The sequence below is a fragment of the Hemicordylus capensis genome, chromosome 5 (genome assembly GCF_027244095.1).
Source record: "Hemicordylus capensis ecotype Gifberg chromosome 5, rHemCap1.1.pri, whole genome shotgun sequence".
Taxonomy (NCBI): domain Eukaryota; kingdom Metazoa; phylum Chordata; class Lepidosauria; order Squamata; family Cordylidae; genus Hemicordylus; species Hemicordylus capensis.
Window position 1 is genome coordinate 118,349,849 of NC_069661.1, and position 144,179 is coordinate 118,494,027.

Here is a 144,179-nt window from a genome sequence, read left to right on the forward strand (position 1 = left end):
AAGGGAACATTTTATCACATGTGCTGGTCTTGTGAAAAGGTGGTATGTTTGGGGGTGGGGGTGGGAATTGGAGAAATAAGAACTATAAAGAGACAAAATGTGGAGTGTTCCCCCGAAATTAGGGTTATTACATACATTTGTAGGAAATAATGCCCAGTTAAAAAATAAGGAACTTTTTACTTTTTTTAATCTTGGCAGTGAAAACAATAATTCTTCAACAATGGAAATTTCTGGATCAATTAACAATTATGCAGTGGTATAATAAGGTGTGGTCAATTGTGCTCTTAGAAAAGATCACTGATTAGATTAAGACAGGCTGTGAGAATAGAATCACAGTTCTGCCATATTTGGGCAGATTTGTTACATTAACAGTACTAGATCTGATTCTGGATTTTCTTGTGATATATAGAAAATGATTGTTAAATGTACTGTGTTGTTCTGTGAATACCACAAATTTTAAAAAAAACCTTATTGGAAAATCCAGGTCACAGTCAGACATCACATTGGCATTTGATTTTTGCCACTCACCAAAATATGCAACACTATGCAGTTTAACAGTCTCTGTGATAGGACCAAGTATTCTGCAGCAATTGCTATTCAGTGCATAACCTATGACTATTCCTTTCACTTCTGCAGTCTAATTTTCTTCTTAGTTCTTTAGGAATATGTGCATATACTTTGCATCCAAATACTCTAATATGCTTTAAGTTAGGTTTTGCCCCATTCCTCAGTTCAAAGGGTGTTACTTCTTTAGTTTTAGTTGTAAGTCTATTCTGCAAATAAGTTGCGGTCATTACAGCTTCTCCCCAGTATTTGTTTTCCAGACTTGAGTCAAGAAGCATACTTCTAGACATTTCAATCAAAGTTCTGTTCTTTCTCTCTGCTACTCAATTTGCTCTGGAATATAAGGTATTGTTCTCTCATGAGCAATATTAAGTATTGCTCAGTATCCTTCTCAGGATATTCCTCACCATTATCAGTGCACAAAGTCTTAGGTTTGCTTTCAAACTTGTTGCTTACTCTAGCCACATATTCTTTAAGTTCTGGCAACATCCAATTTTTCTCTTTGAGCACGTATGTGTAAGTACAGCAAGAAAAATCATCTATGCAAGTCAGGAAATAGATATTCTTTCCTGGTGTCTTTACTGGAAAGGGCCCACAAATATCACTGTGAATCAAACCCAAAACCTCACTGGATTGCCTTTCTGAGGTTGATGAAAACATGCCCCTTATTGCTTTTGCTTTAACACATTCAGTGCATTTGGCTTCAGATTTGCATGGTTTAACTTGTAGGTTTGTTGCCAATTGTTCTTTTACTAATTTTGAAATGCATTCCTTGCTTGGATTCCCATATTGGCAATGCCATAAACCCATGCAATCTTTGGGTGCTCACTCACTTACTCATTTACAACATTAGCTTGCTCTCTTTTGCAATCTATTTCATACTTTTGATCATCTTTCATCATTCCTTTCATCAGATATTTTCCTCCTCTGAAAATAAAGCAATAGTCCCTTCCGAAAAGAACTCTACATCCATGCCTTGTAGCTCTTTTTACACTCATTAAACTGTTTTGAAAACTTGGAACATAGTATACCCCTGAAATACACACTTCATTCACTCTATTTGCACCAAGATTACACTTCAGATAAACTGTCCCTTTTCCTTCTGCAAAAATGTGCTGCCCATTAGCAAGGTATATAGGACTTTTATGTTCCATGCTTATTTCAAAGAAATCTTGCAAACTATTGAATAAATGTGAAGTAGCTCCACTATCAAATATATATTTTGTTTCTAGTTTGATTTGCATTAACCCTGCAGATGATTTCTTTTGCAGTGTACAATTTTTCATCATTCTCTGCATTATTTTCATTGCTTTCATTTTTGCATAGGCAAGTTTGTTTGTTAGTAAGTCAATTTTTCTGGAATTTGGTCTTATTCCATTTTCTCTGTTTAGAATAATTCCCTTGCTTTTTATTAGGACATGCATTCCTTAAATGCAAGACGCTTCTACATATAAAACATTTCCTACCGTCAGCAACTTTGTAGGCTTTATTTTAATCAATTCCCCGCTTTCTATTTGCCTTTTCAGATTAAATTCTTGCAAACATTCCTGCACAAAAGTCAAAGTCACATTTCTTAAATTTTCAGGAATGTACCCCCTGTTGGGGTAAGAGCTTTACCATCACTAGCAGCATTGAGAAGAGCTCTGAAGTCACCCTGGGCTTGTTCACATGACCGTCAACAAGATAGGGGAAGTACCCAGCCTGGGTAGGAGAGCCGGGCGTGCTCCTGATTTTCAGTTGTGTGCTTGCAAACATTAAGGTTGGAGGTGGGGAGAATGATTATGTGTGAGGCAGCAGCTGGGTAGGACAAGAACACACTACACAGCTTTCCTCCCCAGCATTTTACCAAGTTAGGAGAAAAAGCCACCCTACCCAGTGGCTGCCTCATATGCATTTATTCTCCTTGCTTCCTGCCTTAATGTTTGCAAGCACCCAACTAGGAATGGGCATAAACTGAGGTTCATGCACTGGTTCGGCATGAAGTCCAAACCAGTTCGGTGCTGCGGGGAGGGACAGAGCCAGCGGGATCTTTAAGAAGAAGGAGGGTAGCTCCTTACCTGCTCTCCACTGCCACATGCAGCTTCATGCTGTGGTGGCAATTGTCCCAAGTAACTGTAGGAGAAGAATAGCAGTTCAACTCCCATTGGCAGAGCAAAGCCAGTTTGAGGAGAATTCAGCCAAACAAGAAGTCTGGAGACAGTTCTTTGAGTCTGAAGAACAAGGATTTATTTCAAAGTTACAAAATGATAGGGAAGCTGAGCTTAAGGCTGAAAGGGGAGAGAGACCAAAACAAACAGCCATTGCTGGAGATCAAAATGGAGACTAAAATGGGAAGAACAAAGATGGGAGGAGTCCAGCACTTTTATCCATGACCCTAAAACCCTGCAGTGATCACTATGAGACATTGCAGCTGAAAGCTGATGCTGCCAGGGTCCTAGCTCCAACAGAACCCCATGTGGTGTCAGCACGCACATGATGCCTATGCATAAATGGACACCATTTGTGTGCTCAGCATGGTGTTTCATGCTGGCGCCACATGGGGGTATTGGGGACAAGCACCACTGCATCAGAAAGCTGCATGAGGCGATGGAGAGCAGGTAAGGGCCTGCTCTTCTTTTTCGTAAAGATCCCACTCCCCCTCCCCTCTCCATGCCAGACCAGTGCACAAACATCCCTACACCCAACTGAAAACCGAAGTGCACCTGATTCTTCTCCCCAGGCTGGGGCACTTCTCCTACTCTGCCAGTGGTTGTATGAACATGCCTACTTTTTAAATCAAAACTTCAGCTCGCTGTATGTTGATTCTGCTGCTACTTTCAATGATTTTAAACTGTTTCCCTGGTTTTGTTTACACCGAGGTTTTTATTGTTTTCATTGTTGTGTAAAATTTATTTATTATTTTATTGCCATGAGGTGCATGTTTTTGGTGGTATACAAACTTGCCTAACAAATAATGCTCCACCAACGCTCTACCCTTGCCTTGACTTTTAATGTTCTCAGGAAGAAGTGTAAGGCTTACTAAATGATGGATTACTCTTCTTGCAAGCAAGAGTGTAAAAAATGAGGTGACTCATACCTTCCAGTTCTATCCCCTAAGCCAGTGCTTCCCCAGCATCTGATAGCTAAAACATACTTATTTTGGATTTAAATAGTGAAGGTACTCTTCACTCTTACATTCCACTCCTTTTACTTTTCCAATGCGTTAGGGTAAGGATTACCTGGTCTCAGAGTCACTGAGCTGGTTTGGCTGCCTCACTGGAACAAGGTGAGCCCAGAGCAGCGACGTGTGCAGAGATTCAATGGAAGCCCTCTGCGAGGGAGAGTCATCCTGCTGCATCTCAGTGCCAGGTTGGATTGGCTCATTCAATCACTCCCAGTGGAAAGACACTGCAAAACCGCTCATGCCTAGAGGAGGAGGATTGGAAGGAGGAACACCCCAAGCACTGAACAAAGAGGAGACCTCAAAAGGTACAAAGGAGTCCATTTATTAGGACCCAACACATTTCAAGTGAGGAGAGTTCTTCTGGGACAACTGAAGCAGTTTCTTCAGAGTGATTGCTTAAACCATTTCATACACTATCTGAGCAGACCAGGCATTCAGTTCAATAAAGAATTTGGTTCCTGTTCAGGTCTTCTCTTTCACAGATTTTCAAACATGTAGGGGACAATCCTTCTGTACGTGAGACTGAGGAATTCATGTAGAAGGACCCTCACAGAGCTCAAGAGGACCCAGTTCCTCCCCATCTTGGTGTGCACAGAAACACACAGAAGCAGCTCATTACTATAGGCAGTAGAAGGCCTGTGCATGCCATTCATATCCCAATCCAATCCTCCTCTCTGTTCTCCCTCAAGAACCAGGTTTCAAGTAACTTGGGGTATGTAGAGAGGGAGGGCTGGGTGAGGATATGAGAGGCATGCAGAGACTTCCTATTGTGTGTAATGTCTTGTTGTGTTGTTTCTGCACGCATGTCAAGGTGAGGAGAGGGAAGGAGCAGGGCCATGAGGATCTTTCTGCCCCTTCACTCAAGGAGAAATGGTGCCTTTACTTTAAAAAAATAAAAGAGTAGATGACTGAGTAGTATCTTTTGAATTACCTGCAGCTAGAACCAGAGCAACATTTATTCAGAATTCTTTTCTGTAGCTATAATAGGCTTGTTCTCACAGATAGGAAGAGGAAAATATCATTAAACCAGAAAACAGCCACAAGATAGTAGGCTAATAAGATAGGAAGAAGGTCCAGCCAGGGTTGCAGAGTTGTGCGTGCTCCCGATCGGTGGCCGTGTGCATGCAAAGATCAAGGTAGGAGGAGAGAGTGATCATGTGGGAGCTTTCACTGATGTTGTAACAGGCCCCTGCATAAAGAGCTTTGCTAAAAGTTCAAACCAAGGCCATGTTGTTTGTTTGTTACATTTATAGCATGCTCTTCCTGAAAGGCTCAGAGCAGCTTATAGCATTCTTTAGAAATAATAATTCTAACCCAAAAGGGCTCACAAACTTTATTTAAAAATCAAACAAAAGGGGCGGGAAATTGTCAGAGGGGAGATATCAGATGACAGTCAGTTTTCCTCACTGCTTGCCTCACCCTATGCTGCAGCCTGATGACAATCGCAGTAAAGGTAAAGTGTGCTGTCGAGTCACTGTCAACTCCTGGCAACCACAGAGCCCTGTGGTTGTCTTTGGTAGAATACAGGAGGGGTTTACCATTGCCTCCTCCAGCGCAGTATGAGATGATGACTTTCAGCATCTTCCTATATCACTGCTGCCCAATATAGGTACCAGTGGGGATTCGAACCGGCAACCTCTGGCTTGCTAATCAAGTCATTTCCCCGCTGCGCCATTAGATGGCTTACAATGGCTGTCGAGGACCACTGTTTATGTTCCCACCATATTACACAGAAATGTGCAGTCAACTGAAGAGACCATTCATTCACCTTATCTAGCAGGAGCAACAAGCTCTTTGCACATGCCCACTGCACACTCATTCAATAAAGTTCCCCCACCGCAAAACACACAGACACAAACACCCCACATTAAGGGTATCTGAGGCAAACAACTGGCCCATACGGAAGGCATCCCACAAATAAGATGTGCCTTTTTGCAGCACTTGCAGAAAGCACCATTTTAAAGAACAATTTGTAAGAACCAGTGCCTCACTGTGGAGGCTGCATACACTGCAAGGACCACATGTACAGCCCTCACATGGAGGCAGCAGGTCTCGCAGATGTCACTTCCATATGAACTGTGCCTAGCGACAAGCCCAGCAGAAGATGTTGAAGATACAGTGGAGCACAGGACAATTCTAACTGTTTTGAAAAGCTGGTTATGTGGCTCTCGAGTCTGGGGTGCAGGTTGCTTTGGAAAGCTGGATGAATGAGACAACTTTAGGGCCGGGGCGGAGCCACCATTGAGCAGACGGGTTCAAAGAACCTGGGCCGCTGCCCCTCAGGGGCCACGCCTAGCACCCCAGACGTGCCCCCCATGTCTGACGCCAGGCTAAACACTCCCTGCATCTGACGTCAGATGCAGGGAGTGGGGCTTGGGGGCCAGTGAAGCAGCAGAACCCGGGCTGCCACTCACCTCCTTCTGCCCTAGTTTAGGGCTATTCAAACATCCTGTTGTACAGATGCCTGTATGTGCATACACATTTTCATGTGAATGACTGTACATGAGTTGTTGGATTACTATACATGAGTTGTTAGCATGTCCCCTGCTAACATGGCAAAGAGGCACCTTTTAACGCGGTGATTCTCTTTATTTAGCAGGGGGAGAGTAACTGGCCCTATTCACCGCCAGCACAGTACCTCCAGTGACTGTTGCTGGTGTCTATCTGATGTTTCTTTTTAGATTGTGAGCCCTTTGGGGACAGGGATCCATCTTATCTTATTTAATTATTGTTTCTCTGTGTAAACCGCCCTGAGCCATTTTTGGAAGGGCAGTATAGAAATCGAATTAATAAACAACAACAACCCTAGCCCTTTTCTCATGCAATTTCCCCATGTCTTTACTGAACATGAGGAGTGTGAGACTACCCGCCCCACTCCCCACCATCCCAGCATTGACATCAGTGTCATCATGGCTTCAGCTTTAATGAGAAAGCAGCACTATCTATGAATTCTATGGAAGCAGAAGCCCTGATAAGTCCAGATTCCTGCTTGTATGGCATACACATGTAGGATCCCTTTCTCATGAGAGATCCCTTTCTCAGGAGAGGAGAGCTGGTCTTGTGGTAGCAAGCATGACTTGTCCCCATAGCTAAGCAGGGTCTGCCCTGGTTGCAGATGAATGGGAGACTTGATGTATGAGCACTGCAAGATATTCCCCTCAGGTGATGAAGCCGCTCTGGGAAGAGCAGAAGGTTTCAAGTTCCCTCTCTGGCTTCTCCAAGATAGGGCTGAGATAGATTCCTGCCTGCAACCTTGGAGAAACCGCTGCCTGTTCCTATGAAAACTGACTGTTCATCCTCACGTGTAGTGAGGATAACCAGCAGGGGTGAGGCCAAAAGGCATGGTCCCACTCCCACCACATTCAGTAAGCACATGCGGGGTGGGTTATGTGAGAAGGGCTCATATTTATACTGTAGACAGTTTGCATGTACTATAATGTATAAATAAGACTTTATTTTGTGATGCTTATAGCAATTAAGAAAATGTGATTAGGCCAGTTGATTGTCAGCTCCAGCTCTTTTGAGGGCTTTCCTATGTGCTTTCTCTAGCTAATTATATGTTCCGGGCCCACACAGAAATCAGGCAATTCTAATTAATGCATGCAAAAGAACATGTCCTGTTACAGACCTTTGGGTTACAAAGGTTACTTGCATAATCTCTGAATACAGAGCACAGCATGAGGTTGTGCAAGGTATGATTGGCTGCTTGCAAAACTAGCAAGGGGTGAGATTTCATTGACCTAGGAGCTACAGCAGATTGCATGGACCCAGCTTTCTATAATAAGGACCTCAGTGGCAGGAATCCAAGGCAGGGCAAAGGCCAGGGCAAGAAGGCTCAGCAAGAAGAGGAGTACAAAACAAGGAAAGACATTAAGCAGCTGCAACACCACCACCACAATTGCTTCACCAGAACTAAAGGTAAAGGTAAAGTGTGACATTGTGACTCCTGGTGACCACAGAGCCCTGTGGTTGTCTTTGGTACATCCTTGTAAATTCAGCGCATGTTTATGATCCACTTGAGTGGGACTGTGATTTAATTTTCTTGAGTTTTTAATAATCTCAAGAGTTGTGCTAGTGTAATAAATAAACCAAGAATATGAGTAACTGCGTTAGTTCAATGGGAATCCAAAACAACCTGTTGCCCTCCAGTAAGGGCACAACCCTTTCTAAAATTGTTTGTAAATGTGATATGTATTGACTCTGCTTTAGTTATCTAAAATTAAAGGTAATTTCATTATTTGCAATGACTTATGGCTGATGGCAATAAACCTGAACTGAACATATGCTTAACAACATCTGATACTATACATACTGGACATTTTATTCATCTCCGATAAATTGAGAGCCATTTTTGGCCCAAAGTATATTGTGAGTCCATTTGTTGTTTGTTAAACACAAGTTGGTAATTAGATCTTCTAAATTTTTAATACATTTCTACTACATTTCAGACCTCTAGAAATATAGCTGCAGATTCCCAGGAATGATTCGTTTGTTCATAATAGCTGAAAAATGTGTCATTGTAAATGTGGAGAACTGAAGAGGGTTTGTCAGGTCTCCTAAAACTTAGAACATGAAATTCAAAGAACGGATCTTGGAAACTAAGGAGTAGGGCCCAACAGGTGAATCAGCACAAGCTGTGCCTGTCTGGGAAGGAAAGGTCAGGCAGGTCAAGGAAATAACCTGGTTGTGCCTGTTGCCTTAGGGTCTCTTAGGGAGACTGATTTATTGTGGGGGGCGGGAAGCAATGATAAGCACCTTCAAGCCACAGTGAACATAGCCAATGTCTTTGATTCTGTCCCGTCACCCTGAAAAGAATGCTCAGTTTCTGAAACTTCAGGTCAGACCCTGGGACCTGACAAACCTTCTACTAAAAAGTGTGGCAGTCTCATTTGCTGGTAGGGATGTGCACAAAACTGAAAAAGCCAGTTCTATTCCTTTCTGTGTACACTCAAATTGCACCCGGTTCAAGTTTGGACGAAGCCAGTATGAAAGGCTCGGAGGCCTACTGGTAAAGGGAAATTGGGTGGGTGGCCAGCTGGCGGGGGTGGCTCCCGCCATCACTGCTGGCCTCCCTGTGTGTATCCCAGGCTGGTTCAGGCCTCTGAACAGGCATGAAGGTCACTAAAACGGCCTCCAGGCATGCACAGAGGCCATTTTAGTGACCTCCGTGCCTGCGCAGAGGCCGGAACTGGGCCAGAACCAGCCCGGGCCTTGAAGGGGGATGCTGGCAGGGTGGGGAGGAGCCACTGCCATAGTCGGTGGCAGCACTTCTAAGGTACCTTTTTACTCCCCCTCCCGCCTGCTCTACTTTTACAGAAGTCCCCACCCACCCAATCCTTTAATGGCAAAGGGGAATCTGAGCCAGCTCATTTCAAACTGGGCCCACTTTGGTCCAAACCCAGTCCAAGTGGGCCCACTTTGGCTCGAGCTAAGCCCTTTGAGCCAAAGTGGCTCGAACATGAGCCTGGCTCGATTTGAGCCAGCTCGCACACTCCTAATTGCCGGCTCAGTTTACACACCATGCTTCTTCACTCAGTTGGGGAGCATTGCTGTAAAGTGAGAATTCACCCATATCGGCTGTTTTTATATGGCTTTTGTTTGCACTGCATAGAATACGTTTGTGGTTTTTTAAGCTTAGTTTGGACATCACCTTAGAGATGTCAATAAACAGAGAGTTTAAAAAGCTATAAAATAATAAACTAATTATCCTACTATTAATTATAGGGTGTTTGGGGTTTTTTTTTAAAGAGAATTGGATACACATTTTAGGGCTTTGTCTTTTCACTCACCACATCTTCCACGTGTTTGCTCTGAGCATGGGAGCTTTTGTGGCTCTGACCCCACCCCACCCCCATCTGCAGCCCTCCCATCAAAGGAAAGCTGCAGACATTGGTGCAGGGGGAGACCCCCATGCACCTAACAACTAACACAATGTGCAGTGCTACGGACATGTAATGCTGTGCCCCAGGACTGCTGTGGAGACAGAAGACAGCCCCCATGCGATTTAGAATGGGCAGTTGCATTCCCAACAACATCAGGGCTGCCTTCTGACACCAGAGCAGGCCCGTCGTGCAGCATCATGTCTCCATGACACTGCACATTTTGTTCCAAACTTCGTAGAGCTTATATTAGCAATTTGAATATTGTGTAAATTATAAAAGTATTATTTTAAATGTTAAGCTGGTCTAAGGACCGTAATAGACTGGATTTGCTCATTAATGTACACCTTTAATACATATTTTTTCCCATTAAAATTGATGTTAATCATGCATTAAGACATGGGTTCTCAAAGTGGGGGTGGGGCTCCCCAGAGGGTCCTAAGCAAATGAAAAGTGGGTTAGGAATCACAAAGGAGCTGTTGGGAGGGCAGGGGATCTTACCCGACCTTTCCAGGGCATGGAGACAGACAGGGACGGCAGGAGGCAGACAGAGACAGAAGCCAACTGCCACTTGGCTCCTCTGCTGCTCACCAAGCCAAGGGCAGGCACAACAGTGGCACTTCTTTGGCTGTATGGCCAGAGGAAAGTTCCCTCTCAGGAGACTCTCACTAGCGGTCATCTAGCAAGCGGGCAAAGAAGTGCCCGTGCTGTGCCTGCCCTTGGCTTTGGGAGCAGCGGACGATCCAGATGGTTTCCAGTTCCTGTCTGCCTCCCTGTGCCTTGGGGAAGTCAGAGCACAGCTCTTCGCGTTACACTCCTGACAAGGTCTCTTCCTGAACTGTAGGTAAGCCGAGTACAAAGAATTAAGTGCAAAAGCTATTAAAATGCTGACCCCCTTTGATTGATCCCTGCACCTGATGAAAAAAGGAGGCAATAGTCAGCAATCCCAGCCAAAATGGGCCACACGTATCATGACCAAAATCAGGGAGTAAAAGCAATAAAAATAATTAAATTGAAAACCAGACTAGTTAAAGATCAAACATTAAATCAGCCACTACACTCCAGAGCACTTGGCTGGAGCTGCTGCATCGTTGCGATCTTGCCCCACCTCCCCTCCTGCGGGTGTGAATCACATTTCAGTCACACTTCCAGCAGTCCCAGCTATAAAGAGCAAATTCCACATAACCTGGAACCTGAAATCAGGTTGGTGGTCTCAAACATAAAGCCCAGGTTTGAAAAGGAAGTAGGAGCAAGCAAGCTCGTCCTCATTTAAAAGGAACTGTCACCCCGCCGGACTATTTATACACAGCACGCAGGTGGGGGGAGCATGGCAGCGGCGGTGGCGGTAAATGCATCCTTCCCCGTCCTTAAAGCGAGGGTTCCGGAACTGTTTGGCATTCTAAGAATAGAACACGGAACAGGTTCATGGACATCCCTAATTAAAACCTGCACTCATTCATGATTCTTTGTAACTATTCAAAATGCAGGTGTTTTACAGTTGAACCAGGCCATGGGGTAGAGGACTCACATCCATTTGCAAGCAGGGGAGAACTACAAGAGTGGTGGCCTGGCTGGATATGAAAAGCACTGGGCTCTGAAGTGGAGCACATACCGCATGCTCCAACACCCTAAAAAGAGAGCTATGTATGTTCTGGTGCTGCTGAGGGCCAAGCTAGACCTAGCAGGGCAGCCACTGTAGCTTATTCATGAGCTGTTTCAGAAACAGCTTGTCTTGGGCTGTAGACAGTACCCCTCTATGTGATTTGGAATTGCAGGCTTGCAACTTCCATCTTGGCTACTTGAGCTCACGGAATCGTGAAGTCTGCACATGCCCATATTTGGCAAACTATGCAGTTTGGTCATTTGGCACAAGCAAACATGGGGCAGCACTGCCCAAGGTCAGGTTAGCAAGTGGTACTGGGAGACCCCCCCTGATCTCTCTTTTGCAAAAAAGGAGGAAGCTAGCAAGCAGACTCGGGTCAAAGAGACCTATGCAAAATAGCTAACTAGCTTCGCTAATTGCTTTCGCAACTACTCAGATATGTATGGCACACCCCAGCCTCCTATCACTGTGTTGAATAACTGGCTCGGACCCAAAGGCAGGATCACTAACATAAAAAGAAACCAGGGGTGGAGCCACCATTGAGCAAACGGGTTCAAAGAACCCAGGCCGCTGGCCCTCGGGGACTGTGCCTCACGCCCCAGACACGCCCCCCATGTCTGATGTCAGATGCGGGGGCATGGTTTAGCTCCCACGCTTGAAGTCAGACATAGGGGGCAAGGCTAACCACTCCCTGCATCTGATGTCAGATGCTGAGGCAGGGGGCGGAGCTAGGGTGCAGTGGCAGTGGGCCACTGCTGGCCTTCCTCTGCACCTGAAAGAAACCTCTCTCTCTCAGGAAGAGATACCCTGGTCTCCGATAAGGCTTTTGAGTTCACCTATACAGTACCATATATACACCTCTTCACCAGCCATTCCAGCTTTTATTTATTTATTTTATTATTTATTTATTCATCACATGTATATACCGCCCAAACTTTCATCTCTGGGCGGTTAACATAAAACAATTAAAACACACATTAAAAGTTAAAAGAATTCAACAATTTAAAATCAATCACAAAATTAAAACCAACAAATTTTAAAAGGCTGAGAAAGCTTGGTTAAAAAGATGGGTTTTTAGATGTTTTTTAAAAATTGCCAGAGATGGGGAGGATCGTATCTTAGTGGGGATTGCATTCCACAATCCTTAAAGAACCCTCTTGATTGGTTCATGTAAACCACCACTCCCTTTCTCAGCTTTGAGCTTGGGCAAGTGTTCATCACTATTACATTCAGCTTCATGTTCGGTGGGGTGGGGGGGGGAGAGGAATGCTTGCTATGGCACCTGCTGTAATCAAGTATGGACAGACTGGGCACCCTGAAAATGTGCACTAGGTTGTGCTTGGGCAGGATTATATCCATGGGGTTCAGAAAGAGGTGCTATCTTGAGCAAAGACCAAGACAGTCTGCATGTCAATCAATAATAAAAACGAAGAGGAGCAGATATGCATAGAATTTTAGAAGGAAGAAGAAAAGAAAACAAACCCTGATTAGAGATGTGCACAAACTGAGTTTCAGGCACTGGTTTGGCGCTGAATCAGGTCAGATGAGGAGGTCTGAACCAGTTCGGTGCAGCAGGGAGGGGAGCAGCAAGTGGGATCTTGTAAACATGAACTTCTTTGTTACACGCTAGTTTCAGCCCCTGCAGTCAGGGTGCTTGACTTATGCATTGCCTCAGGATATGTTTCTGAGTACAAAAACCCCCTGGCCTATCCACTTGGCCTCGGGATCAGAATTGGGACAGGAATTGGAATCAGACTCCACCTGGATTTTTGCCCTGCTGCTTCTCAAAGGTTCAAGTTGTAGCACTTTGCTCCTCACCCTTTCTTCTTCCTGCTTTTCTGCTGCCTTCCTACCTGTGAACCCCAACCTGCAAGTGTAACCAACACACCGACAGATTGGGAATGGTAATACTAACTGCCTATCTCTTTACATCTCCTTGCTCCCTTCTCTCTCCTCTTTAAGCCTACATCTTGGTCCTTTTCCCAGTAAAGCCTTAAACTGATTTAATTGACAATTTGGACCTTAAGCTAAAAACGCCTCTATGTGAGACTCTAGTTATTAGTATTAATTAATGTTTTATTGCCTCCTCATCGTCCTTTTATTGCCTCCTCATGCGTCCTTTCCGCCCAAAGCGCCAGTTCGGGCAGAGTCTTTGTTCAGAGAGGAGCACTGCTTGCGCGCTCCTCACTCCCTCTTCAATTCAGGACTTTCTTCGCCCAGCTGACATGGGCCGGTGTAAGGTGGTATCGGAAGTTGGGAGGGAGGGTGGGAGTTTGGCAGCAGCGGCGGGGGCAGCATTTTTTCTTTTAGGCTTTAACGGCCTCCACGCGGCCCCCGGTGTCTGGTCCCTGTCTCCCCGGTGCGGTCTCCTTCGTTCCTGTGGCAATTATCCTCGCCGCCTGTTATCCGGCTTGGCGGCGGCCACTTCTGTTCTTTCTCCGGCCGGGTGAAGCCACCAAGATGGCTGCCTGGTGGCTGTGTCCGTTTTGTCGCGGCCGAACTGGGCATGCGCTCTGCGCATGCCCAGAACAGGCCAGGGAGGCACGGACACACGCCTGGTGTCCGTTCACGGATGGACACCAAGCGTTTTATTAGAGAGGATAAATAGTGGGGCAGGTGGGGGGGCAAACTACTTGTCTGAGGGGGCATTTGCCCACTCTTGCCCCCCAATGGAGCCACCCTTCTAGTGTGCTTCAACACAGTGTAGGAATTCCTGGTATAAGACAAGATGGACTGAATAAAATGCAAATTAAACTATTTCCAAACTTCTTTACTGAATGCTGAAGACTTTTAATGTAACTAAATGCCTTGTCCCTGCTCATTTCTTAGGAAATAATAGGGTTGGTGTATTTCCACTTAACTCTATCCATCTTGATTCATTTTAAATAAGAACAGAACAGCCTGAACTCTTGCAGTTATCCACCATGACCCACAAGATCTCTTTCTGAGTGTCCCAGTGCCAATTTATATCTCATCAGAGTACATGTGAAGTTAAGATGTTTTTGCTCTAATGTGCATCACTTTACACTGCTTACATCAAACCTGATTGGCCATTTTGTTGCTCATTCACCCATCTGTCCAACATCTTCTGCAGTGAATGTTGATGCAAAGCACTAATACAGCCTTTCTGAAATCTCCTTGTCCCCCTGTAACACTCCCTTTTTGTTCAACAGTCTAGCCACGTCCCTGGCTGTTTTCCTGCTAGAGATTGTTTTTATGGCTTTGTTGGTCTTAATCTTTTTAGCAATCTTTTTTTGTTTGCCTTGTCATCAGTGTACATTTAGTCTTGCCAGAAAGTATGCTTCTTTTTGTCTTCCTGATTTGGGCAAGGCTTCCACATTTTAAAGGAAGTCCACTTGCCTTAGCTAAGCAGGGTCTGCCCTGGTTGCATATGAAAGGGAGACTAGAAGTGTGAGTACTATAAGGTATTCCCCTCAGGGGATGGAGCCGCTCTGGTTAGAGCAGAAGGTTTCAAGTTCCCTCCCTGGCAGCATTTCCAAGATAGGGCTGAGAGAGTCTTGGAGAAGCCACTGCCAGTCTGTGAAGACAATACTGAGTGAGATAGACCAATGGTCTGACTTAGTATATGGCAGCTTCCTATGTTCCTATATGTTCCTAACAAGCACAGATCTTGCTCAAATAAGAGAACAAGAAGGAGCATGAGGTGGAGCAGAAGAAAGCAGAAATAAGTGGAGGTTTTGCCATGAGGAACGTACTGGCGGAGCAAAGGGTAAACAATAAATAAATTAAGTTACACAAGAGCCCAAGAGTGAAGTGATTTAACAATAAAAAGTGCTAAGCCAGATCTTCTGAGAAAACAGAAGCCAATTAAGACAAATCTAACAAAAGAAAAAAACAAGGGCAAAACACAATACAGAAAAAAATGTTCAAAAAGGTTATGGGTAGAGGAGAGAGAGTAAACCAGTGTAGTAAAAGGAGGGGGCAAGGATGCATGTGAGTGATATGTACAATCTGGAAATGGCAGGTTGTGTTTTTTTCAGCAGCTTGAATAAAAGAAAAATGAGAGAAGAACCAAAGTGGATTCTAAGGTTTCATACATGAAGAATATAATCATTAAAGACAACAGGAGAAAAGGAAAGAGAGATATAAATCCAGAAAGACCAACAACTGATGATAAGACAGCCAATCAGAAAGAGCAACACAATATTAGAAAAGGAGTACAAAGCTAGATCAGGAAAAGAAAAATGGAGCTTTGTCAGCATAAACCTTATAATGAGTGTTAAAAAAATGAACAATAGGGTGAAGAGGTAAAGAGAGGAGGGTGACAGACTTATTTGAAACCTCTCTCTTTATATATATCTATATCTATATATCTATCAGAGGTGAGCCAAGGTACAAAGAAACACGAAACAAAAGCTTGGGGGAGGTGACGGCAGGGTGATGGACTATTTTACTTTGTGGGGTCGCAAAGAAACTAAACTGTATAGAGTTGTGGGAGAGGAAGGATTGATAAGCGGTAGCTAGATGAAGACTGGCCAACAGGTGAACATGTACACAGATTCAGCGTTTGGAAAAGGAAAATGCCAATAAAGGTGACAGAGAGAACCAAGACAATAGCAGGAATGAAAAGCACTGTAAAATCCTCCTGCTCTGCTCCCTCAATCTGGAAGAGCTGGGGCATGCAAGTTAATAAATTTCTTATGCTCCTTCTCATCTTCTTGGATACTCTACGCAAAGTGATAATAATAGCATGGTTGAGGCAGTGGGTCCCTTGCTGATCTATGGGCCCTGGTGAATGCCCAGCCCCATCACCCTTTGGAGTTGGCCCTGTTCTTATAACATTACACTCTTCTGGAAGGAATGCTATGAAACTTCACAGGAAGACCTCCCCTTTGTTCAAACCTGGCATCCCGCACCCCTGACTGCTCATAGTCCTAGCAGCTGTTGTGTACATCCTTCTTGTCTAGAAAAAATGATGGTATCAATCCAAAAAGTGCATTTCCCCTGCTCTTGGGTGAAACCAATTTTTAATTGGCTGCCTGATAAACAGATGGCTTAGAAAGTTGACAGACTTGCTGATGAGGTTGGTTCCCTTCTTCCTTCTTCTGACTCTCAACATGGTATGACAAATGAATTTCAGATGTAGTTACGCACACTACTTACACTGGCGTCACTATTTTAATCATTTAAAAACATCTGCTTATTCCTTCCTGGCGAACTAATGTTTTCCTACAAAGATAATTTGTGAAAGGTCTGAAATTTTAGGAAGTCCTGGCTTCTTGTGACAGAGCATTCTAGAGCGGAAGCTGCCTCTTGTTTCCTCATTGTTCTTTCTGGTCAGACAGCCAGAAAACCTGGCCAGCTGTATAAACAGGAAGTGAGTTAAACCAGACCTTGAAAATGAAAGTACTGCTGAGGAAATAGGGTTGCCTAGGTCTCTGCGTTTGACCTAAAGTCTCTGCATTTTAGCCTCTTTCTCAGAATCTCCAGGAGCAGGATTTAGGTTACTGGGCAAGCTGCTAGAAGGAAGGAGGCAAGCTCTTATTCACAGGATTCATCTCCAGTCTTTGTAAGCAGAGGAGCACTTAGGTAATTTTGGAGACTGGTCCTAAAGGCCTTTGGAGCCACCCCATTCCCCTGCAAGTTAAGCATCCCGCTCCTACATACACACACATCATGACGCACTCAGTATTTTTAACATGTGGATTCTTGAGGGCACAAACAGCAACTGAACTCATAAGACTGTAAGAATATAAAACAGGTATATTTATGCAAATATGCATTAGCAGAAACATGTCAACACGCAAATTAACATATTCCCATCCTAAATATTTCTTTTCCCCACTCTGTCTCATAGAGGTCATGTGTGGCCGCCTGGCACAGCTCACAATCACTTTCGGCTGCCTGGCACAACATGGGCCACAACATGGAGACCACACCACCTGGGACAGACTAAAGAGGATTGGGCGTGGGGGGGGGCTCCAGGGGTGTGAGGCATGGAACTTCCACCCAGAGGTCCAGGGGTAAGAGCACCACTGTATGTAAGGGGTGCAAATCCCACCCCCAAAATGTTGTAGCCTTGCCTCATAAGAAAGGTGCTCTAGGGGCCCCTGATCATCTTGGTTGCCCTCTTCTGCACCTTTTCCAGTTCTACATTGTTCTTCTTAAGGTATGGTGACCAGAACTGCACACAGTACTCCACATGTGGCTGCACAGTGCACATAGATTTGTATAAACTCTGCTAACTAAGCAAAGAGGCATCTTTCAAAGTGGTGATTCTCTTTATATTTAGCAGAGGGAGAGCAACTGGCCCTATCGAACCCCAGTACAGCATCTCTCCAGTGGCTGTTGCTGGTATCTGCCTTATGTTTCTTTTTAGATTGTGAGCCCTTAGGGGACAGAGGACCATGCTCTTGACGTATTATTTATTTTTCTATGTTTGAGAACTTTGGTTGACAAGCGGTATATATTGTAGTAGAAGAAGGGCATTATAATATTAGCAGTCATGTAAACATTTAGCTCTCAAGGTATAGGAACCAGTAGTACCATTTATAGAGGGTGAGGAGCATGTGATTATTTCTCTAGAAATATGTGTTATCTCTGGTTAATTTGAAGCCTGAAAAGTAAGCTAACCACAACAAATGCTTTTGTAGCAAATAACAGCTTCAGCGAAGGGGGGTGATGTCTAGCAAGAAAAATGGTGCAAGGTAAAAGAGTTAACCTCCCCATGTGATGCAGTCTAGATCTAGATTGGGACCCCATATCTGCTTTTTGTTAAAAAGAGATATTGTCAGACGTAAGCATACCTCTTAATCACATATTTAGCATAATATGTAGTTTGGCCATAAGGTAGTAGTTTGGCATGATAGAAATTTGTAAAATTATGCATGATGTGGTGAAACTGGATAGATTTTTTTCTCAATTTCTCATACTAAAAGAACGCAAGTTATCAAATTAATTTGATTGGCAGTATATTAAAAAAACAAAAGAAAGTACTTAATGCAATGCATAATTTACTTATACAATTCACTTTTATATAGCTTTAAAACTGAATTGAGGAGGGGGTGCCTTAGAAACAGCAGTGCAAAGTGAGTGAGAAGGGAATGTGTGTGTTAATAAATGCCAAGAGAAAAAGATGGAGAGCCTGATCAGGTGGAGAGAGAGAAAGAGAAGGTGGAGAGAGAGAAAGAGAACACTGAGCTAAAGATGCATCAAAACAGCAGTGTGATCCCTCAGAGCTAAAGAAAATGTACAAGATGACTTCAGAGTGATCTGAGTTCTGCATGCCTGTTTCTCAGTAAATATCTAGGGATGGTATTTTCACCTCCAGTAATTTAGAAGAAAAGTACAGCCCGAGCTGCATGAGGAAAACCCATTGTGTTCACTGAGACCGATTTCAAGCTAGGAATACATAAGATCAGCCAAAGTTGTGGAAATTTGATGAAGAGAAATTTAGGAGAACAGAAATTCAGAACCAACAAAAGGAAGTACTTTTTCACACAGAGCACAATTAATCTATGGAATTCTCTGCCACAGAATGTGGTGATGGCCACTAGCTTGGATGGCTTTAAATGGGGCATAGACAAATTTATGGAGGACAGGTCTATCAATGGCTCTTAGTCTGGTGGAAATAGGCCACTTCTAGCTTCAGAGGCATCTCTAAATAACAGCTGAAGGGAAGAAACAGTAGGAGAGAGGAAGCCGTATAGCTATAATTGAGTGGATGGGTTCAAAGAACCTGGGCCCCCCAGCTCCATCCTTCCCTATTTTCTTAATTATTTCCCTCACTCCAAAGGACCACCAGGGAGAGGAACGAACACGGCCCCCTCTCCCCTAGCTACACCCCTGGACAGAGGGCATGTCCTCACCTCTTTCCTGTGGTCTTCTCATAGGCATCTGGTGGGCCACTGTGTGAATCAGGATGCTGGACTAGATAGGCCTTGGGTCTGATCTGGCAGGGCTGTTATGTAAGAGTAGGGAGGGCTTGTTTATTTTTGTACTGGATGAGGTAAATTAATTCAGAAAAGTTAGAAAAATCTGAAATGAAAATCCATTTAAATGTCAGAAGCTAGAAGACAGAAAAATGCCAATAGACCTAATAGTGCTAATAAACAAAAGTATCTTTTGGATTCTGTTCTGCTCTGCAGAGATGATGAAAGAGCCAAGAAAGAAAAAGGTGGAGAGCAGATTAGAGTGTACAGGACTAGAGGAAAAAGAAAGAAGCCCCCACCCCCATCCTCTTTCCAAAATGCTTTATTTTGTTTCTATTATCTCTTTCTTTTTACCCTTGCTAGACATCTAGGTGTATAAAGAGGTTTGCATGCAAGCACTCTGAAATACAGATGCTGACGGGGAATCAACAAATATCTAGGATTCTGGGGCCTCCTTTTTAGGATATGCACAGTCCGATCCTATGTAGGTCTACTCAGAAAAAAGTCCCACTGTGATCAATGGAGCTTACTGCCGGTAAGTGTCCATAAGATTGCAGCCAGAATTACTGACAATCGACAGGCAAGGGGATTTAACCACATTTCTGAATTCTGTCCTGTGAAAGCTTGCTGATGCTGGCCAACAAACTCCCTCTTGAAATTGTGTGCATGATGCATATTATGCATTCGTTATGCATATTATGCATTTAGTTGGGAGTAAAGAACCAATGAGTTCCACACATAGGATATTTTACTCTCAAGTAAGTATGCATAGTTGGATGGTTGCAACCTCAAAATGCACCCCGTTCTGCACCTGTATGTTTGTTTTGCTACTATGTGAAACCTAAAAATGCAAAAAGGGGGAAAGAGGAAGAAAAAAATAGATTGAGACTCAAAGGCACTCTTACCCCTGGACTTCTGGGCCGAAGTCCAGGGCCTCCACAGGCCCTGCCCCAAATCCTCTTTAGTCTGTCCCACATAGTATGGTCACCAAGCCGAGCATGATGATGCTTAATTTGCAGGGGAGTGGGGACCTCCAAAGACCTTTAGGTCCAGGCTTCAAAGTTACCTGTTGAGGGTAATTGGTGGGCAATACTATGAGAAACATGTCAACCTGTAGCTTTTTTATTTATGGAAAGTTGCTACGATCCTCACAATCCCAATCTTCATCACCAAGTGGAAAGAATAAAACAAGCTTACTGATTATCTTGACTAGCACATTGGTACACTGATCCTCCTGTGTATAAGCCCCACCCTTTTTAAAGTCTTTATAAAACAGTTTATAATAGAAAAATTAAAACTTGAATCTTTATCAATTTAAAATGTAACCTTCTCTTACCAAGCTTGGTAAGGCCATAGAGTGAGTCACGTCTTTTAAATATACTCCCAAAGGCTTTCAGCTGTTCCTTATAAATCAAATGATTACCACTGCTCAAAAGGTGAGGGGTTTTGTGTTTTTTTAAAAGGGACCATATTATAACAGGGGGAAAGCCTGTAAAAGTACAAAAGCGTGGACTACAGCATAAGAAACAAATATATATCTACAAAATTACAATATTGACAACAATACACATGCTAAAAACAAAATTTTAAAAGGATCAAATACTATAAAAGAAACTACCCACCACCACCACATATACAGTACACATCAACGGAATTAACAGCCATGTTACCAATTTATTAACCGAACTGAAATGGTGCCAGAAAAGGCTGGGTTTGGCCCTTGCCGCGATTGCTTTTCTTCCTAGCGTCGCTGAAAGCTTTTGGGTTGGGTTTGGAAGAAGAGGGTGGAGCGGGCCGCAAAACGAAAGAGGAGCAGGTCACTATGGGCTATGGCAATGCCTCTCCTGCCTCTGGCAAGATGGCTACTAGGACGGCTCGTAGGTCCCGCGCAGTGGAAAGGTGGGCCCGGCTGGTGCGTTCTTTGTCGCGCGGAGATGACGCAGATCGGGGGAGCGGCGGGTTTCCTCAGCAGCAGCAGCAGCAGCAGGAGCGCGGAGCGGAGTTTCTGGCGGTCGCTCGCGTGAAGATGGCGGGCGTCTCCGATGCCACCGTCCCGGGAAACGGGGATGGCGGGCGACGGGGCGCCCCGGAACATTCGCTGCTCCAGCCGGAGGGGGGGCAGCGGCGGAGCAGCTTCACGGGCGGCGAGTGCCGGGCCCCTCAGCCGTCGCCGTCGCGTTCGCCGCCTTCCGCCTCGAGCCCACCTTCGCCCAACCCCGGGCAGCACCAGCAGCACCACCATCACCATCACAGGACCGAGACTCTGGGCTTCTACGAGAGCGACCGCCACCGGCAGCAGAAGCGCAGCGGGCCCTCAGGTGAGGAAGGGAGGAAGGGAGGGGACGAATTCCCGTGGTGGGCTCAGACCAGGGCTTGAATGGTTCCTCGGGGGGCTCAGCAATTCGCTCCCCGCAGCATCTGTGGCCGGAGCCAGAGACCCGACCCTGCGAAGGTAAGACTAGCCGAAAGTGCCTGTGAGCATGTATAGTGTGTATTTCTTTCAAGTTAGTAGGCTGAGATGCCCTGAGCGCATGCAGAATGCATTTCCCTCGACCCCCAACGAGACAGTATCCCCTTTCTTCTTCCGTGTCGGCGTGGAGGAGGAGAAATCTGGTGTTCCCTAGAAAAAGCAGGAACCATTGGGGCTCAGACCTGCTTGGAAAGGTCTCTGATCATGAAGTCCCAGATGTGTAGGGACAAACCTTTGGCACTGTTGACGGAAATCTGCACCTGCTTCTTGTTTAAGTTGCGGTGGTGTCTTTTTTTCTCCTCCTCCTCTCTAGGAATCAAGGGGTAGGTAGGAGGAATTTTGGTGGTAGAGGACATGGTATCTATCTGACTTCCGTAAGCTTCAGGGCCGGGTAAGAAGTAGTTTGTGAAGTGAGTGAGAAGGGAGCTAAAACAGAGTGTTGTGATCTCACTTCCTCAAGTTGCTGCTTTTTGAAAGATGATGACTTCAGGAAGGCATATGAGTAGTGATGGAGGGATTATCTGTTCTCTCTATGAGTGTGTATTTTGAACCAAGGACCATTCCCTTTACATTAATGGGATCTGGCAGTCCTAGATATTTGGGACAGTATGAATCTTCTGACTGAAATCAAGTACTCTGAGGGTTTCTCTTCCTCTCAAGACAGCAGAGAGGCCTTAACTTGCCAGCTGCTCTCTGATTGGCTGTCTTGTATTTGGCTTTTCCAAGTTGGCTTTTAGATTTGGGTGCTGTCAGAAGTTGTGAACTGTTGAGTTTAGCAAGTGTCTGTGTTGATACCTGTGTGCCACTTGATAACCCCTCTTGTTAGTCTCTGTGTGCAGCAGCTCTGATGCATAAAGTTAGCCTCTGAAGTTTGCTTTTAGGCATGTCAGCAAAGGCTGTCAGTTATTTTGGGGAATCTAATTTTAGGCTCCCAGGTTTGAAAAATTAGCTCAGAGACTCTACAGCTGTTCAAAATGCATGTTGCTGTATCGGAATGTTGTTGCTGATATACTGGTACATGTGTAGAACATGCATGAGTAAACGTGGAAAATTACTATTTGTTCCTCCCAAGCCATACTTTATGAATAGTAGATCTAATAACGACTAAATATATAATTAGCATTGAATTTGACAGCAAAGCTGGTGTGTACAGACCCTTGCATATAGGATGAAGTGTGGCCTTCTATGTACATCTGCGTGTGCAGTTTTAAAAATGAGATTTCTCATGTCTCATTCAATTTTATTAAGTGTAATATTTGCTCCTAGAGTACATCTTAGTAGTTATTGGATCTCCTGCTATTCTCTATCCTGGATTCAGGAGACATGACTTTTAAACCACTTAGGCTTTTAAAGTCTCTAATTCAGATTTACATTAGGGTCAGTTGTCAAGAAAAGGAGCTCAAGAAGTCTTTGTGCTGCCTGCATATAGATAGATTTTAGTATCAGCAAGCTGTAATGGCGATTATGTTGATAGTCAGAGGAAAGCTTTAAACATTTAACAAAATAACTTGGAATAAAATGCACTAAAAGTATTGCTCAGATGGAGTCAGAGACATCGTTCTATCACCCCTTTTTGTGTTAACTATTTCAAGAAGCACTGGGAAGTCTTGACATCTATTATGTGAAAAAACAGTGTTTCAAAATTGCTGCCAGACACCTAGTTTACAGAAATGTGCAGTTGAACTCCTAGTATATATCTGGCATACTTTGCAAGATGAGAGCAAACAGTTGGATGCTTGAGTAGATAAAAATGTTTGTGCTAATTTATTGTGCATTATCTTGTACCCTTTTATGTTTCAAATAACAGCATTTATGTGCTTATTGCAATATCCTAGAAAATGATTTTGGAAGATGAATGGTTAGTGGAATCTAATTATCTGCCACATAGCTCACACAAGTCCATATTGGAATTAGAACCTATTAGAGTATGCATAACTGTTTGTTCAAAGCTGCAGTTCTTTGGAAAGTTGCCAGGGGCTGTGTTATGCACAAATTCTACTGAATTCTGGACTGTTGTGTTATGTCACAAGATCCACAGTATCTCCATATGTGCTTTTCTATATGGATGAAGTGGAATTGCCCCTTTCTCCAGAGTGCAAGTCTACTTGTCCTCCAGTGTACCAGAGGAAAAAGTGTGGTGGCAGGGGTTGGGGGGCAGGCACAGAAGGGGCAAAGTGCATTTCTGGGCGAGTGATGTCTCTCCCGCATATTTTTGAAATTGAAATAATAGTATATTTCACATAAACACTCTCATCCTGAACTTGTTTTCAGTGAAAGAAATCCTGTTGAGTTCATAAATGGGTGTGGGGTGGGGAGTTGCTTGTTTGCAGGGGTGCTTTCCCTCCATACTCCTATCTGAAGCTGCTGCTGTTACCCTGTGTTCTTTGTGGGGTGGGGGCACTGCTGCCATCTTTTGGGTAAGGGAAGGTTGTTGGGGCATGTATTCAGTTTCCCCTAATTTCAGGAGAGGAGAAGACTCTTGATGGCCATGGGTGTGTGGGTACTTGTATACCGATCTCTTCTTTTGTAGGAACTTCAAGGAGAGGGGTGGAGAATGTGCAGGTGTCCTCCTATGAAGCAAGAGGGATCCCCTCCATTGCTTATGCATGCAAGGTTTTTTGTCCTATGTGAGGTGAAGGAATGGAACTGGGATTGCTGTTAGACATTTGCTTAAGGATTGCTTAAGGATTTCTGAGGTGGGACAACCATAAGGGTTCAGTGAAGGTGAGTGTTTAACAGCTGGCTGTTGGGTATGTGTTGTTTATGCAGTGTTGTGTGCTAAAAGTCCAACACCATAGTTCCTACTCGTTTACACTTAGTATTCTGAACATGGCAGGAGGGTGATGTGGCCACATGCCATGTATCTTGAGACATGTGAATTGCCTCTGTGGCTTATAATTTTCTGGAGGTGTTCTGTGATTCAGGTTTAGCCAGAACTCTGCCATCCATCGTGGGTGTAGGAGCAAAGGGAGAGGGGTGAGCAGCCATTTTGAATTCAGTGGAAAGGGAGGGAACTTGGAACCTCAGATGCTCTTCCCAGAGTGGCCCTATCCCCTAAGGGGAGTATCTTACTGTGCTCACATGTAGTCTCCCATTCAAATGCAAGCTGGGCAGACTCTGCTTAGCAAAGGGGACAATTCATGATTGCTACCACAAGACCAGCTCTTTTTCACAGGTGCAGTGTTCTACTGTCAGGGGTGGGACTGTCCCCTCAGCAAGCACAGATTTCTAACTAATTTTTGTTCTTTTCACCATGCCCGCCTTGTTTCCCCCTTTGCACTCATAGTGTTCAGCTGGTACGTTCAATCAGCAAAACAGTGGTGCTATGCCATGCCATTGTAAATTCCCTACACTGGTGTACCTTTGGCCTTTGTCAGTGCAAGGGAACATAGGAGCAATCATATCCTTGCCCAGTAGGCATAAGTAGAGATGTGGTGTTTTTTGTTTTTTTAATAAAGCAGAATTTTTAGGCAATTTGAACTGTATGCCATACTAGTATTTTTTAGCCCGTTACAATAACGGGCGCTAGCGTTCCCCCCCCCCAGCTGCCCGATTCCTCTTCTCCGCCCTCCCCCATGATTAAGGGCCAAATCGGCCCATGCAAGTGCCCCCGCGGCCGCCGCCCGCCCAGCCTCCCAACTGCCGAGTCCTCCTCAGCCCCGGCCCACGTCATTCGGGCGATTAAAGTCCATATTTTGTGCAGAAGAGAGGAGCTCGCAAGCAGAGCTCCTCTCTCTGCAAAGCCTCTTCCCGAACTGGCGCTTTGGGCGCAAAGGACGCCTATTGTGTTCTTTGCGTCCATAGCGCCAGATCGGGCAGAGCCTTTGCACAGAGAGGAGCTCTGTTTGCGAGCTCCTCTCTCCCTTTCAAAATATGGACTTTCATCGCCCGACTAAAGCAGGCCTAAAAGGGTAAGGAGGACTCGGGCAGCTGGGAGGGCGGTCGGTCGGTCGGTCGGCGGCAGCCGCGACAGTAATTTTTTTGATACGATCGGGACAACGATTGGGGCAAAATGGCCAACCGTGGGGCCGGGAGAGGAGGACTCGGGCAGCTGGGAGGGCGGGCAGCGGTAGCGGCCGCGGCGGGAATCGTTAAGGGCAATTTGATCATGTTGGCCAACATGGCCGTCCGTGCCTGGGCGGCCGTATCTTTTTCTTCGGTTCTGGGCATGTGCTCACACGGGCAGCACGGGATCACACTCTACCTCTTTATTATAGAGGATTTTCTTATTGTATCTACATTTTACTGCTTTAAGAATATAAAATGCATCACATATAATTTAGAACAAATAAGTGTACCTGACATCAATATACAAACAGTACAGTTTTAACTTCCTTACTTTTATTCAGACAGTTAAAAGGTGGGATACAGATATAATACTTCTTAAAAATACATGGTTTTAGCAGAGTAGACCAAACATCTCTTTTGTATTTGTACCACTTGGTAAAGATACAAAAATCATTGTGCTATTCTGCAAGTGGGTGGCTTTTCTTCCTGACTAGGACCGGGGAGACCCAAGTTCAGATCCCCATTCAGCCATGGAACTAGCTGGGTGACTCTGGGCCAGTCACTTCTCTCTCAGCCTAACCTACTTCACAGGGATGTTGTGAAAGAGAAACTCAAGTATGTAGTACACTGCTCTGGGCTCCTTGGAGGAAGAGCGGGATATAAATGTAAAAATAATAATAATAATAATTATTATTATTATTTGAGACATTAATGTTTGAGTATTTTCGTTTAACACTTTTAAGCTGGTAATTCAGTATACTTTAAAGAAACATCAGTAGGTGCTTTAGATTTTGGCAAAACTGACACAGTTATAATATCCTTGTTGTCGGTATATGAATTATGTAGAATGCTTCATTACTATTTATTGTTTTCATTACTGCTACTGGTTTGCAGCTGTGGAGTGCAATATATATATTGGATGGTCCAGAAGTTTGGAAATAATGCATGCTTTTTGTGTTGAGGATATCTTATGTTACACTGTAACAAACATGGATTTGTCACTATGTGCATACTCAGCAGGAACCTGCAGCCTATTTTGAATCTCTGAGTGTACCTATGGCAACATCACACGATACATGGCAAGTATGGCTACCACAGGCTGCCGGTTTCTGGTGAGTGCGCAATTCTAGCATAAGCCACAGATTCTGGTCCCAGCGTGTCGTGTGTAATATGTGAAGCGGGTGTATGATGCTCTTCAGTGATAGAATTGTAATACTGAGCTCTGGTCTGAGCTAACTATTTTATTAGAAAGTATGTTCCCCAGACTATGGGAGACACCTGTATTGGGCAGCAGCGATATAGGAAGATGCTGAAAGACATCATCTCATACTGCGTGGGAGGAGGCAATGGCAAACCCCTCTTGTATTTTACCAAAGAAAAACCGCAGGGCTTTGTGGTCGTCAGGAGTTGACACCAACTCGATGGCACCCTTTACCTTTAGTCAACTGAGTGTGTGTGGTATGTGCGCTCATTTATTTAAGTCTTATAACACAATATCAGTGTTCCCTGTAACAGGGATTCCCAGATGATGCTGATTACAATTCCCAGAATCCCAAACTGCAATGGCTTTTGCTTGGGGATTATGGGAGGTGTAGTCAAAAACATCTGGGAATCCTTGTTAGAGGCACAAGATCCATGTGTTTTCCCAACAAGAAGTAAAGACTGTAATATGACCCCAAGAAAAATGAGTTTTGTACTTTCAGGAAAGCCAGTGAATAATTTAAAGTGAAATTATGGGTTTTATTTTTGGAAAAAGCTAACTTAAGGCATTAATACATTTTAAATGATTATGTTTTAGCCACATAAGCAATAGAGCCAAAGACTACAATTTTTAGGAGCTTTCCAATAAATGCCTATAAACATGGATGTAAAAATCCCAGACACCCGTTTTCCTGGGAGCCTAAAAAGATGATACTGGCAACTAAAAGTACACATGGAATAAAATCAACTATCTCTATCACAGCTGCTGCTGTTCCTGTCACTTTGGGAGGCAGCCTTAGGAAAAGAGAGAATTCACGTCATCAGAAGACCACAAGTGTTGAAGCAACCACTGTGTTTGAGATAGAAGTAGTGGAAGGAAATAGGATGGCATTCTCCCCAACCCTAGCAGGAAAGAACAGTGGTAGCTGCAGTTCAAACAGTTTTCCTGCGTTTCAGGAAAGTTAACAGACAATATGGTGGTTTTGAACAAACCCAATATGGTTAGGAACATAAGAACAGCCCTGCTGGATCAGCAGGTCCATCCATCAGGCCAAGGTCCATCTAGTCCAGCATCTTGTTTCACACATTGGTCCACCAGATGCCTCTGGTAATTCCATAGGCAAGAAATGGAGGCATGTCCTTTCTCTGCTGTTGCTCTCCTGCAACTGGTATTCATAGGTAGCCTGACTCTGAGCTGGGTGGTAGTCTGTACCCATCAAGACTAATAGCCTGTGTTTTGGTTGTTTTGAGCAAACTCCTTTCTGCTATGTCACCAAGGTTGGCAGAGTTCTAAGAGACTAGATAGGTACATGCCATTTAGTAACCTAAAAGCAACAGCACAAATATATCTTCCACTTTTTTCTGTGGTTATGTGTACACTGTCTCCTGGCCTTTTTCTTTCTTGAAACCTGGGAAAGGCAAGTATCTGCGGTGCTGATAGTACTGCACAGTGGTGCTCCATTTGTCACTCACTGCCACAAATGGCTCACCTTCCTTTAATTTAAAAAACAACAACCCTCTATCCTGCCTCTCTACAAGCTGAAAGTGACTAATACATACAATTAAAAATCCCAACAAAATTATGACGGTTGTTACAGTTAAAGAAAATGCAGTGGATTAATATTAATGTTAATGAATTAAGTCTGCATAAATGTGTATATGAAGAGAAATCTGAAGTATTATCTGTTTCTAGATTATGCACATGTCACAGTAGGTGTAAGTTCAGAAAGGGCATTCCTTCTGTGTGTGAGGAAGGAGGAGGAATGCCTTTGAAGAAGGCATCTGTTACCCATGGACTGAGAAGTAGCAATTGATGTACTATAAAGGTAAAGGTGTCGACTCCTGGTGACCACAGAGCCATGTGGTTTTCTTTGGTAGAATACAGGAGGGGTTTACCATTGGTACCAGGTTTTTAAAAATCTGAGGCAGCTTCTTAATTTTTTTTAAAAAATTAGATTTTTATTCATTTTAACAATAATAACATTAACATTCACAACAAATAAACAAATATGGACTTCCCGCTCACACCTCCTCGTGAATAATCAACTATAGAATTAACCCTTGCTATAAAAGGCAGCTTCTTAATTGATTAAAAATCTGTGATCCGTCTAATTGGCTAAACATTGCAGTTGCATTATTAATAAAGGTTACAGAATAGTAATCAGCAAAACAATGACATATATGTTTTATAAATATATTTTTAAAGTGGTAAGCTTTAAAACTACCCCTCAGTTGAGAAATACTTCTTTAAATAGATTAGCATTGCACAGCTTCTTAAATGACAACAGCCTTACATGACAGCTTGTTCCTAAACGCTCAGGGCCACTCCTGAGGGAGATTCCTCTCTGTTGATGTCTTACCTTCCTGTAATGATGTTACTTGAGCAGGGCCTTAATCTTGATACATGGTGCTTCATATAGACTAGAAAGGCTTTGCTTAAGATCTGCAGGTTCCAGATCATGCAGGATTTTAAAAAGTTAAATCATTGGTAGCTGGAAACTAGCTGGCAACCAGGGCAACTGCTGCAAAACTGGCTCAATTGGTGCATGCTTCTCCCTTTATTTGAGGTAAGCTGCAGTGTTCTTAGCCAGCTAGAGCTTCCAAGGATAGCCCTGCATGGAGTACATTACAGTGACTTATTTCAGAGGTTACAAAAGTGTGTATAATAGTGACCAAATCATTAAATTCCAATAGAGGTTGCAGCCCATGTATCAGGTATAATTAACAGAAGTTTGCTTCTGGCTACAGCACAGCAGCCACTTGATTTTCAAGTCACATTCCCATATAATATAGGGCAGTCTACCTGTTGTTTGACCACATTTGAATACTGTCAGATGTTTCCATGAAGTCAAACATTTCCTTGTGCAAATGACAATGACCTTTTCATTGCACTGCCTCTGTGTAGTTTGTCAGTAAAATCTGCAATTTATACACATGTGAACATATTTGCTACTGTTTGTATTTTGCTGAGTCCAAAAAGTAAATTATAGAAAGGATCCTCAAGGTTAGTTACTTGTAGACTCTGAACATGAAATTAGATGATCTCTTATTTTAAAGTTGGTAGCTTCAGTCACTGCAATATTGAAGCAAAGATGGTGGGGCATATTTTACAGCTGCTATTTTAGTCTGTCTGAAATGGTGCATGTGAATGCCTGGCTTATACCTTGCTAATGATTTCTCAATTTAACATTTAAGGCCTTTTTTGGATTGAAGCTTAGTACAGGTCTTTTATATCTATGGGGGGGGGAAATCTCTGATCAAAGTGTTATTTTAGTACAGTAGCAATCTTATTTGCCAGGTAGGTAGTAGGTCTCTGTTCCCTGACTATGATTCTTGGTCACTGCAACAGAAATTAAGCTAAGTAACAGATAGTTTGGAATAGATTGAGCCAACAGCTGTCTGTCTGCTGTTTTAGTAGTAAAGGCTATCAAGACAGATTTTGCTTTCTTTCTGGATAAGCTGAAGAGTGACTAATTAGATTTGAACCTGACAACTTGAAAGCTTATCTCTGCCCCCACACCCACACCCCCAAGAGGTTAAAGTATAAGTGCAATTACTAGATGATGCCTTTTGCCCATTGTGGCTGTGAATGATGGGAATTGTAGTCTGACAGTATCTGGGGACCAGAGTTTGAGAACACCTGGCGTATGGTTTAAATAAACACAAAAAGGTGTATACTAGTGCAGCTTTCTTCTCCCACCCCCCTATATTCTCTCTCTTTTACTGATTTGGAAAGGAAGTGATCAAGGTTTAGATTAGAAGATGGTCTGTTCCGAGCTCAGAATGGAATGCAAATGCCCGGATCATTCCGTTGGAGCAATCAGTTGAGCTGGTTGTTCTGATGGAATGGCTCCGTTCCAAATCTGAATGTTCTGAGCGCCATTATGGACTCCAAAATGCTACTTTTCTGGCCTCTGATCATGTGCAGCAGCCATTTGCGTGTTGTTGTTGAATATTTCAAGTGTTCTCAGCCTGGAACAAGCCTGGTTCATGGTTGGAACGTTCTGACCGTGAACTGTTCTGCACATCCCTAGAAGATGGTACAACCGAAGAAAGGAAACCTATGCAAATTTTAAAATGGTGAACCTCTCTTGGAAGCTAGCATAAACATTGTTTGCCAACTTCTTGCCAATACTTTAGGTGCGAGTAATGACAGATGGAAATCCAAATCAGTGGCAGCAGATTATTTATTTAGAGCACTTCTATGCCACCAAAATTTGTGTCTTGGGGTGGTTTACACAATTTAAAATAGGCAGTGGAGGTAAGCTTAGGAGTAAAGAAACCAGTGACGCTGAGAAAAACAGAGGCAGGGTCAGTCCGGAGCAGGCATCCAGTAGTTGAAGGAAATCTGCAGGCACAGCCAGTATTTTTTCCTCAAGAGGCATGTACAGGCAATTGATAGAAAGTGGAAGAAACAGAGCAAGGAGTAGTGGGGTGGGAAGACTGTACACAGTTTATACAATAAGGTAACAGGGTCAAGGCCAGGTAACCTGCTGACAGGATACAGAGGACTGTAAGTTGCTCTGAAAGTTATATTTGGCAGGGAACAGTTGCCTGCTTTGGAGGTGGAGCCATGTAAAGTGGCAGGCCTGCTGTATTGGAGTAATCATAGTAGCTTGTCAAAGGCAAAGTCCCTAGTGAAGCCTCAGTATCTCTAAGATGTGTTGAGAGCTGGTGTGTGGAATTGCAGCATGAGTCCTCCTTGAGAAATGGCATGCTTATTTCAGATTTGCAAAGCCTCATGTGAAGCTCAAGTGTAGGAATATGTTCTGAAATGGAAACATCTCTATATATACTGTAATTATCTAAGGCGTACCCGTGGCTAATCCTGTGTGTGGCAGCTCTCACAAGAGTTTGCAAGCAGAAGCACTGTGGTGACTGGGAAGTGGGGATTCCATATGCAGATAGAGAGGAGGAACCTGTGGCACCATGGTGATTGGGCAGTAGGGATTCCATATGCAGATAGGGAGGAGGAGCCTATGATGGTTAAGGACAGTTGGAATGCAACTGTTACTGGTCGGAAGATGTTCTTGATTGTAGAAGAGAGAAATGTATATCTGTCTGTCTGTTTATCTAATAGAATAGTGGGCAGAGGTCTGCAAAGAGAGGGGTCGTGAGGGAGGAAAGATCCCCTTCAGGAAAAGGAGGCTGCCGTTGTGTGAATTAGTTGAGGAAACAAGATGAACAAGAACTGTTAACTCAGGAAGGGAGTGGGGGGGAGGAAAGAAAGACAGAGGGGAAGAGCGAGTGGAGGAAAGAGAAAAAAAGAAGGGAGGGGAAGAGAGACAGAAGGAAGGGCAAGGGACCGGCCCGGGTCTGTCAGCAGCCTGATGGGAATGAGCTGCCATGGCGGTAGTGGCAGCAAGGAAGGGCCCAGTCAACCACTGCTGCTGCTGTACCTATGGGGAGAAGCAGGAGTGGGGCTCAGGTGGGGAGGTCTCTGGGGATAGGGGGCTGTAGCTTGGCCAATAGGTGCCAACAACGCTGCAGCCACAACCAAGAGGGGCGAGAGGGATGGAATAAAGGGATGGAGGAGTAACCAAGAGGGGTGAGGGGAATGGAAGCAACCGGATGCAGGAGGAGGAGCAGGAGTGCAGCTCAGGTGAGGGCGCTGTGGCAGGAGTGAGGGGAGCATTCAAGTACTAGCACGCAGATACTCTGCTCAGGCTAAGTTAGTAGGAAATATTTCTTCCCACAACAATCTGGTTAAGACATAATATTAAACCATAGTTTAGCACAACCTGAATAAGAACATATTCCCCCCTCTCCTTCACTTTTGCATGTAAGAGGAAGAAAATTAAAGCTTCTCCTTTCAACTGAAGAACAAATTGCAGTTCCCCTGTGTACAAATTCAGGAAACTGAGGATTTTCTTAACTAACTGTAGTTAGAACAAGCCTCCAGGGTACTCCAGTGCGGCTCAGGTGAGGGGGGCTGTTGCAGGAAGTGAGGGGAGCAATCAAGTACTAGCTCTGCTCTGCATGGGTTAAGCTATGTTATTACTAAAGAATTCCTTCTCAATTTTGGGGTGTGGGTGTGTATGTGACATTATTTGGGGGGTGATACTCTAGAATAAAAAATTCCAAGGAGAGCTGCAATTTCTTTTGTGTACCTGTTTTGGTACAGTGAATCTGTACTTTCTTATTATACTGTATACCCATTACTCATGGGGCACTCTAAGTTATATCATTTTAGTTTTGGACATTTAAGGCTCAGTACAATTGCCAGTTGTGGAGTTAATGCCACCTAGAACAAACTTAAGTACTGAGACTTCTCAAATTGGCTGTGTTATCATGACTCTGGCTTCTTCATCTGCAGACAGAGGCTATATTGGCATAAATCTTGGGCCATGTTGGTGGTATGACAACAAATATCAAATTATGAAGATGGGCATTATTAGGCTGGTGTACGTGCAATAGACTTTTAAGAGGCTCATTTAAGCCTGCAGTGCAGATGGGTATTCCATTGAATACAGAGTCCCTCAGGCACTGTAAGAAATGGTAAGAAGTAAGCACTGGGGCCAGCCCTACCATGAAGCAGGCTGCTTTGGTTCAGCACAGCATCCCACTTGGCACCCCCTCTCCGCATCTGAATGGCTGCAGAGGAAGCAAGATGAAATTATTTTCCTTTTCACTTCACAATAGAAAAGGAAAGAAAAAGGAGAGTTGTAGAAAGAAGGAAGGAATTATGGGTGTGGTCTTAACAAAAATGAGGGGAAGGTAAAGGAGGTATGCACTTCAAGCAGTAAAATTTCATGTGCCAACACTGAGTAGCATGCTTTGTGAAGGCCTGGTATCAATTTATTACAATTTATTACAATTTCTTAAGATCATAGCAGTATTTTGTGAGCTCTGAAGCCCAAATGTTTTTGGACAGGACGACAATTCCCAGGCGCCATTGTGCCATGGCGCCTGGAAATTAAGTGTGATGCCTGAGCCAGGCAATGGACTGATGCAACTAGAGGAGGAGTAAGGAAGCAAGGTGTGATGGGTTGCTCCCTCCTTCTCCTGGTTGCATTGGTCCATCACCTACTTGAGCCAGATGGGCACAACCAGAAGGAAGAAGAAGCAACCTGCCCCTGTCATGAGATGCAAGTTTTTGGTGGTATGTAAATATGACAAATAAACAAACCCTACATCCCTGGTAGTGGATCCAGCCATTGTGCAACAACAGCCAAAAATGCTGCAGTACCAAATTGCCCTTCCTTCCTGGAGTATTTGTGCTACTCAAGGAGTATTGGGGGTTGTGGGAGCTACAGAAGGATCTTTTCACTGACTCTCAAGATAGAACACCTGGGAAGCTATTCTAAGGTCCTTGGAGGAAAGGCAGGATACAATTGTGAGACAAATGTGTCGAATGTATATGTATTTGCCCTACCTTGCCATAATTAACTAACAATAATTAGAGTGCCACTTTAGCTGAAGTGAATGCAACCAGTTTGCATTCCAAGGTGAATGCCAGCTGAAAGGAGCAGTAGGGATACTAACTCGTAAAAAGTACACAAGCCATGAAGATGTAAAATTGCTGTGTAAAAAATATCAAATAATGGATGGAAGGATGGCTTTCAGATTTGGGTTGATATTCCCTGGAGCCAAACGGGTTTGTGGAGATGAGGCAGATCAGTGATCAAGATGTGCTGCTAGACTTGGGCCAGCAAGTGAGCAAGCCTACCCCCGCAAAGGGACCCAAGCGAGTACCTCAAGGGCTCTAGTTGATTACCGAAGGAGGGGAATGTGAAAGAATGAGGCAATTACACTGCTGTTTTTTGAACAGCATCATGTATCTCAGAGATACAGCAAACCCATTAAAATAATATTATGGATAAGAAGATAAATTATAGTATATGAGCAAGAATGTATTTTTAATAACATTATGTATATTTAATCCTTTGTTTCTCAAAGCTTTCTCTTTGCAGTATTCATGCTAGAACAGGCATTCTAAAGCTCAGAATTGCCTCTTGAATGAGTGTGTCAGAATGGATTCATGGGGAAATGGCCAAGTTATGAGGAGCAGAAGTTGAAAAGCACACAGGAGATCACGCCACCATGGTTGGGGGAGGTGTGCACGGAACTGGTTTGGAGGCCCTTTATGGGCCTCTGAACTGGTTTGAATGACCAGCGGTTTGGCCAGTTCAAAGGCGGGGAGCATGCCTTTAAGGGTGCCCTTACCCCTCCTGCAGCATTTCCCCTGCTGGCGCTCCATTAAAAAAGTGTCTGTCAGGGCGGCAGCATACCTCTGCTGCCCCGGTGTCCTTTTCGGCAAGAAGTACCCGACGCGCATGCATGTGCTGGGCATATTGTACTCGTGCCCACTCACCAGACATGTGCGCAAGTGAGCGCTACACATGCGTGCACGTGCACATGCAGGCCAGGTATTTCCAGCCCAGGAGGACACTGGAGCGGTAGGGAGGTATGCTGCTGTCCCAACGGACACTTTTAAAATGGACCGCCATTGGGAGAAACGCAGTGGAAGAGCACCCTCCCCCGCCCTTAAAGGTATTATTATTATTTATTCAATTTCTATACCTCCCTTCCAAAAATGGCTCAGTGTGGTGCCCCCCTGTCTTCGAACCCACCCCCCACCAGTTCTGTGCACATCCCTAGTGTCTCCTTCTCTTCCCCACCCCCCTGCCATATTTACAATGGGAGGTTTTGCTAAATAATAGTGAAGCCCAGACTCAGTTCCTTCAGGAAACTGATCTTTCAATAGTCTGTCTTCCTTACGAGGGCATTTCATGGGTTTGTCAAAATACATGTTTTGAATTTCTCCAAATTAAGAAAATGGTTCTAATTAGGTTCTGTAGTCATCAGATCCGCACATGTCCATTAGCAGCCTGCCATCTGTATAGGTTGGAATTTGGGTGAGGAGAGGGAAAGGGGGATGACTAGGCAGAGGAGGGAAGGGAGCAAACAGTGTCTTCTCAGTTCCCTCTGCTCTTGTTGTTTTCTGCCCTGGAAAGAACTGAGAAGGTTCTCTGTCAGGGTTGGTTAATCCAACTCAACCCCCACCCCAGAAAGGAAAAGTGTCTTGAAAATAAAGTGCAGCCATCACACTAGAATGGTTTAACTCCTATAAGGTAAATTGGGCCTCTTCCCCATCACACAGGACTCACTCAGCTGCTTAACAGTGGTAGAGAGACTGCTTCTGACAGTGGACTCCTCCTTCATTTTGCTTCATTTTACATCAGAACTGCTAGGCCCCAGTACTCTTGTTTGGCTTTTACAATTGCCAGACTTGTAAAATATAAAAAGGAAGGGCTGTTGAGTTCCTGGTATCGACCACAGACCCCAATTGCATGATAGGAGGATACTCAACAGGTGAAACTTTGACTAGCATATGAGAGTGCAAGCAGCATCTGTTGATATTTTACCTGTAGTTCATTTGCTTGATAGTCAAAACTTCAACGGGTGCAGTTCTCATCTCCAAATGTTGGGGGGAAACTACTCCACTGACTGAGTTATTGCCTGTCATTCAGCAGTGAGACACAGAGCACTGGGCATGGCAGAAGCATGGTAATTTCTATCGCTGAAGCAACACAGAGGAAACCATTCTTGGTAGAAGATCTTCATGTACTCTTTGGAGTTCCTTTTTGTCCAAAACTGACTGCAGACAGATTATATGTGCGAAAATTATAAATAAAGCTAAAATTATTGTAGAAAGTGGTGTTGGTAATAGTGAGAATGTATTTGGAGGGGTGGGGGACACAGTGTGGATGAAAACTTTTAAAAAACTAATAACTGCATGTTTTAAGCTATTGAATTTTGTAAAATTTCTAATTTTTCTTTTTTTACTTCCCCAAAAAACCACACCTCAAGCATAAGAATATGAAGCCTATACTTACAACTTTTTGCAGCTGAATTAAGAACCTTCTGTCAAGCACATTGGATTGGCTTATCTTGGTAGACCATGACCATGGTTGACCATTTTTAGGCCTGCATGCTTCCTCTTCAGCCTTCCCTTATGCACTCTGATACCCTCTTTGAGTTACTGATTTGTTCATTTTGTAGTTTCTGTTACATCTGAGTTGGCAAACTACAGTTTGCCCATACCCTCTAATCTAGGAATGAAACAAGTTGGCTTAGTCCCCGTCCCGTCCCCCCCCCCCCCCCAAAAAAAAAGTCAAAGACATGTGGGCTGGAATAAGCAGTCTGTTTTGGATTTTCATCTACTTTGTGATTCTGGGCTGGGGGTAGGCAGGACATGATAACTATGTAATATAGGAAAAGGAGCAGAAATGATGCAGAAAGCAGCAGCTCTGGAAAGTAATCTGTATTCCTTAACAATGTTACCAAATTTTGCTGTGTAGTAACCAGTGGTCCCTCTAATTTTTTTTCATCTCTGTGCGGAATAAGTTTTGTTCTGGACGGGAGTATCAAGGCAGTGTGCGCACACCTGCATTCAGAATGTGGCCTTTCTGATTCAGCCTGAGTGCGATCTAAAATGAACTGAGTGGACATCCAAAAACTTGTGAGCCCGCGCACGCCTTAGAGGGAACAGTGGTAGTAACATGTTTTAGGAGTTAGTTTAATCCATTAACATGTTTCATTGTTTAGGAAATATCTGAAGTATTAATGGGGACATTGATTTAAATTGGTTTATTTTTCCATATTGATTTAAATTGCCTTGATTTAAACCAGCCCACTCCAGAAGGGAGCAGGGGAAGAAATATATCCAAGAGAAAAAAATAAATTCTTGGAACAATTTGAATTGTTTTTCATTCAAGGATATTTTGCTTTCTGTTCTCTCCCAATGCAGATCTTTCACTATTGAGGTTCATCAATGCAGAGCTAACAAGGGGTTACTTCCTTGAACATAATGAAGCAAAGTACACAGAACGGAGGGAGAGGGTGTACACGTGCATGCGAATACCAAGAGAATTGGAAAAGGTAAACTACTTACTCAGCAGTCTATTTGAATTAATACATTCAAGTTCTGATCTTTCTTAAAAGTCAGAAAACCTCATATCTCCAAAACATGTCTCTTTAGGGTTAATTAAAAACAACAACTCCAAATCCAAACAAAAAATTATGGATGGAGATCTTCTTTCCTTTAATTTATGTAATATGAGAGTTTTCTTCTGGCTCTTCCTTCGGATGGTTAAAGAATGCTCTGGTGTTCACTTTGGGGCACCAAAGAAGTCATGCAGGTGTTGGAGACAACAGCATGTGCAACTGGAGCTTCATTTGTTACTTTTTCTGCAGCAATCAGTAAAGCAGTGCTTCAGTTTAAGAAGTGGCTTGTCTTTTGTGGTGGAAAGTGTTGCAGAGAAGGTGACAAATTGATGCAAGACATAAGGCCCATTCACATGTTATTTCCAACACTTGTACCATGAGGATACAGTGTACACAGGTACAGATCTGTACACAGGTACAGTTATTCACATGTTGTTCTAAATGTAGGTACAGAAGTACCATGCATATGAAGGGCCTGTATCCAAAATGAACATGGGTACAGTCATTCACACAAACACATGTGCAAACATCTGAACACACATACAGTATAATGTCTGAATTGGGCGATAGTGTTTAGATCTTGTTTCTAGCCTGGAACACAGGAATTACTGGGAATCGCTTAAAATTGCCCTACACGGTTTTGTCTAAATTTAGTTCTGTGGGAGAATCTTAAGGAGCTTTTAAGAACAATTTTTATAATCTAAAAACACCTGGAGAAAACAGTGGCACCACAGTTTTCTCATGGAGAAACTGGCTCACATTCAGACTAGTGTTTATGTGGCAGCACCATTTTTGCCTATCTCCCCTTCCCTCTTTAGCTGCCTCTGTCCTCCAAAAATAGGCCCATAAATGTCCTATAACTCTCAGGGGCATATAAAAAATTGCCCCTCTCACATTGCATGCATAGAATGCTTCTTAGAATGCACAGCATTAGTCTGGATGCCAGCCACTGATCTCAAGATAAGATTGATGTTTGTGATATCCAAGAGTTTTTAATTTGGGTTGTCTCGCATATTATTCTGGTCAAACCCAAGGTTGCCACTGAATGTATGCTTGACAGGAATTGTAGCCAATCCTGGTTGGTTAAGGGCTGGTGTACGTGGGGAGAGGAGGCATCCAGGAAAGATTCATAGGTCACAACCCACCTTACTATGTTTTGTCTGCAATGAATTGCAGCCATGTTTGTCACTTAGGGTAGGTAAAGGGCTTTCTTCATGGAACTGGTGGACAGGCCTCAGGTTTGCAGGATCTGCTTTTCTTTTCTGAGATTTTAGTAAAAATGAACTGAGAACCAGTTGTAAGATGATTCAGGTCATGGGGTGGATGTATACTTAGAATTAAGGAACATGGGGCCTCTAAGCATGTATTCTACTCAGGAATTTGTGTTTGGCACCCAAACTGAGTCTGTAGTGCTTTAACACAAAAATCCACCCCGGTTCTGGCCCCGCGCAGCCCCCCCCCGATCTATATTTATTTGGGTGGACTAATTTGGGAGTGTGAGGGAGACTTATTGTTGCTGCTAATGCTAATCAACTATAAAATCTCCACGGGAGCTATCAGTGGCTCTTAATCTATTGCTTTGTGGTATCAAGATGTTCCCTCAGTAGCATGTTTTCTTGCTTCTTTATATAGCTACCCCCACCCCCTGCAGTACTTGATTTATTATGGAGGACTATTTTTTCTTTGGGAAACTAATTTGTAATAAAGACCAAAAGTCTGGAAACAGGATGGGTTGCTCAGTCTAGTTCTAAGTGAAGCCTGTTTAAAATGATATCCAACCTGGTAAAGAATTGCAGAGAATATTGTACTTCTGTCATTTGCTACTGTGTTTGTGCATGTGTGCGTGCATTCACACCCCTCAAGATTATGGACATTGCAAAAATATAAAATCCTTAAGAGTTCTAAACGTGCAGTTCTGGTGTTTCAGAAGTACTATTTGTTTAGTACTGCCAGTTCCCCATAATCACTTCTTAGTTCCTTTCTAAGCTACTTTTGGATATTAAACAGTTATGTATAAAGTCTACACTTTCTCCCCAGTAAGCATGGACACTGAACAATTAATTACTAATAAGCTTTGCCTCCTTGTAAAAGAAGGCACTAGGTTCCACCACTAACTTTTGTTTCCCTAAAGAAAAGAGTCCTTAACTTTTATACATCTTCTCTCCATGCATATGGAGCAGTATAGCCTAGACACTGCAGTCCCTCTAACTGCCTGAACCTCAGTCAGTATCTAGCCCAGTGTAGGCCAGGAAGGTATGCACAGGAAGTGCTGAGAGGTGCAGTCTTTTCCCTATAGAGCTTTATGGGGAAATTGCTAGAAAGAATACACTTCCTAGTTCTTCCTCGTGCCTTCCCAGCCATTACTGGGGCAGTACAAAACTCTGCTAGTTTGGATGGCTTTAAGAGGGGTTTGGATAACTCCATGGAGGAGAGGTCTATCAACGGCTACTAGTCTGAAGACTATAGGCCACCTCCTGCCTCAGAGGCAGGATGCCTCTGAGTACCAGTTGCAGGGGAGTACCAGTTGCAAGGGAGTAACAGCAGGAGAGAGGACATGCCCTCAGCTCCTGCCCGTAGGCTTCCAGCAGCATCTGGTGGGCCACTGTGTGAAATAGGATGCTGGACTAGAGCCTTGGGCCTGATCCAGCAGCGCTGTTCTTATGCTCCCTGTAAATGAGTATGCCCTTTGCCCTGCAACAGAAGTGTGCAGTACTTGTAGAGATGGGCATGCTATATGCCTTTGCAAGTTTCTGAAAGGGCCATGCACATTATGCAGCTTTGGATGTTCTAAAACACAGCCCTAGTAAGCTTTTGGTCTTCTGTAATCTGTTTGGATTGAATGCAAGCATTGCTATGTTCTAACGAGAGGGTCTTGGATCCAATATGCCTTGCACAATGAAAACGTCTTCATTGTACTTCTCATACAAGCGGGAGGGGCAGGTTCCAGATTTCCACAGATTTTCCTCCCCCTTCTGCAGATCTCCATGCCACATCAAATGTGGTTCTATAGGGTCTCCTGACCCTCAGGAGCATTTTGCGGGGTGGTACAGGGAGCTTCAGTGAGAGGGAAGAGTCTGGAAAGCACTATTTTGTGAACAGAAGTCTTATCTTCTTGTTCCATTCTGGAAAATAACATTTTATGTGTTAGGGATTTTTGTATAGTTACCAGATAGTTAGGTCGCATTGTATTTGAGTTTTCTCTGATAGTGAAGTTCATATCATGTTCAATCTTGAAGGCTTGGTATATAAACACACACTTTGCTTTCGTGTCATTGTCTAATCTGAACTTCTAACAGAGATACAAAATGGTTGATATAACTCAGGGCTGCACAACATTGGCCCTCCTGCAGATGTTGGATTACAGTGCCCATCATACCTGTCCGTTGCCCCTCATGGCCAGGGTTGATGGGAATTGTAGTCCAAAAACATCTGGTGGCCAGCGTTGCACAGCCCTGATTTGTAACAGTTGTTGAAATAGTTATAAACCAATAAGGCTGATGACTTTACTTAAATCCAGTGCTGAGTTTTGGTGAGGTGTTAACCTTTGCTCTACAGAGATTACTACTTATATCCAAACACAGCCCACATTAACAAGAACCTTAGGTTCATGCACCTTCTTTGTTTAATTAGTGTCAAAATGCGAACAGCTTGTCATGAATTTGTGAGACTAAACTTGAGAGAGCACCATCAGAATTTAGTAATTCTAGGAATCTATTATGCCCATAAGGAATGTTTTGTTGTTTGGACTGCTGCATCTTTCAAGGCGTGGATGTAGAATATATCTTCATTCTTGTGCTGTTGAGATGCTGTTCATACAACCTGTCCTGCACATATTTACTTGGTAGTTCCACTGTACTCGATGGATCTCGCTCCCAACTAGATATGTGTAGGATTGGGGCTTTAGGGTGTCAGCAGTGAGCAAACCTTAATGCTAATCTCATCAGTTCACACTAATTTTTTAAAGTAGATTCTCTTTTGCAACAATAAAAATGATATGAGCTAGACATGAACTTCTACAGTTGAAAGTAACTTTGTGAAAACGTAGTAGGGAAAGAGGATAAAATATTTTTTAAATGGAGCTGATATGGTAGCAGTTGTAGTAGACCCTTGTGAGAAAATCCTAGAATGCCAAAGCAAAAGAATGTGTGTTCTCATAGGAGTGCCGTGTGTACCTTTTTTTTTTTTTTGTATTGACTTAATGACAGTTTAGAAAATATGACTGATTAGCACTGGAGGAACCCATGTTGAGAAATTAGTTGGAAAGAAAGAGGCTTTAAGAGGCTGCAATGCAGATTTCTGTAGAGTGGTGATGATGGCCAGTATTTGAAAAGCTTGAAATAGAAACTCCTTATTAAAAAAAAAAAGAGTGAGATCAGTTCCCATGAAATACTACTGATTAGAAAAGCCTTTAGTGGACAAGATGATGGGAGCCAAACTCCTTTCAGAATTGAATTGGCTATTATCTGTCTATGAAAAAGAGGTAGAAGAGAAGGTCTCCTCTAAAAGATTCCTTTTCAAATGCACCCCAAAGGCACTTTATGATTGGAAGAAAAGGTGGTCAACCAAAAGCAGAAATGACAAGAAGATGGAGAAATGGAGGTGAGCAAATAGAATAAAAGTTGGAGTTAGTTACAAATGATAAGTTGAAGAAGGCTGTGTAACTTTCTCCCCCCCACTTTTAGAAGCAGACAAAAAGCAAGAATCCTCCAGTCTACTCTGGATTTGTAGGGCTGTCAACTGGTTAAACAACTTAGGTGAACTGATCAAATGCCTCAACTTGTTAAATGAATTAATTCAGATAATGTTATCAAAACAATAGAGGTACTTGCAGCTCCACCAATTTTACATTTGTCCTCCTAGATTAAAGTTTACTCCCCAGTCTGTCTCACTTTTGGTATTGACTGGGGGGAGTGTGCCTGAAGTGCTGGAGTACAGGAAATGTGGGGGAGGTTTCAGTTCACCTCAGCTGTGTGCCTCCCTTAATGACATAATTGGACCCTCTATTCTGTGTTAGATGAAAATGGATCAGACACATGAATAAAAAATTGTTGCTGTCCATATATCCTTACTGTGTCATCTGCATCATTTTTGCTTTCTAGCTGACCGTTGCATGCTTTGGCAGTACATACTGTCTGACAAATTTGTCTGAATGCAGAATCTCCTTGTTTCAATCATTCATTTTAACCTTCATGATGGTAGCAGGGAGGAGGTATGTGAGCCTAAAGTCCCATTATCAATTCTCTTCCTCCCTGGATGGAATCCCAGAGGTGTAGTATTGTCTAAACTGACCTTAAGTCTGATTCCTTTCTTGGATTTTAAAAAAAAGTGCTTAAAAGGTGTTTTTTTAAGTTTAAAAACCATAGATATAACTATATTGATGCTACCTAGATCAGAAAGACTTGAAGGCACCCAGTCTGAAAATACCTTTCTGCTTTTTATTTAACAAAAAGGCAGCAAGACTTAGTTACTTCGCAATACAGAACTATAGCTTGTTCCCTAGCAGCAGTAAATGTGCTTCTGTTCGTTTTTGAAGCACTTCTTCTTTAGTATGCTACCTAAGTTTCAAATTTTCATATCTAGAATTCATATAACTTACATTTTATATTGTAGTTTATACCGCACTTCTGTCTAGATTTTAATTGTAGGCCACTTTGAGTGAGGCATGCATAAATACAAATAAATAAGCTTGAAAAAAATTGCTCGTAAGCCAGTCTTGTTGTTAAGCCCTTAAAACTAATTCACCCACAAACAATTTTAGTTGCCCGTTCAGCGGGGCGTAATGGCAGATGCAGATTCTGCAGTGTTTGGAGAAGTGTTCCTGTAGAGGTCAGCATGGTGGGAAATGCCTCTCACTTTGAAGGTTTTTGCCAAACTGAACCTCTCCCCCCCTCCACATAGTGCTGTACTCTTCCCAGCATCAGGCAGGCCCCTTTAAGAGAAATGGAGTCTGGTTGAGCCAGAGTGCTATCTTTGGATGCTTGCACAGAGCCCTGCTTCAAATGCCATTGAATCCACTTGTACTGATGCAGGGGGACAGCTAGAGAGAGAAGCCACAAGTTAGCTAGCCAGTTAGCTAGACAGCCCCAGGTTACCAATGGAGACACAGCAAGTGGTTAGGGGCAAGATTGCTATAAACTGAATTGCTGTAATATAAATCTTAAGAGTTGCCAATGCTTCCCTTTTTAACGAGGTACAAGTTGTTAACGTCTTTTCTTGTGTGTTTAACTTCTGGAATTACATGTAGTGGTTGGTATGTAAACTTTGGCTTCCATGAAAGAGTTGCCAGTCGCTCAAGGGGAGTTATTTTCACCAGTTGCTCCTTCACTTTCCAGCCCCAAAACTCTACTCTTGAGGGATGGGTGATCCTCAACAATAAGACTGGGCTGGAGAGGAAAAGGGACATTCATGAATACCCACTCGTATGGAAAACAGAATTTGGATACAATCCACCATTTCTTATTTTCTTCCAGCTCTTCTGTTACCTTTTCTTCGCCCACATTCAAATTTCAAATACTGTTGCACACCTCATGCAACAGTACAGGTTGAGTATTGATGATGTGGGGTGAAACTTTCTGGGATTTTTTTATTTTAACATTCCACTGCTTTTTTTTTTTAATGGAGTAAAAATGCATTTTATGTTCATAAAATTAATGACTCGCATTCTGCACAGTTCACCACAGCCCACAACACTGCATGTGTCTAAAACTCTCAAAGCAAGACCCATGAAACTCAGTAAAATTAACATGATGTACTTTTTTTTAGTTTTGTTTACAAAATACAGGAGGCTCCCTTTATTTGTGTGAGTTCCGTTCCAACCTATTTCCACGGATAACAAAACCCCGAATAAAGAAACTGTAACATAAGAACAGCCCTGCTGGATCAGGCCCAAGGCCCATCTAGTCCAGCATCCTGTTTCGCACAGTGGCCCACCAGATGCCGCTGGAAGCCACAGACAGGAGTTGAGGGTGTGCCCACTCTCCTGCCATTACTCCCGTGCAAGGTACTCAGAGGCATCCTGCCTTTGAGGATGGAGGCGGCCCACAGCCCTCCGACTAGTAGCCATTGATAGACCTCTCCTCCATGAAGTTATCCAAACCCCTCTTAAAGCCATCCAGGTTGTTGGCTGTCACCACATCCTGTGGCAGAGAGTTCCACAAGTGGATCATGCGTTGTGTGAAAAAGTACTTCCGTTTGTTGGTCCTAGAACGCCTGGCAATCAATTTCATGGAGTGACCCCTGGTTCTAGAGTTGTGTGAGAGGGAAAAGAATTTCTCTCTCTCCACTTTCTCCACACCATGCATGATTTTATAGACCTCTATCATGTCTCCCCGCAGTCGTCTTTTTTCTAAACTAAAAAACCCCAGGTGTTGTAGTCTTGCCTCATAAGAAAGGTGCTCTAGGCCCCTGATCATCTTGGTTGCCCTCTTCTGTACCTTCTCCAGTTCAGCAATGTCCTTTTTAAGATGTGGTGCCCAGAATTGTACACAGTACTCCAAATGTGGTCGCACCATAGTTTTGTATAAGGGCATTATAATGTTAACCGTTTTATTTTCAATCCCTTTCCTAATGATCCCTAGCATGGAATTGGCCTTTTTAACAGCTGCCGCACATTGAGTCGACACTTTCAACGAGCTGTCCACCACAACCCCAAGATCCCTCTCCTGGTCAGTCACTGACAGCTCGGATCCCATCAGCATATACTTGAATTTGGCGTTTTTCGTCCCAATGTGCATCACTTTACACTTGCTAACATTGAACCGCATTTGCCATTTTGTCGCCCACTCCCCCAGTTTGGAGAGATCCTTTTGGAGCTCCTAACAATCCGTTTTGGATTTCACTACCCGGAAGAGTTTGGTGTCACATGCAAATTTGGCCACATTGCTGCTTACCCCTGCTTCTAGATCATTTATGAATAAATTTAAAAGCACCGGTCCCAGTATAGATCCCTGGGGGACCCCACTTCTTACTTCCCTCCATTGTGAAAACTCTCCATTTATACCTACTCTCTGTTTCCTGTCTTTCAATCACTTAGCAATCCACATGTGTACTTGTCCCCTTATCCCATGACCGCTAAGTTTCCTCAGGAGTCTTTGATGAGGAACTTTGTCAAAAGCTTTTGGGAAGTCCAGGTAGACTATGTCAACTGGATCACCTTGATCCACACACTCGTTGACACTCTCAAAGAACTCCAAAAGGTTGGTGAGGCAAGATTTACCTTTGCGGAAGCCATTCTGGCTCACTCCCAGCAGGGCCTGTTCTTCTAGGTGCTTGACAATTTTATCCTTGAGGATGATTTCCATCAATTTGCCTGGAACGGATGTTAGGCTAACCGGCCTGTAATTTCCCGGATAGCCCCTGGATCCCTTTTTGAAAATAGGTGTTACATTTTCTACTCTCCAGTCCTCTGGTACAGAGCCCGATTTCAGGGATAAGTTAAATATTTTAGCAAGGAGGTTGGCAATTTCATGTTTGAGTTCTTTGAGGACTCTTGGATGGATGCCATCCGGCCCTGGTGATTTGTTAGCTTTCAGTTTTTCCAGACAGTTAGAACATCATCCATTGTCACTTCTATCTGACTCAGCTCTCTAGCCTCCATCCCTAAAAAGCCTGGTTCAGGAACAGGTATATGCTCAGTATCTTCTGCCGTGAAGACAGATGCAAAGAACTTATTCAGCTTCTCTGCAACCTCCATATCCTCCTTAATAATCTCTCTCACTCCCTCATTGTCTAATGGTCCAACTGCCTCCCTGGCAGGTTTCCTGCTTTGATGTACTTTCTGAAGTTTTTGTTATTCCCCTTGATACTTTTGGAAATGTTCCTCAAACTCTCTTTTTGCCTCCCTTATTGTCACCTTGCATTTCTTTTGCCAGAGTTTGTGTTCCTTTCTGTTCTCTTCGTTTGGACAGGCCTTCCAATTTCGGAAGTAAGTCTTCTTCCCTTTTATGGCTTCCTTGATGGTACCCGTTAGCCATGCTGGCATCCTCCTGGACTTAGTGGTACCTTTCTTCCTTTTGGGTATACAATCTAACTGGGCTTCTAGTATTGTGGTTTTGAGTAAATTCCATGCACTCTGGAGCGAAGTAACTCTCCTGATTTCCCCCCTCAGCTTTCTTTTCACCATACTCCTCATTTTGGAGAAGTTTCCTCTTCTGAAATTCAAAATGTCTGTGTTAGACGTCCTTGGTGATTCTCTCCTCGCATGTATGCTGAATTTGATGGCACTGTGGTCACTGTTCCCTAAAGGGTCGATGACACTGACATCATGCACCAGGTCCTGGGTGTCACTCAGAATTAGATCCAAGGTCGCCTTCTCTCTGGTTGGTTCCATGACCAACTGTTCTAGGGCACAGTCATTTAGCGTATCTAGAAATTTGACCTCTTTGTCCTGACTTGAATGTGAATTTACCCAGTCTGTGTGTGGGTAATTGAAATCGCCCATAATTACAGCCCTGCCTCTCCTTGATGCCTCCCTGATTTCCTCCTGCAACTCCCAGTCACTGTCGGCATTATGATCCGGAGGGCGATAGTCACCCACAGGGTTTCTGTGGAGGACTCCGGTCCACCTAGGTTTTCTAGCTTGTTAGATTCTATCCCTTCTTTAACATACAGTGCTACCCCTCCTCCAAGGCGCCCCTCCCTGTCCTTTCTGTAGAGTTTATACCCAGGGATAACAGTGTCCCAGTGGTTCCACCATGTTTCTGTTATGCCCACTATATCTATTTCTGCGTTAGCAACCAAGCACTCCAGCTCACCCATCTTGGCTCGGAGGCTTCAGGCATTGGCATATAAGCACCTATACACTGAATCTCTCCCCTGATGTATGCTATTCTTTTGACTCTTTGACCTGCTGGCACAGGCTCCCGTCTACTCTTTATGCGGTTCTGCTCTGTCCCCTTCTGTTTTATCTGAATTCTTTGCAGCCTCACACTTTAAAGGATGGCTTTTGCCAAACGGGATACTGCCCAGCTCCCATCGGCTGTTCCCCAGGTGTCATTTTAAAAGCTGCTCTGCAACCTTTTTGATTTTAAGCGCCAGCAGTCTGGTTCCATCTTGGTTCAAGTGCAGCCAGTCCCTTTTGTACAGGCCTTGCTTGCCCCAAAATGTGTCCCAGTGCCTAACAAATCTAAACTCTCCTCTCAGCACCAATGTCTCATCCACACATTGAAACCCCTCAGCTCTGCCTGTCTCACTGTACTTGCGCGTGGAACAGGTAGCATTTCTGAGAATGCTACCTTGGGGGTCCTGGACTTCAAAATGCTACCTATCAGCCTAAATTTGGCTTCCAGGACCTCCCGACTGCATTTCCCCACATTGTTGGTGCCGACGTGCACCACAACAGCTGTCTCCTCCCCAGCACTGCCTAGGAGCCTGCCTAGACGCTGTGTAATGTCCGCAACCTTCGCACCAGGCAGGCAAGTCACCGTGCGGTCAACATGTGGGTCACAAACCCATCTCTCTATCCCCCTAATGATCGAATCACCAACTACAAGGAGGCCCCAACCCCCCAGAGGAGTATCCCCTGTGCGAGAGGATATGGGCTCATCATCCACAGAAAGGGTCCCTTCTAAAGGAGCACTTCCCTCTTCCTCAGACCGATGTCCTCCTTGCCCAAGACCTTCATTCTCCCTGACAGCTGAGGAGATACCAGCCCTGGAGTGGGATGCCTCTATCACATCCCTGAAGGTCTCGTCCACATGCCTCTCTGTCTCTCTGAGCTTCTCCAGATCCGCCACCTTGGTCTCAAGGGAACGGATTTGTTCCCTGAGAGCCAGGAGCTCCTTGCATCGAGCACATACCCATGAATTCTGCCCATGGGGCAAATAGTCATACATGTGCCACTCTGTGCAATACACTGGGAAGTGCCCCTTCCCCTGCTGACCTTCTATCTTCATACTGTTTTAGTTGGCTGTTTACAGTATTTAGGGAGCTTATTGTCCGTTTATTAGATAGTTTATTAGGATAGGTCTCAGCTGTAATGGTCAACTATTTAACTGTCCAAACAGCCTTTCCCAAGAATATGAGGCAAACGAGGGAGGGATGTGTACTTATGTTCTCTTCCCCACCAGGCTCCTTGTGATGGCAGGGGCTTGTTCCAGGCTCCCCCGCACACTTCCCGCTATCCCTGTTTGCTATGCTCTGTTCACTATGCTCTCGGGCCTTCACCTCATATGTAGAGTAGCCTTCCAACTGTCACACAGGATGTGAGTCCTTATGGGGATTGGGGGGTTAGGTTCCTAAACACACTGAAGTGTGCTGAAAATCATAAGAAAAAGCAGTGGGGAGCAAAAATAAGCACAGTACCTAGGACTCCAGCAATGCCCGCAAAACTTCAAAATTCTCAGATTTTTTTCTTTTTTCAGGATTCTTCTTCTTCTTCTTCTTCAGAAAAGAGCCACAAAATGGCAGGAGTAAATGATGTCAAAAGTAATTCTGGCCTCTCAAGAACTGTGGATTGGTAAAAATAACCCTATTTTTGCCCCACAAATAAAGAAACTGGGTCCCTATGACTCAACTGCAGAGACGTGAAACTGTGGGTGCCGAGACGATGGATAATGAGGGCCACCTATATACATAAAATAAAAGCCTTGCAAAATCTGATCCAAATCATTTTAGTGTGCCATCAGAATTTAGGGCATAATTTTGCTGGAAGTGAAGCCCTCTCAAGCTTTGGAGAGGTGTTATACTGGGGTGTTTTGTTTTGGTTTTGGTATATTCATATTCAAGACATATCTGTGTGTTTTATACTTGAGTACTGGAAACCAAGCACAAATGTTATAGAAACAACCCCTAAATGCTGAAGTTTCAAACTTGAGTGAAAAGGTAGATCAAATGAAAAGACACTGCAAATTCCAGTGGAAAGAACAGAGAGAGGTTAGACTCAGTTATGACTTCTAAAATTGTAAATAGAGGCACCTATATTGGGCTATCAGGGGGGAAAAGTCAAAATCAGGATAGTAATGCAATACCTTTTGGTTCACAAAGCAGTGAACTAGATATCACTGACTCCTTTCTCAGGGCTCAAAGTTAAAGAAGAAAAGGATGGGCGGGGGTTGTTGGTAGAGATCATGTGGGAAGCTCCATCTTGGTATACTACATTCTTAAGATGGTAATTTAGGAAGCTCTTTGCTAACTAATTAGGTTAGATTGTTCCCAGTGAAGTAGGGCATAGATTACATCAAGGAATACTTGAACAAAAAGGCAATGGCTACTTTCCCTTTGAAAATATAAAAGCCAGCAGTTATTTGGATCTGTCTCTAGCATTAATTGGTATTAGCAGATCCTTTGTGCAGTAGAGAGCAAAAGTAAACGAAACAAAATACGGTAGTTCCTATATTGCCAAAGATGGAAGCTAATCTTAGAGAGCACACCAAGCACAGAATCAGCTGAGTGGCTGGAGGGTTATATTTTCCTCCTTTAGGAAGTGACTCATTGTTGCATGGTATAATGTCATTTTCTACTAATTCTAAGATGCCCATTCTTAAAAGCCAATAACACTATTCACATGGACTTGTGGTAGCAAGCATGACGTGTCCCCTTTGCTAAGCAGGGGTCCACCCTGGTTTGTATTTGAATGGGAGACATGCATGAACACTGTAAGATATTCCCCTCAGGGGATGGAGATGCTCTTGGAAGAGCAACTGCGTGCTTGCGTGACCTTGCTTGAAAATGAGTGCATGGAATTTTTGTAGTGCTGGTCCAACCTGCCCATTTAAAATACAAAAACATGCAATACAGCAGGTTTGATTAATTATTTAATTACCAAGGAATTTTTGACCGGTGAGATCCTGTACACATTTGCTAGAAAGAAGTCCCACTTATGTTCAGTGGGCTCACTATGAAGTGTTTGTAGAATTGCAGTCTAAATAATTGATTTTAATCAGAATTCCGTGTTTTGAAATTTCTGTATTTTCTAAATAACCATGTACACCAACTGATTACTAAATAGTAATCAACTAAACAACTAAAACACATTGGGTGGCATCCAGACGAATGCCCTGTTACCAGCTTGTGTAAGGGCCCCTTTTCTTCTACTGATGGAGCACTGCTTTGCAAAAGATGTGGATGTTGCATGATACAGCCAAAATTAAACACTTCCAGATTCCATTAATTTTAAGGGAATGAGTGTAAGAAGCTGTTTAATTCTTCCACTGAAACCCTTTAGACTTTAAGCACTTTTAAGTTGGCTGAATCATGCACAATGGTTTGTCCCTAAGTAGAGCCTTTATACAATCTAGGAGCATAATCCAAAATTTTTGGTCATGCAGCTGAGCAAACCTCACATAAGAACAGCCCTGCTGGATCAGGCCCAAGGCCTATTTAGTCCAGTATCACACAGTGGCCCACCAGATGTCTCTGAGAAGCCCACAGGCAAAAGGTGAGGACATGCTCTTTCCTGCTGTTGCTCCCCTGCAACTGGTATTTAGAGGCATCTTGCCTCTGAGGCTGGACACCCAATATCAGTTACAGGGGAGCAACAGCCTGTAGCTGTAGCTGTTAGACCTGTCCACCATGAATTTGTCTCAGTGCCTTTTAAAGCCATCCAAGCTAGTGACCATCACCGCATCCCGTGGCAGAGAATTCCATAGATTAATTATGTTCTATGTGAGACATTAATTTTGTTGGTCCTAAATTTCCTGGCCTTCAGTTTCATGGGGTGACCCCTGATTCTAGTGTTGTGAGAGAGGGAGAAAATTTTCTCTGTCCACTTTCTGTACTCCATGCATAATTTATACCTCTCTGTCATGCTTCCCTTTAGTCACCTCTTTTCCACATGCACTTCACACTATCTCCTTAGTGACAAGGGACAGACTTTTGCTTGCTTCTCATTCTAAACATGCAAATATACTAAGCAAGTGCCTTAGGGTACCTGAAGGCCTATCAAGAGGTACTTAGAGCCTTCCTGCCTGCCCACACTGCAGCCACATCATTTGTTCCCCATCTGAGTATTGCGAGCTTGAAACTAATGCATCCCGTGTGATATGTCTACTTCAGAAGAGGAGGAAGGCAGGTGAACTCCTCCTCCTCTGCTCTTGATTGGCTGCCTATGTGCTGAAGCTCAGTATACCCATCCCCTCAGCCTAACTGACAGGCTTCAAGAAATAAGCACGGTGTACTCCCACTGAAATTAATAGGACAAGTCAACTTAATTGCTTAAATTATATTAATTTCATTAAGACTGCTTATGAGTAACTTTGCATGGATCTGAGCCAGTAACTGTAGAAGCCTGTTTCCCTAATGGTAACACTTAAATTTGTGTGTTCATGTATATATGAGTACACACATACGCATGCACACACACAACTACACAGAATTAAAATGTTACTGTTATCGGCTACTCCAGTCACTGGCTTACATCCAGATTAAGTTCATCATAAATATAGGTGAAGTGTATTGTCGAGTCGGTGTCGACTCCTAGTGACCACAGAGTCCTGTGGTTGTCTGTGGTAGAATACAGGAGGGGTACTTGTCCCATTAATTTCAGTAAGACTGCTTATGAGTAACCTAGTCTGGATGTAAACCACTGACTGAAGTAGCCTGTCTCATAATTGTAAAATTGGGGTGGGGTGCGCATATACACGCACACACACAGGACCACAACCACCCCTCAGGTACCTATGCTGAAGGCTTGTGACGGAAGGGCTACACTTATTTAAAAATGGGGTTGGGATCTCTGTTCTCGGGTACACATTCAGTTCACACAAAACACTCACCATCCCGTCTGGGCTTCATTGTTGCCTCGCATAAACTGAGCATGAACCCTAGAATGTGCATAATACAAAGCTGCAGCTGTGGATTCCAGGGTAAGAACATTTTATGATGCAAAAGTTGTCCTTGAAAAAAGACTGACCACCATCACTCCCCCACCCCCAATTCTGTTAGTTTCTGAGGAACCCCAGAGCAGAACATTATTCCATAAATTGCACCGTAGGCTGGGGATGGGGGGAACTTCCAAAAAGAGAGAGAGAGAGAGAGACTACAATCTCAATATATAATTATCTAAGATGTACCCATGGCTAATCCCATGCGTGGCAGCTCTCACGGGAGTTTGCGAAGGGAGGGGGAGAGGAAAGCGATGTCGGCAGGTAACATAAGGCCAATGTACAGGCCAGCGGGCTGGGCGAGAAAGTGACGGGGGGTGGGGAGAAAGTGGAGGTGGCCATGGGAGAGAAACTGGAGGCAGCCGGGGGATGGTGGAGAAGAAAGCTGTGGCTGGGCAGGGAGAAGAAAGCAGCAGCGGCCAGGAGGGGGGAAGAAAGCGTTGGGCGGATGGAAAAAGAAAAAAACATTGGAAGAGGGGAGGGGGGAGGACTGTGAACAAGGGGCCAAGAATGAGAGAGGGGTGCCGAGAATGAGGGAGAACTAGAGACGCAGATGCTCTGCATGCAGGCCTGCTTGTTAAAATAAATTCTGCAAAAGTTGTCTGTCTTTAGTTGAAAAAGACTATACTCACTGTAACACAAGTGGAAGGTCAGAGCTGATGATCTGAAACTGCGTCCAAGAACAATTCATCTGTTGAGTAAATAGAAGATTGAAATCATTGAGCCATGAACATTTGTAAAGCTTTAAATGTTTGAATCTTATGGAGCATAGTTTCTCTTGAACAGTTTCCAAGTACACAGCGTGTTGTTTCATAAGAGTGCATCAGGCTAAACAAATAGTGCTGTAACATCCATAAGAATCCCCCACCCCCTTCAGCATCTGAGATGACCTAGACAGACACTGCTCAGCATTTTCTCTCTTATGGAGAAAATGTGAGAGAGATGGTGTTGTATTCTCTGGTGTGTCACAGAGATTTGGAATACCTTTTCTAAACTCACCTTGCTTTGTTCTTACTAAGACTTTGGGAAATTGTGGGAATCTATCTGTTGTTCCAGGCCTTTAGTGTACTTAGTATTTCAGCCTGCTGCTACTGATTTTACAGGACATTTTTTATTTTGTGTTTGCTTTTATCTTAAAATTTGTATACCAAAAAGGGCAAAAGGGTCACCACAACTCCTCACACAAATAGCAAAATACAGGAAAACACAAAATATAATAATGTCAGTTAAAAAACAAAAACGTAACAGAACTAAAAAGTGCAGCAAAAGAACAATAATGAATATTAAGGCAGCAGCAGCAACAAAAGCAAAATGAAGCAATTATCCACATTTGAATATTAAAGACCCTTCAAAACAGGAGAGTTCTTACTGCTGTTCTGAAAACTGGCAAGGAAGGGGCCAGTTTGAGGGAGGGAATCTCAAAGTTTGGGTACCACAACAAAGAAGGCCCTGTTCCAAAAATAAACCAAACTCTACCAGTGTTGGGACTTGGAGTAAAGCCTCCCCAATGATCTCAACATGGGCAGGCAGAATTATGCAGGGGAGGCAGTTGTTACAGCTGTTTTCATGTTTTGTTTTGTGTGTGTTCTGCGCATCATTCATGGGTAAGCAGGAGGAGGATTTTTTTAGTTTTAAAAAATATTTGTTTTAATCTGCATAGTATCTTTAAAGGTGATGACTTTATTCTAATTCTTCCTTTTTGTGTGTTTCTTTTCTGCTCTCTAGCTGATGATTTTTGGAATCTTTTTGTGCCTGGACGCTTTTCTTTATGTGTTCACACTCCTCCCATTGAGGGTTTTTTTGGCAGTGTTCAGGTTCATCACATTACCTTGTTATGGCTTGCGGTAAGTTATTTTATTCTTTTTACTTAGTTTGTACAAATTTGTCTATTTCATAGAATAAGATCTTAGTTTGTTTTTGGCGCAGCGGGGAAATGCTTGACTAACAAGCAGAAGGTTGCCGGTTCGAATCTCCACTGGTACTATATTGGGCAGCAGCGATATAGGAAGATACTGAAAGACATCATCTCAGACTGTGCGGGAGGAAGCAATGGTAAACCCCTCCTGTGTTCTACCAAAAGAAAACCACAGGGCTCTGTGGGTGCCAGGAGTCAAAATCAACTTGATGGCACACTTTACCCTTTTTACCTTGTTTTAATCAACCTAGTTAACAGTGTGGTTCTTATTCCTCATTTGGTTTGAAACTGTAAACAGTTTTAAGTGGAATAAACAAAAAAAAATTCCAACACTGAATATTCGTTTCTGAGCCTCACCCCATGGTGGTTCTGTATGGCAGTAAACAGCAAATTGTGATTGGAGAGCAGATAGAACTTTTGAACTTTTTGAAAAACATGCTAAGAATGTTATCTTCTAGATTTTTATTTAGTTAAATTGTAGCTGTTTACACAAGTTAAAAGCATGTTTTCTTTGTGACTGGCAAAGGAAATGAAAACAATAAAGGTGAAGTGTGCCGTCGAGTCAATGTCGACTCCTGGAGACCACAGAGCTCTGTGGTTGTCTTTGGTAGAGTACAGGAGGGATTTACCATTGCCTCTTTCCACGCAGTTTGAGATGATACATTTCTGCATCTTCCTATATCACTGCTGCCTGATATAGGAGTTCCCCATAGTCTGGGAAACATACCAGTGGGGATTCGAAACGGCAACCTCTGGCTTGGTAGTCAAGCCATTTCCCTGGTGTGCCAAAAACAGTAGAGTGGATTATATAGCCAAAGTACACAATGCTTGTGCTACAGCGTGACCACGGTTAAATGTAAGAGTCTTGGGCTAAATCTTTAATAAACAACTTGCAGATGCAGTGGTTTGCAAGTGGAGATTACCCTGGATTATACTCTTTACCAGTAAAAAGCCATAGTGGTATTCTTACCACTAGTCACAGCTTTTGAATTTCCCCCTCATATTGAAAATTCTGTATTGTATTCAGAGGTAGAAACAGGTGGAATTAGCAAGTGGAAACAGAGGGCATCTTTGCCAGTTGAGTTAAAAAAAAAATTAACTTAGATGTCAGGGATGATTTTCGCCCCAGATTTACCAAAAAAGGGAAAAGATGGATTAATGCAGATGAATATATACAGAGTGGAAACTGACCACAGTGTGCATTTTAACCCCTTGGTGAGCTGGACATCTGTACTGACCTGCTAAGCAGCAAGGAGAATTTTACTAGACCCCACTGCCCTAGGTTTCACGTTGGGTGTACAAGTGTAAAAACTTTCTCAAGGATCAGCTTACATAGATCACATGGGACCACTTGTTAATGGTACAGTGTTTTTCTTTAGCTTCCATCTCTTCTCATTGCTACCACTGCAGAAAAGACTGGGAAAGATATTTTTTTCCCATTACAATGTCAACATTGTAACAACAGTTGGTCACATTTTCTGTTAGTAAAACCCTGTAGCGATTAGGTTTTACACAATCTGATTACACTGGTATAGACATTGGTAAAACTACTCAGAACTAAAAATTAATATCTAGGATGGCATTCAGACTTTTGGTGCAACAGTTCACCATTGGAAGAAGCTCCTTCTGTGAAGGAGAGTTCTGTTTGTTTAGGGACCCGCTGTGTGAGTACAATTGCCCATCAGTTCACAGAAGGAGCTCCTACCAATGGCATGTTGCTGCTCCAAAGATCTGGATGTCAGTCACTCTTGGTGGGTAAGTGAGAATGTGTTCTATTTTGCTGAAACATAAAATCATAGGGAAGGTAAAATTGTGATTATTAAATCTCCACCTGAAGAAAGAATTTTCCATATATATATATATATATATATATATATATATATATATATATATATCAACAGACTGAGCTTTACAATTCTGAAAATAGGAATGAATCAAGTACCCTGTGGCAGAGGTGACTTATATTAAAAGTTTTCAGTTAAGATGAGTTGATGAGACTGCAGAAGAATCTGCCTTTGAAATCAAGATATAAGACTTCAGCATATCCAGTGGTATGGGATTTACAAAATAGGCTTTAGTACACAACCCAGTTGGATCAACCTTGGTATTAATTTTCTTGATTTAAATAGGATTGCCAAATCAACAGTTTATTTGCTCCTTTTTTCAAAATATCCCTTTTGAACTCTTTACTCTAAATACATTTTTGCTGCTATCTGATAAGCAGTTTGTTTCCTGAATGCTTTTAAGAGGGTCACTTTATTCAGTATGAAATACATATTTATGATGCACTGTATAGTTGTTTCTCTTGTGTTATAAATGGTTGCTATTCATTTGTTCATTTTTGCATGTTTTTAACAGTTTAAAAAATTGAAAAATGTATTCATCCAAAATCATGTAGGTCTGTTTAACAAATGCCACTTTAGGAAGTAAATTACTGAAATAACTAAGTTGGCTGAGAGTGGATGGTTGCTTTTTGTTTTCCTGTTTTGTGTGGGTATTCTTCCCTTTGCTTTGTTTGAGCTGCTTAAAATGTCTTCCTATAGACACAACATCATATTCCATTCTATTTAGAAACTAAAAGTGCTCCTTCCTTCATTCTGTTTTTTCCAAGATCTCAGTAGAGAGACTAAGTATCCTATATCTCCATCCTTTGTTTGCACTTCATTTATCCTAGTCTCTTGTAAATTATTTGAAATAAAGATTATATTCCCTCATTCTTTATTCCTCTGAAAGCATAAAAATCCTTTTCTTACCCCCCACTTAATCCTTATTCATGGCACCATGAATGGTGTGAAATGCAAACAGATAATTGCATGTAGTCTGATTTCAGCATCCAGTTTCCTGGGCTAGAAAAAAACAGAGCAGAGAGATTGTTTCATAGATAGAATTGTTTCCTGTCTTTTTGTATTTGTGTAACTCAGATCATGTTTTGGCAGATCATGTATGTAGAGAGGAGAGTCATTGAAATGAGGTTGGTTTTTTTTGGCAAGGCTGCCAAACCTATTTTTTAAATCATTGAACTAGACAATTTGTTTATTTAAAAGTTAAAAATATTAAATACTTTTGTTTTTCAAGAAGTTTTCTGTTTGCACTAGAATTTGTAGTTTTGGTTAATATTAGTGAAAAGTCATGCAATAAAGATTTGCTGGTGTCTTTATATCCTGAGAATCTAAAGGTGCTTTCAGCTGGAGGGTTTCAGAATGTCAGGCATATTGATTCAACACACCTAATTTTTGCAGATCAAATGAGATGTGCTACTCCTTGCACACAGAGTGGACTGTGGCCTAATAATAATTTAGCACTTGTGGCATAGTCTAAAAAGCAGCAGTTATGCAGTATTCACTCCCATTGCTGATTTAGGGCTGCAGCACTGAATCCATATTGGCGGAAGCTGCCCGTTGGACAAGCTGTATGGAATTCTTTTCAGCAAAACTTTATTCATCATTTATTTATTATATTTGCATCTTCCTTGTCTGATGAGCTCAGCATAATTTATAGCAATTTCATCAAAGTTATATTTATAACTGTTCCCTATAACACCATGGTAACTTTTGCCATTCATTATTAGAGTCCAGTTTGGTAGCCAGAAATTTTCTGCCCTAATTTTATGGGGAAACATGTATTTTCTCCTTAATCAAGATGATGCCTCCCCCCAAAAAACTTTGTGTCAAGATAGCATTTTAAGAACTTTTGAACAGAGGTTATATCAAGTTTACTGTGATCCCAAAAGCATAAATTAATCCGTATACTTGGATCAGTTTTGTATCCTGCTGTGACAAGTGTATATACTGTTGTCTGAGGTAGTATAGTGTATGTGTGTGTGCACGTGCGTACACACGCACACACATTCTTTCCTTACTAGAGACCATAGGAGCTTCATGATTGTGGGGAGATAGTATGTATATCAATTGCTGACCTAAGTCTACAGAAGAGTGGTAATGCAGGCCTTTAAGAAATGCAGGCTTTCTTCTGTAGTTCTCTTTTGTTTGCCTCATAGTCCAACTCTGATCATTTAAATTTAAACTTCTGCATCAAACTTTGATTTTACTCCATTTTTTGCAGAGGTCTAGCTTCAGGTTCAATTACCCAACATTCTTAAGTAGGCAGAAATAATTATTTCCTTTCATCTCGAAGGGAAAAATACCCTTTTCCTGCTGCAATTTGTGTATGCTACATGAGGGAAAAGAGAGCTTTCAGAATCCCTTTCCCTCTTTTCCATGATGGTCAACATACGTAGTGTAGCAACATTACAACCTTCTTTCTCTCTCTTTCTCTTTTATTTCTTGTAAATCAGACTGAAGGGAAGAGCACTTTCACTTCCTTTATAGGATGGAATGTGATGTCTCATGGAACTTCTCCATGGTGAGTATATATCCTGATTTTTTTCCTATGCTATTGGGTAAAATGGCACCTTCATAGAAACTGTAAATTTGTAGACTGCATTGCTAAAAATGCAGCCAAGTTGCTTAGATCCATAGAATTCATAGATTTCTCCAGCTTTTACAGGTGAGAGGCTTTCAAGGAAACAGAATGTTATCTGACACTTGCAGTAGAACCTATCTTCCTAAATGGTTTTAGAAATAGGTAAATACATTATTAAATTTGTTGCATTCATTTTTTGAGAGGTTGCCCCGCCAGTTTCCGAGAAAACAATGTGTGATTTCTTGCCTGTTTTGCTGGAAATCCTAAAAATAGCTGACATGCAGATTAAATTACTCATGAATAGTCTAGTTGGAAGACTAGCAGAGCCAGCGTGATGTAGTGGTTAGAGTGCTGGACTAGGACCAGGGAGACCTGAGTTCAAATCCCCATTCAACCATGACACTTGCTGGGTGACTCTGGGCCAGTCACTTCTCTCTCAGCCTAACCTACTTCACAGGGTTGTTGTGAAAGAGAAACTCAAGCATGTAGTACACCGCTCTGGGCTCATTGGAGGAAGAGCGGGATATAAAATATAAATAATAATAATAATTATTATTATTGAGACAAGGTGGTCATGACTAACTAGTCCTGTTAATTTCAGTGGGTCTGCTTATCAGTAATGTAATCTGGATGTCAACCAGTGATTCCCAGGATATGGACTGTTAAATGAATTGCTGTAGCAGTCTTGTAAATAGCCACTTGCCTGGTTGTCTATGGCAAGTAAAATTCAGTTCCAGGGACTAGTTAGGAAAGCTTCTATAAGGTGGTTGTTTTCTTTCAGACCGCTGATGTGCCACAAACAGCCTCTGAACCAGTCCGAAGACTGGCGATTCTGCTGGTTCGAAGGTGATGGAGATCTATCTTTAAGAGCAGGGGGAGGCTCTTAAAGGAGTGTACTTACCCCTCCTGTCATTTCCCCCCTGCCAGTGTCCATGTTTTTCAAAGCCCATCGGGGTGGCAGCGTACCTCCCTGCTGCCCCGTTGCCCCCATCTTCCAGATATGATCGGAAGCCGCTGACGTGCTTGTGCTGGTGCACGTAGGTGCCTCGGCGACTTCCGGTCATATCCAGAAGATTGGGGGGCAATGGGGTGGCAGGGAGGTACACTGCCACCGCGGTGGACTTTGAAAAACACGGACACAGTGAAAACACAGACGCCGGCGGAGGGAACCCGGCACGAGTGGTAAGTGCACCCTCCCCCGCTCTTAAAAATAGACCCCCGCCGCGGTTCCATGTGGTTCCATGCACATCCATAGTTGTGGGTTGGTAGGCTAGTGAAAATTCTTGCGGATGAGTAACTTTTGTGAACATATTTGCAAGGCTGTGTTCTTCTAACTTGTGCATGCTGATGGAATGTGGCAGAAGACCAGATTAACTGCTAATGAATTGGAAAATTAACATAGTTCCAGTATAAACTAAATCTAGAACAATTCAAAGCAGATTGAGTGTCTTTTATATAATAGTTTTTCTATTACTGTATATTACATAGTATGCTTTATGTTACCAAAATATTTGGCAATACTGTGTCATAGCCCTGTGAAATTATTCTTTGAACAAATCATGCCCTGTATTACTGAATTTTGCTTCAAAGCTTATTTTTTATACCACAGAGTATCTCTGCCTCATTGGAAGACTGTATGGTCCCCACCACCAATGTGGACAGTTCTGTAGGGCATAGCATACTAAAATATAATGATTATTTTAAATAAAGGACAATACTGTTTCTTATTAACTACCTCACCCAATTATTTTAGATGTAAATTTCTCTAGGGAAAGTTTTCTGACTCTTTTTAGTAATTTCCTACTTTGCCTTGTTTGTTTTTGAGACAGCTCTCACCGGGGCCTAAGGATGAGGTTGGTGTTGGTTTTCTTTCTTAGCATGTTTCTGTGCTGTCTGTGTGCGCATGAAGTTTTGTGGTTAAGCAAACTGCCAATAAATTTGGCAAGTCTTCCTAACTTCTTTAAATATTTCTTATACAAAATGCATGCTTTAACTCCAAACAAGAAACTTGTTCCCTAAGGCTTTTTCCTCACATTATGTGGTTAAAACCAGACTTGTCTTTCTGATGAATACACCTGTATGAGTCACTTCTTTCCAAATGTTACATTTGGCGGAGGTGTGTGTGTGCGTGTATAAAAATGGATGTGTAACATTCACTTGTTACATTTTAGGTATGCCCTTAAAATCTTTAGGTTGCACCTAAAAATGTAACTTATGGATATAGAAAGCTGCTTTATACCAAGTCAGACCATTGGTCCATCTAGCTCAGGATTTTCTACACACACTGGCAGCAGCTTATCCAAGGTTGCAGGCAGGAGTCTCTCTCAGCCCTATCTTGGAGGTGCCAGAGAGGGAACTTGGAACCTTCTGCAGTGCTCTTCCCAGTGTGACCACATACAGTTTTCATGCATGTAGTCTCCCATTCAAATGCAAACCAGGGTGGACCTTGCTTGGCAAGTGGAACAATTCATGCTTGCTACCACAAAACCAGCTCTCTTCCCATAGGAGACCATCTAGTTGCAGCTATTTGAAGTTGTTGATATTTGTTGTCATGTCCAAGCAAAACAAGAGGCATCTCCCTTCATCTAAGGTGTGCTCAGTAATTTAAATAAAACAGAATTTAATTCCAAACAAATTTCAGTAAAAAGCACCTCTTACATCAAAATGCTCAGGAACATGTGCTCTCTAATAATGCTCCCAGAATCAACCCTCTAGGAAATACCTCTCATGCTTTTTAATGATGCCCTCAGTTTCATACCTCATGAAATAATTAAGATAGAAGATTAAATCAAAAACCATCTGAAAAGAGTGCATTTCAAGGTTCAAATTGATATCTAAGTATTCAAATACTTTGAATTAACATACAATTCAAGATCCACTGTGGCCAAAATAAGCAGCACTCTCTGGCAAATGCTGGGGCCCCAGCATGCCAGGAGGGTGTACCACTGCTGATGTCTGTACTGCCACTACACTCTCTAAATCCTTCCTGGTGATGCTCTGTTGAGGGCCAGGCCATTGTTGGGAAACCAAAAGGTCACCGCCAGCCATCCTAGCCCTGAAAATAGTGCCACTGCTTCTTTCAGCCAATGCCAGGTAACTAAGCTCATCAAGTGAGCACCACCCCCGGTGGGCCCAGGTAGGTTTATGCAGCGATGTTAGTGATAACAGCCAGTACAGTTCTTCTCAGTGCTGGCAATCTGGAGGTGCCATTTTAACTTCCCCATAATGCCCCTCCCACTAAGATAGTGGTGGTACATGGGGTCTGGGAAACTGCTGGAGAATTAAAATGGTACTTCCAGCTATTTCAGTGCTGATGCCATTGTTCGTACAGCTGGACAATAACACTCTCTCCTCAGCTAGTGGTCAGAGAGGAAAAGCTTTAGGCCCAGGCAGCTACCCTGGGAGGCCTTGGGCAAAGTGGGTTAAAACTGCTAAACACATACACTCATACTCAAATTGAGCTTCCTTTCCTCTCCTACGCAATCTCACAACCTTCTTTCCTTTAAAAAACAAACTCCCCCCCCCCCCCCTTCAACTCCTCAGGACTCTGTTTTCTCCTTCGGAGAGCTTCACTAACTTAGCACAAAAGAAAAGTACTTACCCTGTTTAAGACAAATGTAGAATAGCAGCAAGGAGGAAACAGAGTGCCAAGGAAACACAAGAAGCTTTGGGTTGAGTTCTAGTACACTGAAAAACATTTTCTGTACCAGTTTTGGGGGGGTTCAGATTCTATTCAGTTCAGTCCCTGGCTAGGATTATGCTTTGTACACCAAACATGTGCAAAGAGTATTTTAGGCACTTTTCTTGCACATTTTGATACTTAAAGGATAATCCGAACCAGGCAGTTTTTTTAGCATAAAACCTGAATCACACCATGGAAAAGATTAAGGCTCTGACTGATGTGGTACACAGGCTTATGCTGGCATTTACAGTTGGTCTGTGTCTAAATGGTGGTCTTATGCCAGAGTGCTCTTGTGCAAATACTTAAACCAGCATACATGTACGTCAGGGTAACTTACATTGGAAATTCTTAAAACAGTTTACACACACTGCATTAAGTATTTGTGCAAGAGCGCTCTTGTGCAAGACTACCGATGTTGCCTTAGATGCCTACAGCAGTGCAGGCTAATTGGGAACTTTAGTGTAAGTCTGTGTAACTTAACAATTTCATCTTATTTTGAATATAGTACTTCTTGAATTGTATGTGAATTCAAAGTATTATGTATTGTTAGAAGTTGGAGATGTGTTCTGTGAAATGATTTTTTAAAAATTTAATATATAAATAGGTTGCCCACCTGTAACTTAAGATCTGGTAGAGATCCGTCAACATCCATAAGAATGGGTTCTGTGCCTGCGCAGGACCCTCGCAGAAGAAGCTTGTTGTGGCAATAGAGCCCCAGCTCCATGCCCCAGTGTGCTATTTAAAGGTGGGCCGGTTGCCATGTTCCTCAATTCTTTTCCGACCGCTGCATTCGGACCTTGGTCTGTCGTTCCTCTTAATAATCTTAATTATTTTATGAGGTACTGAGTTTGTGCTTTTGTTGAACAGCAGTATATATTCTTAATACAGGTTGAGTATCCCTTATCCAAACTGCTTGGGACCAAAAGTGTTCTGGATTTTGGACTTTTCCAGATTTTGGAATATTTGTAATGAGATATTTTGGGCATGGGATCCAAGTCTAAACATGAAAGGTTACTGTACACTGTATTTTATTTTTTAGGTTTTAATGATAGTATAAACATGAATAAGCATTGAATTTACAATAACTAAATAAATGTAATGTAGCTGTAAATGTAATGAAAACTAAGCTGCAAAGAGTTGGTGCTGCGGGCGCACACTGTGGTAGTTTCCGGATTTTGGAGCATTCCGGATTTCGGATGTCTAGATTAGGGATACTCAACCTGTAATAGAAAAGGTGTTTAATTACACTATTTAAGGAAAGATATAATTAGCTTATTGAAAAAAGTACCTTAGGTTTTTTTTTTCTTTTGCAGTAAACAGAGACCAAGACAGTTGATATCTATCCCTACTCTGTATAGATTGCAGGGATATTGGCCTAATCTGAATTAAAGGGGGGAAAACAGTTCAAAAAATTTGGAACTTAACTCGGCCCTAAAATATTTTGGTTGCTTTGAATCTAAACTGAACCCCTAAACTCAAGTGATAATGGGTTCAAAGTAAGTGATTGAATAATCAGGCCTGGACATTCTTTTGGAGGTGGCAAGGACTTCTCTTGCTTCAACTGGGGAGGAACAGTTTTTCCCAGTGAAAGCCATCTGTAAAGAACAGGAGTAGGAGAGAGTGATAAGCAAGTCCTAGGCCTGGAAGAGACTTGCTCGCCACATACTTCTGTTCAGCCAGAAGGTATTAATGTGGAGGATTCTTGAACTGAGTCTGGAACTTGTGTTGCACTTGTTCCTCCTTGCTGCCATTCAACTTTTGTCCTAAGCAATTTATTTTCCTGGGCTTTTTATTACTGTTGTATGTATTTAAGTTTTAAAATGTGCTCAAGTTTAGTAATTATTATTTAATTCATTTTAAATATTGGAGCTGCATCCAAGCAAGAGTTTGATATTGCATGAAATGTATCTAAATGTCTGATGCAGTTATTAAACCACTTCTTAAAGTTTGTATTTGAATCGGAACTGGAGAGTTTTGAAAAATGTACTGATGAATCTGAACCCAAGTTTGCAATTAAAACTCTCTGATAGACTGATAGAATATGTTAACTTTGTAATAGCTTTGTGTCATAATTTCTTGAGCCATTCATCAGTAGTAGACGTCTAAGCTCCACTCCACAAATAGGCGATGACGGTTTTCGTAGTGATGATTTTGTTGCTAATTATTTTCTAATTATCTGAAAAGCTATAATCAAGACAATTCAACAAGATCACTGCAGGACAATACTGGACAGTTCCATTACATAAGGGATAAATTCTGATACTTGTGAATGCCTGTTATCAAACCCTAGTATACACTCTTGTTTAGGAAATATCAAGTTCAAATGGAATTAAATCATTTTTAAATTAGTCTCTTTCTCATGGCAATTTAAATCTGATTGAAATCAGTCCACCTTCCTTTCCCCACTACTCTTCCAGGGCTGGATTATCTGATTACTTTCCCGTGTATTTTTGAAATATTAGATTAGTAATATCATCTCAGTAGAGTACCTTTTGGAATTTTTAAATGATGATCTAGCTGTAGAAATGTCCAGACATTCGCTAAGTTCAAATATTATTCCCAACCTTGGTTTGGGAAATTTAAACCATAGTTTGGTAAGACATTTACAAACTATGTTTACGCTAGGCTGGCAAAGTCCAGGGTTGCAGCAAAAATTGCCATGGAAGTTGGACCTTGATGCTGATTTTCAAGGGCATACAAGAATCCCTTGCCAGCCGTGAGGGTTCAGTTCCTGGAAAACCCTGGGATTGACAAATTGCAATTGGTGAGGCATTAAAACCAATAGGAAATGGGGTTAGGGGAATTGCAATCATGAAAATATCTTTTTAAAAAACCTAAAAATTTAAAAACCCTTAAAACTGCCGAGATTCAGCCACAGGAGTGAGCAGATTGAACCTTGGGAAATTTTTTAATCCCACCCCCCGAATCACAAAAAGGCATGTTTGAACACCCCCAAATGACTCAAGGGTACTTTAAATTGTGTGGAGTCAGCAGGGACAGCAAGAGGAATGAGCAGATAGAATCTCTGAATCCCCCAAAATTGCCTGCCTCGAAAAAACTAAAAAATCTCTCCAACCGCAGAAAGTCGGGTTGCAGTTGGTGAGACTGGTCACAATTTCCCAGTCGTGGTTACTCAAAATCACGATTGGGAAAACCGCAGTTAGTAAGGGATGACTGTACTTGGTGATGGAGTAGGCAGACCATGCAAAGGGATGGGTGGTACTGAAGCCAATCATAGGCAAATATCAGTCATGAACACTAGGTTTTGAGAATTTCTGTATACCACATTTTAAAACAACCATCTGCTTTTTCATCATGTTTGTTGCTTAGGATATCGGCAATAACCTGTTTGTGTTTACTTGGATGAGAAACAATTTGAAGTGTGTGTGTGTAGTTGGTACCTTGAAGTGGTTCACTCAGGTCATATGAGCTCATTGAAGAGCTTTGTGGAGTAAACATACACCCAAAATATATAGTTTTATATAAGATTTTGTTAAATATTAACAACTTATTTCTGTTATACAAAATAGAGCTGCCAAAAATGTCTCTTGTAGTCAGGCTTTCTTGACTGGTAGCTTATCTTTTGTTCAGACACTTCATTGCTTGGAAGCTTTGATAACTAATTCTGTTTCCTGCCAGTAAATAGGGGATTATCCTGTTTTTGATGTTGCATAACTTTGATATGGCTTTTTAAATAGGGATTTGGCATGGACTGATCATCACGTAGTGTACCTGTACTGTGTGTTTGTATAAGTCTTATTTTTTGTCGTCATTGCCCATAGAAATGTTCTTCTTAACCAGCAGATGGAGTCAGTACTCTGATTATGTGTGGCATGAACAGAATGCGTTTAAAATAGTGGCACAGAATACAGATCAATCTGATGGCAATCCATTGGGAACTCATTTTGTTTTAAAATTTTCTGTACTGCCTTTCAATAGTGTATTTAAGGCAATTCACACAATCTGATTGATTGTGTGAACCGAAATTTAAAGCCTTGATATACACCATAAAAGAAGATATAACTTCTTATAGATCCACAGATTAGTACAAATGTCTCCTTTAAAGAGTAGTTTGCATGGCAGTAGTTTAGTTTTTAAAATTTGTTGGAATGTGTAGCATTACCTGATCATAAAGTTTAGGAGGGATAGCAGAATAACAAATATAAAATAACCAGTTAAAAAACATGCTAAATGATAACCTTTTAAATACAGCCCAAGTAAATGGCACATTTAAGGTTAATCTGACTTTAAATCATGACTTTAAAAATATAATGTAATATGCTGGCTTTGACTTCCACCCCAAATATTCAATATACATGTTTTACAGACTCCTATGTTTTCTTTTAAAGTTCCACTTAATCTTACGCTGTCATGTTAATCTCCACAGTGACATCTGCACCAGACATTCAAGAGTTACATGTTAAGCAGTTAGTTCCTATCCATTGCGGTCACCAGAAGCTCCTGGCCACAGTGGATAGAAACTAATTGTTTAAGTTGTAAGGTGGTTAAGTTGTATTAGGTGAAGATGAAGGCAGACTCTGGGTAGATAGTGTGTAATTATAAAGAGAAAACCATACAGGAATCTGTATATGTATATATTGGATATATGTGGTGGAAGTCAAAGTTAGCACATTAACTGGGAATTTATATGTATTTTTAAATCCAGGGTTTTTCCATTTTATCTTCTTGAAAATCTGTTTGAAATGAAATGATTAACATGTTTTCAGTCAGTAGATGTAAAATTAAATTGGAGATACCTTTAGGATCTTTTTAGCCTACTTTCCAGCAGGCTTATGAGATCACCCAGCCTTCTGTGTGTGTGTGTGTGTGTGTGTGTGTGTCTGTCTGTCTGTCTGTCCATCCATCTGCGTGTGTATCCCACCCTCCCACCCCATCAACTTTGCAACTCCTGAACCAATATGAACCAAATCGGGTACAGATGTAGGGACACCTCAACAGTATAGTTTGTGGTTATGTCATCCACCCCAATCCAAGATAGTGGACACATAAATATTTGAGGCTCGTGGGCTAACTTGTGAACCGCCTAACCAATTTGAACCAAATTTGCTACAGCTGTAGGGACACATAGGGATGCCCTAACGGCGTGGTGTGTGTACAGTTGCAGTGAGTGACACACAGGGACACCTCAACTTGAGGACTATCTAACTGATTTGAACCAAATTAGGTACAGTTGTAGTGAGTGACACACAGGGACACCTCAGTGGTGTAGTTAGTAATGATGTCATCCACCTTGATCCAAGATGGTGGACGTCTGAACATTTGAGGTGCAAGAGATCTAACTTGTGGACCTCAATTTGAACCAAATTTAGTCCAGTTGTAGAGAAAGTGAAAGGAAAATCGGCTGATTAGTTCTTACTAGAACAATTTGTTTCATTTTGTCTTGGCTCTCTAAATGCTGGCCAGGGCAGCAGCAGGAGGCAAATGTTGCAACCCTAAAAATTTTGCCTGTCAGACCTTTCTGATCTGCAGATTGGATAAGAGCTTGTCACATGGGGGTTTCCCAACTGGATACAGTGGTTTCATTCTGAGGAATAAGGAGTGGAGAAAGGGGATGGGTTTGAATTTAAGTTGTCTGGGTGGAAAAGAAACCAAGTACTAGAATTAACTATGTGCTGTGATGGTTGCTAGTAATTAGATAGCACTATGGGGACTTGAGACGATGGTTTTTAAAAAGCAGATCATGTTCTAACACAGTCCTTGATAGAAATGAATTTTAATGCAAAGAGAAAGTGGTAGAAAAATGCAATAGAACATGAAATTGATGTATGTTTAGCACTGTTCTCTCTAAGGCGTGAGCATGTGTGTGTGCTCACAAGTTTTTGGATGTCCACTCAGTTCATTTTAGATCCCGCTCAGATTGAATCAGGAAGGCCCCATTCTGCATGCAGGTGTGCACACACTGCCTTGATACTGCTGCCAAGAACAATACTCATTCCTCACAGAGATGAAAAAAATTAGAGGGACCACTGATGTTTAGTTCTCTTACATAGGAGACATTTTAAAGTGTGCTACTTCCTTTATTTTCCCCACGGATGTTCAACAGATATAGAATAGAATATAGAATATCTATATCTATATAGAATATATTCTATATTCTATATAGATATAGAATGTAGAATATCAACAGATATAGTGCTCCTTACCTATTTGTTCTTTCCAGATTTTCCAGTTGAGGAAACAGCATAGATTTTCTGACTGCTATAATGTGAAAAAAATGAGGAGAAGTGAATAGGAGAGCAGCCTGTTTTTTCTCTGCACCTCAGAACTAGAGAGACAGTCATTTCTCTATGATGAACAAATGAATTGTCTGCATATGGATACATTGTTAAATTGCTGTTTAGTAAAATTGATGGAGTTGTAAAAACTTTATTCCTAGTTTATCTTGTTAATAAGTGTCCTGATTCAAATTTTAATAGGCTATCTGCTTACTAATGTGTTCAAATGTGTAATTTGAATCAATACTGACAGAAATATAGACACTTGATAGATGGATCAGCTGCCTTGTCGGTATTATGTTCTTTAGTACAAGCAATCACCATTTAAAAAAAAAGCTAATGTGAATTACTTCCATGTAATCTTTAGAAAAAACAGGAAGTTCTCCCATATGAACTTGTCCATACATTAAGATTTTCAGGAAGGCTCCTGCTCCAGGGTCCACTGCCACTGAAAGTGTGATTGGTGTGCACCAGGGATGGGACAGTTTCAGTGATAGTATGTGGATTATGGAACGCCCCTTCCCTTGAAGTACAGCAGGCCCTTTCATTGGTCAAGTTTTTGTGGGTTTGCTGCTCTGGTTTGTTGCTGCTAGGAGGTTTTATCGCATGCCTGATTTATGCTTGGTTGTATTTATTGATGCTTATATTCACTTGTGAACTATTTTGTGGAAAGGTGGTGTATACATTTTAATAAAATATCGTATTTTAAGTATGGTGATTCCCCCCCACCATTAGTTTCATGTCTTTCTCAAATTGTTTTGTAATTAAAGGCAAGTATAAGTATACATTGAGCACATTACTATCCACAACTGAATGATTCAATCTACAGAAGAAGCAGTAAATAATGCTCAGTGCTGTTAACTGAGTAGTATGAAGAGGAAAGAGATGAAAAGGCAGTGATTTTACTCCTGCCCAGGGCATTATAGACTTCTCTGCAGGTGCAGCATCACAGCACCGGGCATTCTAGAAGCCAGGCCCATAGTACAGCTTTGAACCAATGTATTGCAGTTGGTCAACTGGCTATTGATTTAAGGTTTCAGCAGTGGGAGAGCCACTTCTCTGTGGTGCACTATCACATTGCTAGGTAGTGTGCATGGATATGGGGGACAGTCATGTGGGTCTTTCCCTTCTGATTTGTATCCTCTGCCTTGGAAAAAGTGGTAAAGAACACCCAAATCACTGGCCTCATTTGTAGTTACTTCATTTATATACCCTCCTCACTGGAATAGGATTATGCCATGGGGAAGTCATTCCCTCCCTCTCTATCTCTGGTTGTACAGTATCTTTAAAATTAGTGTATATCTTCTAAAGAGTGCTGGAAATACTTTGTTACAAAGAGCACAGAGCTGAACTGACCTCACACTCACAGCAATATTGCCATCTCCAGAGTACCCAAGATGTGACTCAACAAAAACCCTCTTACATAGAGTACACTCATAGCCCTGTGGGCACAAGGAACAGCCCATCTGGGAAAGTTGTGCACCTTAATCTTACACATGTCATAGAAAAAATATGATTACAACTGACGTATCTACATAATGGCCTACAACCCCACTAAGAGTTGGGTGTGTGTGTGCGGTTTGCGATGTGAAGATTCCATATGCATACGCAGAGAGGGACAATTTCTGGTGATTTCCATTTCCTTTGTAGTCACCTCTGCCTCCTGAAAATGTGTCGCCGTGGTTGGTAAGGAGGTGCAGGTGGCTGCCAAGGGGAGGATTGCTAGTTGTCCCTTGCTAGAAACATTCTGCTTTGTGAAATTCTTCGCTTGGGTGTAGACCAGTGTGTTTAGTGTTGGGTTGATAGAAGTTGGGGAATGGAGAACTGGAAAGCTTTGGGTGATCAGTGTGCTCATAGCTTTGGCCCTCTTTTCTTGCCCCTGTTGCTGCCACAGGTTTCAAACCACCACCCCGCTTCAACCTTTCTTTCCCAGTTCCCCAAAAGGATTGGAGAAATAAGTTTCAAAAATTAGGAAATGACAATTTGATTCAAATAGTGCAAGCAGAATAAAGCCTGCAAATAAACCACACCAACTTGTAGGGAACCCAACCACAAATTTCTACAAACTTTGTGCAGGGTGTTTAAATTTCCTGCTTTACTTTTGGGTTATATTCTAACACTTTTAGAATATTTAACTTCCTGCTTCTCTAGAATTTCTATAAACATCTTTGGCTTCAGAAGGGCAAAGCTATATAACATGCCATGAGCAAAGTTTTGTTAAGCATCTGCTTGATGATCACGCTTTGGATATGCTGGGTCAGTTCTGGGAATTGAGTTTGACCTTGTTTAATTCAGAAAGCTTTTGAAGGTTTTGTGCTTGTAGCAAAACAATTTGTCTGCTTTCCTCTTGCAAATCACTTTCAGTATCCTTTTAATTTGAGAAATGGAAAATGAACATGCCGAGTAGCCCATACTAAAGAGCTAAGTATAAGCCATCAGCCTTACGTGTGAGGTTGACTGGAGTTAAAACCTGCAGAAATGTGCAACATTTCTTTTAAGACTGAAAAGATGATCATTCAAAGCAAATATAACTTGGTAATTTCATGGCTTTTGGACTTGCTTATTTACTTTGTGCAATTGATTTTAAATTGGTGTTATGCATGTACAGCTAACTGTATAAACGTACTTTTGTGTTATGTGTTTTAGTGATAGGCGTTTGCTGCAGCCTGCTCAGGTGTGTGATATTTTCAAAGGAGTCATATTGGTGATCTGCTACTTCATGATGCATTATGTTGACTATTCCATGATGTACCACCTGATAAGAGGACAGTCTGTCATCAAACTGTACATCATCTATAATATGCTTGAGGTAAGGAAAATGGGCATCAAAGCAAACTTTCTTCCTGGACATATCCTAGGGGTTTCAGCGTGTTCTGGATGGAGTTGCACTCCCTCTTGAAGGAGCAGGTTCACAGCTTAGGGGTCTCATTGGACCCAGTGCTGCTCTTAGAGAAACATGTGGCAGCAGTGGCTAGGAGCGTTGCACAGCTTCAGCTGGTGCGCCAGTTGTGCTCCTTAAGAAGGCTGATCAGGGCTCTGTTACCTGTGCCTTGGTTATGTTGCATTTGGATTATTGCAGTGCACCCTCCATGGAGCTGCACTATAGATGATGTAGAATGCAGCAGCCAGACTGATATATCTGGAGCCACCTGGGTTCTCATATTACACCCACTGGCTGCCAGTCTGTTTCTGGGTACAATTCAAGGTGCTGGTTATTACTTCTAAAGTCCTACATGACTTAGACTTCGTGTACTTTAAAAGGATTGCCTGTTCCCATATGACTAGATCTGCCAGGAGAGCTCTGCTTCATGTGCCAACACCTGCTGAAGCTCGTTGGTTGAACATGTGGGGCAGAGCCTGCTCCATGATTGCCCCCAGGCTCTCAGATGAGTCTTTTTAGAGGAAACTGAAGGCTGCCCTTTTTAATTCAGGCCTTGGCCGATGAATAGGTGTCCTCTGATTTCTTTTTAGTTAGTTGTAGTTGTGTATATTGATTTTTAAAAAATGAAATATTGTGACTTGTATTATTTGTTCATCCAGGATGAAGGGCAGGATCTAAATGTAAACAATAAATATCAGACATTGATATTAACAGTGGTAAAGGCTTTTGTGCTTTGAAATACTCTGTCTTTTCTGTCATGTTAGGGAATAAGCTTCCATACATTACAATACTTAAAAGTGATACATATATCTGTTTCACCCTTTTTAGTATTAAAGTTTATTTTAGTGTTTGTCGTAGCCAAATTCATAGAAAAACAAAAGGTCTCAAATTGCAACTTGATAGATATTGACCCAGTTAATAAATACATTCCTAGGAGTATTCTAAATAGTGGCAGGGATTCTTGGAGCTATTTCAGGTGTAGCCAAGGGTTTGGGCATGCCCTGTAGAGTTTCTGACTCTCTTTCTATGATGGCAGACCAGCACCCCCAATGTCAGAAAACAAGTTGTTTTTTAGAACCTCATCTTCAAAACTGGTTTGCTATTGCTATTATAATTAATGTGCAACCTGCCCTTTTCTCATAGGCTCAGGAAGACATACATAGAAATTATCCAATCTTATCCTCACACCAACCCTGTGAGGTAGTTTAGGCTGAGAGTTTCGGCTGAGAGTTTGTGATTGTTCCAAGGTCAAACAGTGAGTTCCATCACTGAGTATAGAAATCTGTTCGGGTCTCCTGTCCAATTCAACACATTTAACTCTCTGTGTTTGAGAAATAATGGCCCAAAGTCCCCTTTAGTATGCACAACTAGTTGCATAGTTCTTTGGATCCCAACCAACAATAATTATAGCTTCCTAGGTAAGTATTGCAGATCTTTGAAGGGAAGTATATATGTTAAGTTTATTTACATATCTGGTATGACGTCAAGCTAACAACAAATCAGTTGTGAAGCAATCAACATAAAGATCTGTTTTTAAATGAAATATTTATTTTCAACTCTCTGTTTCTATTTATTATCCTGTCCTTCAGGATATTTTGTCCAGATTGGCTATCGGTATTTAGGATAACATTCACAAGACTAATGGCTGCAGACTAAAGACAGCTGTGAGCGCTACCCATAGTTAAAACAATACAAATACAAAATAATAAGATGACTAAAACAACAGCATAGCCTAAAGATCATCAGCACGAAATGTACTGTATTTCAAATTGAAAGATCTGGGCAAAGAAAAATGTCTCTGTTCCACATCAGAAAGATATAAGTAAAACATGGGTGAGTCTCTCTGGGGAGAGAATTTCTCAGGGTGTCACCACTGAGAACCTCTTTGCTCAGTCACCACCTACTGTACCTCACCTCTCCAGTGACATCTGGAGAAGGACCTCTGAAGATGATCTCAGTGTTTTGGCAGGTTCATGTGGGTGCTCTGTGCCATGTCTTGAAGCGTTCATAGCTTTAATAGTTGCAGAATTGGGGGGAGCGTCTTGCCTAAAACCATAATTTTGTACTTTGAGAAAGTACAAAAAGACCTGTAGACATTTTCATTTTCAGAGGAGTTTATTTTATACGTTGCAAGTTTCACATGCCAGTGCAGTCATACCTGTAGATTACAATAATCAGCTGAGACTACCCCACAAAAGTAGCCTACAATTAGGTGTCTTTTTTTCTTTTAAACTGGACCATCTTCATTTTCTCTTCTTTTTTTTCTTTTTTTTTTTGCAGGGGCGGGGAGGTTGCTGCTTGCTATCATTTACAGTCAAAATCACTTTTCAGTAATGAAGGATACATCATTCTTTTTTGTTTTCTTTGGGCTGGTTAACACATTGTCACCCATGTGCGTGTAATAAAAATTGCGTGTACAGCTTACTGGGCAATATCTGGGCTAGTTAGTTTTTACTAAGCATCATTAAAGCCAGAGAGACAAGTCAGTCATGATTAAAGTCTCATTAATTTCAGTGAGGCTTACTCATAGCTAATTTAGTTTGAATGTTGCCCACTGTGTCTGCATGCAGGGGGTGACTACAAGGAGACATTATAGAGGTGTATTAAATTATGCAGCACAAGCCTTTACCATTCACAGTACTATTAAGTCTTTTTTTCTTAAAGGTGTTCTTAAACATTGGCACTAAATACCAAGGAGGAGACTAATTTTGTTTTTCCTATTCCCCCCCCACACACACACACACAAACAGAAAAGTCCGACAACCTTATTCTTCCATCAGTGCATATTGAGTATCCAAAGATTTTTTCCCCTCCAACATTTAGAAATGTAACATCCATATTTTTCCTCCCAATAGGCTCTTTCTGGATCTTTCAAATAATTTGCACAGGAAAAGTAGGTTGTGTGGTTCATTTGCTGAACTCCCCCAAAGGAAATCTGGATGAAACATTCAACACAGTTTAAAATGACATTTTTCTCTTTGTTTTTAGATTTATACCCACCGGCTCCTGCTCCTTTATGAACTCCCGATGTATATAATGCTGGTGACACAGCCGCCATCATGGAATTCTTCTGGAGCCTGGAGCCGGAATGTAGGGTTTAGGTAAGTCCAGTTTAAAGAGAGGTGCAATATTGTGTGGTGTTTAAACATTTTAGAATGCTGGTAAAATACAAAGCCAGATATACTAAGAGATGCTTTAAAATAAAAAATAAAAACTCCACACAATATTCCATAAGGGTATTATAGTGAAATTGTTGGTGCTAATACAGTGCATGTTGGAGCATTTCACTTGGAAGGAACTAGAGGACGTTGGCAATTTTGTCCTTAAAAAAAAACCACATTATATTGAGTGTTTTCTGCAACAAACCTTAACTGAATAGGCAAGCAATAAGAGCCATCAAAAAAAAAGCTATGAAAGTATGCATGAATATGCAGAATGGCAGCGTTAAAGAGTTCAGAAGAGGAAGTTGCAGTTCCTTTGGTAAGCTAGGCCTAGAGAAAATGATGTCCAGTTCCAATAGTGCCTCCACATGAAGTGAAAGTGAATCAAATCAGTGGGTCCATCCTACCCCCATGGAGATGCCACTTGATTTAACCAATGTTTCTATGCCACTTGATTTAACCAATGTTTCTACTTGGTTGTGAGTCTGCTAGCAAAATCACACCTCCTATGACATGAGGTCCAGTGAATATGTGTCCTGGGCCCTAGAGATTATGGGTTAGATCCTATCTTAGTGCTCTATGAACAGAAGCTCCTGTTAACCAAAGGAGAGTTGCACTCACAGAAAGAGTCCTGTGGGCATAGCTCCTCCACTTAACAGAAGGAGCTTCTGTTCATGCTAAGTTAGAATCCAGACCTCTGACAAATGACAGTCACAGTTATCATTTCGTAATACTTAGATTAGAAAAGTCTTTCTTCTAATAGTACTGCTGAAGCTTGGTTGCTTGCACACGTTGTTCCAAATTCACAAATATTTGTTGCATCAGAGAAGTTCTTGATATCCATTTAATAATAAATGTCTTAATAATGCACATTGTCTAATATTTCATTTTCAGGGAAGACTTTCTGGCATGCTGACAACTATGACAATCCCTCCCATCAGCTCCGTATTCCAGCTGGCTGACATGACCAAGAGTCCTTATATTGCTAACACCCAAATTTGCAAAGTGATGAAGTTATCTGTAACATAATTAGATATGAAATAATTTCCCTTTTTAGATTCTGACCATTTACGTAACAGATATCCTTTTTCATATCCATTAGGGATTGTAGTGGATTTCAGCCCCAGGCTTTGTCTGAAAGCAAGCCCACGTGAGGGGAAGAAAAATGCTGGATCATCCTCTCTCTTGCTTTCACCCACAAAGGCTGTTACTTTAAACTTAAACCATTCCTTTAGTAGCTCAATCGCTGCCACCACACCCACTCTTAACAGGGTTTAATCCCCCTGCCCGCCCGCCCTGGTGTGGGCAAAATTCCAGGGAACTCTTATTCTCTTTACTATTGGAAAAGTACACAAAAACCTCCATGTGGAAGCCTACACATGATGAGAAAACCTGGTAGGGTTGCTGAGCAATTACAATTGAGACATGTGTTGCACCCCTTTTCCTGAGTTAAAAATCCACTCAGAGGCAGGTAAAATGCAAAGAACAAAAAGAGAAAAGCTTTATTTAAAATACTACAGACTGCTTCCTTTTGAGGCTTTCTCAGCTTCTAGTAACAGATAAAAGAAACATTTAATAGCTGCAAGAATTCTTCAAAAAGCACCCCAGTTGCAAGGAACAGGGATATAGGAACCTTTAAAAGCCCCCTTAGGTTACAGAAACTGTTGCAACACCCTGGATGGACTTGGGCACAGGCTTAGCATTTCTTACATTACAGATAAACAAACTTAGAACTATTGTAAGGATTTGCAAAGCACACCAAAAGAAAGTAATTTAACACACTCTAACACACTGTTCCCTGGCTAAACCTTTCGAAAGCCAAGAGCCCTGGCTTCCTTCCCCCTTTGAACTCACCCCAAACCCCAGGAGAGAATTCAAGCTTCCTGCAATCCTATCTCTCAAGAATCTTCAAATGTCCTTCCATAAGAGAATTCTCCAGGTTAGCTGTTGACCATGAGGCAGCAAGATTCCATCCCTCCTCACTAAGCCTTCCACCCGTCCTCTCTCATCTTTCACCTTGCTCCTTCTGAGAACAAAGACACACTTCTCTTCCTGCTGCAAGGCCCTCTAGGTCCTGCCCACCATGTGCTGAGTGGCTGTTCCCTAGCCTGTCAGCCAGGACAGGGTTTACTTCCGGTTCACTCTTTAGGGTAAGGGAGGGCCGATTGCTACAGGGATAGAAATGTATAATGTGAATACAGTTAAATCAAGTGCACCTTAATGCAAAGCAAATATTCTCACAATTTTTTGAATAGACATTTTCCCCTTAATTTGTTATCAAAGAGCCCCTGGTGGCGTATAATAAAGAGCCCCTGGTGGCGTAGTGGTAAAACTGCTGCCCTGTAACCAGAAGGTTACAAGTTCGATCCTGACCAGGGGCTCAAGGTTGACTCAGCCTTCCATCCTTCCGAGGTCGGTAAAATGAGTACCCAGAATGTTGGGGGCAATATGCTAAATCATTGTAAACCGCTTAGAGAGCTTCCAGCTATAGGGCGGTATATAAATGTAAGTGCTATTGCTATCACCAACATTGTTAATAGAGGTCGGGTTACGGTTGCTGCTGGCTTGTTTGGTGGCGACTCGAAACTGGGCTTTCTCTGTGACTGCCCCGGGGCTTTGGAAAATCCCCCTGTTGAAATAAGAGCATTTCCTTCTCTGTTTGTTTTCAGGAAGACCCTCCAGACTCGCCTGTTTTTGCAGGCTTTTAACTGGAATTACTTTTAATAACCTGTTTTATTAGATTGTTTTATTGTGTTTTGTGGAATTTTAATCAGTTTTTACTCATTTATATTGTGCTTTAAATTTTGTTTACTGCCTAGAAATGTACATCTCAGACAGTATAAAAATATTATAGATAAAAAATTGGCAATATTTACCAAATAGGTTGACTTGTCCTACCATAATACGGTTTGACTGTGCTAAAGACTGCTCAGTGTTATTTTAATGCTGTGGCATATACTACTAATTGGGCTTGACAAGTAGCAGGTGGCAGGGAGCCATGGCACCAAGACATTTAACTGGTGCCTAGACTAGGATTTTATTTGTTTGTTTTATTTGATATACTTCTCTTCCTAAAGTTCCTCAGGGCAGTTTACATTACAATCAGAAATACATAATTAAAATCAGAAACCAATTAAAAGCAGATTTCAGTGGCAATTAAAACTGATTATCATTAAAAACCAGGCTAAAAAGATGGGTCTTTAAGGAAGATATTCCCCTCATATCTGGAGAGAGCACATCCCACAACCTAGGGGCAACAGAGAAGGCCCTATCCCAGGTCACCACCAGATGAACTGGTGGCACCCAAAGACAGACCCCTCCTGAAGATCTCAGTGAGCGGTGGGGATCTTGTAGAGAAAGGCGCGCTCTCAGGTACTACAGACCTAAGCCATTCATCACTTTAAAGGTAGTAACCAGCACTTTGTACTTTGCCCTGAAACGTATCGGCAGCCAGTACAACAGTTTGAGAACAGGCATAATGTCTCTTCAAGATACCATAGAGACCAATCTGGCTTCCGCATTTTGAACTACTGAAGTTCCAAACTACATACAAGGCAGCCCTACATGGAGCGCATTGCAGTAGTCCAACCTCGGGTAATTAGAGGCAATAAAGCCTTTGCTTGTCCCAGGCAGCCCTATTTCTGTTCCAGGTATGTTGCTTGTAAAGAAGATAAAGAGAAGCCCATTTACCCTTCCCCTCCACAATGTCTGTTACTAAGTCTGGTACTCTTTCAAGTGTCCGTTGTCTGGCTCCTAGATACACAGCAATTTTTTCAAGGCCTGCTCACGAACTATACAGTATTGCTATGTTTCCAATGTACTGGAAGTAGAAACAAGTGGTAAGGTTAACATAGGAGAGGAGAGCTGGTCTTGTGGTAGCAAGCATGACTTGTCCCCTTAGCTAAGCAGGGTCTACCCTGGTTGCATATGAATGGGAGACTTGATGTTTGAGCACTGTAAGAGATTCCCCTCGGGATGGAGCCGCTCTGGGAAGAGCAGAAGGTTTCCAGTTCCCTCCCTGGCTTCTCCAAGATAGGGCTGAGAGAGATTCCTGCCTGCAACCTTGGAGAAGCCGCTGCCAGTCTGTGAAGGCAATACTGAGCTAGATAGACCAATGGTCTGACTCATTATATGGCAGCTTCCTATGTTCCTATAAATTGGTTTGTTCTGTTTATTCAGTGACGTACATCCAAACTAAGATGTGCATGTGGGCAATACAATCCCCTCACCCACCCACCCACCCCCGGCAGCACATGTGCTTCCCAAAAATATGTAGGAATTGTATACAGTCTTCCCTTCCTTCAGTGCATTAACAAAAGCATTCCCTTTGTACAACTCTTAGTTTGGAGTGTCAGCCAGCATCTTGAGTTCAGTAGTCTTCATTCAGCCGATATTGAAAAGTTGTCTTAACAGATTGACCTTGCTTTGTTATATGCAATATGCTAGCCATTGTACACAGTGTTCTCTCTAATTTTTTCCATTGGTATGTGGAATGAATTTTGTTCTGGACGGCAGTATCAAGACAGTGTGTGTGCACATGCTTTCAGAGTGGGGCATTCCTAATTCAACCTGAGTGGGATCTAAAATTAACTGAGTGGACATAAAAAAACTTGTGAGCAGCACATGCACTGAGGGAACACTGATTGTATATAGTGCAATCATAGATTTTGTCAAGAATGTTGGAATCCAGTATTTGGCTGTGTCATTGCCAAGTCAGTATGTGCAATATAATATCTCCTTATGGGTTTCTGTGCTTCCTTGACTTTCCACTCCACAAGTCTCTTTACTTCCCAGCCACTTGTCATTTTCACTTTTTCTACCTCTTTCCTCAGGCCTCTCCATGGCAGTACACTGTCTTTCCTATGTTCCCTTCTTCGGATGTCTCCTTTACCACCTCCTCCCCACTCCTTTCCTCTATATAGCTCACAGCGTTTGCTAGGCCTACACGTATTTGAGAGGATTTGCTCAGTGACAACTTGGTGATGCAGATCTGTTGCCGTACCTGCACTGTATCAACAGTCCAGCTGGTTATTCCTCTTCCATAGCTGCAGGAGTTGTGAAAATTATGTGACAGTTCAGCCAGTGACAGTGCACTAGAGATGTGCAAAACGTTCTGAGTCGGAACATTCCAAGCTTGAAACGGGCCCTTTTGAGTATTCCAAGCTCGGAACAGAACAAGCCCGTTCTGTTCAGAACATTCGGAGTGTTCCAGCTTAAAATTAAAAAAAATTAGGAGAGTGAGAGGGTGGCCCTGAGGAGTGGCGAGAGGTACACTTAACATTAAATCCAACTGCTTACATATTCCTTTAAGTTACAGTAATCAAAGCTCTCTTACAGGTACCTTTAACATTAAAGTCATCAAACTCTTTTTAGTTGCCAGCGGTAACGTGGTAGGCCAGCACTGCAAGCTGCTGATGTGATGCTCCGGCCGGCATCCAACACGGCGGTGGCAGCACATCTCCGAAATTCACCTGTCTTCTGCGCATGCTCAGAAGTCGAGTGAACTGTAGAGGACAGGTGAACTCCGGAGATGCACCATTGCCATGCGGGATGCCAGTCAGGGTGCTGCAGTGGCAGCTTTCAGTGCCGGCCCACTGCATTACTGCTTGTAACTAAGAAGACCTGTTATTACTTTAATGTTAAAGGTACCTGTAAGAGAGCTCCGATTCCAAATGGAATGGGCTCATTCTGTGGAATCACCGGCTTGAGTGTTTGCAAAATGGATTTTGTCTTCCATTCTAAGCTCAGAATGGAATGCAAAATGGCCCAAAATATTTTGACCGGAACACTAGGTCGCCCCAATGTTCTAGTCCGAACATTTGGGCCATTTTGTGTTACATTTCGAGCTTGGAACAGAATACGAAACCCATTCTGTGTGCACCCCTACAATGTACAATTAAGTTATACAGTAATGTATGTTGCTGTTCTTGCTTTATAACTTGGTCTTGTGAACAATAGGTCAAGCTAAAGAAAGTACTCGTTTGAAGGCACAAAAATTAGTGGTGTGTGCAGACTGCAGTCCAAATTCGGACCAGCCTGCTGCTCTGTGAACTAGTTTGGCCCAACTGCGAACCAGTTGAACGGTTCAAGGGCCAGCAAGAGGGGTAACAAGTGGCACTTTTAAAAGAAAATAAGCACGTCCTTACTGGCCGTTCCACAGCTGTGCTCCCCCCAGAAACCCTCGTGTGGCCACAGCAGCACTCATCTGGCCTCCACGCATACGGTTAAGCCTTTGTGAATTTGGGCCAACCCACAGACCAATCCATGTGCAGCCCCTAACACAAATATTTCTATATTTTATATTGGTGGTTTCAGACTAGAGTGGACCCTGTGGTTACTTTTGAAAGACTCCTGGATTTTCATATGTCAGAGAAAAGCATCTCTGTCAAGACATTTTGTCTTTCACTACTGTTCTTCCCCTGCAGGGCAGACCCACAATGCTGACAGTGTTCTGGGTTGGACTCTTAGTTCACACAGGACAGTACTAAAGTCCATTTGGTCTTGCTGGTGCTCCTCATAGAGTGTGTTCTCTGGAACACATCCTAAAATCTTCTGCAACACACAAGAATTCTATGGCAGATGTGCAGCAGGGTTCTTCAGTGCAGGATGTGGGAAAAGATCCCTGGAAATTGAAAGCTTGAAAACTGCTGCTTTAAATGATAACTCATGTTTTGATCAGTCCTTTTCATCTTAGATGGTGTCATGTTAAGAAAATGTATTTTACTAATGTAGTAGTAATTCAGAACTTTAAATAGCCTTGTACTGGCCATTTCCCCCCTCATTAAACTGTTATTATTAAAGAAATATTTTCATACACTTTTTAAAAGAAAGGAGCATCGTGCACATATACAACATCATCAGTATGGTGGGAAAGATGTAGAATCAGTATAATAGTATAATGGGACTTCATTTGAAACGTAATTATAAAGCCACATTGGTCCTACATTGTAATTGTATCTGACCTAAATAACAAAGGTTTGGATAATGGTTCATTTATGAATGAGATGAGTGGATACAAATCATTTATAAGAGTCCAAATTACAGGCGTTAATTTTCCCATTAATATCAAGGATCATATTTGTTGATATTATTGTGCTAATGTGGGGCAATCTTGACTTTCCTACTTGTATTATATTTGCAAGCTTGCTGCCAGTAAAAGAGAGAACCACGTTTTCTGGTACAAATTTAATCTTCTTTCTCTCTTTCTCTAGGTAGCTGATCGTCTGTTTTCATCTTTTGGTCAAGATATCTTGGATGCTCTTTATTGGACAGCTACAGAACCAAAGGAGAGAAAAAGGGCACACATAGGTGTGATTCCCCACTTTTTCATGGCGGTGCTGTATGTCTGTATCCTTCAGTCTTGGAATTAGCATTTCTTTTTCATCTCTGTACATGATAAAATAATGAATAAAATCCTCAAACTGATTGTTTTTAAGAAACAAACTACAAACCTACTTCATGTGCTTTACATCTGAAATAGTGTCAGTAAATTCTCCCCTTCTCAAGTAGATTGAAAAGCTTTTATCTGGTTTTACTTATATTAAAGGCAGTTATTTTTCAGTGTAGTTAATGTCCTTCCTAATATGTACAGTTTAGCAAGTAACTTCTATATCAGCCTTGCAGAACAGCCTACAGAAATTACTGGTCCCCCAAACAGTTTACTGGCCTGCGTATCCACATGTATGTTAATCATTTGTGGCCTTTTTAAAAAAAATCTAACTTTTGTAAAGCTGAAATGCCTGGCTGCCCATAGAGAATTACTATTTGCCATTGAATAAGATATTTTCAAGGTTGCTCTAAATGTACATTAATTATGCTTATGAAGGAAGCTTCTGTATACAAATGTTTAAATTACTTTTAATAGATACTGTAAACACTTCTGGTTCAAATTGAAAACTTTACATGTTAATGTTGTCTATATATCTTTTTCTTCATTCTGCGGGGTAACATTTAATCACATATCATTATGACTGTATATAGGATGGGTTCACATGACCACTAGAAAGTAAGGAAGAGGGTTCCTGGTGAATTCGCACTTCCAACATGAGCCGATACTTCTGCCATCACATCTGCACCCGCCAGTGTCAGGTTCTCTCTGCTGCCCAGCATCTGTGACCAGTGCTTGAAGTTAGGTGGAGAGTGTCGAGTGCCAGAGAGAACCTGACATTCTCCGTCTTTTATTGGCAGGTTCAGACATCACTGAAAGGGGCAGAAGTACTAGATTGTGCCGGGAATGCATGCTCAACATGAACCTCCAGTTCTCTTTTCCTTATTTTCTGGTGGCTGTGTAAACAAATCCATTGGTTTTATTAGTTTGCATTTTTGATATTGTGGTGTCTTTAATTGTGCTTTATTCACTGTAAGAAATCTCATGCTTCTGTCAGCATGGAAAAGCAAAGTAGAAATTTATTAAAATAAATAAATCCTAAAGAAGCACTTCCATGATTGTAAAAATTGCTGGCAACCAAGTTCATTTAAAGACTGATAAACACTAATGTTGCCCCATGCAGCATTACATTTTCCAAAGAGGGGCTGCAGTTGCTCATGAGTTGAGGGAACTGACTCTATGTACCAGCTTTAAGCGATTTCACACCTTTTCTAGTCTGTATTGTTAGCTCTTCTTTATTGTTATGCTGTTTCAGTTGCTGTCATCCCAATAGCTTTGCTGGAAGTACTTATCTGTGCAAAGCAGCTATAAATATTTTTGCCAACCGCAGTCAAAACAAGTCTGAAAACGCTAGCTAATTTGTAACTATGTGAAGCAATTATGTTAGCCCCCACCCTCACCCCCGAATTTTCCTACCATATATTTTCTTTCAGACTGTACCGAGTTCTTTTTCAGACCTAGAAGTAGACTGTTCAGAAGCTGCACATAGTATGTAGAGTAAGCATACATCGCTGTCAAAATAAGCTAATGTGGGGGTGAGGAGGATGCCATGTTGCATTGGACTAATGCTAAAATGAAATTGGTTCAGAAACATAACTAATGTAAAGATAACTGTTGTCATTTTTGTAGCATTATGGTGATGCACATACACAAGTGTGTGTTTCTCTTCCCCCACCCCACTGTAGAAACCATTCAATTGTCTCTTGAAACAGTTGGGCTAATGGAGTGAACTAGAGTAATGTACTTACATGCTTTAACAAAATAGTTAAGAAAAACTTTAAGAGTTACTGCATAGTATAGCAGAATTTGAAAGTCTGTGTTGTCTAAGAGAATAGGGTATCTTAAAATATAGGAGAATATACATAGCAAACTAATATTTTCTTCCAGTAGCCTTTTCCTTAACTCATTTGACTACAGTTTTGCATGCTATCCTTATTATGGTCCAAGCAACGACGCTCAATGTAGCATTCAACTCCCACAATAAATCACTTCTTACTATCATGATGTCTAACAATGTAAGTGTTGGATGAATTTAATACTTGCCTTACTGGGTTTAAGAAAATGTTATGTGCTCTGTATCTTTCAAAGAAGCTGTTATGTTGTGACAATATTTTCCTTTCTATTAACTAAGTTGAATTTGATGTTTGTAGAAAATGTCTTTTAAATTAGACTTATTTTGAAAAAAATCTTGAAGTTGGAAATCCTGCTTTTTTTAAATTGCAGTTTGTTGAAATAAAAGGAAGTGTTTTCAAAAAGTTTGAGAAGAACAATCTGTTTCAGATGTCAAACAGTGGTATGTATATTTATGTGGGCTGCTAACTTAGTAAGTGCTACTAATTAGTCCATTTGTCAAAGGCTTTGCATGACTCTGTTGTTTTGGTCCAAGTAGAGGCCTGCTTCCTTCTCTCTCCCAAACATCTGTTCTTCAACACTCACTCAGGTTGAAAGTGGAAGTCCAAAATGGAAGGGAGATTGTTTGGTATCAACAAAACATTGTGGAGGTCATTAGCAGAACTGAGCAGCAGGACAGTTAAAGTGTCTATTACCAGAGGTGCTCTTGTACTGCTGACAAGGGGAAAGCATATAAACAACTGCCAGTGGGATGTTATCTTCTGTGACATTAGCCACTATAAAATGACTGTGTGCATGGCTACTGTTTATCACAGTAGTAATGACCTCTTATTGAAAAGATCACATGTTCAGGCCTCCTAAGCAAATTAAAAAGTTGATTATTCTTTTCAGATATCAAGGAGAGATTCACCAACTATGTGCTGCTGTTGATAGTTTGTCTAAGAAACATGGAACAGTTTTCATGGAATCCAGGTAAGATCTGCTTCCAGGCAAGAAATGCAGAAATGACTGTTAGAGACATGCACATAATTTAGCTGTGCCAGTTTTAATTCAGGAGTTGATCACTTCATTATTTCTTTTAATAACTATCCATTGCATGGTCCTGATTATCAGAGTGTGCCACAGTATTTAATTTGAATTATGTTTGATTTTGATGTAATCATTATTTAATTGTTTTAATTCATGCTAAACCATGTTATATAGTCAATCTTATGGAATGAAACATATTAACAAATTAGGCTCTGTTATCATTTGTATTTCTGAACCTGACATGCCAACTACTGTCCTTTTAGAGAAACTCCAGAGTTAGTCTAGTAGCAGCATAACATCCTGCTAAAATAGGTTTTTTTAAAAAATAAAATACACTGAATAAATATTATTTTGATGATAGCAAATAGATTTGTCCAGGCGTATAGAAAACAGATGTTGCAATGGCTGTGCAGTTCAAGTGAAACACCAACAGAAACCTTATTTCTTAGTTTCCCTTAGCAAAGTAAGTTGCACTTCTTCCACTGGAAGACCTGCATTGTAGAGCATAGGTGCCACAAGACAGAGTGAGGATTTCATGGGGTGGGAAGAAGTAGGTGCTGACTGTCCCTCTAATTCCCGTTCTCTTAGCCAAGCTCCAAACAAGTCCATATAGGGAGAAAACTGGCTGAGGCAGTGTTTCCAAATCCAAGATGGTGGTGTGGGGTGAAACACAGACGGGGATAAGATTCAGCCTTTTCTTACCCTTCTCCACTTTAAAATGTGACCCTCCTTATATCTGTTTGGCAGGACTGTGTTTCTAGTATGTGGGTGATGCTACTGTTGCATCTAGTTAAATCTTCAGATGGCATCTGGATGCAACAGTTGTTTAAGAGCGAGCACTCTTGTATCTTTCTGTACAGTATGTCCCGTAATGAGAGTGCTTGGGCTTTTCAAGGGTTGAGAAACACCCCTGCAGAGGTATAGCACTGATACTGCAGAGCTAAGCCCAACCTAATGAGACCCGTTTGTTGTCATGGCTTCTGGAGTGATGGAGAAAATTGTTGGCTATCCAACATCCTGGTTGGGTGTCCAGATATTTCCACACCATTCATCCATGAATTTTGTTCATCTGTGTGAATGTTTAGTATGTGTACAGATGAACACTTGAGTGGGGTAGGAGAGTCAAAATTGTGTTCTACAGTTTTGTGTTCTACAGAACTGGACAAATGTTCTCTTTGTGTACACAATCGTTCTGTAGATTGACTTATATATGTCAACCACAGTCCAGAATCTCATGTGCACAGGGTTTCTCCCTCCGCCCCCATTCTATAATAGTTTGTGCATGTAAAAAAATTTTAAAAGTGGAAAGCTATATTGGTGTGATAGACCCTCTTGGATTATGGCTGTTCAGGTGGTGGTAAAAGTATGTTCATTGGGTGCTGGCAGTCCATTGTTATAAACCTTTACAGTTCCAAGTTTTGACTTGTGCCAAATCGTACACACATACTTTTCCCCCGACATTGGATTTTGTACCATATTAATTTTGTATTTTAAACATATTTCCTATACTTACAGACCATCTCTGGGTATTGTTTCCGGATGTGTGTATGGTGATTGCATCAGAAATTGCAGTGGACATTGTGAAGCATGCTTTTATAACAAAATTCAATGACATCACGGCTGATGTAAGCATATTGTTGAACTGCTAAATGTTTAAACTGAAATTCATTGAGCCCAATCCATTCTTGGTGTGGGTGCAGAATTTGTGTGCAGAAAATTCCTGTAGGGCTCAAAAACGCCTCCCCGCCCCCTTCTCTGCTTCCTCTTCCTCTCTTGCCTAGATGGGTGCTGGCAGTGCATTGCACTGTTAGAGGGAACGGGAGATAGATGTGCACCTGAGTGGAACTGTATATTACATTTGACATGAGGCTGCTTCTATAATAACAGTATCCCTGAGTTGAGTTCCCTCCCTCGTAACACACAGGACCAGTTACTTCATGTTGTGGTGTCATTGTGTTGGAGCATGGGTGTTGAAACACACAATGGGGCTATTCTCACGATCAGCAAAAATTGGGCTAGGAGAGCCTAGCCCGATTTTTTGCTGATTGTGTAAACCACCGGGCTCACAGGCTTACAAGTGGCTAGCCCGCTTTTGTAGCCCTCCCCTTAGTCCAGGTTTGCGGAGCGAGCGCTCTGCAAACCCAGGCTTCCCGATCGTGAGTAGGTGCGGCACGGCAGCTACTCACGAGGAGACCCCCAGAGGGGAGGCGGAAATCCGGCTCCAGGGGTCTCGCCAGCATGCCCTGCACTGCTGTTCTCCTGAGAATGGATGTGATAGAAAACTCACTAATGCCACAGGTTTTTCTGTCTGTTCTCCTTCTCAGTTGGATGGTTGGGCCTCAGCCTGGCTCTGTCCTCTGAGTTAGCAGGCTAATCCTTCCTGTCCTCATATCACAGTCATGCAAGGGCTGAAAATGCAGGTGCTCAGTTCTACTCTTAATGTTTGAATTGCCTTACTTTGAAGTTTTTGTCAAAGTCTTATAATTGAAGCTTGAGAGTATTCTTTAGTTAGTCACTTTTGTATCCTAGTAGATACTAGGCAAGTACAGCTTTAATGGGCACATCATCCTAAGTGGGCATAACAGGGAACCTTGTTCCTTCATGGGACTGAGATATCTATAGATAATTTACTGTTCCATGAGACCAGGTGCAACCAAGAAACCCAATCATCCACTTGTGGGGAGGCTGGATTATAAACAGAAAGTCCAGGTTTTTCATTCTGAAACCCCTTCCTATACAAGAGTCTTTAATATTTATATTGGAGTTCATTTAAATATGCTGATCTTTACCCAGAACAAAATATAAAGTAGGCCAATTGTTAACCCATTACTGTTATTCCCTGAGAAAGACATAGATGATAGTCTTTGAAATTATGAAGTAGTAATGTTATTTATTTACTTACTTATTGATTGATTGATTGATTGATTGATTGAATTTATAAACCACCCCATCCAAAGGCTCTGGGCGGTGTACAACAAATTGAAAAAGACATAACACACACAATTTAAAACACACTGCTAAAAATAATTTAAAACCATTTAAAACTAATTAAGATACTAAAATTTTTTTTTACAAACCTTGGAAGGCCAGGCCAAACAAGTAAGCCAGGCCAAACAAGTAAGTTTTTAGGACTCTCTTAAAGGCTGGCAGCGGGCCTAATGCGGATATCTGCCTGGCGTGCATTCCGTAGGCAAGGAGCAGCTACAGAAAAGGCCTGGTTCCGTGTCATCACCAGACGTGGCGACTCTCCAGATGACCTCAATGAGCGATGGAGATCATAGGCACTCTCTAAGGTAGCCTGGACACAAGCTATTCAGAGCTTTAAAGATAATAACAAGCACTTTATATTCTGCCCTGAAACATATCGGCAGCCAGTGCAACTGTTTTAAGACAGACATAATATGGTCTCTCCAGGTTACCTCAGAGAGCAGTCTGGCTGCCGCATTTTGAACTAACTGAAGTTTCCGAACTACATACAAAGGCAGCCCCACGTAGAGCACATTGCAGTAGTCGAGCCTGGAGCTTACCAGCTTATGCCTCACTGTTTTGAGGTCATCCTTTTCAAGGAATGGACGCAACTGTCGAATCAACTGAAGTTTATAGAAAGCACTCCTGGCCATAGCCTCCACCTGAGATACCAGGGTGAGGCCTGGATCCAAGAGCACTCCCAAGCTGTGTACCTGTTCCTGCGGGGAGATGGGGTAACCCCATCCAGCACAGGAAGATCTAACTCATCCCTTAAATTCCAAACCTCCACAATGAGCACCTCCATCTTGCTTGGATTCAGCTTCAATTTGTTATCCCTCATCCAGCCCATTACTGCCCATAGGCAGGCATTTAGGAAGTGAATGCCATTTCCTGATGATGATGATGATGAGGAGGAGGAGGAGGAGGAGGAGAAATAGATTTGGGTGTCATCAGCATACTGATAACACCCTGCATCTAATCTCTTGATGACCTCACCCAGTGGTTTCATGTAAATATTAAAAAGCATTGGTGACAGAATGGTACCCTGAGGAACTCCATATAATAGTTCCCGTTTTAAAGAGGAACTGTCACCAAGCACCACCATCTGGAATCTGCCTGAGAGATAGGAGCTGAACCACTGCAAAGCAGTACCTTCTATCCCCAGTTCCCCCAGGCAATCCAGAAGGATACCATGGTCGATGGTATCGAACGCCGTCGAGAGATCCAAAAGAACCAACATAGTCACACTCCCTCCTTCGATTCCCTGGTAAAGGTCAACCAAGGCAGACTCAACCCCATAGCACGCTCTAAAGCCAGTTTGAAATGGGTCTAGATAATCGGTTTCCTCCAAAACTGCCTGGAGCTGGTTAGCCACCACTCTTTCAATCACCTTGCCCAACCATGGGAGATTGGAGACTGGCCTATAACTATCCATCAATGAGGGATCCAGGGAAGGCTTCTTAAGAAGTGATCTAATCATTGCCTCCTTCAAACAAGGAGGCATCTTATCCTCCCTCAGTGATGAGTTAATCATATTAACTAGCCATCTCCAACAATTTCCCTGCTAGAGAGAAGCAGCCAAGTCAGGCAAGGATCCAGAGAACAAGTGGTAGGCCGCACCGCCCCAAGCAGCTTGTCACATCATCAGGCATCACAGATTAAAACTGATCCAATCTAATACTGCAAGAAGAATTGCTGGACAATACCTTAATAGACTTTGCAGAAACAGAGTCCAAGTCGGCCCGAATACAAGAAATATTGTCTGCAACGAACCCATTAAAAGCTTTGCAGCAAAACAAAGTCCCTGGGGATTGGTCTGAATTGGAAGGAGCCTGACTCAAACTCCTCACAACCCGGGCCAGCTCTGCTGGATGCGAACCTGCAGAAGCAATGCATGCAGACCAGAACTGGTTTTTTGCTGCACGCACCGTCTCTGCATAAACCTTCAAATGGCCTCTATGCCGTGTCCTATCACATTCAAATTGAGTTCTCCTCCACTTGCGTTCCAGTCGCCTACCTTGCTGCTTCAGACCCCGCAACTCCTCTGTGTACCAAGGGGCCACTTTTAAAGCAGATTGGAAGGGACACTTAGGAGCAATCGTGTCTACTGCCCTCGTGAGTTCCCTATTCCAGGTTCCCACTGGGGCATCGACAGAATCACTGGCAAGACCAACGTTAAAACCCTCCAAGGCTTTTTGGAATCTTACTGGGTCCAGCAGCCATCTCAGGCAGACCATCTTAATAGGTCCTCCATCCCTGCAGGGTTGAGTTGTGGCTGTGAAACCAACCTTAACCATGTAATGGTCTGTCCATGACAATGGGGAAACCACAGGATCCCCCACCCACAGAACACTCCCCTGATCCGAACAAAAGACCAAATCAAGGGTGTGGCCAGCAACATGAGTTGGTCCTGAAACTAGTTGGGAGAGGCCCATTGTTGTCGTGGCTCTATGAACTCCTGAGCCACACTAGACAAGTCAGCCTAATAATGGATATTGAAGTCCCACAGAACTAAAAGTCTGGGTGACTCCAACACCAACTCCGAGACCAGCTCTGTCAGCTCAGTTAGGGAGTCCGTTGGGCAGCATGGTGGACGGTCTCCCCCATCCAGGTCTCAGTTATACAAGCCAGGTCGGCTCTCTCATCCATGATCAAGTCATAGATGATTTTGGTCTTATTCTGAACTGACCTGGCATTGCAAAGGAGCAAGGCTAGGTTCTATGGGAAGTTGGAACTGCTCCCTGAAGCCAGAGAGCTGACATGGCAGCCAGAAGTGGAAACAGTTACTAAATTACTAGTTTCAATGTATGATAGACATTTGATATCAGTGTATGAACTTGATATCACACACTTCCACCTTATATTTGGCTTTACTAGTATACTTGGATTTTAGGAACCTTATTTTAAATAAGACGAGAGGTGAATTCATATTTTGCCTTCATCCAGATCATTTGGGCATGAAAGTGGTGTGTGCATGGGTGTTTTTAGGAAGCAGAACTGAATTAAGGAATTGCTTCTGGGTTTGGCATCATTGTAAATTAGCAGCAAAGTGTAATGTAGAATCTAGTTTAATAAAGGCACTTAATAAGTTTCCTTAAGCCAGAGGCACTTATACATGCCCTACTTTTTTTCATAAATAGTGCAAAAATGACATGATAACTGGAAATTTAGTGAGCCCCAACCTGCTGGATTTGTTATGAGGGCAGGTTTTTTGTTTATCTCTTTGCCTTGGAGTGATACACAGATTTTAAAAAAATTGATAACCACTAGTCCTTGCTGTTTTTCTTCCAGAGGTTTGAAAATCAGCATTGCTATTTGAATTCAACAGGAATTGCAGATGCTGAAATAGAATAGGGTTTACTTGCCTCAAAGCAGATATTTGCATTTTGAAATTGCGCCTTTCCTATTTTCCACCCACTTGTCCAATTTTAATATTACTTGAAATAATTAGCATAATATCAAAGGACAAGTATGGCACCTTACTTAATTACACTTACTTGGAGTTAAGTCTTTGTTGACTTCAGTGGACCTTAGCTTCCAAACAGGCATGCCTAGGAGAAGCATAGCCTGAGTGTATTTCTGCCTCCCCCATCTTCATGTGTGAATCATACTTAAATGCTTGCAGTGAAGAAGCCTAGACAGATTTAATGATTTCTGGCTCAACATTTTACCTACTTGTACTAGACTGACTCTTGTTCCTAACTGCATAGATTTAGGCCTAGCTTTTGGTGAGGCCATGGTACTTTTCCTGGAACAATGGCCCCAGAAAAACTAGGCCTAAATTTATTTGCTCCAACAGATGGTGTAGCTCTGTGCATTGATCTTTTTGTGTGCTTGAACCTGCCTCCTCCATTTAACAGAATGTGGCAAAATTCCACCCTCATGGGAGTTTGTCATCACTGGAATCTTTACATCTTTATGTGTAGGTAGCTTGCTGCCTTGAAGCAGCATATAATCAAATGGAAATATTATAAACAGTATGCATGGAGCACTAGATTGGGCCAACAGAATTTACTTTTTTGTGTGTTCTGTAATATAGGAATTTGGTTGCCATGCTTGCCTTTCCATAATATAACGCAAAACGGAACACAAAATGCACAAAATCTGAAGGAACAACTGAGCAAGCTGGTTGCTGCACAGAACGACTGCTGGACCATTCCATCCACTATTTTGGATTCCAAAATGGCACTCTTCTGGCCATTTGCATGGTGGTGCTGACCACACAGATGGCCACCATGTATATGTGGTGACCAGAAGAGCACCATTTGGATTCCAAAATGGCAGCAGGACCAGGGTCAGGAGATTCCACCTCAGGGCATTCTGAGCTTGGAACAGGACTCCCTTTTTAAGGGTCTTCTGTTCTGACCTTGGAACACTTGTTTGTTCACAAATGTTCTGCACATCCCCAGTATATGGCACTAAGCAATAATGTCACTAATGTGCAAACAGGTCTGTCCTTAGAGAGCCCGTGCGGGGCCTGGGGCAAATCAGCCAGTGCAGGGCTCCCTTCCAGTTAATTCTAATGGGAGTTAAAAGAGCGGAGCCCAGGGTGATCGCCCTGCTTGCCATGCCCTAAGGACAGCCCTGGGTGCAAGTCTTAAATTATTTTTATAGTTAAAATTTGCAATATTAATAATTCCTATTGCTGCTATAAACTTTGATGATTAGGAACTCGGGGGACAGTTTTGATCTGCCTGTTATGCATGGGGTCACACTCTGCCAGAAGGAACAGGTATGCAGTCTAGGGGTGCTTCTGGATCTGAACTTCTCCCTGGTGTCCCAGGTTGAGGCAGTGGCCAGAGGTGCTTTTTATCAGCTTCGGCTGATATGCCAGCTGCATCTGTTTCTTGAGATGAATGGCCTCAAAATGGTGGTACATATGCTGGTAACCTCTAGGCTGGATTATTGCAATGTGTTCTATGTGAGTCTGCCTTTGTACGTAGTCCGGGAACTGCAGTTGGTCCCAAATGCAGCGGCCAGGTTGGTCTCTGGGTCATCTAGGAGAGACCATATTATTCCTGTGTTGGAAGAACTACACTGGCTGCCAATACATTTCCAGGCAAAATACAAAGTGCTGGTTATTACCTCTAAAACCCTAAATAGTTTAGGCCCTGGGTATTTAAGAGAACATCTTCTTCACCATGAGCCCCACTGCCTGTTAAAATCTCGTTTGGCGGCTACTCCGGAATGGGCCTTCTCCATTGCTGCCCCTGGACTTTGGAATGCACTCCCTCTTGAAATAAGAGGCTCCCCATCTCTGGCAACTTTTAAAAAGGCAATGGAGACACATTTATTCACCCAGGCTTTTAATTCGATTTATAGTTTTAGATAGATAGAGTTTATTACGGTCATTTATAGTTTTAGTATTTTTAATGTTGGCTTTAAATGATTTTAATGTTAATGGTTTTAATAATGATTTTAATGGTTTAATCAATTTAATTTTTGATTTTAATTGTTTTTATTTTGATGTAATACTGATCCATTTTTGGAAGGGCGGTATATAAATCAAATAAATAAATAATAGTGAAAAGACCCATGTACCTTTCTTTGTTTCCAGGTCTACAGTGAATACAGAGCCAGTCTAGCATTTGATCTTGTTAGCAGTCGACAGAAAAATGTAAGTGGGCAAGTAAAAAGGGCTGCTTCTTGTACTGACTATGCCCTTGTTTTTCTTCTGGAAAATGGAAGCCGATAGCTTTTCCTAACACTCGAGCACTTACTTTACTATTTTGCGCAAGTAATTAAAATGTAATGAGATTTTGAGGTTTAATTTTACATTAAAAGAAGTTTGATCTCTATTGCTTTCCTTGCTGTCTTGCTATTTTTAAAAGTAGTTATTTGCAATATTGCAGCAATCTCACCTATCATATTAGTAACTGAGCGGGGAGGGGTTGCTGGGAGACACTGCTGCTTCTGCCAGTCCTCTCAGTTACAGAAACCCTTTGCTTTTACTCATTGCTTTTACACCATATGTCTGTAGAGGCATTAGAATTGGTGCATAGCGTCCTAGTACATAGCTTTCTGTGTCTACATCTCTGCATGAATTTGAGTTTTCTGGTATGGGTTTATTCAAGAACACACCAACCCCCTATGAAAGTGAATAATGTAGTGTTGGATATTGTTTCAGAACACAGTGAAATGCAATCGCATGCCCTCTTTCTCTCTTTCATTCCCTGGTGATAATGAATTGCTAAGCTGATCATGATAATCAGTGTGAAGCACTCTGACCGTTCTAAAGCACTCTACAACGAAGTATTAGAGAACTGTTGTTGTTTAAGAGACAAAACTGAAACAAAACTTTCCTCTTGTCTGAATGTTGTGAGGAGAAACCTAAGTATGTAGTACACCGCTCTGGGCTCCTTGGAGGAAGAGCGGGATATAAAATGTAGTAGTAGTAGTAGTAGTAGTAGTAGTAGTAGTAGTAGTAGTAGTAGTAATAATAATAATAATAATAATAATAATAAAAAATGGGATCGAGCAATATTTTTGAAACAAGGTGTACTATGGCAAAAACAGCATCTATTAATGTCTTACATCTTGCTTTCAAGCTGTGTTTGTCAACCACAGGTCCGTGAACCAGTGCTGGTCCGTGAAGCATCACAAATAAAAATCGCTCCCCAAAAAACAATTTTGGGCTGGTAGGAGCTCTTCGGAATTTATTTCCAGGCAGCCCTTGCTGCTGGATAACGTTCATTTCACTTCCTCAAAATGAACATTATCCAGCAGCAAGGGCTGCCTGGAAATGAGCTCCAGAGAGCTGCCTGAAATTGTTTTTTTGGGAGTGCCTGGGGGTGGAGTTGGGGGTGAGGGGGGGTGACCCCCTTACTAACTTCAGGTCCAGGAAACTGAGTGTGAATAATGTACTGGTCCATGACTCCAAAAACATTGAGAAACACTGCTTTAGAGTGTTCCAGGTGTTTCATATACACTCTCCCAGTCATTCTTTAAACTTCTATGGATATTTGGGGGCACTGCTGTGACTGAGAAATAGCAAATGGTGTAAGGCTACATAGCAAGTTCATGGCAGAAGGGAGATTTGAAGCAGGGCTTCCTGGTTTTCCTTCATGGGTGAGGGAAATAAGTTACCTGTTAATAGTAATGAGTTCTCTGAGCTGTGACTTGAATGACAAATTGTGTGGATATTGGTGGTGACTCATTTGAAAGCAATAAAGGCCCCGTGGGACCAGGTCAAACGCCCATCCAGTCCATCATTCTCCCTCATGCAGTGGCAAGCCAGATGCATCGGCAAATCCCACAAGCAGCCCCTCCCATTGGGTTCCCCAGCACCTGGTGTTCAGGAGCATGCCACTTCTGATCCTGATAGAAATATACAGGATTCAAAGGGAATGTATGAGGTAGCTGTCTTTGTTTTTAAGACTTTTCAGTAACCACGTGGAAATTTTTGTGCATTCTGTCTAAATTAAGAACAGCAATAGATGAATAATTAAAACTAAAATAGAAGGGAAAGAGTGTATTGCAGACACGTAAAGAGTGTGGCTGTTGCATTTCATGTTTTCTTTTATTTTTATGAAGTTGGAGCCCCTTTGTTAGATTAGAAGTAGTATGCCATTAAATGTCTTGGCAGTTAGCTGGTACAGTATCAAATTACTTGACCTTCCTTTATAGCTCAGTAAATTTAAATTGTATTAAATTTAATTGAATTCACACACAAACATATGTTTGCCTGTTTGGGAGTCCAATATCACCAATTTAAACTGAGCTTTTGTTCTTTCCCAGTTTGATACCTTAGACATTGTTGATACGTGTGACCAGTCCCTATAGAACTTGTTCTATTCCTTTTATATTTTGCTTCTTTATTTTAAAATTCAGTTATTTTTCCCCAGGCATACACAGATTACAGCGATTCTGTTTCCAGGAGAATGGGTTTTATTCCTCTCCCGTTGGCTGTTTTAGTAAGTCATGTACTTGTCGCATTACAAAGCCCCTTTAGTAATTGGTAAACTTTTAACCAAGGGACAAAATAGTAAATATTTTTCTGAACCTTTGTGATTCAGAAAATATATTTAATACCTAGTAGTAATGTTGCTATCTTTAAAGAAGAAAGTTAATGTGTATAGACATGAATCATATGATCTATTCATGTTCTTTGGATGAAATTGGGGTAAAAATGACATATACTTTTATTTCAGCTAAGTTTTTTAATGTTAAAAAAATCAATATTTCTATAGACTTTTGAGGTCATGTATGTTTAAAGAAACTGGATCATACCATAAGCTTTAAACTGAAACAACTGAAAGCTGAGGTCCATACTATTCGTTGTTCTTAAAGAAAACACTGATACCATGGCCCTTGGAGAGATGTAACCTTTTTATCTAAACAGCAGCTGCCTTCCCCCAAACCCATGACAAGCTGCTTTAAAATTCCTCCGTAATTTAAAAAAAGCTGTGCTTGGGGAAGGAGGTAGGAAATCAGAATTGTTGACCATGCACAAACTCATAGATGTGAAGACAGGTTTTTGTGTCCTGTTCCCCCACCGCCGACTAGTATTTTTCTGACTAGTAATACTGGAAGTATTTTCTTCCAATAAAGAAAGGCTATACTGACTCACTCGTTAGATTATGTTATAGTCCTAAAAGTGATGGAAATATGAATCAATGACTCAATGAATGAGGTAGCTATCTTTTGTTTTTTCAGTAACCACATGAGTTACCACACTGCAGGTCAGTGTAGATGTAACAATCTCAGTTTCTTAACTATGGATAGGCAATTGTAAGTGCATCAGGAGATTGCCTTCTCCCTTCCCCTGTTTTGCCATAACCATGGTTAATGCTAGCCAGCATTGCCAGTTAACCAGGATTTGCTAAATAGCTTCACAGGCTGCTGTTCACAACTCTGGATAGTGTTAACCAGCAGAGGGAATTTGTGTAGGAAGGGTAAGGGGCTGGGAGGTGAGAACGTTCAATATAATGACTTATACTTAACCATGGTTGAGAGAGTAATGTCATATTACTAGAATCATAACTCGCCGAACAGTCTATATACCGCAATTGATAGTGCAAGGCTTGCTGAGAACAATACTTTACTTTATATGTTCCTACATGTAGCTAATTATCAGAAATTATCATCAGCAAATATCTCCATTTCTATTGCACAAAGTAGTTGTTCCTCTCTTTTGTAAATTTTCTTAATAATTAACTTGCATGCACTTATTCAACCTTTTCCTCCCCTCTAGCTCATAAGAGTTGTCACAAGTTCAGTAAAAGTGCAAGGAGTCTTGGCTTATGCCTGCGTTATCCTATTCTATTGTGGGTAAGTACAAACCAGATATTTGTGGGAAAGTATATCTTCATGTAAGAAACTTTGAAAATCTAACTTAAAAATCAATATAGATGAATAAAGTTAAGATGTTTACAGTTTGTTCCTGTTTAGTCATTATGCCTGTACAAGAAGGTGGCAATAGCCATCTACACAACGCATCTTAATGACTGTTCAGGTGGTAGCCTGATAGCCAGCACAGAGTCCTCCTCTCACTTCAGTTGGGTTCTCAACCCCAGCTTCTTTTTGGTACTAAAAGGTCTTAGCAAACAGGACAATAGTCAATGTCTTTGACATCCTTAGTAAACATAAAGGGCTTGTTTAAATGTTATGGCACAAAGAATCATTTGTAATATTAGGAAGAAGTCTGCATACCTTGGGCAATGGGCTTTGTTTTCTACTTATCTTGGATAAAAGATCAGTACCTCCCCCAGTACATTTAAATGAAGCAATATTTACTTCTGCACTTCGTTTTCAAAGACTGTGTAATTAGAAACTGCACAGGCAAAATTAAGTGCCCAGATGTATAGAAATGTTGGTTCATTTCAGTACAGATCTTTTCCAAAACTTTATCATCAGATTTTGCTTAATAAGGAAGGTTCACTTTGAACCATCTTACTTACAGAACTCACACACAAAGCTATAACCTTATACGTAACTAAAGCTCATTCACCTGATCCTGCTTAAGGTCGTTGTGACTAAACTGCAATCCTTTGCATACTTGGGAGTAAATTACTTTTGAATTCAGGGAAGTATACTTATGAGGAAATGTGTGTAGTTGGCTTTAGCTGGACTGGTGCCCGTGTAACTAACTCTTATTGCTCTTAATTTGAAGTGCATTAGTAGAAAATGTTTGGTGACCTGACTGCCACCCCTCCCACTCCAGTTGTGTTTAATTGCTGAAATACCTAATACAGTGTTAAGACACCTGGTAGTTTGACCGTGACCCTTTAGTCATTGTTTTAAGAGTAAGACAGTCAATGATATCTATTACCCACAGAAGTTATGTTTGCCTTACAAATGGGCCTCTTGAACTATATTTTCTAACCTAGAGGAATCTAACAAAGCCACCACTGTTCAGGAAATGGAATTCAGTCATGAATACTTGTTGCTTTCAGATTAATATCGCTCAAAGTCCTTAACAGCATTGTGCTTTTGGGAAAGTCATGCCAGTATGTCAAAGAAGCAGACATGGAAGAGAAATTGTTCAACCCACCTCCTGCCAGCACCCCTGGCAAACCTCTTGGGAAACCTCAAAGCAAATACAAGTCACCTCAAGGTGAGGAGAACCTTTTTCCTTCCACTGAATTCCACTGTAGCTATCCTGCAGTGATTCTTTGTCCTGAGAAGCTCCAATCACTAGGGCAGAAAGCAGATCTAAAACTAGTCAGCCTGACAGAAGGCATCTTCTCATTTTGCTCAGGTTACATTATATGCCATTTGCGCAAGTCCAAAGTCTTCACAATACAACTCCCCAGGAGAACTCGAGAAATAACCTGAAGTTTGGGGCAAGGCTTACCAAGGGACTGAGCAGCTTGAATGACTTGTAAACAACATTAAGGATCTATATAAAACAGTGTAGTGTTTCCATCAGCGACCTGCTGAATCTTTCTGGGCAGCCAGCTGTTTGTCCCCAGCCTCTGATTCTGAAGGCTCCCTTTTGCTGTCATAGCTTCATAGCTATTGAAAGAATTATTCTCCACAAATTAAACCAAACTGAGATGGGACCACAAATTGGAATGGGGGTGGGTGGGAGGGTTTGCAGAATGTATGGACCTTGCTTGTATGACTGTAGAGTAAGAGCAGACAGGCAGCCTAAGAGAAGTGTGTTACTATATATGCAGAACGTACAGAGTATCACAGCCACAAATACACAGACAAGACAGTCAGACCCACAACTAACAATTTTTCTTCCCCCACCCCCCTTTTTAAAAGGGAGGGGATAGGGAGGGACTGCAAGAATCAAAGGGTGTGGGGGAGGGGATTGGGTAGAATAGGCATGGGACAAAATTGGAACTATGGATCTCAACTGAAACAATGAGCAGAAAATAAAACTAGAATCAGGTAGCCTGGGATTTAAAATCAAAATTTGCAAGCACTCAGACTCGAGCAGATCATAAGGATTCCACCCACCCACCCACGCCCTGTCTTGCAAAAAAGCACCTCAAGCATTATTCCAAAGAGTCATTAACACAAGGGAGGATTTAAACTGAGAGTTCAATATACTATTTCTACATCCCTCCCCGCAAGCACTGTGATTGGAAGGGAACAGAGATGCAGATGAACCAGTTGCTGCTCAAAGCAGGGCATGCTTTGAGCAGCTGCAAGCCTGTGGAGGCATTAAACAGTGTGCAGCTAGAGATGTTGATCACATAACTGCTCTTCTTCTGCCCTCCAGTGTTTTCCATCTATGGCGCATCACTAGATTCAAAGATTTTGGGACATAAAAAACTGAGAAAAGCATGAAAATAGTCATCCAGTCCTCTGATGCAGTTCAGTACAATCTGATAGAATACAGATAATATTGTTATTGAACGATGCCAATATTAGCAGTTTTGCATTGAAAACAATACAATGCAGTTAATGCTGCTAAGAGCGTTCTAAAATCAGATAGAATTATTTTTCCAGTTTGATGAGCAGCTGTATCACATAGTTGACTTGTTAAGAGTTGGAACACATGTTATCATTGCACTGGGAAGGTTCTGAAAGTGGCTTCTTGTGATGAATTATTCCCATCCCAATGGGAACAATTGCGTAAGAGTGCTCATCACATGAATAGGGACCATGATCATAAGTCTTCACACTCCTCCCAACAACCACTGAAAATATGGAACGTGGCAACATCCTGTAGCAACTATAAATGATTACACTGTTATGAGATTGACCCAGTTCGCACAGTCAATAAAACCATGGCTTATTGATTGAGAAAGTGAACCAAACCCCCATACTTCTTCCTCCCCCCCCCCTTTCCTTATATGCCACCAAACATCCTGACTTCTTGTGCCACTGAGGAGTGTGGCATACAAACCAAACTATGAAGCCAACTTCAAACTGTGGTTTCACATCCTGGTTTGAAAGCCAGAATGAAACTACAGTTCCCATCTGTGCAAGAGCTGGGAGGCAGTGTTTTTAAAAGCCATGCTGAGAATGTCACTGCTCCAAAGGCTGAGTCTATGTAAGTTTCAGTAATGCTACAGACATCAGGTGCTCCTAGTCCACATCCAGACTAATGCTGTGCTGGCATTACAGGGGAAGAGCAATTTTCATCAGTCTCTCCTTCCCTCTGCGCAACCCCCAGGGACATATTTTCTGGAGGTACAATGGGCTTCAGGGGGAAGAGAAGATTAGTAACAATAATTACCCCTTCCCTGTAGCACCAGTGCTGCATTAATGTGGATGCTGGCTTTTGTGGAGAGATTTAATCAAAACTGACAGCTCACCATCATACTTTTTCAGTTGTGTCCATATGAGCCACTGTGCTTCTCTGCTTGTTTAGCTTTCATGCACTCATACATGTCTCTAGCAATCCTGAACATATTTTAACTTGCAAACCCTTCAGCTCGCTTACAAGACATATTTATGTAATAAACATCATGCCAAATGGTCTGTGTCTGTGTCTTTCCCCCTGTGGCAAATGGCATCCTACTCGTCAGCCTGGGAAACTTCTAGTGAGGGGGGTCTGTATCCAAAACCTTATGCTTTTGTGGCCCGCTGTTACCAAGAAATATGTATTTCACAGTGTACATGGACAGATAGATAACAATCTGACTGAGGTAGCCACAGCCAGATCACCTGTAGATACAGATCCTGTCCTACCCTGTCCCTCCCTGGAACCCCACCAGTCCCAGAACAGACCCTGTCTCTCTAGATCCCCTCTCTAGCCCTGTCCGCCCCTCTCTCCTGGCTTCTCTAAGCCCTATCTAACACTCTGAGATTACGGAAAGTCAGTTTAACTGCCACTCTCTGCTCAATTGTAAAGCCTCTCCCTTAGGAATCCCACCTGGAGGGTGGTTCCTTGGGCTTTAAAAGGTGATTGACAGGACTGGAGCTGCTAAGAACATAAGAACAGCCCTGTTGGATCAGGCCCAAGGCCCATGTAGTCCAGCATCCTGTTTCACATAGTGGCCCACCAGATAACACGCCTCTCTTTGCCCTAGTCTCATTAGTGCTGCCAACCATCACACCTCCTTAAAGCCCTAATTTCTGTTTTCCACACAGGAATGTCTACAGATGAGAATCTGTCTGCTTCGGTGACAAGTCAGCCTATGCACCAGAAGGAAAATGCAGCACCTCAACTTGTGACAAGCAACTCAGATCAATTCCTGACAACTCCTGATGGAGACGAGAAAGATATTACCGAGGACAATTCAGATTTAAAACACAGATCTGCAAAGAAAGATTTGTTGGAGATAGACAGGTTTACAATTTGTGGAAACAGAATTGACTAAACTTTTGTAAATAGATGTGCTTAGGATACTGAGCTGTTTGGACAGCAAGTGCTACCAGGATGGACAGTTGCCAAACAGGCACTTAAATATTTATTTAAAAACTTAAATTATTAACAGCAAACCTATTACAATGAATAACTTGGCTTGATAACTGGTCAAGCTTCAAATCTTTAACTTGGATCTTTTGGAAGATGTGATGAGTTTTGAGAGAGCTACCGCTTGGCAGAGATACAGCACCGCTTTCCTGGAAATAACGTGTGAAAAAATATTTAAATCCATTTTTGCTCTATGAATCCGTGCTTCCAGAACATACCACTTTTCGTCAAGGTCCCTTCATTAGAAAGATAACTTTGGAAATGTGTTTGCATCTTTAACAAGAAGCATCTGTTTCCACTTGCTTTCATGAGCAGCTGCAGAAAGATTTAAAACTCTTCACCTGCCAAAAGCTTTTTTCAGACTTTCAGTAGAATAAATAATCAAGATATCCTTGCCGCTGGAAAATTGTTCAAGATTCTCAACTAATCCAAATAAATCATCCTTAAATGAAAGTTTTACTGCATAATATTTTTGTCTAAATGTTAATTAAGCTAGTGACCAGTAACTGATCACAAAAATGGAACAGTGGAATGTGCCTGGTAACTGGGCAAATAGAGCTTTTTTTCTGTTCAATTTGCACTGTATTTTAAACATGAAAAGCATCCGTTTATAAATGTGAAAACATGCAAGCTTTGGGGAGAAAGGGCAAAATCATGTTGAGGTGTCACACTTGGCTCTTGCAGATGTTTTAGTTGTAGCTGTGAGACCTTGCACTGGGGTAAATGAAACAAAACAGAGAGGCAGAAATAGGTGGTGGACTTGAAATGGGCTTTGAGTAGAATGAATGTATCTTTATGAAGTGCTTGGGTTTTGAAGTACAAAGCAGTTTTGCTTGGGGCGCACAGGGCTTGGGGGAAATGGCAAAGAGGTGGTCTAGAAAAGCCGAATCAAGAACTGACATTTGCAGTCAGCACTAGAGAGCATGCTGTATGTACTATATACTACAGTGTGCTGACTTGCGATCTGTCAACATTGCCTAATGAACACTTATTGCAATATTTAACACCTTTGTTTTCAACATGAACTTTCTTGTGCTGAATTATTTGCAGATCTTTGCCAATGTATTAGAGTGGCCAAGCAAATATTTAAGAATATTAAAATACATGTGTATTCTCCCAAAGTTACAGAACTATTAATGAGAGGAAATTAGTGTACAGATTATATACAGATGAGCAGGCTTCAAAAAGTGATACTATTTAGGCTGGTATGTTGAAGTGGTGGCTTCACAGTGAACACACTGTGTTCAGATGGGGCCTTTTAAAAAAAAAACCTATGTATCAGCCTCTTTTCTCCCTCAGCTTGGAGAACTGGCCAAAGTGAGAAATGACATGGAGGTAGGAACTTTAAACTGGGTCAGAAATCTACAAAAATGTTTATTTCAAATGTTTTATTTTGATGAACTTGACTCATTTAAATTTTAATTCAGAGTATTTGTGAATTTGTAGTAATTTAATTTTTATTTAACTGTTGCTCAAAGGAAGCTTGGAATGATTTTTTTCCCCTGTTAAGATGTTCTGTATGAATTTTATAAGTGCATCTTGTGTGATACAATAAAAATTCAATTTTGTAACCTTTGTTTAAAAAAAATAATAATAATCTAAGACTCCGCTTCTTTTGCTGGAGTGAAACTGCATACTGCTTGTGTGAAACTGCTGTCTGAAAACCAGGATGCAAACCACCTCCTGTTCCAGAGGGAAATGCTTCTATGCATACTTGGATGAAGGGACACTCTTTCATTCCATCAGCAGCCCATCCTTCTGCCTCATAGGATGCCACTCCAGAGGGCCCCTTGACCGGAGAGGGGGCAGGGAACTGCTGCTGGAAGAGGGAATTGGAAAGCCCACATATACTAGGGAAACACCATCAACCTGCTTAAAACAGTTGAAAACTAACCTACACTTGGAGAACTCCATGCTGTATCCATATTCATCACTGGAGAATTATGGCTTCCAAATAAAAAAAGGCATTTCAACTGAAATTACTAATTGAAAGACTCCAAACTTTTAATGCAGGAATGTTTCTTTTTAAAGAATTTTAGATCATTGCCTTCTCTTCATGGGCAACCAACAGGCACAGCTTGGAAACCAGGTCAGTCAAAAAAAGTCAAGTAGCTCCACCACTCTGTAGTCTTATGCCAGGTTTTGTGTGTTGGTTATTTTAGCAATAGCAATAGCACTTACATTTATATACCGCTCTATAGCCGGAGCTCTCTAAGCGGTTTACAATGATTTAGCATATTGCCCCCCAACATTCTGGGTACTCATTTTACCGACCTCGGAAGGATGGAAGGCTGAGTCAACCTTGAGCCCCTTGGTCAGGATCGAACTTGTAACCTTCTGGTTACAGGGCGGCAGTTTTACCACTGCGCCACCAGGGGCTCATTTTGTGTTCCTCCCCCCCCCCCTGCTTTTTCCTCCCTCCCTTTTTTTTGGTGAGTGGTAGTCATATTGAAAAAAGAGGTTCTCTGCATAAATTGTTTGGACAGGTTGGTGATTTTATGTGGCTTAATTTTCAAATCTGATAAAGGATCCCCCTCAAGAAAATTTTGCCTAGAACTGCAGCCAGTAGAAGCAGCAATGGAGCTACTGAGGGGAAGAAGGATGGGGACGAGAGAGAGAGGGTGAGGGGCATTGCTATTTTTCACACTGACACCTACAATTAACCAGTCTAGCGCCATGATTCCTTTACTCACAGCTAATCAAGGGGTAGATTTAGCACCAAATAGACAGCTGCCAAGTGCTAGTTTGAATGATGCAGATTTTGGTTGAGACGTGGAAACAACTTTACAGATTGGAGAAAACTATGGGCTGGAGATAACCCTTTCACTTCTTTTTAACGTAGGCCTACTATTAGTCCTGCCTATGGTTACCCCTGGCTCCCTCCCCTCCGCCCCCAGTCCTAAGAGTCAGTGGCCACCACTGTACGGAGTCATGCTTTAGCAAGCATAAAATAGCATTTAATTGCACATTGAAAAGTATGCCGATGTTAACAAACACCCATAACTGGTGATACAAAGCAGTCAGTAAGGCAGTTACTGAGAAACAAGAAACAATGGTTTCACACTTGTGGTTAAAGAAGCAATTGCCAACATGTTGAAGGAATTGGTGCAAAAATGAATCTACAAATCGACTACTACAACAATGAATATTTATATACCGATTTTCAACCAAAGTGCTCAAAGTGGTTTACATAGAAAAATAAAAAATACATAAATAAGATGGTCCCCAAAGGGCTCACAATCTAAAAAGAAAACTAAGATCAATACCAGCAACAGCCACTGGAGGAATGCTGTGCTGGGGTTGGATAGGGCCAGTTGCTCTCCCCCTGCTAAATATAAGGATCAATCTATGCACTGTAAGTACATTTCTTGTCTTCATTTTCATCACTAATAGCACAATTTCTGAAAATTATTCTGGAACAGCTGCAAAAATCAGTGTAGGGTAACATACACTTGACATCTGGTCAGACACAGCTGCATAATTACAGCACATCATCTTCAAAACCTCATTGGATGCTGTTCATTCTTCAGTGGTGCCAAAATAGGAATGATGGATTTTGCACTCTTCCCACACCCAAGGGTCCCATATCAGGAAAATCCTGAGTCGATGCTGCTTTCCGAAAGTATGATTTAATATGTTTTCATTTCCTTCTGAAAGACGAGAGAAGTTGGAAATACTAAGTTTCCATTTTGGAGCTTGATGCACTTCTCTCTTAAGATTTCTGTCATATCTTAATTTGTTTCCCTAGCATGCAGTCACAAATGCAGTAGATTCGCTGATATTTGACATAGTGGTATTTATTTATTTATTTATTTATTTATTTATACCTTGCCCCTCCAGTGCAATACTGCTTGGAGCGGCATACAGCAATAAGATAGACACAGATTCAAGTAATAAAATTAATTCTTTTTAAGTCAGTCTAAAAAAAATCATTAGCTTCAAATTAAAACTGAACATTATAAAAAGCTAAAGAACCTACCAGCTATAACAAAATAATAATGATATTTAAAAGCCTCCTTTAAAAGGTGTGTGTTAAGAAGTTTTTTGAAAACACTGAGGGAGGGAGCATGGCGAAGCTCTTCAGGGAGGGCGTTCCAAAGCTGAGGGGTCACAACCAAAAAGGCCCTGTCTCTAGTCTTGGCCAACCCAATATCTGTTAGTGGCGAGTTCATGAGCAGGGCCTGAGATGATGATCGGAGGGCCCTGGCAGATTCGTATGGGCAAATGCAGACTGACAGGTACCTGTCAGTATTAATGTCTCCGTTGTTGAGAATTTTCAGACTTTCTTTAGCACTTTTGGCAATCATTAGCTTTCTAAAGGGAAGCAATATTATTGAAGCCTCTCAAAGCTTGTGGTGGTGGTAGAAGGTATGACTCAATGGCTTTATTCTTTATTATCAATATCCTAGTATTGGCAGCTTTTCCTGTTACACTGGTGCCTTCAAGCAAGAGAGTGAAAGTCCAACTTGAGATAAAATATTGGCAACAAGAAATGTCATTATCACTGGTAGGCTTTCATATTTTCAACGCCGTTGCTGGACATATGTCTCTTCATGGGTAACCCAGAGAACCCCCTTTGCAAGATGATACACCCATTTCGCCATTTCAGAATAGGATCATATCTAAGGTTGCCACTTGTCCAGGAATTGGATGTCCTGTCCAAGATGTAGGAAAAAGTCAGCCTGGATAAGAAATGTCCAGGAATGCAAGTGGGAAGACATTTTACCCATTTTTCTGGGGCTGCTCTACTGGCATTTTAGCTACAGGTCAGTGTTTTAAAGCCCCATATTCTTACCCTTCCTCTGGCACCAGTAGGTTGGTTTTTTATATATAGCTCCATAAACCCCTTTCTCTTCTTTCTGGATCATCTCTAGAACAAGAGTTTATTGATGTGAAATGCTCCTAACCCTCCCTGGTGCAAAGAACAATAGAGAGAAAAGGCATTAAGCAATTGTCAAGCTCCACTGTTGAGCAGTCCAATTCCTGTCAAAAGAGCAGGGTTTTAAAATTTGCACCCCTGCCCCTTTTGATGGATGAGTCCAGGAATTCTCTCCAACAAATGTGGCAACCCTGATCACATCCCATTCATATAACTTTGTATAGTGGGAGGTCACTGCACTTTTGGTACTGCTGTACCTTGATCAGGAGCTGCTTGCAAATTAGTGCTGTGACTTGGGCTTATAAGAAAAGCCATCAAGCATAACTGTGGAGTAAATTAGCTCAGTGCTATAAACCAACTGACATTTCTGTAGTGTTTTAATCATTGTGACTTTTCTAGAGATTCACTAAAACCTTCAGAACAGCCACTTTCCTAATCTTGCATTTCCCACCCCCTGGTGTTTTATGTTTACTTTTCTTTGGCAGATTTTCTAGAGATTACTATAGCACCAGGAGAATTATCATTAGGATTGATTGGATCATTGGATATATTAATCTGTCTCAAATGTTTTTCCTTATGGTTGAAAGTATGTGGATTGTTCCTCTTCATGTGTTGTGATATTCTTCTTAGTATTTGCATTTTAATCCTGTCGGCCAGTTATGGAGAACTGGACTTGTGGTACTGAATATGAATAGTTCCCTTTGCTAAGCAGGATCTGACCTATTTTACATTTGAATGGGAGACTACATGTGAGCAGCCCTAGAAGAAGCCTTAGAAGATGGGGCCACTGTGGAAAGAGCATCTGCATACAGAAGGTTCCAAGTTTCTTCCCTGGCAATTCCAGATAGGGCTGGAAAAGATTCCTGCCTGCAACTTGGGAGAAGCCACTGCCAGTCTGGGCAGACAATAATGAGCTAGATGGACCAATGGCCTGACTCAGCATAAGGCGGCTTCCTATGTCTCTAGGTCTTTTATATATGAAACACTGGCTGACAGAGTGCAATGCTGTGCACACTGAATAAAGTTTCAGATGCATAATGGGGGAGGAGTGATTTTGATGATTTCCTGCCCCGCTTCCTTCTACAGCCCTCAGTTCTGCAACCTCAGGCACATATTTTCAGGAGGCATAGAGGGTGCAGAGGGAAAGGGGTGTTGGCTAAAATTACACATCCCCAATGTGCATGCAAAATGTTATTCAGTGTACCCATTAGTCTAGATGTCAGTCATTTTATTTCTGCAAGTTAAAGGCATCAGGAAGACATAGTCTATAACAAGTATTAAAGTCACCAACAGTATTAAAACAATGAATCTAATTTAGCTGATATGTGTTTTCACATATATTAGGAGGCTGCAAATACCTTTTTTCACCCTGACTCATATAAGAACAGCCCGGCTGGATCAGGCACAAGGCCTATCTACTCCAGCATCCTGTTTCACACAGTGGCCCACCAGGTGCTTCTGGGGAGCCCACAGGCAAGAGGTATGTGCATGCCATCCCTCCTGCTGTTGCTCCGCTGCAACTGGTATTGAGCGGCATCGTGCCTCTGAGGCTGGAGACGGCTCACAGCCATCAGACTAGTAGTCATTGATAGACCTGTCCTCCATGAATCTGTCTAAGCCCCTTTTAAAGCCATCCAAACTGGTGGCCATCACCACATCCCAAGGCAAAGAATTTCATAGATTAGTTATGAGCTGTGTGGAAAAAGTAGTTCCTCTTGTCGGTCCTAAATTTCCCAGCCTTCAGTTTCATGGGGTGACCTCTGGTTCTAGAGGTCTTGTGGTTCTAGAGGAACTTGTGAGACAGGGAGAAAAAATTCTCTCTGACCACCCTCTCCACTCCATGCATAATTTTATATACTTCAATCATGTCTCCCCTTAGTTGCCTCTTTTCCAAAGTAAAGAGCCCCAAATGCTGTAGCCTAGCCTCACAAGGAAGGTGCTCCAGTCCCCTGATCATTTTGGTTGCCCTCTTCTGCACCTTCCCCAGTTCTACAATATCCTTCTAAGATATGGTGACCAAAGCTATACGCAGTACTCCAGATATGGCTGCACCATAGATTTGTATAAAGGCATTATAATATTAGCATTTTTGTTTTCATTCCCCTTCCTAATTATTCCTAGTATGGAATTAGCTTTTTTCACAGCTGCAGTGCACTGAGAGGACACTTTCAATGAGCTTTCCACCACAACCCCAAGATCTCTCTCCTGGTCAGTCACTGACAGCTCAGATCCCATCAGCGTATATGTGAAGTTGGGTTTTTTGCCCCAATGTGCATCACTTTACACTTGCTTACATTGAACCGCATTTGCCATTTTGTCACCCAGTCCCTCAGTTTGGAGATATCTTTTTGGAGTTCCTCACAATCCATTGTGGATTTCACTACCCTACATAGTTTAGTGTCATCCGCAAATTTGGCCACTTTGCTGGTCACCCCAATTTCTAGATCGTTTATGAACAAGTTAAAGAGCACTAGTCCCAGTACCGATCCCTGGGGGACCCCACTTTCTACCTACCTCCATTGCAAAAACTGTCCTTTTATTCCTACTCTCTGTTTCCTGTTCTTCAACCAGTTACCAATCCACACATTAACCTGTCCCCTTATTCCATGACTGCTAAGTTTACTCAAGAGCCTTTGGTAGGGAACTTTATCAAAAGCTTTTGGGAAGTCCAAGTATACCGGATCACCTTACTCCACATGCCTGTTGACACTCTCAAAGAACTCCAAAAGGTTAGTGAGGCAAGACTTACCTTTGAAGAAGCCATGCTGGTTCTCCTTCAACAAGGCCTTTTCTTCTATATGCTTAACAATTTTGTCCTGTTCAGTCACATTTACTGCAATACTGCAAGAGAAAAGTAAAGCAGCTCCAATGTCTTGCCTGCTTTTCTGAATAGTGGTTCCTCTTTCCCACCCAGCCCCCAAACTGCATTAAAAAGCAACAAAAATCCCAAGTTCTCCCCCTCTGGGGGGGAAATTACCTTGTTTTTAATATCTTTACATTCTTGCAAATTCAGTTGGGGGGTGGCAGCTCCAAAGGCCTTTAGGTGATGATGTTAAATTTCAGTGGCGGGGGGGGGTGCGCTCCAATGGGAGTGGGGCTCCAAAGGCTAGGCCCAGGCTCCAAAATTACCTATGCACCACTGGTTTTACAGCCTCCTCAATAACATGGTAGCCAATGATCATGTGCTCCATTTCACATGAACTGACAAGCATAGGAACAGTTAAGATGACATCCTCTGAGGATAACTGAAACTGGGCCTTGATCCATCCCTCACAGAGTATTGGAGTCCTATTTGTTGCTTTCAGTTCCAGTTCACTGCCTATTTCTAGCAGTCCTCCAAGCTTCTTCAGGGGACATTTCAGGAAGATTATCCTTTGCCCACTGGCTAGACACCATGGACACTTATGCCCCTGCATCCCATAAAGCTGGGGTCTTGACTTGGATGAGGAAGCACCAAATAATACATTTCTTTCCCACCAAATGGACTATTCCAGCTTTCTGCTTAGGGGTGAGATGGCAGACATAAGTAGCTCCTGCCACATCCAGCTGTACAGGCAGGGTCCTAGCCAGGGGTGTAGCTATAATTGAGCAAAAGGGTTCAAAGTACCGGGGACCCCAGCTCCTGAGGGCCCTCTAGCTCTATCCCTCCCTATTTTCTTCATTATCTCTCTCACTCTGGGGGGGCGCCAGAGAGAGGGATGAACACGGGCCCCTTCTCCCCTAGCTATGCCCCCGGTCCTGGCCATATGCTTGTTTTGATTCTGGGACCATGCTGTCTGCGTGGTCACTCCCGGACCCTTTGGAAGGACCTTCTGCTGCTTCCCGCCTGAGTATCTTTCTAAGTTAGCCTCCTGGCACGACACCCAGACTGCTAGTGTTCCTCACTTGCACACTGGAAACAATGATTGCATGTGTCCCCTTGTCTAGTCTGTTGGCGGGCTCTGCATCACCTTCTTTGATACTGGCTATCAGTGTATCTTATATTCTCACAGTTTGTACGTTGGTTGGCACTCTGAACAGCTTGCTTTAAAAGGTTGACTTCAGCTTTAACCTCTTTAATTTCATCAAGGCTGGCTTCCAGTTCCTTCATCTCATTCAGCAAGGGATTGCTCTTTTGCTTGAGTGGCAATACAGCACGTCCCTCAGGCTCAGATTCTGGATGCAGATGTTGTACAGTTAAGAGTTTCCCCAGTCTTAGCCCAGGCCACTTGCCCATTTTTTATTCTTTTCTCTCTCCTTACTGACAGTCATGTTCAGGTTTTCAAATAAAAGGTCATCAGTGATCTAGCTGTCCTTTAGTTGAGGTTGCATCAAGACCCAGCCATTATCACTCTTTCCTATAGGAAGGAGTGGAGGAACATATTTTTGAACAAGGGCAGGATCGTACTTTAAGCCAGCAGCTGCTTCCTGTGAGGCAAATAGGAATTTTTGTCTCAAATCCATTTGTCTGACTAGGAAATCCTCAAACTTGTTGTACACTGCCCAGGGCCTTTGGATGGGGTGGTCTATAAATGTAATAAATAAATTAAAAATCAATGAGTCACACACTTATTTTAACTGATCCTCTTACAGTTGCTACAAAAGTCCTTCCACCTCCAAAAGCAGGCTTTCTAAATCATTACCAGCCATAATGCCTCTTGCCTGAGCAGTTCTTACAGTATTATGGTCTCCAGAAATTCCCTCTTCTTGTAGCACTTGGTCCTCCAGAACTGGATACATTTGTCTTTTTTGGGGGGGGTGAAGTCTGTTAAATTTACCCTCCTGCCTGACTCGCCAAAACATTACACTACAATGCAAGGAGATTGTTGGGGGGGGGGAGGGATCAAATCTTTATTGCTTCACAGCTCAGCAGTTACTTTTGCATGCTAATTACTCCCTGTCTAGTCCAACACTAGAACTATTCTGGGGTTTCCCCCTCCCTTTCCCCAGATTTCCATTAGGTTTTCCATTTTAAAGTGGCAATACCATATGAACAATTAATACTAGGGATGTGCATGAACCTGTCCGGAAGCCCTGTTACGGCCTCTGAACAGGTTCGACCACTGGGAGGTTCGAAGGCAGGGGAGGTGTCAGACTTTAAGGGCGGGGGAGGGTGCACTTCCCCCTCCCTCCACTTCCCCCCCCCCACTGGTGCTCAGTTTTAGTAAAGTCCTTCAGGGCGGCAACGTACCTCCCTGCCACCCCGTCCCCTCTTTGGCTGGAAGTACCTGGCGCACGAGAATATGTGTGTGCATGCATGCACACCAGGTACTTCCCACCACTTCCGGCCAAAGAGGGGACAGGGCGGCAGGGAGGTACACTGTTGCCCCAAAGGACTTTACAAGAACCGAGAGCTGGCGGGGGGGTGGAGTGGAGGGAGGGATAAGTGCACCCTCCATGAGCCTTAATGTCTAATACCCCCCCACACCTTTGAACCATCCCCGCCCAGTTCCATGTACATCCCTAATTAATACCAAGAAAACCTTAACCAAACTGGATTGCATTTCAGTTCCTTTCACATATACACTTTGACAAATTCATGCACACCAGGCACACCAAATTCATGCACACCAGGTTCAGAGCCTTTTCATTCACATGTCCATGGTGGCTAAACAGATTAGCAATCCAGAATCCAATACAAATGTCTTATAAATCAGAAAATAGCAGACAACAGATGATAAAAATAGATACAGTCACATTTGAAATTCTAATATGCATCCAATTTAAAATGCATAATTAAAAGGCAGCAACTTGTTCTCAAATCCCTAAATGACCAGCAGCATTAAAAAAAAACAAAAAAACAAAAAACAAAAGCTGTACTGGTGGTTCTCAGGATAAAATGGGATCATATGAGAAAGGGCAGGTTGGTTACAAACAATATTTCAATGGTTCTGTGCCAAATTACCTCAGAGGTGTACAGAAAGGGAAAGCTTGAGAAGCGATTCCTCACTTAATTGTTTTTTTAATGGGGAGAGGAAAGACCCTTGGTGTGGGGCAAATATGGTTTATTACATTTGATGGAGAGCAGTTCAGTAAAATGAAGGGAGGTCTGCATCCCTGAATTACCAAGGCAGGGCTGCCACTGAAAAAGCAAGCCCTGAAAATGAATGGTTTCACTGATATGGTTATTTCCAAAATATAGGAGTGCTGCTTGACAAACAGCCAACTTCTTGAAGTGGCTATCAAGTGGTGGTTTGCGTCCTCAGCAACATTACGTCCTCAAGGCTGACAATGCCAATACAGGCTGGGTTGGCTTCATGGCTCACTTTCCACAATAAATGTGGGGCTATCCCAACTGATAAAGATTCCAGGATATTCCCAGTGTTGTCAATAGTTCACTGACTATAGTGTGGGGAAGCTACAGTTTAGATGTGCCGTTGGTAACATAATCCACTATTTAGTTATCAATATCACTGGAAAGCTTATCCTAAGATGTTTTCCCCACACTTTTAAATACCTCCTCCTTGTTTCCCTGATCACTAGTCTTCAAATGGTAGGATTTGACCTTTGCTGGAACACACTGGCAGCAACCCCCTTTTTAAAGGGGAAAATTGGATAGAGAGAAACACAAGGTCAGATCTAGGTTCAGAGTCAAAATATATACAAGATCATGAAAAAAGGGACATGTTGCATGCTAGGATTCAAAACTGAGCCATGGATCTGTAGATGCTGAAGGTCACCACATTTAGATTATTCAGCACAGCAATCCTCCTGAATTTGAAACTCTGAAAAGAAATTCCAAATGTATTTTCAATTAGCCTAACCAGATTCCTCCTTTTAAAGAACTAAACTGTGTGAGTGAGAACTTGTATTTTATTCACGGTATGGTTTTCAATAGTTGCTGTATGCAAATTGACAGTGTGTGATACATTCAATACACTGCCGCTGAGAAATAAATTATATAGGTTCAAAGCAGGCAGCAGCTGAAATTTCTTTTCCCTAAGAAGAGTGCTTTCTGGATGGCATTAAAAATTGCACAGCCAGACTTCCTCATTTATACAAAGGCCAAAAGGAATCTCTGTGTTGTAAGATGTCATATACACAATTCACTTTGCTCTATGGGAAGGTAAAGTTAAATCTTTTGCCCCAGGTAGAGCTCTTTTAATCCATAATAATATATTTCTTCTGATTACCTTTTCACTTTTGAGTACAAGATCGCTTGAAATTTTCCACAAATTTTCTACCATACCACATTATCTGGACAGTACAATCTGAGTGAATAGATAATTGTATTGATATAGAGCCATGGTTTTCAAACTTCTCACCCTCAATGAACCCTTTCCACATTGATTTGTCTGCCTCCCAGCATACTGCATAGAATCCTGCAATTGTTTTGTTCACACACATTGCTCTCTAGGCATCTCAGGTCACACCATCTCCCTGCATGAACTGACTGGGCACCAGTGTTCCCTCTAAGACATGTGCACATGCACACACTCACAAGTTTTTTGATGTCTGCTCATTTCATTATAGATCCCCCTATAATTCCAAGACTCTGTCTTGGCTTGGAAGAATCTCTGCGGTAAAAATGAACGTATTACCTAAGATGAACTTTCTTTTCCAAATGATCCCTATAAAGATACATGACAAGATACTGAATAAATGGCAGAGTCAGCTCAATTAATTCATCTGGAATTATAAAAAACCCAGGATTCAATTTAAGGTGATGCAAGATTCCAAAGAAAGACGTGGTTTTGGAGTTCCTAATTTGAAGCTTTATTATCACGCCAGTAGCTTGACTTGGATCTTGAACTGGATTTTATCCCCTTACGGAAGTTTTACTCAAATGGAGGAATTTGGTCTTACTAGAGGACTGCATAATTACTTATGTATTTCTGGTTTGAGGAAAGATTTGGAGATACAACAACATACTACTTAGCGATGGATAGTTACAGGCCAATCTCCAATCTCCCTTGGTTGGGCAAGGTGATTGAGAGGGTGGTGGCCGACCAGCTCCAGGCAGTCTTGGAGGAAACTGATTATCTAGACCCATTTCAAACTGGCTTTAGAGCTGGCTATGGGTTGAGACAGCCTTGGTCGGCCTGATGGATGACCTTTACTGGGGAATCGACTGAGGGAATGTGACTCTGCTGGTTCTTCTGGATCTCTCGGCAGCGTTAGATACCATCGACCATGGTATCCTTCTGGATCGCCTGGGGGAGTTGGGGATGGGGGTGCTGCCTTGCAGTGGTTCCGTTCCTATTTCTTGGGCAGATTCCAGATGGTGGAGCTCGGTGACAATTGCTCCTCAAAACCGGAGCTGTTATATGGAGTCCCTCAGGGCTCCATTCTGTGACCAATGCTTTTTAACATCTACACGAAACAGCTGGGTGAGGTCATCAGGAGGTTTGGTGCTGGGTGTTATCAGTATGCTGATGACACCCAAATCTACTTCTCCTTTTCATCTTCAGGAAATGGCACTCATTCTCTAATGCCTGCCTACAGGCAATAATGGGCCGGATGAGGGATAACAAATTGAAGCTGAATCTAAGCAAGAGGGAGGTGCTCATTTTGGGAGCTCAGAATCTGAGGGGTGAGTTAGATCTTCCTGTGCTGAATGGGGTTACACTCCCCAGAAGGAGCAGGTGTGCAGCTTGGGAGTACTCCTGGACCCAGGCCTCACCCTGGTATCTCAGGTGGAGGCCATGGCCAGGAGTGCTTTCTATCAGCTTCAGCTGATTTGACAGCAGCACCCATTCCTTGAAAAGTATGACCTCAAAACAGTGGTGCATCAGCTGGTAACCTCCCAGCTCGACTATTGCAATGCGCTCTATGTGGGGCTGCCTTTGAACATAGTTTGGCAACTTCAGTTAGTTCAAAATACGGCAGCCAGATTGGTCTCTGGGGCAACCCAGAGAGACCATATTATGCCTGTTTTGAAACAGTTACACTGGCTGCCCGATATGTTTCTGGGCAAAATACAAAGAGCCGTTTCAGAAGGGCAGTATAAAAAATCAAATAAATAAATAAATAAATAAATAAATAAATAAATAATACTATCCGACATAGTCTTTTTTATGTTTGTGATAAATATCAGAAAAGAATAAGTCCTAAATTATCACCCTTGGCCTCAATACTGAATGTTTATTTCCACAAAAAAGAATTTTCTTCTAAGTATAATTTCTGGAGAGGCAGTCTATACTCTTTACAAAGTTTGGCCCAATATTTAGCTTTGGACAAATCAATTTCCTCTGGGCAATCAATTCAACAACCATCCTGGTTCCAACAAGCTCGGATCAGCTCAATAGTTTGGAAAGAGTTACAGTTACAGGGTGGGAAACTTAGAGATTTGACTGACTTTGAAGAATTAATCACCCGAAATACTGATCATTTGTTAGGCAAAATTTATAAGCTATTACTGAAGTATGAGATGGAAACCGAGCAGATCAAAGAATGTATGATAAAATGGATTCAACCCACTCAGGCTGAATCAGGAAGGCCCCATTCTGAATGCATGTGCGCACACACTGCCTTGATATTACTGCCTAGAACAAAACTCATTCCACACACAGATGAAAAAAACTAGAGAGAACACTGCTGGGTGCCCTAAAACACACCTAATGTTCCCTTCACTTCTTAGTGAGTGTTGCAGAAGATTAGTACTGGTAGGCAAATTCCCAGGGAAGCTTGTTCACCCTTACTGATCTTCTCATTGAGGCATTCTGAAGTTTCACATTCTGAGAAAGCTGCTGGTTTTGAGGGTTTTTCTTCTTCTTCTTCCCTGTTCTCAAAACTGTTGTGAAGCACACAAGGGGCTTGTGTACTTTCATTAGCACTGGGGATGGAACAGTGTAACTGCTGGATTTTATATTTTCTAAAAATGAGAAAAGCCATGATTGTCTCCTTTTTATCCCAGAAGCCCTGGATGCAGCCTGAGTTCAGCATCTAATACCTAGTAAGACTAATTAACATGAGTCCGCTTAACTCTTCCTGTACTTCCATTAAAAGACTGTGAAGAACTGCAATGAGGACTTCTAGAGATTTGACATCACGCTCCCCTCTTTTTGCTTTCTTTTACATTGAACCCGATGAAGAGTTTGAAAACTCGCTCAAGATTTTGAGTCATGTCAGTTGGTCCTAATAAAGGTATTGGTAGAATCATGACTTTTGCTTTCACATGTTAGTTTAAAGCCAAGACTCTCAACCTTGGATCCCCAGATGTTGTTGGACTACAACTTCCATCATCTTCCAACAATATCTTCCAACAACATCTGAGGACCCAAGCTGGAGTGAAGTTCACCACCCATGGTCATCTGATGTCGCTGCTTTTGGGGGCACTCCAACACTAGACCCAGATGTACCAACCCAGAAGTATATGGAATTCAGGCCTGTGTCTGATTTCATTTTATATTAAGGAATGAATTAATGCCTGAATTCTGATGACCTAACCAGTACATGACACCCAGATTTCATGACTGCCTGGTGAATGATTTGGAAAAGCAGGGGTGATCTAGCATTGTTTATCAGTGTTTGTGGATCTCACAAAAGATTACCAGTCTCACACTGCTGAAATTAACCTGCTCTCCAGTAACCCCCTTACCTCACTGACAGGATGCTTCTGCCTCAGTCAAATGTATTGATTAACTCGCCTCACAGATGTACCCCTTTTGATGTTACTTTAAATATTCTTTTGTTATAATTGCACACTAGATAGAGGTACATAAGAAGTAATTTAATAATAATAATAATAATAATTATTATTATTTAATAATTATTATCCCCCAGTGAGGCACTACCTTGGTGTGGTTGTGGGGCTTGTGTGCTCCGAGGAAGGTGAGAGCTATGCCAGAGGTCCAACCATACTGGACAGGTCTCACCAGAGGAGCCAGACAAAGAGTGCCTCTCCCATCAACAATATGGTGAGACGTAACTTTAATAAATCTATACCGGATCGGTCGTCGCCCGGGTCAACAAGGACCGCGCCAGGTGCTGGAGTCCCTGGACATCTGGTGGCAAGTGGGCAGCAGGACTCAGGATCTTCAGTTGAGCAACCAGGGCTGAAGACAGCAAAGTTACTTGAAGAAACGTCGCTTAACCGAAAATGCCAACAAGGAAATAATGATCTGCTATTACAAGTCTAGTCCAACTAGAAGAGGTTATTTAAAAAGAATGTACCAAATTTGGAAAGAGAAGCATCCAGACACAGAAATAACAAAACAAAGGCTAGCAGACCAGAGAAGATACATAATAAGAAATAAAGTATTCACAGGAGTTGAGCTGGAAGAACTACAAAGAGCAACACAGGCTCAAGACATGGAAGAAGAATTACCACCAATTGAAGAAGTTGCTCAGGCGCAGGTGGAGGAGGTGTGGGAAATAGAGGATACCACTTTTACTGAACTGTTTCAAAATAATAACCAGGCAACCACCCCTTTGCCTTCACCTCAAAAACCTAAATGCTGTTTAACAGAAAAGCAACAAGAACTAAAGCAAAAAATAACTGAGCACATGAACCAAACAACCTCCAGGGTTCGACTTCCAGCTCTAAAAACAGTTGCCAAAAAACAACTCACTCAGGCATTAAAAGATGTCAATGCTGCACTTGCAGAGATAACAACCAATAATTTGCAAGAAACAAACCAACTAATGTACAGTGCAGCAACAATAACAACACAAGAGCTCGGATATAAGATCAGTGGACCTGTAAAAAAAGAAAGCAGTACATCACCTAAATGGAAGATTAGATTAGAAAATAAAATCTCCAGGCTTAGATCAGATGCTAGTAAACGGAAAGATATGAAAGACAAGAAGCTGAAGAATGAAAACACCAAACAGTATCTGATCCAAAAATACCACCTAGATTCAAGGAAAATTAGAGAAGTCCTGGAAATAATAAAGCAGCAAATAACAGCAGTGTCAAAGAAGATTAGCAAATATGAAGCCAGAATTACACAACACAGGCAGAATCTCCAATTCCAGTCGAATCAGAGACGTTTCTACCAAAGCATAGAAGGAGAAACTGCAAGAAACCTAGAAACACCAAATAAAGAAGAAACAGTGCAATTCTGGGGGAAATTATGGGACAATCCAATAGATTATAATAAAAAAGCAGGCTGGATGAAAGAGGTCAAAAATGTAACCAACAAATGCAAGATCTAATAATAACACCAGAATTAATAAGTGAAAGAGCAAAGAAAATTAAAAATTGAACTGCACCAGGCGACGATGAACTGCATGGCTTTTGGCTTAAACACCTAACAAGCCTTCATAAACAACTATCAAAACAGTTCAATCACATTTTGCAAGGAGGCGATACTGAACAATGGCTAACAACTGGGAAAACTCATCTCATAATGAAAGACCCAGCAAAAGGTGCAGTTCCAAGTAATTATAGACCGATAACCTGCCTGCCAACCATGTTCAAATTATTAACTGGAATAATAGCAGATGAAGTAATGCAACACTTATTAACTAACAAACAGCTTCCAGTTGAACAGAAAGGAAATTGCCCAAACACCAGAGGCACAAAAGACCAGCTGCTGATTGACAAAATGATTTTAGAAAATTGCAAGAGAAGAAAAACTAATCTAAGTATTGCATGGATTGACTACAAGAAAGCCTTCGATTCATTGCCTCACACATGGATACTAAAATGTTTAGAAACAACTGGTGTCAGCAAAAACATTCAGATATTTAAAATAAAAGCAATGAGCATGTGGAGTACACACTTAACAATCAATGGCGAGACACTTGGACAGGTTAGCATTAGAAGAGGCATTTTCCAAGGGGACTCAGTATCCCCTCTGTTGTTTGTAATCGCCATGACCCCACTTTCACAAATACTAAACAAAACAGGCCTCGGATACCAAACATCTAAAACATCAAGTCAAATCAACCATCTGCTGTACATGGACGATCTGAAGTTGTATGGAAAGTCCCAGTCAGAAATCGAATCACTGCTAAACACTGTCCGTATATTCAGTAGCGATATAGCAATGGAGTTTGGACTAGACAAGTGTGCTGCATTAATAATGAACAGAGGGAAAATAAGAGAAAGAGAAGGAATAGAACTGCCCAATGGAAGCAAGATCAAGAACCTGGAAGAGAAAGAACATTACAAATACTTGGGCATTCTCCAGGCTGATAACATTGCACACACTGAAGTTAAAAGAAAAATTGGAAGTGAATACATCAGGAGAGTTAGAAAAATCCTCAAGTCCAAACTCAATGGCGGGAACACCATACAAGCCATAAACACCTGGGCTATACCTGTTATCAGATACACTGCAGGGATAATAGACTGGACCCAGGCAGAGCTAGAGACTCTGGATCGTAAGACCAGGAAAATCATGACCATCAATCATGCTCTGCACCCCTGCAGTGATGTAGATAGGCTATACCTCCCTCGCAGCTCAGGTGGAAGAGGAATGCTGCAAGTCCATCAAACAGTAGAGGAGGAGAAAAGAGGCCTTGAAGAATATATCAAGGACAGTGAATAAGATGCACTTCAAATGGTCAATAACACGAAACTATTCAACACCAATGAAAGAAAGCAGGCCTACAAGAAAGAACAAGTCAAGAACCGAGCAGAAAAATGGAGAAATAAGCCCCTGCATGGTCAATATTTGCACAATATAAGTGGAAAATCAGACATCACCAAGACCTGACAATGGCTTAAGAATGACAACTTGAAGAAAGAAACAGAGGGTTTAATACTGGCTGCACAAGAACAGGCACTAAGAACAAATGCAATAAGAGCAAAAGTCGAAAAATCAACAACAAACAGCAAGTGCCGCCTTTGTAAAGAAGCAGATGAAACAGTGGACCACCTAATCAGCTGTTGTAAAAAGATCACACAGACTGACTACAAACAAAGGCATGACAAGGTAGCAGGGATGATACACTGGAACATCTGCAAAAAATACAAGCTACCTGTAGCCAAAAATTGGTGGGACCATCAAATTGAAAAAGTGGTAGAAAATGAAGATGTAAAAATATTATGGGACTTCCAACTACAAACAGACAAACATCTGCCACACAATACACCAGATATAACTGTAGTTGAGAAGAAAGAAAAACAAGTGAAAATAATCAACATAGCAATACCAGGGGATAGCAGAATAGAAGAAAAAGAAATAGAAAAAAATCACCAAATACAAAGATCTACAAATTGAAATTGAAAGGCTGTGGCAGAAAAAGACCAAAATAATCCCAGTGGTAATTGGCGCCCTGGGTGCAGTTCCAAAAGACCTTGAAGAGCACCTCAACACCATAGGGGCCACAGAAATCACCACCAGCCAATTACAAAAAGCAGCTTTACTGGGAACAGCCTATATTCTGCGACGATATCTATAACAACTGACAATAAAATTCAGCCATCCCAGGTCCTTGGGAAGGACTCGATGTCTGGATAAAACAAACCAGTCAATAACACCTGTCTGACTGTGTAAACAAGAAATAATAATAATTATTATTATTATTATTCTGCAACGATATCTATAAGAACTGACAATAAAATTCAGCCATCCCAGGTCCTTGGGAAGGACTCGATGTCTGGATAAAACAAACCAGTTAATAACTCCTGTCTGACTGTGTAAACAAGAAATAATAATTTGATTTCTATATCATCTTCCAGAAATGGCTCAGGGCAGTTTACACAGAGAAATAACAAACAATTAAGATGGAACCCTGTCCCTAAAGGGCTCACATTCGAAAAAGAAACCTAAGATAGACACCAGCAACAGTCACTGGAAGTACTGTGCTGGGGTGGATAGGTCCAGTTACTCTCCCCCTGCTAAATAAAGAGAATCACCACGGTAAAAGGTGCCTCTTTGCCCAGTTAGCAGGCAAATTGCTGTCTCACACAAATATAACTAATTCTTTCACTAACTCCTGACTTTTAACATTCTTGGGACAAGGCAGGAGAAGATGTAGATTTCACTTTCTTTATATTGCATTTATTGTATAGTATTACTGTTTTACAACTTGTGCTGGTCAACGACCGTAATAAAGATTATTATTATTAGATTTGTTTTGGGGAAGGACAATAGAACAGTACTCTGCTAACAGGAGATGAACTGAGACCCTGTTTACCCTGGACAGACCAAATATCCTGAGCTATAATTAAATATCCAGAGGATAACAGGAATGGATGCCTTTTGTGATCCAGAAGACTCAAATGGACATCAAAGGATGGAACCAATATAAGAAGGAGTCTCTGGACATGGCAATTAGCAGTCTTTTGCCTACAAGCAATCTTGCCTAACAAGCATACTTGCTCAAGAGCCATCCCAGAGTTTGCTGCTAAGCCGTGGGGCAACAAGAAGGAACTCTGTCCATGGACAGGAACGCTCTGTGACTTCTGCTGCGCAGTGAGAAGTCAAGACTTCCCCAGCCATGGTGCTCTGACTCTCAGCCTTGCTCTGAGCAAACTGCCTGCTTGATCATTGCTCTCAAAGCTCCTGTCTCCAGCTACAGCCTCTCTCCTTCAGCTGAAAGCCCCACTGCTCTCAAGCCTCTGACCCTGGTAATATGCTGATCCACAAGCCTTGGATCCCTCCATCCTTTCCCCTCCTTCTCCTTTCCTCTCTTCCCTCTACTAATTCCTGATCTCCCCAACCCATACCAGTCCTCAACCTTCCTTACCCCCCCCCTTTTTCCCGTCTATATCTGAATTATATTAGGCTCTAGGAAGATTTAATACACACACATATGTTAGTTAGGAACACTGGGTGAATGTTGTTGCTGGCTATGGTTGAAATATTGTTAGTAATACTGATAATTTTTTCTGTTTTCTGCTCAGATTGATGTTGTTATTCTTTTATACTCAATAAAGCCCATTGAATCATTTAGGATTGCGTTGATCTCCTTTCTTCCTTGCGTGCCCAGATCCTACATGGTCACCATATAAAAGAACTGGTCACTTTGTGTGACATTGATGAAACAGGCCTAATTTTGTATGCTAGCTCATAAGCATATTTAGCATACAAATCAGGCCTAGCTCTCAACACTGTTGGCTTTCCGTTCCTCTCCAGTCATAATGTAAGGTGTTGGTGTTGACTCCTGGATATATAAACAATGGCTGGATCTTTGGAGTCATGCATAGGATCAGGAATTCAGACTATTTACTGTCCACCAGTGTTGCACTATTGGAGCTGAATTAATACAGACTTGTCATTTTACGGCATAGTGGATTGTGAACAGCTTGTATGGTTTTGTATATAAAATGTATCCCAGTTCTTGGAAATAGGATTGTGATCTCAGATTGTCCTGTGTCCATATACTACTACTACAACTGTGTTAAGCAAGGATAACACAGGGAACAGCTGTGTTAAATCTGGCCAACAATGCTTTCTGGCCATAGAAATGGACTATAAAAAGTTGTAATGAGTTGGTCTGTGCCAAGAGAAAGAAGAAACTTTATCTAGAAACTCTAATCATTGACTGATCATGGAGGTGGAAAGTTAGCTGATGTGACTGTGAAGGGAAAGCTGACTCACCCACCCACCCCCCAAACCCCACTACTGGAACTGTCAGTAACCTTACACATGAGTTCGCTGTATGTGTTTTGCCTGGTGGGTTGAGATATGCCTCTGAAAAATAGTATTAATACCCAGTTGCAGGTCTTATGCTCAGTTGCAGTTGTAGGATACAGTACTTATGTGGGCCTGAGGGTAGCAATTCATGTTTGATAGCAAAGCTGGGTGGCCTGGCTGCCTGGAGGAGGTGACAGAAAAATTTTATAACGGAATGAAATCCCAGTTTTCATGCAAGACTAGCTTTTCCCCCCTTATGGGGTGGCAACGACTTCAGCTTATGACTTGCAGGCTATTTATTATAGCAGGTATATATCAATGCCCACTTCCACTGTCTTTGATTGCCTAGATGCACTTAAACAAGTGCATAATTTAAGTACTAGACTAGTCCTGTTCCTGCTGCAGGCAATTTATAAAAATAAACCAACCTTTTGGTTTAAGAAAAAGCATTAAAGTTCTTACAAATGAAGTTTGGTGCCATGTAAGCAATAGGCGTGTTTTATAGTCTCGTATGTTGTGTGTGCGTACAACTTAGTCTCTGTGCATGCAGTTCCCCCCCTTGGCCTTTTACTCAGTCTTCTTCTGCAGGCTGGGGGCAACACCTGGGTCGGGAGTGCGTTATCTTTAATACAAAATACGCCTTTCAATTCTAAACCTTCAATTCCGACAACCAGGTTAAAAAAAATAGTTTCAGCATTGCAAATACTAGAAAAAGAAGACTCCATCTAAAAATCATAGTAAATGTAGCCCAACAGCCACTTAATGGTAACATAACCATATTCTGACATGAATGGTATTACTCAGAAGTAAATTTTAGAAGCACGTATTTATCTTTGTTTTTTTATCTCTGCCAAGCCCTTTCTCCCCCAGGAGCTCATGGAGGCAATTCCATTTCTCTCTACAATAGCCCTTGGAGGCAATTTAGTGATCACTGCTTGACCAAGACCAGACAATGAGTTGCATGGCTGAATAAGGATTTGAACCCAGCTTTCCCCAGGCCATGTCTAGCACTCTCTGTTTCATGGCCTGCACCACAGAGCTCCAGTCCAATCTCTCAAAGTTGGTTTGTACAGAATAACACTTCACTTCACAGGGGGGGGAAGAACACGTTCTTCTATGCAAAGTAGTACCCTTCCAAAAGTAGGTCATTCAAATAAACCCTTAAGAGTCAATAAGGATTTAATTAAGCTCCAGACAGTAAAGCTAATAATTACGCAGATGAAGTGGCTTTGGATACAGACCAAAAAGGGGAGAAAATCTCACCCACATTTAATTTTAAGAATTTGATGTGAAAATACAGTATGTAAAATATTTAGATTTATCCACTGATGATAATGCTTGGTGTAAATTACACATGTGACTATATTCTCGGTTGACTTCAGAATGGATGTGTCATGACACAGGACCGTGGTCAATGTAAAGAGCTGCCAGCATAGGGAGCAGAAGGCACAAGTCCTTCTGATCAAGAGCTGAGGGGAATCTGGCAGGTGAGCAGCAGACGATGCAGTGTGTATGCAACAGCCAGACCCAACAGGCACAGTCAAGACTGACAATTGCCTAGAGAAGCTCAGCCCTGCCCCAGAAGCTTTTTATAGCACCACCAGTGGGATATTCATGAAAGAGATTTCTTGGAGCAGGCCTGCACAACTTGCACTTCTGAATTGTGCCCACCAGCTGAATTTCACCCTATTTCTGTAGTCTCAGGTAAGCAGCAAAAATAAAACCTTGCTGGGATGTGTTAGGCTTGGTGGATCACAAAAGGGGCAGCTCTAGAGAGGACAGGGATTTGCTGAGGCCTCAAGACCAACAAAGGGCCCATTGCTCTAACAGGACCACTGTTCTCAGTTTGCATGGAGCACTTAGGAAGTGGTGTGAAAGAAGAAAGGGAGAGAGATTCTTGTTTGCGCGCGCACACACACACACACACAGCCTTTTCCAGGTTAAGGGGGCCCACTGAGAGAGCCTTGGCAATGGCCCCACAAGTTATACAGGCAGTTATGTTGAGAGAATTCTGGTATGCTGCTGACCCTACAGCCCTCCCTTTTCCTCCTCAGGGCTCTAGCAAGGTTTAATTCTAGCAAGGTTTAATTCCCAAGGTTTAACTGATAGCAAGGTGAAAACACACTGCCTTCAAGCAAATTGCAGTTGCTGTATAACTCTTCAGATTTAGATTGAGCATAGAAGAGATGAGGAAAAAAAATGGGAATACCTTATTCAAAGTCCTCTTTGTAACTATAAATAATGCACCTTTGTATCCCAGTACAAGAAGTTTCCTATTCACTTGACCTCATGCCGTAATAAATAAATGGTCCAGTTACATCCAGGGATTCATTTTAGAAGATGTTCTGTTTTTTCTCATGGCCAAAATTGAGATTCCACTCTTTTTTTGTTGTAATGATGATATTTGATGACAGACAAGAGAAGAATAAATTCTGTGTCACATATGCCACAGATTCCTTTGAAAGGGGATGGTGGGGGAAGATGAGGGGATAAGGTGACAAATTTGACCAGAGGGGTGAGAGACATTGTACACACAAAAAATACACACCAATGAAGAAATAATGGGAACATGGCAGATATTTTAAACATTTTGCAGAAATACAAGTTAAATGTTAACTTGTGCTACTAGAATATTCTAGTCTATGAGGCTGTTCTCATGTACAACCTAACCCAGCTAGGGAGACCCAGCCTAGGTTGGGTTTCCCAACCTAGCGAGCCCTTAACCCTGGCTCTGGGATTGTGTGTTCGCTTGGGCTATACACAGTGCAGTGCGTTGTGGGATATCCAGAGGTCAGGAAGCATCGTCCAGGCCTCTCTAGAGCTTCATGCTGCTCCACGCAGTACGGATCATCTGGAAGCATAGTCTGCACTCCCAGCAACAGACAAGTGCTCTTTTTGGGGGGAAATGAGTTCAGCTAGCCTTCCCCTCTTCCCACTCACCCGGTTGTGTGAATGACCTCTATTTCTGTTACACAACAGTAATGGCTCCAGTCTACAGAAATGCTTGGCATGAGCCAGAGTCTGTTTACTCTGAAGTCCTACTGATTTCAGGGGGACTTCTTCCCAAGAAAGTGTTTCTAGAATTGCAGTGTTCTTAAAACCTGAAACTTTCCCCAACTGGAGGACATCACCATCCTTCATGATGTCACAAGGGGTAGCCTTGGGAATTAATATAATAAGGTCCAGTCTACATATAATAAATAATCTGTGTTGTGCACAGCTGGTTTCTGCTGGTAACTAACAGAATTCATTTCTCCTGGGCTTACACAACTGACTAAAGTAGCATGCGTAAGGGTCCATAGTGTCCCAACCCCTCTAATTATATATGAATATATGAACCCTCTATTAGGGCGGCCATTTGGAAAGGAAGACAAGTCTCCTGTAGCTTTAAGAGATGCACAGAAGAGGGAATTTCAGCAGATGCAGCTTGCAGGGGGGAGAAAAGCTGAAGCTGCAGCTGCTGAAACTCCCTTTTCTGTGCATCTGTGAAAGGTACAAGAGAGCCTTCCAGATGGAAAAGATGATGTCTACCAACCATCCTTCCAATGCTCATGTTGGAGTATGGAAAAGACACAATTCAAGGCCCTTCAAGAGTGAATGGCAAAAATATCCTTTTAACTCTCTGCAACTTTACCTGAAGGATGGGTTTCTGACAGTCATCTGCCATCTCATGGGTACAGAAGAACTCCAGTGTTGGACTTCTTGGTAACCTTGGAAATTTTTCCAGGCTCCACAGCAGCACCCAGGTCTGACCAGCTGCCTATTTGTTTTCTGCAGCTCTTTGTTTTCTGCTGCTGATTGTCTTCTGTTCCAGGTTGGTATTTCTCAGGCTTTGTCTGGCTGAGAGAGAGCAGGTATTTCTTCTCTGTGCACCCATAGCAATGTGGGCTTCTCCCACACAATGATCCCTGCTTCTACAGGGATAATTGTTGATCATTCCAAATCTTAGCAATGAAAAGCCAGAGTGAAGGGATAAAATATGCCCACGTGAGCAAATTTTAAATGTAAAGCAACAATTTAGACCTCAAATACATTTGTTCACATCTGTCTTAAGAACACTGAGAGGTGAAAACTGTTGCAGAGAAATTACTTATCCTCTATAAGTAATTGTATAGGAAGCAACTTTAACTGAGAAACAAATGTTTGATATTCATCACTAACAAAAACATAGTATGTTTATTGTTTTCCTAGCCTAACAGTCTCATATGCAGAGAGAAGGAGAACCTCTCAGTTTGAATTCAGGGTAGCAAGTGAGGAGCAGACAAACAAACCATAACTCCACCCCCAGCCAGTACATAGAGACATTCACATAGAGAAGCGTGCCCCATACAATGAACTGAGGCAATATCTATGGCAGTGATTCTCAAACTCGGGTCCTCAGGTATTATTGGACTTCAACTCCCATAATCCCCAACCAAAGGCCACTGAGACTGGGGATTATGGGAGTTGAAGTCCAATAACACCTGAGGACCCAAGTTTGAGAATCCCTGGTCTATGGCAATATTCCAACAAAAATGGCAGAGTTTTGATGATGATGTGAAAAGGCAGAAAGTAAAGAGCAGAAATGTGTAATCTGATAAGTGAATCTAGCAACACATTGCTTAGACTAACAACCATGAATATAACCAATGAGTGTAGGGGAAAGGGGGATCATAGCAGCAAGCCAAGCATGGTTCCAGGGGCTCATGTCCATCAGAAGTTTCACGCAGCCAATTCCTGAAGCCACTGGTTCCAAAGTTACCCCACAACACTTGTTCAGCCTCCTTGTTAGGCCCTGGGGAGTTTATCAGGTGATGATGGTTAGCAAGTGGCGGGGGGAGGCAGGTGCTGGAGTCTAGCTCTGACTCTGACATCATCAACTGTAATGTTGCCAGGCACCTGCTTTATGCAAGTATGTTTGCACATCTGCAATGTGTGTGTGCGTGCACACAACACACACACACCCACCACATAGGTTCATCCACATGGTCACTGTGCTTTTCTCAGATCTATGACCGTATTAACTGTGTGTACATTTATATGTGTAAATGCATGCAGTGGATGCATAAACATACGTGGCTCAGGTGGATACTGCAGTAGTGCTGTTTTGTGCAACCACCTATTCTTAACTACATTGGGGCTGCCTTCCAAGTTCACCGCAACCCCAGGGCATGGAGTTATGGTGCCATAATGCTGTGCATCATGACAGCCAATGTTTCCGTCATTTCAGCTTCCAGCAAAATGTCAAATCAGGCAGTTCTATTCTTGACTAGAAATGAAAGTGAAGTATGGTAAAAGCAACAAGGCATGTAACAGGTCTGGTTACTAGAGCGTTCCCAGCCAGAAGGAAATAGAACCATATTACTTCTTGCCACCATTTGAGAATGAATTGAATGCTAGGAACACTCAAAAACACACAGGCTTTCAAATCAGACCTCTATAATCAGAGAGAAAACTGAAGAGCACAGATCAGTGTACCTTTTTAATTCCTGCATTCTCATCTAAATAAGGAGAAATAAGGGTATGAATGAATGAATAAAATTTCTGCGCTAATGCATTTACCCTGTCTGCTTTATAGTGTTGAGACCACTTTTCATATTCAATCAAATAGAATGAATGGTAAAAGTGTGGATAATGCTGCATGAGACAATGGTATATTCCACCCCCACCCCAGCTAATACACCTGGTGAAGGATACAAAAAACTCTCCATTCATGATCAAAGGAGACAGTGGCTGGCTAGGAAGCACCAAGGCTGTGAGAGAGCAGCTTAACAGAACACTGTAGCAAACAGCACCAGTGTGGTGTATGAAAGGAGTCCCCGATATAGAGCATCATATGGCAGCAGGCGTGTCTTCTTGCCAGAAAGATATGTACCTGGGAAATTGTTTTATTTTGTTCGTGTGTTTTTTATTGTGTATATATTTGTATTCATGATTTTAATAGTTTATTTGTTTTATTTCTGTGAGAAGGGAGGTGTGGTGTATGTTGCTTTAAATGGTATTGCTCTCCCAGCACACCTGCAGTGTATGAAAGGTATTTATGCAGTTTGTCCTTGGGGAGAGGCATGCCTTCTACCCTGGATGCCTTACTTGGCTGGACTGTTTTGGTCCTGGTCTTCTCTCCTCTTTTAGTTAATAAACTGCCTTGTCACCATTACGGACTTCTGTGTGTTGGATTCCCTGCCGCAACCAAGGACACAACATTACACCAGTGCAGCAGGGAAGACGCCATTTTTGACACCCTCCCCTTTCCCTGGAGGCCCTCTGTGCCACCTGCAAACATGTCCATGAGGGTTGAGCAGTGTTCAAGGATGTATTTTTGAGTGGCACAGATAATATTCTGAGGAAGGGGAGGGTGTTAAGGATTGCTGCTTCCCTGCTGCACCAGTATAGTTAGTTGGGAAGTTCTGTTAGGCTGGGGCTGCCATATGGAAAGGAGAACAAGTCTCCTGCACCTTTAAGAGATGTACAGACGGGGGAACTTCAGCAGGCGCAGCTTGTCATGCAGGGAGAAGAAAACCTGCACCTGCTGAAACTCTTTCTTCTGTTCATCTATTAAAGGTACAAGAGGAGACCCATCCTCTTTTCCATATGGCACCCCTACTTTCACTGCACTAGTATTTCCTCGCTCTGGATGCCATTCAGTACATATTCAGCTTTTGTGAGTGATACTAGCACAGAGGCTCTTGAACTTTACTGTAGTATAGGTCTGGTTTGCTAGTTCTTTGTGGACTGCCACATTTTCTGTCCTCTTGGCTCCCAAATAACAAAATACTTGTGTCGGGCCTTCCTTTCTAGCCGCAGGAGGACCTGATTACTCACCCAGTTGCGGGGCTAAGGAGACAGGGGCCACACCACTCCTGGGTACAGACAAAGTTGGCTGGGACCTTCCCGGTTGCCAGGAAGAGCCAGGAAACCCGGGAACTGATGGACTGTGGGTGGGCCAGCATGGCCAAGCAGATTGCCTTCTGGTGGCGAAGAGAGAAGGCAGAGCCTCAACAGCTGACAAGATGGGCAACAGCTGGAGGAGGGAGGCATCTAGACCAGGGATTCTCAATGTTGGGTCCCCAGATGTTACTGGACTTCAACTCCCATAATCCCCAGCTTGTGGCCTTTGTTTGGGGATTATGGGAGTTGAAGTCCAATAACATCTGGGGACCCAACGTTGAGAATCCCTGATCTAGACTGGAGAGGGTGGAGTCAGGAGAGGGTGATTGAGATTGCCCTGATTGCAGGGCTTTATTTAAAGTCTGGATGGTCAAGGACAATACTGAGCTAGAGGGATCAATGGTCTGACTTGGTAGAAGGCATCTTCCTCTGTTCCTATGTCTAATTTAAGCCCCATTAATTTCAATGTGAAATTAATAACTAATCCCACCATCTGTCTCTATGTGAACTAGAAGCACAGCACAGAAAATGGACTCTGAACTTTTGCTGTTGACAGCTTTTACTCCTTGAGCAGCTGGAATGTTTAAGCACTGTGTAACATTAAACCAGTTTAGCCAATCAGTTTTGGGGACTTCACTACTACAAGTACAAAATAGTATAGAAGAATTCTATGCTTCCTCTAAAATCATGTAGTAATATGTATGGTGACAGGCCCGCAAGGTGATGGGTTGGCCGAGTACCAGTTTTGTACCAGGCCTGAAAAATTCTTAACTGTGCTATTCCTGACTGACTAAATTTTGGATACCAGTGGGTAGAGAGATAAAGATACCCAACAATTTTGTCCATTCTAGTATATCTGTGAAAATATCATTGAGCATTCTAATTTGCTTAGAAAATCTCACATGAAAAGATGAGTATCTTCTCTAAATGACTCAAACAAACCCAATAGCTAGCTTCAGCTGGATCTTGTACATTAGTTGCTAATTAGACTTTTTCTTGAGGCTTTTTCTGTCTCTCGTGTTTTAATTTGCTCAAGGACTAATAAAGAAAAAAATGATGAAAAGAAAAAGAGGCATGCTTTGAAAAATTTGTCTGTTGTTGAGATTGCCTTGAGAAAACACACATTTGCAATTACAGTTTATTCTTTACACAATGTCACCTTGTTGTAGATTGTAACATTCTGTATTCATGAGGCAGTTACCACAATTTGTTGTGAATAAAATTGCAAATGTTTCCTTCACTAAGCTACTTAGGCCGTGAAATCTGCCACTCTTCCTCAAGATGAATGGATGTTTTCAAGCATATCGTCTTTTAGCCTCTGGGGTCGGCATCCATCAAAGTAAATATGATTAACCATATCACAGCATGGTAAGAGTCTTATGACTGGGGTTATCAACCCACCTCAACTGGTGGGGGAGAAAGCCTCCACTTGGGTCAGGATTCCCCACCCACCTCTTTCCTAGAATGCCACACACTGTCCAGGTGTCCTGTCCCCATCTGGCAGTGGCCGCCTCATAGTTGGAGAACTCAGAAACAATGCATCGGATCTGCCAAGGTCCAATATTCATCTTTCTTTTACATAAATGTTTCCTGTACCATAGCATAGAGATTTAAAAGATGGGATGGAGGGGGAGGAAAAGGAGTTCTTGACCCAGCAAAGTTATTCTCCTAGCCATAATGTTACAAATATGCCACATGAATAAAGATACAACTTACTATTTTGTTGTGTACAGTACAATGCTGATAACAACATACAATGCCAAATTATAAACAGAAAAGCATTATTATTTTCCTGCTGTCAGTGCAAGTTTGGCCATTTGTCAGATGATAACGCACTGGCCCGGTGTTGATTTTGTTTATATTCATAAATATCTAAAATGCTTATTTAAGCCTTTTCAAGCCTTCTGTTTGGTTTTCAGTTAATGAATACCTGAGACTGGCTTAACTTCATATTATAGTGTCGAGCTGAGGCTTCTGCGTTGTCAGATGTTGTCAGGAAGTACAATGAATGCATATTGCAGTGTTCATAGATAAAGTGGATAGGAGGTAAGACTTGGACTGGGAAGACCCAGATCCAAATTCCCACTCAGCCACAAAGCCCACTGGGTGACCTGGGGTGGTGGTGGTGGTGGTGGGGTAAGTCACTGTGTCTCAGCCTAATCTATCTAACAGGCTTGATATGAACAGAAATTGGGGAAAGTCCCATGGGGGTGATGGGGCCACCAAGGGGGCCGAGTTCAATGGAAGTGCATCTGCTTTGCATGCAGAAGGTCCCAAGTTCCCTCCCTGGCATCTCCAGGTAGGACTGAAAAAGACTCCTGCCTGAAACCCTGGAGGGCCTCTGCCAGTCAGTAGGCAATACTGAACTAGATGGACCAATGGTCTGACTTGGTACAAGGCAGCTTCTTATGTTCCTGTGGGTGTCCCTGAGCTTCTTCGGGGAACAATGGGATACAATTAAAAAGAAACCAACAACCCAGAAAAATGCTAAAATGTTCACATTCCATTAGACAGAGTAAAATGTTCTGTCCATGATTACCCAAGTCCCTCTAACTGTTTCTGCTTCAAACTAGATTATGTTGCCATCCTATACTGTCATTGCACCTCATGCTGGATATAAACTCTTCCTGCAGGTCTACAGCAAAGTATTTTGATAAAGCACCTCGTAGAACTGAACCACTGGTCAGTAGAAAAATAGTACATAAGAACAGCCCTGCTGGATCAGGCCCAAGGCCTATCTAGTCCAGCATCCTGTTTCACACAGTGGCCCACCAGATGCCTCTGGGGAGCCCACAGGCAAGAGGTGAGGGCATGCCCTCTTTCTTGCTGTTCCTCCCCTACAATTGGTATTGAGAGGCATCGTGCCTCTGAGGCTGGAGATGGCCCAGACACCAGACTAGTAGCCGTTGATAGACCTGTCCTCCATGGACCTAGTACCTAGGTCTTACCCATGAAGTATGCCATACTGTTAGAACTCCCTGCCTGGCCATACCGCCTTGTCTTAACCAGAGCTAGAGCCCTTCTTTGTCACAACTCCCATCTTCCCCTTCATGTGGGAACTTTATATTTTATGGATAAAAATAATAGCAGCCATCCTATCAATTAGGAAAAAGGATCCAAGTGCCAAAGTTGAGTAATGCCTAATGCCTCCTAATAAAGGATACTTTATGGATAGTTCCTTGCATAGCCTTTCTTCCTCTTCATCCAATAAAGCAGCATTCCCGGTGGCAAGGATCCCATAGAAAGTGTGATATTAAGTTCACCAAAACTAGTTTCCCCCACCCACCTTCTGATTAGCATATTATCTTCAACTGAGATTATGGAAGAAGGAAAATACCCTCTGTTAGTCAGGCTAATACCCTCTATTAGTTAGGCTAATAAGACTTAAATTAGTAGGGAGATATTTCCCTGTGGAGACTATTTGGTTCAAAATAATTTCATAATTCCACTGCGATCAAAGGACTCATAAATCTAGACTAAACGTGGTCCAAGACAATTACAAGCAGTGATGTCCTGCAAACTTAGAATGCAAGTGAGGCACCGTGAATATGAAGGTTAACTGAGACAGATTAAAAAACAAGCTCCTGTAAACCTCTTAGTGCTTTTCGAAAAGCTTATTGTGAATGACATTACAGGGCTTCCCGGAATGGACTTAAGAGGCAGAGAAACTTGCAAAGAAAGTTTATCTCATGCAAGAAGCAGAGTGTACTTTAAACTGTACAAGTTACTTTTCAGTAAACAAAATGTATGTACTGCTCAAAGTTACTTTTTTCTAGTTTCCCAACAGAGGATGATGATATTTTAACAGCAGAATGGTATGCACATTTCCTTGGAAGCAACTCCTTTGTTATGCAATGGGACTTACTTCCAAGTAACATATGCATGTGTACCAGGCTTGTGCATTTTGATTTGGGTACAAAACTTTTTGTGCCCGAAAATGGCAATTTCTGAGGTTTTGTAACCAAAACAAAATCAATAATTAAACAACAGAGTTTTTGTTTCCAAATTGAAATGACTGTGTTTTGGACAGAATGCTTTGTTCTTCGGAAAAGCATTGCAATTGAAATGGACTCTGACTCTCTCCACTCCAGCTGAGGCACTGAGTGATTAGCAGAAGATAAGATATGCAAAAAGCTGTTGAGCATGAATGGTTTAGTTAAGTATGTGTTGTATTCAGTGTGATTGAAATGCAAACTGACCTTGCAAAGGGATTTGGATGACAGCATTTTGAGACAGAAATACCCAAATATCTTTGGGAGCTCAATGCAATTCCAAAGCTCTTGCTAAAAGCCATGGTATAAATTGTGTGGAGAAGCTTTTTGAGAAGCTGGTTAGGAAAGTTCTGAAATTACACAGGTTTTTCTTTCCAAAGGTTTAGAAAGAATCTCTTGACTTGTTCAGGGGTCTTTTGAAGAGCTATTTTGTTTTTCTTCTGATTTTTATGAGTTATAGTGGTGTCTAAGTTTTGTTGCCCAAGTTGAGCAATCTAATGTAATTTAGGCCACAATGTAATTTGGTGGGACATGATGTCTAAGCCAGTGGTTCACAACTTTTGCCACTGCAGGGACAGGTCATCCACATGAGACTACAGGAGACAAAAGGAGGGGGGTGGGGAATACCCGTCAGTCTATTGACATCCTCAGGAATCTTAGTTGCTTCTCTCTTTCTTGTAACCATGATCCATGGTTTTGCACTTTCTTAAATGCAGTGATGATAAATCTCAACAATTCTGAATGGTAGGCTGATTTGTTTGGGCTACGGCTCACTCCACTTCAGTTAAATGAATATTTGAAGGTGTTCCATAGTAACAAGGCAGTTCATTGGTCTATCTTGCTATCTCAAATGACCTGTGGTCACTGTTCCATGGGGAGGGAGTGTTTTTATTGAGAGATTGCTTGAATCCACAAATGGGTTGTGCTGCTGTGCTAGTGCCACAGGGACAGGCTCACACGCTCTGCAAAATTCTCAAATAACTGTGCAAAAAAATTTAAGTGTCGTTGTTGTTCATCATTCTCTTCACTCTTTCAGCTTGTTTATGTGGGGCTTCAGGGACAAAACAGTGGGTTGGGTGGCAGTGCCCCAAGGATGGTGCACCCAGATTCCAAATAGGGCAAAGGGCTGATTTCTTAGGAATTTTTGAGGTTTATGCATCTTTAAGATTTTTTCCCATAGGGAATAATGGAGGTTTCAGCAGCCCCATAACTCCATCTGGGGGGCACTGGGATGGCCCGATGCGAGTGGTGGTGTAGTGTACAGAGGCTGCCAACCACCCCCCTGGACTGCTAACACATTGGGGTACTGGGCTTTGTTGTTTCTGAGGTGTTCTGAGTGTAGATTCTCTGGTAGCAAATGAGATTTTCAATGAAAGACCATGAATCCACTCTCATATGCTACTAGAGAATCTACTCTCAGAACACCTCTAGAACGACAAAACCCTGTACTTCATGGGTTGGCAATCCATGTGGGTGGTTGGCACCCCATGTACACTACACCACCACTTGCTCTGGGCCACCCCAGTGCCCCTCAAGTGGAGTTATGGGACTGCAGAAACTTCCATTATACCCTACGAGGAAAATCTGAAAGACGTTTAACTTCATTAATTCTTTAAAAACCAGCCCTTTGCCAAATTCCTCTGAAAAAATTGTGGTAGCTTCCTTGTACCAACTGGGCACTACCACCAACCACACTCCACTCTGGGCCACCCCTCCCCCCCCCCCCGTGTGAAGCTATACTTTTCCTGAAACCTCCATAATACCCTATGGGGAAAATCTGAAAGTCACGCAAACTTCAAAAATTCACCAAAAATCAGCAGTTTGCCCAATTCCTTTGAAATCTTTGTAGTAGCTTCCACTCATTGGGCACTATAACCCCCACTTACTCTTTTGACCATGTGACCCATTTTTTAATCCGAATTAATTCATTTTTGGATTAATTCAGATACAAAACAAAACTGGGGTGATTCGGAAGGGTTAATTTCAGATGAAATACAAAATGGGGTTGATTCGGATTTGGTACAAATCGAAAAAGAAAAAATACAAAACACGCAACCCTAATGTGTACCTGTGCTTGAAAATTAAGCGCGCAAGCGCGCACACACACACACACACGTTAAATAATCCACCCAGAACTTCCAGGCTTCTGGAATCTACAGAATGCTGACCCATGGGGATATGAGTTGTGGGGAAGGAAAATAGAGGAGGGGATTATTGGCCTCTTTGAGCCCCTAAAGGCTTATTAGGGAGGAGTGGGGTAAGTGGGAAGCAGGCTAAAGAGGTGGTGGTTTTTTTAAAAAACTGCTTTTAAATAGCAGTGGGTTTCAGGCAAAAACACTTCCTATGATCCTAATTAATCTCCAAGGATTCTTTCAGCTAAGAGGCACGGTGGGGTGGGGGGTGGGGGTGAGTAGAAGGTATCCTTTTCTTATCCAGAGGTTACAAACCAAAAGACTCCCACCCAATACATTAAGTCTCCTCTGAAGGGCCATGCTGGTGGTGATTATCTTCACAAGAGGAGGTTGGAGGATATTACCCTCTTCCATTCCCAATGCCCATGGTGGTTAACCACTGCACTGTCAGATGCCTTCAGGAATTATGAGCTGGAGAGAGAACCCACCAGTCCTAAATCTGGATACATATACCCATGTTCCTGACCTGGCCCTGAAGAGTTTCCTGACCCATAGATGCCCTGCAAATCAGGTGGCGAGGGCTGGTCCTCTTCTTCTCTTCAGGTGAGAGCAACAAAGAAGAATGGGGTCATCATTAATTCTGCAGACCATACCAGCATGGTGGAGGCAAAGTCCCCCAAATTCCTATTCGGCCTGGTAAATAATATCATCATAGACTTGGTGAGCACCATCAAGGGAGTTGGGAACCAGGAGACCTGCCATCTGAGTAAACAGAGGCATCATACAGGCATGACTTTGACCTCTAAGTCCAGCCTCCTCTGATCCTGTCTGCCCCACCTGTCCCTAGGGTGGGGGTGAGGCCACTGCAGTGCTATCTGCATTATCCCTTCTGGCTCTTCTCACTGTGTGCTGTGTGTTCCTTTTGTTCAACCAGCAAGTGGCTCCATCATCTGCCCCAGGTAAGAACATGTGTGCAGTGTAAGAGATGGAGTGATGAATCCCCAACTTTACTTGGCCAGCAGCAAAAGAGCTGGGATGCTCTGTCTGCTGCAAAGCTTGTGCAGTTGACCAGACTTTCCCCTCTTGCTTGTTTTTGCAGGTGTGATGATTAGGTATTTAAAGGGAGGATGTTCTGCACTTCTTTGCAGGTGTGCTCAGAACTTTGTGAGCACCTGTCAGTCAAAAAGAAACAAAAACTATTGAGGCAGTTGGAGGAAGCAGTTAGACCTAGAGTCTGGTGAGGGTTGGTCCCTAGAAGGGGAGGGTCAGAGACGCTAATTATAATATAATATAATATAATATAATAAATATAATATAATATAATATAATATAATAATTAATAAACTCTCAACAAAAAGACATTTTTGCAGACCACGCTTTGCAGACATTCAAAACTGCAGTTTTGGAGACCGCAGAGAGCAGGGAGAACTTGCTGTACGGGTGGGGGTACTGGCTGAGTGGGCTTCCTTCTGGCATGAAGGACAGCCCTGGCAGCCAATTACAGCTGGAGTGATGGAGGAGTTTCCTCCCTCAGTCCGGTTAGCTTGCTGTAACACCACTACAAGCCGAGGGTTCAAACTGGAGTTTGGGAAGGGAAATCTCGGGACACTTTTCTGATGGGACTGCAGTTGCATGCATTCGGCTGTACAAGAAACACAACCTCAGGGTCCTTCATCTCCAGTTTCCCGTTTCATGTGAATGCAGCCATAGTGGTGCTCTGCTCATACTCTAGTCATTACCAATTCACATTTCATGACTGAACCTGCAAATGACTTAAGATTATGCAGGGGCTAGAGGGGAACTCCTTCTCAAGTGTGAAAAATAGCTGTGGGGTGGGGTGGGGTTTTCATTAGACACTGATATGGTATTTGAGGGACTGCCTGATCCCAAGGGTTGCTGCCCGCTTGACGAGGGCATCTGAGGGGGCCCTGCTCCAGGTGCCGACAATGAGAGAGGCCCGGCTGTCGTGCACTCGGGACAGGGCCTTCTCTGTTGCTGCTCCTAGACTCTGGAATGCTCTCCCAGTGGCCATTCGTTCCTTGGACTCCATCATGGCTTTTAGAAGCTTGTAAAGACTTGGCTTTTTACCCAGGCTTTTACATAATCATTTTTACTGCTGCTTCTGTGTGTTTTTACCTGTTGTGTTGTTTTTATGCCTGTTTTTATATGTTTTTATACTTTTTAGCTTGATGTTTTTATGGCCTTTTAATTGTATGTTTTAACTTTTGTAAACCGCCTTGGGGTTGTCTTTTAACGAAAGGCGGTATATAAATGCAAAAATAAATAAAAAATAAATAAATAAAATATGGAGTTAGTCCAACGTTTCTATTTACAAAATAGATTAATCACATCAACTTTGTGCCCCCCAAACATTATTTCTTGTTTATTATGCTCTTTCCACCTAATATGTGCTGAAGGAATAAGCTTACTTTTTCTTACATTGGCAGGTAACTTCTTTAGGAAGTAATTTAAATGCTCTCATAAGCCTTAGGTGCTGCATATTTACATATGAATTCCCAAAGGTCTTTGAGCAAAAACCTCTTAGTCTTAATCCAACTATTCATATAATTGTGAAATAACTCAGATGCTTACTAGGAATGTTCATGGAACCAACCAGGTCAGGTCGGTTTGAATTCAAACTGAATTTGAACCAACTCGGTCCCGTTCTGGTTGAACTAGACCTGGTCCAGATCGACTGCCAAACCAGTTCACAGACTAGTTCGGAGGTCTACTCATAAAGGGGAATCTGGTGAGGATTCCCCTGTATGGGTAAAGGGTCGGGGGGCTTCCTAGAGCTAGAGGAGAGTCTGGGCTACTTACTTTTAATGGGTCGAGGGTGGCAGTGGCTCCCCCAGCCCCACTGGCCTCCTCCAGAGTAGCCCAAAGGAGGCTGGGGAGGGGAGCTGCTGCTGCTGTATAGCCTGGCAAAGCTTTCAGGTGGTAAGCTGAGCTACATGTTGTTTTTCGCTTAAAATCAGAAAGGTCACAGCGCAGCTTTTAAAATGACACCTGGGGGATATCTGAGAAGAGTTGGCCTGTATCTGGTTTGGCAAATGCCATCCCTTAAGGTGCAAAGGTGTAAATGTTTCAGATAAACCAGAAGGGGACAGAGTGGAACCAGGTAAAGAGGAGACAGAAGGATGTACTAGCTGTTCAAAGAGATCAAATGGCCATCAGAAAAATAGCACACACCAGGTAAGAAATTCAGAACATAGGTGCTTATATGCCAATGCCAGAAGCCTCTGTGCCAAGACTGATGAGCTGGAGTGCTTGGTTGCTAATGAAAACATAGATATAGTGGGCATAATGGAAACATGGTGGAAACCGCTCAGAGACGTACGTTTTTGGTGGTATAGAAATAAGTTAAACAAACAAACAAACAAACAGTGATAACCAGTGGGACACTGTTATTCCTGGATATAAACTCTACAGAAAGGACAGGGAGGGAAGAATTGGGGATGGAGTAGCACTTTATGTAAAAGAAGGGATAGAATCTAACAAGCTAGAGAACCAAGGAAGACTGGAATCCTCCAAAAAACAAAACAACAACAACAACAAAAAAACCAATCACTGTGGATGACAATACAAGGCCTGAAAGGAAATGTGTTACTAGAAACCTGCTGTCACCCTCCTGATCAAAATGCTGACAGTGACTGAGAGTTGCAGAAGGAAATCAGGGAGGTGTCAGAGAGAAAGAGAGAGAGAGAGAGAGAGAGCGAGAGAGCGAGAGCGAGCGAGCGCTGTAATAAGGGTTACTTCAATTACCCACACATAGACTGGGTATATTCACATTCAAGTAATGACAGAGGGCAAATTTCTAGATATACTGAATGACTGTGCCCTATAACAGTTGGTCAAGAAACTACCCAGAGAGAAGGCGACTAGGGATGAGCAGAACTGGTTTGAGACGAATTGCATTTGATTCGAACTGTCCCGATTCAACTGGTTTGAGCTCGAACTGGACCTCGAAATGGAGGCTGGTCCAAGTTCGAGCCGAACCGGGCCCAGTTTGGATTGAATGGGTTCGGCCTGGTTTGATCAGTTCTGCATGCTTGCAAAGGGGAATCCAGTAATGATTCCTCTTTACATGCAAAAGGGGAACACTATGAGCTTGAAAAAGGGTGGAAGGCGGGCAGGATGTCACCTTATGCAGTGCTGCAGCAGTGCGGCTTCTAGGCAGAGGCAGGCCAATGGTGGCTCCCTTAGGCCCCACCGGCTCCATCCTCTCAGTGCAGAATGGCAGGGGCCTGGGGAGGATTGACAGGGGCCCAGGGGGAGGGCTGGCGGGGCCTAGGGGAGCCACTGCCACTGAGGAGCTGTGCCACTGCTGTGGCACGTAAGGTGACCTCCCACCCACTCTTTTTCAAGCTCATAGTGTTCTCCCTTTACTTGTAGAGGGGAATTCATACTGGATTCCCCTTTGCAAGCATGCAGAACTGGGCTGAACTGGTTCAACCTGGTTATAGTGCATTAACCAAACTGCCGACTGGTTCTAATGAACCGGCTTGTGGACCAGGCAGTTCAATTCAAATTCAGTTTGAATTTGAACCCAACTGCTCAAAGTGGTTCTGTACACCACCACCCGCAAAGGTGACCTGGGACTTAATCCAGGACCTGGTGTGAAATGTCAGTGTCATGGAACCTTTAGGGACCAGTGACCATAGTGTGATCAGATTCTGCATATAGGTGAGGAGAGAATCACCAAGGAAATCTAACACAGACACTTTGACCTTCAGAATAGGAAACATTTCTAAAATGAGGAGTTTGGTGAAAAGAAAAATAAATGGGAAAAGCAGGAGAGCCACTTCACTCCAGAACAGGCCCTACTGAAGGCGGACCAGTATGGCTTCTGCAAAGGTAAAACTTGTCTTATCAACCTTTTGGAGTTCTTTGAGACTCCATCAGGCATGTGGATAAAGGAGATCCAGTTGACATAGTATACTTAGACTTTCAAAAAGCTTTCAACAAAATTCCTCATCAAAGGCTCTTGAGCCAACCTAGCAATTAAGAGATAAACATAAATGTTCACGTGTGGTTTGGCAACTGTTTGAAGGACAGGAAACAGTGGGTAGGAATGAATGGGCAGTTTTGACAATGGAGGGAAGTAAGAAGTGGGGTCCACCAGGGATCTGTACTGGGATCAGTGCTTTTTAATTTATTTATAAATGATCTAGAAGTTAGGGGAAGCAACAAAGCAGCCAGATTTGCATGTGACACCAAACTAATTAGGGTAGTAAAATCCAAAACAGATTGTGAAGAGCTCCAAGAGGATCTCTCCAAACAGGGGGAGTGGGCAACCAAACAGCAAGTGCGGTTCAATGTTAAGTGTAAAGTGATGCATATTAGGGCAAAAAACCCCAACTTAACATATGCACTGGTGGGACCTGAGCTGTTGGTGATTGACTAGGAGAGTGATCTTGGGGTTGTGGTAGATAACTCATTGAAAGTGTTGACTTAATGTGTGGCAGCTGTAAAAGAAAAAAGAAAAAAAAGGCCAATTCCATGCTTGGAATCATTAGGAAGGGATTGGAAATAAAACTGCTACTATTATAATGCTCTTTTACAAAACCTTGGCTCAGGGGGACATGATAGAGGTGTTATAAATTGGTGTTATATTGGCTACTTTCCAGTCCTCTGGTACAGGCTGATTGTAGTGACAAGTTATATATTTTTGCCAGGAAATCAGCAATTTCACATTTGATTTCTTAAAGAACTCTCTGGTAGTTGCCATCTGGCCCTGATGATCTGTTATTTTTTAATTGTTCAAGACAGTTTAGAACATCCTCTCTCGTCACCTCAGTTTGACTCAGTCGTTCAGCCTGCATCCCCAGGAAGTTCAGTTCAGACACTCAGTAACATCTGCTGTGAAGACAGGTGCAAATAACTCTTTGGCTCCACTTGTATATGCCCATGCCCTTAGTCACCTCTGCTGGTGGGCCTGCCCCCGACACTTACAAGGACTGGCTCTTCAAGTGGGCCAACTTTCTGAAGGGTTACCAGTGCTGCTGAGTTGTCCTTAGTAATGGGCTGCTCAGCTACCACAGGACTCAAGCTGAAATGTCTCACACCATTTGGGGAACTATCCCGCTGTCAACAGCTCATATTGATATGGAGGACTCCTGAAACAATGTGCTTTCCAATGGGGCAAAAGATATGTCATCTAAAGGCTGCCTCAGAAGTAGTATGGCAGTGGTGGGTAACTGTTCTGGAGCTGGCTAAGACCCAAGGTATTTGTATGGGGAACAACCAGTTAGATTACTCTGGTGGCAAGAGTGAACTGGACAGCACTCTGAAAAACCTTTTAAGTCAGCTGGAGGATCTCAGCATTTGCAACGACCTCATTGCCAAGCACGGGGCAGCTCTCCAGATGGCCCTGAGTAAGTTGGAGAACTTGCAGCTGCCAGCTGAGAGTGAGGAGAAGTTACAAGCTGTCAATGAGTGAGCCACTCTCTTCAGAATCACCTCCAATGTTATGATCAATGTCTGCCGGGATTTTCTGGAGTTAGCAGAGAACCATAGCTGGAAATGGAAGCAAAAGTTTCAGTATGAGTGTTAGCAGCACATCTGCCTTGAGGAAACCATTGAGCAGTTAGCCAAGCAGCACAACAGCTTGGAGTGGGCCTGCCAAGAAGCCCTTGGCCTTGCAACAAATCCTGTCAGCCACTTACTGTAGAAATTAAAATAAAACTGCTTTGAGAATGCTTGTGTTGAAAAGCAGTATATAAATAATGGTAGTCTTAATGCTAGTGAAGTTAAAATTATAAATTTCACGCTCATCTAATGAGGCATGCACAACCACTACCACAGCAGAACAGTGAAACTAATTATTAAGTCCTCCAGATCATTTACCCACTTTGTCCTACAAGGAAAACAACCAGAAACATTACTAACGTTTGTTTTTATCACCAAAAGTTTCCAGTTACAGAAGTCTGCAGAGTGTATAGAATGGCTTTTTGAGCTAGACCAAGGAGACCAGTCCATAGGAATGCATGCAGGCCACCTAAGCAGAGTGTCACCAAAGTTACCTTTCTGTTCTTATACCCTTTTCCATCATCAGAACCCCTATCCAAATATGTCACAGCTTGTTTACATGGTTGATTATTGGCTCTGGTCCAGATTTCTTCTACCAGGTGCACCACTAATTGGTTATCTCATTTGTTCACAAGCTCAGTTCACGTTTGGCATCGTGCTTCCTCCAAATGTGTCTTGTTTTCCTTTATGTCTGCTGTGTGACAGCTACAAGTATTGTTTTTCTGGGTCTGTGTGGAAATCCCTCTGTTCCAATGCATTGTGTTGTGAGGCCTGTACTTCCTGAGTAGTGACCACCTCACTGCAAGTGTTGAGACATCTTTGCCAGGAACTGTCTGGAACTAACAGGACCTCCTGTCTCTTTAAAGCATCAATTCTTAGGCCAAAGAAAGCTAATCCCTCATCAATACTACAAACACTTTTTCTTTATCAATAAGTTGTACATCTTCCCCCTGCTTGATTCTTGGAAAAGGGGATGGGTGGGCTGTAAGGATCCTTACTGCTCCAAATGCATCATAATTATTGTATGCTAATTAACATTTGCTGTTGTGATCTAAATATACATAATTATCTATCTGTTCATTCAAGCTTCACCCATTTGTAATATGAAAGCTATCAGGAAGCTATCAGAATTATCTGAAAGGAATTGAGTGTAGATTCTCTGGTAGCATATAAGATTTTCAAAGACAAACCATGAATCCACTCTCATTTGCTACTAAAGAATCTAAACTCAGAACACCTCAGAAACAACAGAACCCAGTACCCCATGGGTTAGCAAACCCATGGGAGTGGTTGGCACCTTCTGTGCACTACACCACCACTTGCTCTGGGCCACCCCAGCACCCCCCAAGTGTAGTTATGGGGCTGCGACACCTCCATGCTTCTTTGTGGAGAAAAACCTTAAAGACGCGTAAACTTCAAAAATCTC

At 42.3% G+C, this 144,179-nt stretch overlaps 1 protein-coding gene across 4 annotated transcripts; it reads left to right on the forward strand.

The window, feature by feature from the left end:
- The first annotated feature begins 7,559 nt into the window (after window positions 1–7,559).
- On the forward strand, window positions 7,560–103,469 carry TAPT1 (transmembrane anterior posterior transformation 1). Of its 4 annotated transcripts, none has more exons than XM_053254967.1 (15): window positions 7,560–7,645; window positions 37,533–37,663; window positions 54,274–54,392; window positions 60,715–60,738; window positions 71,450–71,612; window positions 82,057–82,192; window positions 84,150–84,247; window positions 84,456–84,525; window positions 84,975–85,055; window positions 86,628–86,737; window positions 93,637–93,696; window positions 95,924–95,992; window positions 97,273–97,349; window positions 98,474–98,634; window positions 101,574–103,469. In XM_053254967.1, the coding sequence occupies exons 2-15, from the start codon at window positions 37,637–37,639 to the stop codon at window positions 101,801–101,803; spliced, it is 1,425 nt and encodes a 474-aa protein (XP_053110942.1). In that variant the 5' UTR covers window positions 7,560–7,645; window positions 37,533–37,636; the 3' UTR covers window positions 101,804–103,469. The 4 variants fall into 4 exon arrangements, with proteins under 4 accessions (XP_053110942.1, XP_053110940.1, XP_053110941.1 ...); XM_053254965.1 differs by lacking the exon at window positions 7,560–7,645 and adding an exon at window positions 20,324–21,419; XM_053254966.1 differs by lacking the exons at window positions 7,560–7,645; window positions 60,715–60,738 and adding an exon at window positions 20,324–21,419.
- Window positions 103,470–144,179: the final 40,710 nt, after the last annotated feature.

Excerpts from the sequence above, each read along its gene's own strand:
- TAPT1 (XM_053254965.1), top strand. The coding sequence starts at position 20,924 with ATGGGCTATGGCAATGCCTCTCCTGCCTCTGGCAAGATGGCTACTAGG. Across the intron at positions 54,393-60,714 it reads TTACCTTGTTATGGCTTGCG|CTCTCACCGGGGCCTAAGGA; the intron begins GTAAGTTATTTT and ends TTTTTGAGACAG. Across the intron at positions 82,193-84,149 it reads CATGGCGGTGCTGTATGTCT|TTTTGCATGCTATCCTTATT; the intron begins GTATCCTTCAGT and ends ATTTGACTACAG.